The 116,500-nt window shown below is 52.2% G+C and overlaps 2 protein-coding genes and 7 non-coding genes across 10 annotated transcripts; 3 read left to right on the forward strand and 6 right to left on the reverse strand.

Moving 5' to 3' along the window:
* The first annotated feature begins 11,711 nt into the window (after positions 1-11,711).
* TRNAI-UAU (transfer RNA isoleucine (anticodon UAU)) lies at positions 11,712-11,804 on the forward strand. The gene is given in 2 exon segments: positions 11,712-11,749; positions 11,769-11,804. It is a non-coding gene; the product is annotated as a tRNA-Ile (tRNA).
* A 4,559-nt stretch (positions 11,805-16,363) lies between these two features.
* TRNAR-UCU (transfer RNA arginine (anticodon UCU)) lies at positions 16,364-16,436 on the reverse strand. The gene has a single exon. It is a non-coding gene; the product is annotated as a tRNA-Arg (tRNA).
* A 4,193-nt stretch (positions 16,437-20,629) lies between these two features.
* On the reverse strand, positions 20,630-20,711 carry TRNAL-UAG (transfer RNA leucine (anticodon UAG)). Its single transcript has one exon. It is a non-coding gene; the product is annotated as a tRNA-Leu (tRNA).
* Positions 20,712-26,224: 5,513 nt separating this feature from the next.
* Positions 26,225-26,296, forward strand: TRNAC-GCA (transfer RNA cysteine (anticodon GCA)). The gene has a single exon. It is a non-coding gene; the product is annotated as a tRNA-Cys (tRNA).
* A 9,203-nt stretch (positions 26,297-35,499) lies between these two features.
* On the reverse strand, positions 35,500-35,581 carry TRNAS-CGA (transfer RNA serine (anticodon CGA)). The gene has a single exon. It is a non-coding gene; the product is annotated as a tRNA-Ser (tRNA).
* Positions 35,582-47,369: 11,788 nt separating this feature from the next.
* TRNAT-AGU (transfer RNA threonine (anticodon AGU)) lies at positions 47,370-47,443 on the forward strand. The gene has a single exon. It is a non-coding gene; the product is annotated as a tRNA-Thr (tRNA).
* Positions 47,444-58,993: 11,550 nt separating this feature from the next.
* LOC142005739 (C-signal-like) lies at positions 58,994-63,665 on the reverse strand. Of its 2 annotated transcripts, none has more exons than XM_074983091.1 (6): positions 63,411-63,665; positions 62,347-62,398; positions 61,591-61,769; positions 60,921-61,079; positions 60,036-60,155; positions 58,994-59,203 (listed from the first exon to the last, which is right to left on the reverse strand). In XM_074983091.1, exons 1-6 carry the CDS (start codon positions 63,555-63,557, stop codon positions 59,090-59,092), a joined length of 771 nt encoding a protein of 256 aa, XP_074839192.1. In that variant the 5' UTR covers positions 63,558-63,665; the 3' UTR covers positions 58,994-59,089. The 2 variants fall into 2 exon arrangements, with proteins under 2 accessions (XP_074839192.1, XP_074839191.1); XM_074983090.1 differs by having other exon boundaries at positions 61,582-61,769.
* Positions 63,666-76,376: 12,711 nt separating this feature from the next.
* LOC142005738 (butyrophilin subfamily 1 member A1-like) lies at positions 76,377-106,656 on the reverse strand. The gene is made up of 10 exons (XM_074983089.1): positions 106,554-106,656; positions 103,684-104,031; positions 97,824-98,105; positions 91,696-91,800; positions 90,648-90,668; positions 87,038-87,058; positions 82,084-82,104; positions 81,596-81,616; positions 77,500-77,532; positions 76,377-76,891 (listed from the first exon to the last, which is right to left on the reverse strand). The coding sequence occupies exons 1-10, from the start codon at positions 106,654-106,656 to the stop codon at positions 76,377-76,379; spliced, it is 1,470 nt and encodes a 489-aa protein (XP_074839190.1).
* Positions 85,215-85,286, reverse strand: TRNAG-UCC (transfer RNA glycine (anticodon UCC)). The gene has a single exon. It is a non-coding gene; the product is annotated as a tRNA-Gly (tRNA).
* Positions 106,657-116,500: the final 9,844 nt, after the last annotated feature.

Consider the following 116,500-nt stretch of genomic DNA (forward strand, 5'->3'; position numbering starts at 1 on the left):
ACCAGCTTCCATCTCTGACTTATAGCTCCATCTGCTCCTGCTAGCAATGAATCTCTCCTCCCTGCCTTTTCCTGCAGGTACAGCCAGAGCAATGGTGGGCGGATACCCTGGCACAGTTACCTTTCGGTTTCATTCATTCTGAGGATTGTAATTTGTTCCGGTCTCTGAATGTGTTTTGTGGCTCTGAGTGTTCAGTTCTTGATCTTCGATCTTTTTCATGGCCAATCTGAGCAGCAGGAAACATGTCAGGCTGCTGTTCCAGGTAAGAAACCCCTCATCCTCCAGACTCTGGCCTCTCTGGCAGCCCCAGGGTTAACTCATAAATGAGCCTTTTGGGGCAGAAGTCACTCCAGGGACCTCTCATCCTTTCATTCTCAAGGCAAGTTGTCACGATCATGAGGGTTAGCCAGCAGCCTGGGAGTAAAAGGATTAACCTCCTGAGCCAGGTGGGGTTGGCCTATAGGAATGGAGGTAAGAATTGAATTTTGGCTCCTCCCTCTTCTCTTCTCTGTCTTTTTCCTTCTTCTTCTTTCCAGCCATGAGGGAGAGAGACACAGAATATCTCCCTCCAAGAACAGACCCTCCAATCTTCTGTGAGTCGGGTAAAGTTTAGATAGATCCGTTAGGCTTTATTGTTTTATGGTTTGGGAAATGGGATCTGATGTCTGTGCACTTTTTAGAAATGTTCTTTTACTCTCCTTGTAACTAAGTTCTAGGCCCATGGTGGAGACTCCCCATGTGTTTTACTTTGTGACTCTTCCATCTCGTCATGAGGCTTGTGTGATGGAGTGGGGGATACCTGTGTGTATGTGAGTGGCTCACAGAGGGTGTGGGGTCCTGCTGAGGGTAACCCTGACGACCAGGTAACACCTTTGTACGGGAAACAAAGGAGGAGGTGGAGCCTGAGGGGTTTAAATTGGAACTGGGAGTTAAAAGCAGTTAGTCTGGGCTGAGGGAGAGAAAGACAAAGGAGGGGGCAAGGCCCCAGCTCTGGGGGCCCCTCGGGGCCTCCTCTCCCCAACATGGATTGGACTGGCTGTCTCTGCCTGCTGTACTGATTCCTCTGTACGATGCTGTGTCCTGTCGGCTAATAAACCCGCTGTTCTCCTGCTAAGTAAGAGACTCTCCTGCCTGTGGACAGGGTGCAGAGCTTGGGGGACCCCAGAACCCCATCACACTGGTGTCAGAAGTGGGATGTTCTGCACCCCGAGGATGGAGCATCCAGCAGTAAGTGACTGGGGCCCCGGAAGAAGTGGGGCCTGCGAGACCCAGGTGTGCTGAAGGGCAGTGAGGTGCAGTTCCCCAAGGCGGAGGGGCCTGCGGCCAAACCCAAGCAACTGCGGTTGTGGTCCTCAAGAGGGGGTGTCACACCCAAGGAGGGGTTACTCCTGGGAATCTGTTGGAGTCGGTCCCAGAAGGTGGAGGGGCCAAGAGCCCAACCCCCAGGAACAAGTGACCCCTGAGGAGGCTGACGCTGAATGAGTCCTTCCCAAGACAGGGTGCTCATGGTCCCTGAGAGCGGGTGTCACACTGAAGAAGGGGTTCCGCTGGGAGTCTGTTGGAGTCGGTCCCAGAGGGCAGAGGGGCCTATGGCCTAACCCCGGGCAGCTTGTGACCCGCAAGAAGCCTGGCACACTGAAGGGATTCTTCCAGGAAGCGTGGGGTGCAGAGGGCATCAGCCTGAGAGCCTGCAACCACGCTGAGCAACTCCGCTGTGAAGTGGCAGCACCTGGAAACCAAATCGAGATTAAAGAAGCTGGACAAGGCAGCGTGGATGTGCAGTGGCAGAGCTGAGGGTTAAGAAAAATCCTGCAGAGGTGAGCCCGGATCGGGGCAGGGAACCCTGGACTGCATGAAGCTCTGAACCAAGTGGCCTGCCACAGCTCAAGGAGGGAAGGAGCGATTCCAACCCATCATCTACTAGTGGCCAAGACAGACCTGCGAAAAGTTTTCCAGGCCTGGGCTGAGGAAGGTGCCTGTGTGTCTGTGCAGAAAAGCAGCTGGTCCACTGGGAATGGCAAGTTGTCTGTGAGAGAAGCTGCTTCACCTTCTGTGTGTGTGTGGAGACCAGCCGGGGGGCTGGGACAAAGGAGAAAGTGTCTCCCATTGTCTGTCTGTGTTGAACAGCAGCAGCAGCCTGGGGAGAGAGCAGAGCCTGCATTTGGAAAAGGTGCCAATGAGGAAACTAATCCATTGTCTAAGGAAGATTCCCCAGCCTAGGGTGGCTGGAGAAGAATCCACCAAAAAAGAGCATTCCAGGTGTGTCTCTGAATCCAGCCATGGGGGCTGGAGCAGAGGGAATGGCTCTGGGATGGGCAGTGGTGTCCCTGCTAAGGACACTGGTCCTTGGTGCAAGAAAAGTGCTTCTGCTTCTGGGGAAGTGAATCCTTTGCCTGAGCCTGTGGGGGCTCAAGATGGAGCCAAGATCCCAAGGCTGAATCTGAGGGCAGCTGAAGCCCAAATGGGAAGTGGGCCTACCTCTGTGTCTCTCAGGGGGGATGATGCTTTAACTTGGTCTAATCCAGTTAGTATCATCAGGGAATCCCAGAGACCAGACAATTCTGGTACTTGTTCTTTGCCTGATGCTGAGGTGTTACTGGGAGGGGGTGAGAGGACTCTGTCCTACCAGAGTCATCCTCTCGCCAGGACACAAGAACAGATGGGCAATGGAGTTAAGCTGACTGATGAAGATAAAGGAGCTGGTAGCAGAAGGGAGGAAAGGGACCCTAACCTTCTGTCCGGTGGTACTGGCTGTCTGCCTGGAGGGGGATTACGTGGGAATCTGCCTGATGGGCCAGAAGTGATCCTGGGTGTAGGTGAAACCCAGGAGCTGGTTGTGGCTCAAGGGAGCAGTGCCCCCGTGAAGCAAGACAGGGGTGAGTTATTGTTTGGGGGAGCTCTTGAGGAAAAAAATTTCCCTAAAACTTTTCCTGACCCGTCTGTGGGGACTGCAGAAAATGGGAGTGAGGTGAAGGAGAGTGAACAGGAAAGGTGCTTGTCTGTAAGAGCCAGAGCAGCCCTTTGCCTGGGGAGAAGTTTGTTTCAGCTCCTAATGGCCAGGACCTGCCTGAGTGTGAAACCACTGGCTGTGCTCTGGAAGGGTCCAAAGCAGGCAGGGTAAAAGTTTCTCAGGAATTGGAAGCTGGTGCAAGTAAAGTAAAAACTATCAGGGAATGTGAGCAGCCCTGTAAAAACCAAGTAAAACAGCTGCACAGCCAATCTCTGTAGGATGCAGGAGAGGTTCAACAATTCCCCATCTCCAGATGCTAGAAACACTTATATTCTCACACTGGACTCCAATTCTAATTCCACGGGGAGGCAGAAGTTGGAGGTAAAAGGACAAAGGAGCTGTGGGCCTGGTGGGCCAGTAAGGGATAAACAAAAATTCCTTCATGTAAATTCTGCGTCTGGGACTCACAAAACAACTCTCAAACAGCGGTTTGGTTTGCAAATTTCCAAACTGGCTGGAAGGGGGCCGTCTCCCTGAGATCATCAATGGCCCAGCTCTTGTTAGAAGGGAGGGCACACCCAAAGAGATCAAATTTCCACCCCAAAGGGCAAGAAAAAAGATTAAAACTTAATGGTGCTAAAAAAGGCCTCAGCCATTTATCCCCAAAATACCAAATTCTCAAGGAGGTTACACAAAAGTTGTGGTCTACCAAAAAGCAATGTAAATGTACAGTTGCAATGGGTTTGTTCTATTAGTCACGCTAACTGCTGTAACCAAGGGGTGCTGCTCCCAAAAGCTGTAAAATTGTACCATGCACTAAATGTTTGGAAAGAGCCATGTAACATAATAACATTAATGTAAAAGCATAAATTGTATGTTAAAGGAGTCTGTAACTCTAAAATGTCACCGTTGTTCCCTGTAACTAGTCTTGCAACCTCTAACATAAAAAGAAACATTCCAAACCTATTGTGTGGCATAAAAGGGGAAACTAAGACACACAGCCATTGTGGTGGTCTGGCTAAATGCCAAGGATGAAAGCATTTGTACCTTCTGTTACTAAACTGTAACTAAATTCCAAACATTGGCTGAAGCAGCTGTATGGGCTGGTGGTCAAATGGGGCAGGACCCAGACCACAAAAAACCTGTTTAATCTGTTGGTGCTCCAGCATCTGTATGGGCTCTGCCCGCCCGACTTGAGAACGTGGCTGACGGACCGGGGCCGAAGCAGGGAGACCGACCAACCCAAGGGAACTAAAGGGACTTGTCCGGCTGCATCACATGAAAAGGGCCAATACCAAGCTCCTAAGTTGGAGCCTCCCCCAGCAGGATTATAACATGGAGGTGGTGCACATCAAGGGAAGCACCAAGGGTACAGCCGATGCCCGATCATGAGGGGAGGGCCCCGAACTTCCCCAGGTCACCGGCTGAGTGACCCCGCTCAGTTCGGTCTGGAAGGGGGGAGAGATGTGATGGAGTGGGGGATACCTGTGTGTATGTGAGTGGCTCACAGAGGGTGTGGGGTCCTGCTGAGGGTAACCCTGACGACCAGGTAACACCTTTGTACGGGAAACAAAGGAGGAGGTGGAGCCTGAGGGGTTTAAATTGGAACTGGGAGTTAAAAGCAGTTAGTCTGGGCTAAGGGAGAGAAAGACAAAGAAGGGGGCAAGGCCCCAGCTCTGGGGGCCCCTCGGGGCCTCCTCTCCCCAACATGGATTGGACTGGCTGTCTCTGCCTGCTGTACTGATTCCTCTGTACGATGCTGTGTCCTGTCGGCTAATAAACCCGCTGTTCTCCTGCTAAGTAAGAGACTCTCCTGCCTGTGGACAGGGTGCAGAGCTTGGGGGACCCCAGAACCCCATCACAGCTTGCAGCACAAATATTGTTGTAATAATAAAAGTTCTTCCTTTTTCTTTTTATTAACCTGGTATTGGTTAATGTTTGTGTCCTGGTTCTTACTTTTGGGGCTGAGATTTCCCACGTCGTCTCTGCCCGGTTTCCTTATTATGACTTGGCTGGTGGCAGCTAATTTTATCCCCAAAGTCTAAGGTTTTTAGAATTTTTGGAGGGAAGTTTATACCAAAACCTGGTAGATAAGGTCTTGGAGGTACTTTTGCTGGGCCCCACTTCTGCATTTCTCTTCCTAGAGTGAGGAAGGAGCCATGAAACAAGTTTCTAACCCCTGGCTGTGGGGTTGGTGTTCGCATGGCTCACTCATGTCTTTCTTTGGGGGCTTTGGGCCAATGCATGGGGCTCTGCAGCTGGGAACTGTCAGTGACTTTTCTGAGATGTGTTGGTCCTTTCTGCAGCCCCCACTGTGGGAGGGCTTTGCCTGGTCCTGGGCTGGGTTCTTTTCTGGGGCTTCCAGCAGCTCTGCCCCTGCCATTTGAATGTATCTTGGTCAGAGACACAGGCTTCTTCCTGTGCCTGGGGTGGGCCCTGATGCTGCTGGACGAGCGTGATGAAGCCAAAGTGCTGTGAGCTCAGTCTGAACCAAGTGGCCTTTGTGTGTTAGATTCCTGAGCCCCCCAGCTTTGGGCCTGGTTCTCCTGCCCAGTACAGGCCACTGTGAGCAGGGCCCTGCATATCTGTGATGTACAGTACCCTTGTGTGTTCAATGGGAACAGAACCCTGAGCTTTGCAGGCTGGGAACTGATCTCCGCTGAAGGATAGGTTTGCTTAGTGCTGGTACATTTGCAAAGGAAGATGGCAAGTGTTTAAATGTATTTCAAACATCCAGGGAAAACCCCAAATGGACTGGAGATGAAGATCTATTTCCCTTAAGACAACCATCTGTGAAGGAGCACCTGGGACTTTTTCAGCTGCAGTCAAATGCTCCACCACGAAGCTGTACTCTTTACCAGCGGCAAATGGTGAAAGTTTGGTTTTGCTGTGGAGGCAACTGTGATGGAGTGGGAGGAGTGTATGTGTGAGACTCAGGCTGGATGTGTGTGAGACAAGCAGAGCAGCTCCCAGCAGCTAAGGATGACCCTGGGGCTATAACCTAGGCTGGCAGGTAACACCTCTGCCCTGAACAAAGAGGAGGAAGGAGCCAAGCTGGGTTTCAATCGGAGGGGGCAGTTAGAAGCTGAAGGGGAGAGGGAGATGGAAGGCAGACAGCTGGGCAAGGGGGAAGCTGCACCTCAGAGGGGCATCCCTCGGGCTCCTCTCCCCAGGACGGGATGGAATGACTGTCTCTGATTGCTGCACTGACTCTTCTGTGAGAAACTGGGCTTCTCTCACCTAATAAACTTCCTATTCTACCTGCTGAGTGAGAGTCACTCCTGCCTACGGCCAGGGTGCAGTGCATGGGAACCCCTGAACCCCATCACAGCAACTCTACCTATCTCAGAAGGAATGCATGTATGCCAGTATCAATAGCCAAGGTATGCAGGGTGCCAACCTCCAAAGAGTCACAGGTGCCCAGAAATTGTTTATCTGCAGGTCCCATGGCGTAATGGCAGTGTTCAGAGCTCTGCATTCTGCAATCTGATTTCAAATCTGTGGGGTTTGCTCTAAATCTCTGTCTCTCCAGGGCCTTTCTTCTCCACAGGTACACCTGAGTTGGGGCTTTTTCTTCCTAGTGGATGAGTGAGGCCCTCTGGAGCTCCATCAACAGTATTTTACCTTTAGGGGAACCTCCCAGAAAATGGCCTATGTTCCCTACTGCTTCAAATCCCTCCCTGTGGACCAAGCACAAATCTGGTGCTGCACTTAGTTGGCTGGAAAAATATGCAAGGGGTTGTGGACTTCGTTGTCACTCCACCATTTCCTGTTTGTCAGACCTCCTTCCCTTTTTCAGCCACCCACTTGCCTGTAGAGCAACGAAGGGTCCTGTGGCACCTTATAGACTAACAGAAAAGTTTAGAGCATGAGCTTTCGTGAGTTAACTCACTTCTTCACTCTTTCCTCATCCAGCAGCTTAAAGCTGGAAACCAAGAAAAGAGCGTCCTTAAAGGCTTCTCGGCCCACCACCTCAAAGGGTGTCTCAAGTGTGGAGAGGCAATCTCACATCTCAAGGAAGATGGGTGAGCTCAGCAACTTCTGAGTTGGCTGCTTCTTATTGCCTCAAAGAGAAGAAATCAACAGCAAACAGGCACCAAAGTGCAGCAAAGGGGACAACTACTGTTGGTGGATGTTTTTTGTTTAACTAATTACAAAAGTGTCCCCATGTCTCATTGAAAGGTACCGCAGGCTGTCTGATTGCTGGCACTCACAGGGGCAGGGAATGCCCGGCTCCAGGCCAGCCATAGAAGCAGGAAAACAGGCCAGGACACAAATGACATACTGTGTTTTTTGCTGATTTCAGCTTGGAAAGTTTTGTGATTACCAGTGCACCACAGAATCTCAGCTGTGTTCCTCTGACCCTCCCCTGCAATGCCATCCACCTGTGTGGCATTTGCCATGACACCTGGATGGGCCAACCTGGAGAAAGTGGTGGTGAGAGGGCCTAAGAGCTGCCTTTCACTCACTCATCGGGTTGAGCAGTGGACTTTTGGGAACACTCAGCAAGATCTGTGAAGTTGCCTGGATCATAATGGGCACAATGGGGTCTTTATTCCTCCCCTTGCTCAGGAAGAGCAAGAGAAGAAAGGCAGAGCATGCTAGCGCCTTGGTGTCCCAATAGTGCCAACAATATCCTTTCCAGGAGCATTTGCCAGCAGCAAGGCCCCACGCAGTCACTAATTGCTCTCTGGCCAAAGTTTGGAAAAGCTCTGCTGAAGTTTGGGATTGAACCAAGGACCTTTAGATCTTCAGTTTAATCCTCTCCCAACTGAGCTACTTCAGCAGCTGTTTGGGATGTTTTCAGGCCATCACCTCAAATTGGAGATGTTTTTCTCAGCTATTGCTGTGATCGCAAGTGTCCTTGGGAGGCAGGAGGAATGTTGGCAGCTTCCTTCAGCTTGAGTTCCTCTTTTGCCCCATTTCTGCCTCACTTCCTGGGTTCACCCAGTGACCGCAGGGGACGGCAGGATACTGATGGCAAGGAAGGAGATGGGATTTGACTCTTTTGCCACAAGAGTCTCTTTCCACACCCGAGCCACTTGGCCCCAGGATCATTGGTGAGGGGCAAGAAGTAGGCAGGGCCACTCATTTGTAAAGGCCAAGAGTTACAAAGACAAAACAACCCCAGGAAGAGCCTTTGAAGAAGTGACCCCGAATGAGGAAGCATCTAGAGGTCCTCGGGTGCTCTCGGCCGTACTCCTTGTTGAAGGAAAAGGTCCAGGACCATTGAAGATGAATGTGTGGTTTTGCAGAGAGCTATGTTTTCTTCAACCATGGGATTCTGTTCTGGGCATACACATTGCTAGGCTGAGATGGGATGACTTAAAAAAGAGAAGATTCTATGTTTCTATGACCCTATTGTGTCACTATATAAGGGGAGTTCAGAGAGAGCTAAAAGACTATTTAAAAACAAGCCACAGACCTGGTCTTGAGATCCAACAGCACCTCAGCTCAAGAGAGTTTTTCTTGAGAAGAGAACTGGCTCCACAACCCTGAAGTTTTTATACCATTTTAACTCTTTGTTCAAAAAAAGTCTGTAATTATCAGGTTGATTAACCCACCCACCCCCATTGTTCTCCTTTTCTGAAGGGAAGGGGAGTGGGGTATGGGGGTAGTTAAGATGCCTGGACAACTGGGCTTTTTTCTTTGGGCTATTTTTTTCATTTTGGCTTAAAGTCCATTTATTTCCTGTTTCATTGGAAATTAGAGCCCTGTCTGACCTTCTTATAGGATTATAAAGTAAATCACGACACTTAACAGTCCTAAAAATGTTGTGTCCGTAACTGAGCTGCTTTTGGGGTTTTAGCCCCTCTTGGTTTAAAATACATTCTGTTTTCTGTTTTTCAGTGGGAACCAGAGCCTTGTAGGACTTCTTAGAGTATTTAACAGTAAATCATCATGCACAGCAATCCTTAATGGCAATGTGACCTTGTCTGGAATGAGGACCCTATGCAAATATCAAAGTGTTTTTTTTTTAAAAGATGCTTCTTTCATATTTTGAAATAAATCTATTGCAAGCATAGGGTTCACTCGACAAATACCTCTACATTTGTAATATGTGTTAATTTTAACAGCAATTGCTTGTTCTGAAGTATGGTAGAAAAATTGGGAATCCTTGAAACATTTCAGTTTGGGTTAAACTTGGGGCTTTTTTCCCCCAAATGTTCCTGAGTTACTAGAAAGGGTGACTCATAGGCAGTTTCTACACAGGTCACTTCCTTCAGAACTGCCATGCTAATACATGGAGAGAAAGATGCTATGAGGTACGGATACAAATTCCCTGTGCGTCAATAGTATTACATCACATGATTTGGAGTCCAGAAGACCATTCTTCCGGACTCCAAAATGCCATGTAGAAGCGTGGCCCAGGGGGCCCTTCCAGAGGCCCCTTCTTCTCAAAAATGTTCAGGGGCCCAGCTTCTATATGATTTTCAGGAGTCTGGGAGAGCATCTTCTGGACTCCAAATCACGTGACCTTATGCTAATGAGGTGTAGGAAATTTGTAGGAAACCCTTGCTGGGTTCTGGGCAGTCTCAGACCAACCCTGGACCAGCCTGGCAGCCCTGTTTACCCTGATTCATGTTAGACAGTGACAGGGTCAAGTTACCACCTTTGGCTCTTTCTGAGCCCCTTGAGGCTATTGCCACTCCCACCACAGTTCCCATCCCCTGTGTGAGTGGTGTGGGGCAGGACTGAGCATCTTTCCCTTTCTCCCACTCGGGTACCACAAGCACCACAGACATGTGTGTGGCTCCCTCCCTCTCGCATGGCATCGTTCTGGCCACAGGCTGAGACTAAACAGCAATCCCAGGGCACAACCGCTAGGTGGGAAAGTGACAAAGGGCTTTGGGGTTCCTCCCATGCTGCCCACACCCACTCTGCAGCCACCTCAGCTGTCCACCTGTCAGTGTTTGTTACTTCTTCCTCCAGAATGACGGCAGCCACCTCCTTCAGCTCTCTGCATGCACCAGCACAGCCCAGAGGTGCTGCAAAGCAGGTGAGAGGCAGCCAGAAAGATTTGTCCAGGCACCACTGGGTGCTGCTTTCCTAATCTCCCCTTACCTGGGAGGTCCATGGGCAGGGGAGCCACAGAGCCTCTCTGGGACTTTTCTCCTAACTTGTTTGCGTTTTGTCAGTGACAAACAGAGGGATGTGAGAGGAGAGTAACTCTCCCTCTCCTGCCCTGCTGCACCTGCAGCCAGCCCCAGAGAACCACAGGGCTGGGAGGATCAGCCTCTGTTCTTGCATCCAGAGGAGCCACCTTCCCAACACCTCTTACACCTGCCTTTGACTGAGCTCTTGTCTGTGACTGGATTCTTCCCAATGCTCCTCTCCCATCAGCCTTTGCCTTCTCTGCCAATGACTGCGATTGTCAAGGGAAGGCTCTGTGGTTCCCCACACACATGAAGGAAAACATTGCTCATGATGTGCAACAAGGCACCACTGGGAGTTGAACCCAGGATCTCTTGTGTACAAAGCAGGTGCGTTACCCAGTTAAGCCTGGGTGCCCCCCCTTGTTTCACTGGTGGGTCCTGACATGCAGGTACCTGTATTAGTCTGTGTCATCAGCCAAAGAGCAATCCTGGAGCACTTTAAAGACAACCAACCTAATTTATCAAGTGATGAGCTTTTGTGGGGCCGACCCACTCTGCTGGACTGCCCACAACAACCCCTTCCCGTTCCCCAGCACAGACATTATGCCCGAGGGAAGCTGGATTTGCCGCTGAGAGGACATTGAGGATGAGAGGAACGAAAAACCCCCTTTCACTTCCTGTCCCCTCTGCCGTGTGCAGATCAGACTCCACCAATCTACCCTCCTCCCACCTCACTTGCCCCAGTGCTGTGCATTCTGTCTGGACTGTCCGTGTGCCTGGATCATAAGAAATAACATAAGCTGTTTGTGACCCTGACCTACCCCCACATTTCACTCTTGCTTGTGCCACTGATCTTCCGGCCCCTTTGGACAAACCTTTGTTCCCCAGGTTCCCTTTACTGTCCCAGCCCTCAGGGGTTTTACAAATGGGGTTTTATTAAACTTTCTCTCCCCAGGTGAACACCACAGCTTCCCCCTACTGACCTGGCTTCTCCCACTCACAGAGCTGCCCTCACTCAGGGAGGCTGGTTTCACGTGAGTGGGGAACAGCTCTCCCATCCACTTGGGCTTTAGCCACACTTGGCCACAACTTTGAAATGGCCATGCAAATGGCCATTTTGAAGATTACTGATGAAGTGCTGAGTTGAATATTCAGCACTTCATTAGCATTAGGACGCTTCCAGCTGCGGTACTTTGACAGCGCTGCTTTCCAAAGCACGTGGCTCAGCACGGCTACACGGGGGTCCTTTTGGAAAGGACCCAACTCCTTTCTAAATCCCCTTATTCCTCTCAGCGGAGGAGCCCTTTTAGTGCCTTACCCACAGCAGCTGTGTGGAATAGCAGAAGCACAAGCTGGAGTTGGAGGAGAGGCAGCCAAGGGGGCTGAGCGGGGGTAAGTGGGGATGGGCCCCAAGCTGCTGCCCCAGTGTAAAGAGGGGGAAGGATCCTGATGCCATGTCACAGCCTGGGAGAGGGTTTGTGATCTGCCCCACACTGGCCCCCCAGACAGATTCTGCTCTGTGACTCCCCCACTGGGTCCCAAGGCCATAGCGGCATTTGGCAACATGGATGCGATGGAGGTGAGGGGCTGTGACCTGTCCAAACAGGTCCTGCTGCTGAAATATGACCTCACCCCTAAGGCACATTGGTCCTTTCAAAAACACAGCTCCCGTGGCGCAATGGGTTAGCGCACAGTACTTATAGAGCAGTACTGCCCTAGACATGCTGAGGTTGTGAGTTCAAACCTCACCTGGAGCATTGCTTTTTCACCTGGTTGGCTCTGAATCATCAAATACTTTGACTGGAAGGGACCTCGAGAGGCCAGCGAGTCCAGGCCGCTGCGCTCATGGCAGGACCAAATACTGTCTAGACCATCCCTGATAGACGCTTCTGTAACCTGTTCTTAAATATCTCCAGAGGTAGAGATTCCACAACCTCCCTTGGTAATTTATTACACTGTTTGACCACCCTGACAGTTGGGAACTTTTTCCTAATGTCCAACCTAGACCTTCCTTTCTGCAGTTTAAGTCCATTGTCTCTTGTTCTATCCTCAGAGGCCAAAAAGAACAAGTTTTCTCCCTCCTCCTTGTGACACACCTTCCGATATCTGAAAACCGCTTTCAAATTCCCCCTCAATCTTCTCTTTTCCCAACTAAACAAGCCCAGTTCTTTCAGCCTGTCTTCATAGGTCACATTCTAAGAACATAAGAACGGCCATACTGGGTCAGACCAAAGGTCCATCCAGCCCAGTATCCTGCCTGCCAACAGTGGCCAGGGCCAGGTGCCCCAAAGGAGGTGAACTGAAGACAATGATCAAGCGATTTGTCTCCTGCCATCTGTCTCCAGCCTTTGACTAAAGGCTAGGGGCACCAAACTTTACGATTGGCTAACAGCCATTTATGGACCTAACCTCCAAAAATGTATCAAGCTGTTTTTTAAATTCTGTTAGAGTGCTGGCCTTCACAGCCTCCTCCAGCAAGGAGTTCCACAGGTTAACTGTGCACTCTGTGAAGAAAAATTTTCTTTTATTAGTTTTGAACCTACTACCCATTAATTACATTTGGTGTCCTCTAGTTCTTATATTATGGGAACAAGAAAATAACTTTTCAATATTCACCTTCTCCACACCATTCATGATTTTCTCTAGACCTTTAATCATTCTTGTGTCTCTTTTCTGGACCCTCTCTGATTTCTCCACATCTTTCTTGAAGTGAAGTGCCCAGAACCGGACACAATACTCCAGCTGAGGCTGATTCAGCGCACAGTACAGCAGAAGAATGACTTCTTGTGTCTTGTTCACAACAGACCTGTGAATGCATCCCACAATCATGTTTGGTTTTTTTGGAACAGCATCACACTGTTGGCTCATATTTAGATTTTGGTCCACTATTTCCCCTAGATCCCTTTCTGCTGTTGTCATTCCAAAACAGTCTCCCCCCATTTTGGGCTGGTACATTTGCAGAGGAAAATGTTAAATGTTTAAATCCAGTTCAAACATCTAGTGTAACCCCCCACATACTGGAGAGGGAGATGAAAAGATATTTCTTTTCAGGAAACCCTGTGAAAAGGAGCTTTTGGGACCTCTTCAGCTGCAGCCAAGTGCTCCACCACTTTGCTGTTTACCAGTGGAAAATTGTGAGACATTTGTGGAAGCAACTTGACCTTTCTCTGAAGGAATGTGCACATGACAGTCTGGCTAGCCAAGGAGTACATGGTACCGGCCTCCCAAGACTGTCCAGAAAAGGCTTAAGTTGCAGGTTGCCTGGTGTAATGGGCAACACTCAGCAATCTTAACTGTGTAATCTGAGTTGAAATTTCAGTGGGACCTCCTGGTACAGTGAGTGTTGGCTGTAAATCTCTGTCTGTTCAAGGACTGGGCCTTTTTTATCCACAGGGACACCTGAGTGTGGGACTTTGCCTCACGCTGAATGAATGAGGCCATCTGGAACTTCACAAAGAGTATCTCACCTTCAGAGGAACCGTCTGGAAATTGGCCCATGTCCCCCACTGGTTCAAAGCCCTCCCCACGGACCCAACCAAAGGGGAATTTTTTGCTGTGTTTAGCTCAGCTGCTCTGAGGGAGGCTGTGGCTGAAACCCTCCTGCAATCTCCTGCCACTCAGCCAGCCACTGTTTTCCTGAGAGAGGGGCCCCTCCTAATCTCCACTATCTCCCCTCCACCAGCAGCCACCACAAACCTGGCACTGCACTTAGTTAGCTGGAGTAAATGCAAGTCGTTGTCATGCCACCATTTCCCACTGGTGTGGTCTGTCCCCTGGCTCAGCCACCCACCAGCCTGGCCCACTTTCCTCCTCTGCCAGCACTGGAAAGCTGAAAACCAGCAAAGCAGACCCCACAAACCAACATGCTCTTTCTTGTTCCTTCCACTGTACCAACTGATCTGTTAACAGAAGGGAAGGAAGAAACTCTGGCATTGAACGCAGACCACCTGCTCGGAAGACAACCAGGCTAACACTTACACCACACCCTCTTTGCCCTCCTTGTAACACCCAGAAATAGGGATCACTGAGAACCTGTCTTCATCCCCGGTGCAGCCACAGCACCTCTGGTGCAGTTCAGTCGTCTTCTCCGCTGGATATTAACTTTCTCTGAGAGGCGCGGGGGCTGGCTCCAAGCATAGTGCTCTGGTTTGGCTGCCACTTGCTGCATGGACAGTCTCAGGTGGGACTTTGACAGGGACTCTGCACCAGTCACACCTAACGTAGGTGTCATACGGCCAGCTGCGTTCTGCTCTGTAGGGGCTATTTTGGGATTGGCAACAAACAAGGAAGAGGAAAGGCCCGGAAAGGCTGAGCGGTTGTAACTGAGAGAAAGGCTGCAGGTGGATCTCAAAATAACTTACACATTTTGCATATTTGGAGATACGTTATTTTGAACTTGGGGGATTGGAGGATTTGGAGGATTCCATTGGCCCTCTTGTGATGAGGGGAAGTGGAACTGGAATACCACATTGAACATCTCTGTATCTCGGTCTGATGAGCTAGCTGCTGCAGCCTACTGTTGGGAGTAAGGGACCTTGGATGTTTGGCAGGTACTTCGAAGCACCTGCTGCTACACTGCCTGTCAGTGCCTCAAGGTCAGCAGCTTTGAAGTTCCCAAGGTGGCCATTATGCTTATGAAGTGCTACATATGCATCACAGCACCTCATTTGTCTCCTCCGACATGCCTGCTTAGCACACCCCATTGGATGGAGGGGGCTTGTATGGAAGCACCCAGAGAGGAGTTACTGACACTGAACGCAAACCCAGCAATACCTGTTGGATAACGTGGTATCCGTCACTAGGTTCTCCCCTACTTCTTTGTAATCACTGCTGAGGCTCCAGGCCCTTCACGCACAAATCATCTGCCTCCCTAAGCTGCGGTAGCTCTGTGGGTGGGAGAAGCCAGGTCAGTGCGGGGGCAGCTGTAGGGTGCCCCTGGAGAGAGAAAGTAACAGAGAGAAAGCCGTGCTAGTCTGTATACTATCCAAACAAAAAAGCAGTGAAGTAGAACTTTGAAGACTAACAAAATAATTTATCAGATGAGCTTTCGTGGGACAGACCCACTTCTTCAGACCTGAGCCAGACCAGAACAGACTCAATGTATAAGGCACAGAGAACCAAAAACAACAATCAGAGTTGACAACTTCAGACTCTCTCAGACAAAGAAGAATGTTCAGTCTGCTTTGGAAAACGAGACTGCTGAACTCTCTTTCGTATTCAAATTCGACACATTAACATGCGGTTTGAATCAGGATGCAAATTTTCTGAGATACTGTGGGGCGCTTTTGCATACTTGGCTTCATCTAATACTTGACTCCCAACCCCCAACTCCACCCCTCTGCTCTCTGATTTGCTGACCTTGATAATAATTTTTTTCTGATTTGTCAACCATGATGACTATTTTTGGTTTGCCTTGCCTTAAATATTGAGTGTGTTCTGCTATGGCTCTGGTCTGAAGAAGTGGGTCTGTCCCACGAAAGCTCACCTAATAAATTTTTTTTTTTGTCTTTAAAGTGCGACTTTACTGTGTTTTTGTTCCAGAGAGAGAAAGTTTAATTAAACTCCATTTGTAAAACCACTCTGGACATGGGGAGGAAAAGGAGCTGGGGAAGCCGGGTTTGTCCTGCAGGGGCCTGAAGATCAATGACTCAAAAGAGAGTGTCTGTCACTTGCGTACAGAGGAACTGCAAAGCCCAGGGCAGGAAGAGGAGAGTGCTTGTGCTGCCAGCGGGAGAGAGCTCACTCCATCAGTCTCCTCAGGCTGAAGGCAGGTGGTAACAGGAGCCTCTTGGGTACCCACAGCTTTGAGTCTCTTCCTTTCCCACAGTGGCCCATTTTCACCAGGTAACACCTTTGTACTGCAGACAAAGGGGGAGGTGGAGCCCAAGGAGTTTAGATTGAAACTGGGAGTTGGGAAGCAGTTAGTCTGGGCTGGGAGGAAGAAAGACAAAGGAGTGGGCAAGGCCTCAGCTCTGGGGGCCCTCAGGGCCTCCTCTCCCCAACATGGATTGGACTGGCTGCCTCTGCCTGCTGTACTGACTCTTCTGTAAGATGCTGTGTCCTGTCAGCTAATAAACCTGCTCTTCTCATGCTGAGTAAGAGTCACTCCTGCCTGCAGATGGGGTGCAGAGCTTGGGGAAGACTGAACCCCATCACAGATGCAAACAAGGAAGTGATATGAATATGCAACAACTCATTTGCATAAAGGCAACCACATGCATTTCTAGAAGTACCCCTAATACACCATTGCTCCTCTCTGGTTTTCAAAGCCCCCATTTTTATTTACCTTGAGACTGACAGTAGGGTCAGAGAGCTTCACCCCAGGTGGGATTTGAACCCACAATCCTTGGCTTAGAAAGCCAAGGCCTTATCCATTAGGCCACTGAAGTAAGAAAAAACAATGAGGGATAAAATTCTCTCTCAAACATGTACATTTCTTACTTTGGAAGACAAGAAGTTGCTCTTTCTTTGTGTTTGTTCTTTCTTTGTTGTGAATCTGAGAAACACCCAGGGACTAATTCTGCAGTAGCAACAAAGGAGTGACCCACACCCACCTAGATGTTGTTACCATCCCTGGCCATTCACCAGGAAGGGACATGTAGGAGACAGGTTCACAATTGCCATGAAAGGCAGCTGCTCAATAGGCTGTTCGCCCTGAGGTGCCTGGCTCTGAGACACACCGAGGATCTTTCTGGCACCCAGTGGAGCATGTAAAGTAAGGGACATTGACATGATCATTTCTCCTCTCCTCCTGTACCTATACTGAAGGCAGCAACAATGTTGGAAAGACAAAGAAATCTTTGACTTGGCCTAATTGGAAAAGCATCCCAGGAAGCACAAACTGCTCGAAGTTATGGGGAAGGGAAACCTTCCAATCTGGCTCAGCATGAGCACATTTAGGAATTAGACTGGAATTTCTCTTGTAACAGTTCTGGACTCCTGCACCAATTCCACCTCGAAACACATACAACTGATCTTTTTGTGGGGAATAAATCTCAGCTACTGAAGTTTTGATTGACATTTGGGGAGTGTGAGCAAGGAAATGTGCAGGGAACTGGGCTTGTTGACCTCGTGAGGTCCCTTCCACTTCTAGTACTCTATGAAAGAGACTGGAGGATAGTCAGCCCTTTGATTTACTGAGGGACTCATGAAGGAGCTCAGTCTGATAAGAGGGTCTACAGCTGTGAAATGTAAGCCTTTTGTCAGAATGAGTCGGGAGCAACCAGGGTCTGTTTCAACATCGAGGGGTCCCTTTTCATCCATTTCATATAGAACCGGCTGCAGCCCCCACCCAGAAGCCTGGGAAATTTGCAGAGCCCTGGGTGCCTCGCAGGGGCAATGCTTCCCCACTCACAAGCACAGAGTCTGAGTGTAGAAAATGAGCTTTTAATGAAAGAAGCAGAAAAGTCATATGGCATAAGCTTGGGAAAATACCACACCCAGAGTTCACAACCAAGCCTCAAGTAAGTATCCCAGCTCAAGCAGATGGAGCAGTGCCCTTTGCCTCTCAGGCTCAGCAGTCCTATACTGGAAAGAGCCAATCCACACACCCAAGCTTTCTCCGTACCCACTTCAAATGCCCCACTTCCAAGTCTTCCCAGTCCCTGCACTCCCTGACACATCACTTTCGACTTGTCTACACTCGCCCCTTCATAAAACTGAACAGGAAGAGGGGACATTTGAAGAATAGGTGGTCCTTTCGACAGGCCCCCCCCACACACAGATGGTACAAGATTCGAAAGTGGCACTTTTCAATCGCCCTGTGCTCCATTATGCTTACGAGGCACTGCATGTTGATGGCAGCACCTCATCGTCATCTTCCGACCTCACTCATCACCATGCCCCTTCCGAAAGGAACAGGCTAGTGTGGACATGGCCCTTGCTGCATTCCCTCTCTGAACTGGAGGTAATGCAACCTTTGTGCTGGACCGGCGTTCCGCTTCCCCTGCCAGCTGCCCACCCGCCGCTCACACCTGCTGGCTGCTTCTCACACCAGATGTCCCTCTCCTGTCTTGTGGGTTTTGCAATAGGCAGAACCCTGTGTTTGAAGCACTCCAGGGCCTCAGCTACCAGCTCATAGGGGATTTCAGTTCACACTGGTATTCAGCTCTGCATCGAGGTGCAGCATCTCGATATTCACCAGGATGAATTCTAGCAGAATAGTTATTGACCCATTTTTAGGTCCACCTTCTAACAGCGGGGGGAAGAAATAGTCAAACCAGTTTTACCGCTGTATAGCCCAAAGGCTTCCAGCAAGCTGAATCAACCACTAGTCCTACCCTTTTTCACTTCATAAGGCTTCCATGAAGGGATCCCTCTGTAATCCATATCTTACACAGCAGTCATGAGTGCCCTGTAGCCCACAACAACTTCAAGCACTGGTGAGATTCCACAATTCTCACATTGGGGAAAGTCATAAAATGTGACTTTCCAACAGCAAGCTATTTACAAGAGATGAAAACGCTTTGCTTCACTTGCTCCCATCAGGCTTTGTTTTCAAGGCATTACATGGGCTCACCTTTACATTTGAGGACACATTCCCCAAATCCTTCAGCAGTACAAAGCTCCTGTTGGCACATTCTTTACAGGAAGAAGAAAATTTCTGAGAAGCAGGAGATTAGCTGGTGTCTCCCTGCAGAGAGTTCATGAGCAGGGCGGGGGACCGTACATGCACTTCACCGAGCTGTGCCTCTACACATTGACAGCCATGTGACAAAAATGCAAAAAGGGGCTACTTGCTAGTGAAGAGGAGACAGTAAGGTGTGTTCTGGGGCACTCAGAAATCCCAAAGTCAGACTGTCAGGGTTTAAAGGAGAAACAACCCTCCAGACCACACTCTGGCAAGCAAGTAATGAAGCCTCGGTCTCTGATGAGACAGCTCCCTGCAGCCCTTTTGACAGTCCCAGAGCAGCTGACTGGCTGGCTGGCCCTACTTTAGCCAGCACAGGAATCAAAAGCTGTGGAAACAACCAGTGAGAACTCACAAATGTTACAGCTTCTTACCAAGGCCATTGATGACCTCTGTCCCTACACAACTTGCAGGGGAAAGAAGAACCAGGCAGAAGTTCTCTGACTGTGCTGGAGTTCACAAAAGCAATGAATGATGGTTTCCCTCCCCTGGGACTCGGCAGGTACAGTTACAGTCCTCCCTATCTGGCACCCGATTCTCAGTCTGATAATCTCTTGGTTGATCTGGAGCTGCTGGACTTGTGGAGGGTATTTCATCTCCTCCAGCAGTTACTTTCTTTCCCATTCTCAGAGTCTGGGCTGGGCTGAATGGGTGGGGAACCAGCCAGAGGGGAATTTTAACCCAAACTTGGCTCTTCTGAGCATCTCTAGCACAATGGTTCTCAACTTGTTCACTACTGTAGGCTGCATCTGAAACAACAGCGTGTAATGTGGGCTGTGTCCAATACTACCTGTGTGTTTGTGAGGATGTCACAAGTGGGTGCTGACTGAGCTGCAAACAGGTCACAGACTGTGAACCACTGCTGTGGTGTGGAGCTACTGGAGCTGATGTGGAGCCAGCCAGAGGAGGCAAGTGTCCTTTTGCACACAAACAGGGCAGAGCAGGGACAAGGGAACTCAGCTTTTCAATCTTCTAAGCTGAGTGTGACGCTCCTCAGGGACACCCAGGATTGTGAGGGACCTGCTCCCACCAGCCTGTGGTACCGTACAAGCAAGGCGCTAACAAACTTCCACACACTTTATTTCCACAAGTGAGACCTCTTGACAAAGCTGCTGCACTATTTTGTAGCTCTCTGTAAGGCCCCTGCTAATCTTCTAACTTCTTCTTCATGTTTTCTGTGTTTCCAGACTGCCAGCAGCCTGGATTCACAGTTCTGGTAATTACAAGCAGTCTTCCACCTAAAGCACCACATTCCCTCCCCTCTTGAGAAGCCCTCTTCATTTTAAAATAAAACTGATTCTAACTACAGCAACAAATATGGAATAAGCCACTATACTGTTGGCAGAAATCCTACATCGAAAACACCGGAAATACTACACACCATGGTCTCTAGTCTAGACAGGCGGTCGTTTGGATCTGGCAGACCTTCTCTCAAATCCAGTTCCTGGTGCAATATCTTCTTGTGTTGGCAACTACGGTGAAGTCATCCAATGGGGTTGGGTGTTGGCATCATCTCCTTTTGGTGCACAGGCAGGTTTCCAAAGGACTCCGCAGACTTTGAAATCCCCCTATTCCTATCAGCAGAGCAGCTGGCCATTAGCATGGCTATTTTGAAGTTTTGGCCAAATGTGGCCACAGCCCATTTGTCCTTATTGATCCTCATCACATTTCTTTTGACCCCACCCTGCAATTTATCCAAGTCACTCAGGAGCCTATCCCTACCCTCCAGCAGATCTACCTCTTCCCCTAGTTTAGGGTCAACTGCAAATTTGCTAAGGGTGTAGTATTCCCCCTCATCCAGCTTTTCAATAAAGATGTTAAACCTTGCAAGACAGAGAACTGATCATGAGGACATTATACTTGAAACCCATCTCCAAACAGAGATGTCAGTTCCAACACTTGGGGTCTGGCCATCAATGCAGCTTTCTACCCATCTTCCAGTTCATAAAGAGATGGCAGTGGTGGCATTTGAACCCACGTCTCCACTGAGACTGGACCCTAAATCCAGCGCCTTAGACCACTCGGCCACACTACCTACAAAAGGCACCTCCCGCGAGCATCAACGTCTCTTGACATTTCCTGAGTTTCAGAACAGTTTACACCAAGAGTACATAGGAAGTTTTAAAAAGCCTCATATGTCATACCTAGTGAAAATGTCAGCATGTTTTCAATAAAAGGGGGCTGTGACACAGTATTCCAAAAAGATGGCTTTTAGCACATCCTAACCTTCCCCTGCCGTCTCTCTCGGCTGCTTTTTATCCCAGATCACACTGACACACAGAGGAAGGTGATGGGGATTACTGGTCATGATACTCTTAAAGCTGGAGTCACAGTTCCTGAGTGCAGCTGCCATCCTCTGCTCTGGCAGCTGAGCCTTTGAAGGGCTCCCCACGTGGGCCAGGGTAAGCAGTGACTTGTGGATGGACGTGATGGGAGGGGAACCCAACCCAGATAGAACTTCTGTAGCTTTGTGGTTGTTACATTTGCTTTACACGTGCAATGTACTTGTTTAAAGCCCCATGAAAACAGCAGTGCTTTGGTTGCTTTGCTCCCCTTTGGGGCTGAGAAGAGCTGGTCTCATTCTGTCTCCGGGGTAAACCCAACTGCTGTGTGAAAAAGGGTAGAGGTATCAGCAGAGCTTATACGTCGCTCTCAGACTGGGGAAGCTACACAAGTTCGGCCGGTCTTTTTCAGGAGGCTTGTGTCTTGGCCTCCTCTGCCCTTGAGGATTGACCTACTGAGGCCGGCTCTCCTGCTGGCCTCCTTTGCGTGACTTGCTAAAGGAAGAAGTGAGGCTGGAATGGGGCAGAAGAAGGAAGTAAAGCTGAGGCAGGCAGGAGAGCAGCTTAGCACCTCAGTGCAGTTAATGGAGCACCACTCTTTCTCCTGCCAAAGCCTGTGCAGGTGAGGCTGGCTGCAGGGAGGCAGAATCCTGTGCCTGTCCAATGGTGCTCCAGGAGTGGCTCCTGGTAACCCAGCAAGAGAAGTGGGATTCTGGGTGGAAGGAAAACAAGCAAAGCTCTGTCTGAGTGAGTAAGGAGCAGGTCCTGGGTGGACTGGGCAGTGGTGGTCTTGAGGGGCTCTCTGTCAGCCTTGGGGCAGCAGGGACCACTGTCCCTTTGTGACTGAGCCATGCTGGTGGTTCATGGCTTTGGATGTGTCCGGTTGTGAGCAACTGGGACCACAAACCCTCCACCTGCCTGTGTGATGGGCAGATGTGCTTAATATGACATTTGAGGGAAATGGTTTAGCTGTCAAATATCAGAACCTCTTTTCTGTGTGTGAACAGCCTTTGTAGCTGGGTGCAGGATGTGTCTGTCCGTCTGTCTGTGTGTGCTACAGAGCGTGTGGTAAGCTTGTGGGTCACACTCACAGACGATTGGGCAATACGCTGCCTCGCCTGCTTAATGGCCCATCCTGTAGCACCTGCTGTCTTGTTGGCTCATTGGGAAAGCGAGGGGTACAGCTGAAGGCGCAGCAGCTCGGCTTTGCATGAAGTGTGGGCGTCTCAATTATCGGTAGCAGCCGAGGGCAATTTGAGGCCCTGTGGTCAACATCTAGCCTGTTAGCCCCCTTGTCTGTACGCTTCAGTCCAGGGTCATGCTGACACTGCACATCTGTGCTCTGAAGCATCTAAACGCTGGGCTTGAGATAGGCGCGTCTGTGCTTTCAAACGCTCTAAGACTGTGCTGTTCCTTTGTGCTGTGTGCTCAGAGGCACCGAAAAGGGGCAAGATGGAGTAGAGCAGGGGGACTGTGTCTGGTTACAGGACCCCAGGGGCTCCCGGGCGGGACAGTCACACGGACACCTGCCTGAGGCCCTGTGGCTGGTGCTGCAGGCTGATCTATTGCTCTCAGTGTCAAAGAGAGGGGAGTTTGACATTCAACCCCAGAAGCAAGTGTCTGCCCCTTTCCCAGCTGTGCACAGCCCAGCTCATCCCAGCTGCTGGGAGAGACCAGAGCCCCTGAGCCAGCCTTAGGGACAGGCCCTTCTCTCACAGGCAGCTGCCCATGTCAGTGGCTGAAGCTGAACCAGGGCTTCCCCCACCTCGTCCCCATGTCTGGCCGGGGCACTGCACCCCAGCTGTGTTTGGGGCCATGCTCACCCCAGGAAGCCGCACTGCAGGGGACAGGAGTGAGAGTAGAACTGTTGGGTCAAATCTGCCCATCCTGTTTCCCTGGCCAACCAGCGAGGTGCAGAAAGGTTCCTGGCAGGGTTGACTTTGGGAAGGATGAAAAACTTGCAGTACATGAAGATGAGGTGGTGAAGGTGATTGATTGCTAATCCAGTGTGCTCTGCCTACAGGGGTTCAAATCCCATCCTCATTCCATCTTTCTTCGTTGATTTCCAGCCCCATTGTTTGCAGCTTCCACCACACCTGAGTTTGCTGCCTCCCAGCTCCTGTGTTGGGCAGACTCCAAGCACAGGACACCTCTGTGAGGCTGAGCTGAGCTCCAGCTGGCAGAGGTTGGGGGTGGGATGATTTCATTTGCTCGGAAAGTGCCAAGCCTGACTGAAGTGTCAGTTCCACTCACCTCTGCCCCCTTCAGGGCTGCTGTGTGGGGCTAAGTAGGGCCCCAAACACAGCCGGGGTGTAGTTCCCTGGCAAGGAAGGGGCAGCCCTGACTCAGCTGAGGTCAGGCACAGGTGCAGCTGCCTCTGAGTGAATTGCTGGTTCCCCAAGGCTTGATGCAGTGCTCTGGTCTCTCCCAGCTCCTGGGCTGGGCAGTGCACATCTGGGAAAAGAGCAGATACTTGCCCGGGGAAGGAAAGTTTCTCTGCCCCTGACAGCAATAGATCCAGCCACAGGGCCTGGGGCAGGTCTCCATTTAACTGTCTCACCCTGGGCAAGCCCTGAGTTCTTCTGTGCTTCTCAGCAGCTGGGGAAAAGCCTCTTTGGGACATATCTCCTGCTCCACAGCTGAAAGGAGCACACAGGAGCTGCTGGGTTCAGCTCCCAGGGGTGCCGGGCTGCGACCTTCTGCAGCCCCTGGTGTTGGCCCTGACAGGACATGGGGCTGGAGGGACCTTTGTTCTGACCCACAATGGATGTTCTGAAGGTTCACATGCTGGTGACAGGCCAGTGCTCCAGGCCCTCCTGGACACTCCTGTCCTTGTGGGAAAGGAGCAGCTCTGGGCTTTCAGGTCAAACTGCACATGGCGGCTGCCACACTGTGGGGTGGCTCTTGCAGTGCTGCTGAGCCCGGCTTTGTGTGCTGTGTCTGAGACTGGAACCCCCAAGCCCCTTTGGGGTAACGACTGCAGCAGGACAGGTCAGTGTCCCGACCCCAGAGCAGCCAGACCTACTGAAATGCCGGAGAGAACAGGGAAACACTTCCCTGCCCCTGGGCTGTTTTCATGGGCCAAACTCCCTTCCAGCATTGACCTGAGTGAGACACTGACATGGCCACTTCCCAGCCCCAGCCCTGGGCACTCACCCACGAGCACTAGTAAATGTTCTACCCCTGGAGCGCATGACCCTCAGAATAAGCAAATGTCCTGACCCACACAGCTCATTCCAGAGACCACAAACTCTCTGCAGCTGCCCATGGCTCCTTTCCACCGAGGCTGGTGAGATGAACTGGTTATTGGGAGTCTCCTAATGCTCCGATGATGGGTTCAAGTTCTGCTGTACCTTTTAGCTCACCTTTGCTTGTTGTCCTGGCTGCAATGGACAAATAGGCTCTACGATGCCCAGGGGGCTGTGCTGGGGTCAGCCTGGAGGGTGGGGGGTTGCTGGGTGTCACTGTTGGCATCACCAAAAGAATTCCAAATGCCTCTGTCCAGGGGTGCTGGTGACTGGCAGTAACCTGCTGTTACTGTTCTTGGCATCCTCTGTGTTTCTGTGCCTGTCACCTGCCTGGTCACACAGATTTGCTGAGCTACTTGGGCAGGTGAGATACATGCAACAGGGCTGGTTGTGTCAACCGCACAAGTCTGCCACTTGCGAGCATTTTGGTGGATGCGCCATGTTCTGAGAGCAGCCGCAGTGGAGATGTCGTTGTCTCTGGCAATAAGAGTTCAAACTGGGGCTCGTGGGGTAGATTTTTGTGCTTCCTTTCACGCTTACTAAACTGTGCTGTGCATGGGCTGTGCCCCAAGGGGTCTGTTCCCTCTGGGTGCCCAGAGGTAAACTCACAAATGAGCCTTTTGGGGGAAGGAGTCACTCACTGGACCTCTCTCCCCTTCAGTCTCAGGGTGAATTACTGACCCATGGCTGTGGGGCTGGCATCAGCCTGGCTCACTCCTATCTTGCTTTGGTAGCTCTGAGCCAATGTGTGAGACTCGGCAGTTATGTTTCTTTGTTTCTCTGCTGCATTGGTCCTTTCTGCAGCTCCCTCTGTGGGAGGGCTCTGCCTGGCCCTGTGCCCAGCTCTGCCCCCTGCCTGGTGACTATTTACTGCTCAGAGCCACACGCTTGTTCCTGGGCCTTGGTCAGTCCCTGTTGCTGCTGGATGAGTGTGACACGGCCTAGGTGTGTCAGCCTGCACCAAGGGCATTTCTGTGTCAGACTCCTGAGCCCCCCGGCCGTGGGTCTGGTTCTCCTGCCCAGTGCAGCCCATGGCAAGCAGAGCCCTGCACATGTGCATCCTACTGCACCTTTGTGTGATGGATGGGAACAGAAACCTGAGCCTCAGAGGCTGGGAACTGAGGCAGCTGAGGGACAGGTTTGCTCTGTTTTCGTACTTTTGTAGAGGAAAGTGTGAAGTGTTTAAATCCATTTTAAGCATCCAGTGCAACCCCAAAACATACTGGAGCCAGAGGTGAAAATGGATTTCCATTAAGAAAACCATCCAAACAGGGGCACCCGGGATAGCTTCATCTGCAGTCAAGTGTTCCACCACTGAGCCAGGCTCTGTATCACTGGAATATGGTGAGAGGTTTGTTATTATGCAGAGGACGCTCCACCTTCCCTAGCAGCAACGTGCCTCTGACTATATGACTGGGAAAGGGACTGTTGGAAATTGTGCTGCCAGACCAGTTTAAAAGGTGTGTGACACTGTGAAAGTGTTGAACCCCAAACTCTACATGGATTAAATGTCACTGGTACGGGCATGTTCAATGCATCCCAGCACCTTCTTACTGAAAACAGTGCGCTCATATTGTCACGAGGGCTGACATGTTAGCACTGCAAAAGATCTGTTGTCCAGCACCTCAGGGAAGCAGGCTGTGGGGTCACCACATATGCCAGGTAGAGAAGTGACTGACACTGACCGCAAACCCAACTATATCTGATTGATTGGTGGGTGTCCTGTAGTAGGTTTTTTCCTCGTTCTTTGTAACCACTGATGTTGCTTCAAGTGGCTGGGAGAGAACTGTCCCATGTATGCTGGTAATCTGCCCCCCTGAGGGGCTGTAACTCTGAGTAGGAGAAGCCAGGTCAGCAGGGGACAAACTGTAACATGCACAGGGAGAAATAAAGTTTTATCAAACCCCATCTGCGTGTTTGTGAAACCACTCTGGGTTCAGGGAGGGAAAGGAGCTGGGAAAACAGTGTTTGATCTGTAGGAGACTCAAGATCAATGACTCCAAAGATCCTTTGGGTAAGGGAGTGTAGCTCAGTGGTAGAGCATTTGACTGCAGATCAAGAGGCCCTTGGTTCAATTCCAAGCACTCCCTTTCAAAGACAGTTACTGACCTCCCTGTTTCCAACACACTCTGGTTTTCTCTTCTATGGGAATTCTTTAAACAGAGCTGAAGCCTCAACAATTGCTGCTGCTAACACACATAAACCTGTCCCTTAGCTGGCAGTAGATAGTGACATGAGCAATGTTGGGCCTCATACCTATAAAGAGGTCAATGAAACGCAACGCATTCAGGCCTGTGTATCTGTGAAGCTTTAAGTGCATGTAGAGAGGATGTTGATCACTCTGTGAATTCACAGCCAGGGCTGTTGAGTCCTCCCCCACCCACATCCTCCTCTACAATCACCACCAGCCTTTCCAGTCTCTCCTTCTCCACCAGTTCTCTCCAGGCTGGTCACTTTCAGAGAGAAATGAACCTGCCTCCTCACTCTGGAGTTGCAGCGAGAGGGGCGGAGATGGACGTCTGACGAGGAGAGCAGGGGAAGTGGAGCAGGGAGCAGTGTCCTGAGAGGTGAAAGAGCAGGAGGGGGGCGAGGAGGGCAGGGGAGCAGCCTGCCAAGAGTCAGAGGTGCTCAGAAAGGGCTTAAACTGCAGGTTCCATGGTGCAATGATTGGCACTCAGGACTCTGAGCTCAGCTCTCAGTGGGACCTGTGTGTGGTTTATGATATATCTCTGTCAGGGCTGGGCTTCTTTCTCCCCAGCTGCCCCTGCGTGAGGGCTTCTCCCTCCTGCCTGCTGAATGGGTTCCCCTGCAGCTGGGTCTCTGCTTGGGCTGGTTCACCAACGTTTCTGTGATACATTGGGGCCCCAGAAATGTCCTGTCTGGTTGGAGATACAGGAGGTCCTGTGGCTGGTGCTGCAGGCTGACCTGTTGCTGTCAGAGGCAGAGTGGGGAGTGTGACATTCACTCCCTCAGGGCAATGATCTGCGAGGTGTCGCCTTGAGAGGCACATCTCAGACTCTGTGCTTGTGAGGGGGAGAGAGAACCGCCCTACAGATGTGACATAGGCTAACAAGGGTCATCTTTGGAAAGGAGCCAGGGGAGCGCCAGGGACATATGGAGTCAGCAATGACATGGCTAGGGCAGAATATTTTCTATCGAGGGGAATTAGCTCAAATGGTAGAGCACTTGCTTAGCATATAAGAGGTAGTGGGGTCAATATCTACATTCTCCAATAAAACTGATGTTCTTGTAACTTCCTGCCCAAGGAATCAAGGGGAGCTGCTTTTGTGCACCTGCCCCGCCCCCCACCCAGGAAGCTCACAATGTACAGGGGGTTTGGGTTTGTCTGTGTTGAGCGATGTGCAATGGCACAAGAGAGCACTATCAACATCTTGTCTCCCACCTGGTGGAAGAGGAAGTGCTCTCACCTGGAGGCTGGATTTGAAAGAGGAAGTCAGGGCCATGGGCTGCCTCAGGTGAGAGAAAGTGGTGATGCACAGGTGAGCCATGTACTGATGAGGGAGATACCCCTGGAGCAGGTAGGAACAAGCTGCAGGTGGGTCATTTTGGTGGGCAGGTTTAGCACTGCACATGCAGAAGGTTCTGGAGTTGGGGTGACAGCTGTGGGGTCTGCTCCTGTGGGCTCTGTGTCTGTGGTAGGAGAGCAGCCAGGGCAGCTGCTGCTCCAAGGCCATGTGCTCTGGGTGAGCTGGGAGCAGCTGAGCTCAGGAGCAGGCAGCAGACTGGGGTCCCTCCAAAGGAAGCACATTGCAGCAGGGGCTGATGTTGTTACCCCTCTGCCAGGGAACATGGGCCATGTTAATGTCGTGCTCAGGGGAAGAGAGGGAGGGGATAGGCAGGGTGTGAGGGGACACCTGGCAGGGGCCTAGGACAGCGGGTGAGGGGCAGCAGGGTCTGAGGGAATTCCTAGCCAGGGCTCAGGGCAGTGGGGAATGGGAGACGCAGTCTGAGGGGCGGATTCCTGGTGGGGGTTCAGGGTGGTGGGGGAGGGGCTGAGGGGATGCCTGGGTGGGATGCTGAGCAGTGGGGGAGGGACAGCAATCTCACTCCAGGAACCACACTGTACCTACAGCTGCCTGTTGCTCCTTTCGGAAAGGGCCCTTGTGAGCTGTTTCTCTGTAGCTTGGATAGTTTAGGTGGGTAGCGCACAGTTCTCATAAAACCAAGGGGTGGAGCACTTGCTAGCCAGTAGACAAGTGCAGGGTTTTCCTCTGTTACCCTTTGCTGGACTGCTATAGGCAGCAATGTCCAAAGACATGGAGGAAGTTGAGTGGCTTCTGGAGACCAGACGAGAGTCTTGCTCAGGAGGTTTCACTTTGCTTTGCTGGGAGGATCCCTGCCCTTTAATCCCTTCACTCCATTACCCTTCCTAATGCCCCTTCACTGGGGTGCTGATGAGTGACAACCTGACCTGCAGGGCTTGTTATCTTCTGAGCAGCTGCTGCTGTGCCTGTCACAGCCCTGGATTTATAAGGGGGTTCTACACAACAAAGTTATTTCAAAATAACCATCCCAGCCTCTGCACAAGGCAACCGCTGCTTTGAAATAATTCAGAAATAAACAGGGGACGGCTTATTTTGAAATGAGTAAACCTCCTTGTACAACTACAAGTAACAGCAGCTGTGTGGAAACAGGGGCTGCAAAGACAGGGGCTTGAGCCTAATTTGAAATAAGCCACAGTGTGTCCATTGGCTGCATCTGAAATTAGCTTCCTGTGTGTAGATGAGGTATTAGGAAATCTTGGTCTTGCCACTCACTGGTGCTGCAGCTCCCCAAACACTTCATGCACCCACAGTAATATTGGCACAACACATTAAGGCTGACACAATTTAGCACTGACGAGGGCAGAACCTTAACCTGGTGTTTTCCCTGTCTCTCTTTTTCCCACCACCAGCTGGATCAGACTCTGACCCTCCCCACACAGACGCTGCCGTCCAGCGCAGTTAGTCGTGGGAAAGGAGAAAGGGCCAAAGAGGATCCTCCTTGCGCTCACGTTCCTCACCATGAATTCTCTCTCCAGTCTCCGGGGCAGAGCTCTGAAGAAGGAGACTCCCTGAGGCAAAGCCCTGGGGGGGGGTCTCTGAGATGGCCCCGGCCCTGCAGCCTGTCCCACCTGGCCATTGTGCTGGACTGTCTGTGAGGTCACCACCTCCCCACCTCCTTTAGCCAATCATCTGAGGTTCTTCCAAAGGCCCTTCTGATGTCACAGACACACCCACCAGTGCCCTGCAGGGCTCATGTCCTGCCCCTGGCAGCCCCCTCTGCAAACGCACCCCAAGGGTCTGCAACAAAAAAGGCACATAAAAAACACAAAAACCCCGAACTCCTCCCATCGTCAGTGTCCTGTGGGATCCTGGCACTGGGGCAGGTGGGGAGAGAGGTGGGGAGACTGGCGGTTTCTGACCTGTACACTGCAGACGGGACAATAAGTGAAAGGAGCATTTTAACTCCTCCCGTCCTCAATGTCCTCTGGGCAGAAACTCCAGCTTCCCTCCGGCACAATGTCTGTGCTGGGGAATGGGAAGGTGGTGTTGTGGACAGTCCAGCCGTGTGGGTTGGCCCCACGAAAATGCATTTCTTTAAAGTGCTACAGGGCTGTTTTTTGGTTTAAGATACAGACTAACACAGTCGCCTCCCTATCAGCAAGCTGTATTTTAACAAGGTGGTTCTTGTGGCTTAGCTGGGTAACATATCTGCTAAAAAACCAGGAGATCTCAGGGTAACTCCCAGTGGTTCCCTTTTGTGTGTCTTCCCTAATGCTTCCCTACGTCTGGCTGGGGAGCAGAGAAGACCTCCCTTGGCAATGTCTCTCCCTGCTGGGGAAGGTAAAGGCTGATGGAAAAGGAGCGTTGGAAAGAATCTAGTCACAGCCTGGAGCTCGGGAAAAGGCAGTTGTGATTGGTGTGGGGAAGGTGCTGCTGTGGCTGCCAGAAGAGAGTCTGTGCCTCACAGCTTTGTGGTTCTGGGGGCTGCCTGTGCCAGCCAGCTCCTCCAGCACGTTTGTAACACAGACACAATTCCCTGTCGGCAGGAGCTCTGTTCTGCCCTGTCTGCGGGAGCAGCTCCTGCCCTCGACCTGCCGCTGCAGAGACACCCCACAGCCCTGTCCCTGCACACCATGTGCACACACTAGTGCATGACAGGGGGCATCTCACTCCCAGGCACACCCAGCTCTGCCCCCACCCCCATGGTAATTCACCTCTCACCCCAGCTGTCCCCAGTGCTGACCTGACACACCTGAGATCCCTCTTGTAGCTTCCTTCTGCTTCCTCACCAACATTTCCTAACCTTGCTGGGAAGCAAAACCCCTGCAGTGGACATGAATTGTGCAGGTGGGAGATGTTCTGACACAGCCCCTGGGCAGGCCCAAGGTTTCAGCTGGTGACTCTGCAGTGCAGAGGGAGGAGGAGTTTGGCTGCCAGGGGGGACGGGTGGCAGGTGTGAAGGGGAACCCGGGCAGGGCTTGTGGCTGAGGGAGGAGGGGAAAAGGGAAGTGGGGGGGTTGGCAGGGTCTGAGGGGACAAGGGGATCAGGGCACTGGGGAGGGGTGGGAGAGTCAGGATCTGAGGGACCCACTGCAGGGCCCAGGAAAGCTGGCAAGGGGCAGCCGGGGCTGAGGGAACCCCCAGCTGGGCTCCGAGCAGTGGGGGATGGGTGAGAGAGTCTGAAAGGGGAGGCCAGGCTGGTGGGGGAGGGGAGGAAATCTCAGTCCAGGGGCCCTGCAGCTGCCTGTTGCTCCTTTCCAAAAAAGCCCCTTGTGATTCCCTTTTCAGCTGGTCAGAGCGTGGTGCTAACAACGCCAAGGTCGTGGGTTCAAGCCCCATGCTGGCCATGGGTGGGTCTTTTCTGCTCTTCTTCGACTGCTCTGGGCAGGAGGCCAAAAGAGCTGAAGGAACCAGGCTGAGAGGCTGGCAGGGAGCAAGTCAGAGTCACCACCCCAGGCTAAGGGGGGGGCTGCAGAGTGGGTCTGGGGTTGGTGAGGTTCCGCAGCTCTGCAACACACGCCTCCCACAGGAAGGGGCAGCAGGAGCCCCCTGCCAAGGGCACCAGCCCCCCGCAGCAGCTCCATTGGCTTTCTCTGCTCCCCACCTCCCCTCAAAGGCCGCCTGGCCTCACAGGCTCCCTCCCTGCACACCTGCTACTGCAGCACCACAGGCCCAGGTAACTCACCAGTGGTGCCAGTCCCTGCCTGCCCTGATCCTCTTCCTGCCTGAGTTCTGCTTCCTCCCTCAGGTCCCCCAGCTGCTGCTCTGGTGGGCTGAGGGCTGGGGAAGGCACAGGAAGGGCCCTGGGGGGTGGGGTGCAGACGTACAAGGAGCAGGCCCTGGAGGAAGTCCATGATGAGCAGCTTTGGCCACGGGAGCTCAGGAGAGGGGCAGAGAGGTACAGGTGACAGGATGGGTGGGGGGGTCTCTGCAGAGGTGGGGTTGGCTGGGAGTCCCTGGGGAACGGGGAGAGGCCTGTGGGGAGGAGAGGAGAGAGCAGCAGGCTGCTGGGGGCAGAGCTCAGGGGAAGAAGCAGAGGTGGGATAGGAAGAGGTGAGACGGGAGGAGGAGCACAGGTGGCCTCAGAGGGAGCAGGCCAAGCAAACCAGATCCCCTCCCACTCCTCGGGACCTTCCAGCACTGGCACCAGCCTCCCCAGTGCAGCTGTCACAGGCCACAATGGCCATTCTGGTGCTTTACATGATGCTGACAGGCCCTGACCAGAGAGGTGCAGAGTTATTTCAGAAGAGTTTATTCCAGAATTATTCCTCCAAAATAATCTAGTTCACAATGACGCCTTCACGCTGCAAGGCAGCCCCAGAACAAACAAAACATGTTTCATCAGGGCAGGTCCATGCACAGCAGAGCCTGTCTGTGAATAGAGACCCTGGGGCCATGCTGGGGCTATCGCTGCACAGCAGCGTTGTTTTGGAATACACTGTTCTTCAATAACTTACCCATCTCCACCTGGCTGTAAGGCAACATTTCTTTCAAGCCCCCGGAAAGATTAAAAGGGTTAATTATTCTTTGACAATAAGCAGCCTGCAGAGAATGAAGAGAAATGCAGGGACTGGGGAGCTTGGTGGTGCGTGTGTATGAATATCGAGCTGAGGGAGGACGTAATGGCCTTCGCTGTGAATTCCCAGAGTAATTGACATCCTCTCAACACACACATTTACAAAGTGTGCAGAGACCTTTCCTGCTGGAAGTGACGTTATTGGATAGACTCTGAATGAGCATCTCTTTATGGAAATGAGACCCAAAATCCCTCATGTCAGTGTCAAATGTCAGTTTCCCTGTGGAGCCAGATTTCAGCAGAGGGAGGGGTTTGCTAGGTTTGTCTGCATGGGCACTGACAAATGTTAAGGGTTCATTTCCATTTTCAGGATCCCCGTACTATAGAAATCCAGAGCATGTTGGTTAACGTGAGACAACTCTTGTCATACAAGTGGCTGCCTTTGAAAAGGGGAGCATGGATTAGAAAGAAGATCACTTCATCTGAAATCAAACACTCTGCCACTGGCCTACACCCACATTTCACTCTTGCTTGAATCACTCATCTTCAGGTCCCTGTTGGACAAACTCTTTTTCCCCAGGCTCCTTTTTCTGTCCCAGCCCAGAGTAGTTTTTCAAATGGGGGTTGATGAAACTTTCTCTCCCCAGGTGCACACCACAGCTTCCCCACTGACCTAGCTTCTCCCACTCAGAAAGCTACTGTCACTCAGGGGCCGTGTCTACACTAGCCCCAAACTTCGAAACGGGCATGCAAATGGCCACTTCGAAGTTTACTTATGAAGCGCTGAAATGCATATTCAGCGCCTCATTAGCATGCGGGTGGCAGCGGCACTTCGAAATTGACGCACCTCACCGCCGCGCGGCTTGTCCTGATGGGGCTCCTTTTCGAAAGGGCCCCGCCTACTTCGAAGTCCCCTTATTCCCATCAGCGGAGTGATCTAAAGCAAATGAAAACAGAACATGGGGTTGAAGACACATGCTCCGTGATTCATATTTCTGGTTGTTGCACACTTTCCTTAGGGAGGTGTTGGTGGTGTAGTGACTAGCACAGCTGCTTTCCGAGCAGTTGGTCTGGGTTCAATTCTCAGGTTTAGTTCTTCTTTTCTTTCAATTTCTCTGTTGGAAGCGGAGAGAGGAGATGTCCTGCTCCTTGGTGAAATGGGAGGTGTCGTGGCTTTTTCAGCTGTGATGCTTGGTGTGAGCCAAGTTCTGTCAGCTAAAGGTTGTGGATAGCTTGTGTGCAACCCGCCCCACTGCCTTGTGGTTTATCCTGGGAAGGAGCAAGGCTGAGGGAGTAAACCCTGACAGAAAATCCCGAGGGGAGTCCTAAGGCGGTTCTGTGCCAACTTCTGGCATTGACCTGGCAGTTCCTGCAGCTGAGCTGGTACCAGACGTAGAGGTTATCCTCTCCTTTGGACGATATCAGTAAAGCCGAGAGGGGGACGCTGGCGTCTGGGCAGCCCAGCGTCCCAAAAAATTGCCCAGGCTCGCGCCTGGAGAGGTTCTCCACCATCTGCAGTAGCTTTGTTGATTTTCAAAAGGCATTTGACATGATAGAGCAGACAGTGACTTGGGCGCTGTTGGAGTCACAGGGAGTGGATAGCAGACTGATCGGTTGTTGATAGGTATCAACAACAATGCTCAGGCAGTGGTAAGAATGGTAAGTGGTAAGGCAGTGGTAAGCCAGCTCCTCAGCAGCTCTCTCACTGCTTCCACCTATGGGACTCAGTTTGGCAGTGGAGCTGGGGATGTGGCCTCAAGAGGTTTCTCGCCTTCGAATGAGAAGCAGAGAAAACCCCCAGTACTGCAAAGGGGCTATTAAATGAGCTCCCTCCAGCACAAGGATGAGCACCATTTGGAAGAGGGAAACTGCTTCACACACAAGCCTGATTTACCCCCCACCTTCTTTGGCAAGTCCAGAAAGGTAACGGCTCAGTGGGAGCAGCCAAGGCTCATGCCTGACCAGCGACTGCTTCCCAGAGTCCAGTTGGAGCCAAACCATTGCTCAGAGCAGCCAAGGAGAAGGTTGCAGTCTGTGGGCAAAGGCCGCACAGAGTGAGTGTAGAGCAAGTAGGACCACATAGGAACTCAGACCACCAATGGTCTCATCCGAAGTCCAACACTGCATCCAACTGGCCACACAGAAAAGCGGCGCCTGAGCCCTCCCTTCCGGCAGGCAGATGTTCTGCTTCTTATGCCGTTTTGCAATGAGCAGAGACTCTCTGGGCTCCCATCAGTAAGTGGTGGGGACGGAGTCTCAGCGTTAGAGGAACCTCCCAGAAATCAGCCTGTATCCCCCACTGGTACACAGCCCTCCCATGGACCAAACCGAAAGGGGCCTTGCTGTTGTGTTCACCTCAGCTGCCCTGAGAGAGGCCACTGCTGTGGCTCAAACCTTCCTGCCCTCACACCCCACCGAGCCAGACCCTGAAAGGCAAGTCTGACCTGGTATCGGAGTGGAGAGGCTGTGTTAATAAAGGTGGGGGGGGTCCTTCTAATCTGTGCTACCTTCCCACACCAGCAGCCCCCAACCCTGGCACTGCACCAAGTGGGATGGAAAACTTTAGTCAGCTATGAACCTCCTTGTCACCCCAATATTTTCCACTGGGCCTGGCCTGCCCCTGCCTCAGCCACTCACTGGCCTGGCCCACACCCCTCCCCATCTAGCAGCTTGAACTCCCATCTCCAGAGACGGCTGTGACCAGAAGACACCATCTTAGATGGGTCAGCCAACCACCTCCCAGCTTTTACCCTCTTCACCCCACAGCCCCCTCTGTCCACGTTGCACCTGCCTCTCCCTGCTGTCAGGCTCTCCCCTAGGGGTTCCTCTGCCCCACTTCAGGCTCCCCCCAGCCCTACACTGTCAGTGGGGCTACGAGGGCCATGGGACAGGCCCTTGCCTCTATTTCCTGCCTGAGCAGAGCAGGAGGTGGCCCCGGGGGAGAAGGTGGGGCAGGGACTGGTGGAGGCAGATACCAGCAGACACTGGGGGATGAAGCAGACGGGTGCAGGCAGAGACAGAGCAGAGCAGGACAGCATTGCAGAAGCAGAGCAGAGCTGGGCACGGGAGAGACGCCTACTTGTCTGGAGCTTTGCTCACAGCAGGTGGCAGCAGCCAGCTTGTGCTGGAGCAGCGACCACATCACAACTGTGGCATTTCTCCCCCGAAGCAGCCAGCCTTTGTGCAGCAGGATTAGGGACCCAGCCGCTTGCATTTGCCACGCACACAGGGTGCGTGTGGATGAATTGCCCTGGGTGGGGGTAAAAGGCTTCGCTGTGAGCAGGATTTGAACCTGCGCAGGGAAACCCTATTGGATTTCGAGTCCAACACCTTAACCACTCGGTCATCACAGCTCTGAGTCGTTTAGTGTTTTGTTATCATGGATACTGGACAAGAATGAGACAATGTCATTGGCAATACAGAATTCAAACAGCAACCTGGCTCCCAGCAGAGTGGGGATTTGGGGCTCTCTGTGCTCAGCCAGGTGCAATGGCACAAGAGAGCACCTTGACCATCCCCAGCCCTCTGGAGGGAACGGGAACAGCTCTGACCTGGAGGCTGGATTATAAGGGGAAGTCAGGACCATGGACAAAGCACATGGCTGGGATGCAGCACTCAGGATCCCTTCCCCAAATACACGTATCTACTCCTCATCTGACACTGTGTTCTGCTAAAGCTGCCCGGCTCCCTCCAGCATGGGCTGAGCTCAGGGACATGTGGTTAACCTGCCCTACAGATGTAAGGTCATCAGGTCCCTCCCACCAGCTGGCTCCCGCACTCAGTGCATCCCAGGGAGTGAGCCCTGGTGCCCTGGAGTGACCCAAAGCAGGGCAGGGCTGGGTGGGATTCTGTGTCTCTGGCTGTGTTCCCTGTCACATGCTGGAGTCACTTTCCATCAGACTTTAGTTTGCTCCCTACAAGCCATTTGGTCTGCTTCTCTTTGAGCCTCTCTGTCCATTGCAGCCAGTGCAGAGAGCACAGTCAACCTGGCCAAGGCTGTTGGCAGATGTTTTTGGTTCATTAATTACAAAACTGCTCCGTCTTGCCAAAAGGTATTGCAGGTTCTCACTTTCAGGAACTCATAGGAGCAGGGAATGCTCAGTCACAGACTAAACATAGAAGCAGAAATCCCTGCCAGGATAGAAATGAGTTGCTGTGTTTGTTGCTGAGTTCACTGGGGGAACTTGTGTGATATCCAGTGTCCCACAGAATCTCACCTGGATTCTTCTTCCTCTCTGCTGAAATGCCATCACCTGGGTGGCACTTGTCATAACACGTGGGTGGGTTGAACTAGCTACAGGAGCGGGCAGAGGGGTAAGTGCTGCATTTCAATAGCTCAGCTGGTAGAACGGAGGACAATAGGGAGTCTTCAGCAAGTTCTCCTCAGTTGTTTACTTCATGTCCGGTGCAAGTGGGCTCTTCTTTTTCCTCCCCTTGCTGAGAAAGACAAAGAGAAGAAAGGAGCAGGACGCTGTGTGATGGAGTGGGGGATACCTGTGTGTGTGTGTGTGGCTCACAGAGGGTGTGGGGCTCCTGCTGAGGGTAACCCTGACAACCAGGTAACACCTTTGTACTGCAAACAAAGGAGAAGGTGGAGCCTGAGGGGTTTGAATTGAAACTGGGAGTTGGAAGCAGTTAGTCTGGGCTGGAAGAGAGAGACAAAGGAGGGGGCCAGGCCCCGGCTCTGGGGGGCCCTCGGGGCCTCCTCTCCCCAACATGGATGGGACTGGCTGTCTCTGCCTGCTGTACTGACTCCTCTGTACAATGCTGTGTCCTATCGGCTAATAAACCTGCTGTTTTCCTGCTGAGTAAGAGACTCTCCTGCCTGCGGACAGGGTGCAGAGCTTGGGGGACCCCAAAACCCCATCACACTGGTGTCAGAAGTGGGATGTTCTGCACCCCGAGGATGGAGCATCCAGCAGTAAGTGACTGGGGCCCCGGAAGAAGTGGGGCCTGCGAGACCCAGGTGTGCTGAAGGGCAGTGAGGTGCAGCTCCCCAAGGCGGAGGGGCCTGCGGCCAAACCCAAGCAACTGCGGTTGTGGTCCTCGAGAGGGGGTGTCACACCCGAGGAGGGGTTACTCCTGGGAGTCTGTTGGAGTCGGTCCCAGAAGGTGGAGGGGCCGAGAGCCCAACCCCCAGGAACAAGTGACCCCTGAGGAGGCTGACGCTGAATGAGTCCTTCCCAAGACAGTGTGCTCATGGCCCCTGAGAGCGGGTGTCACACTGAAGAAGGGGTTCCGCTGGGAGTCTGTTGGAGTCGGTCCCAGAGGGCGGAGGGGCCTACAGCCTAACCCCGGGCAGCTTGTGACCCGCAAGAAGCCTGGCACACTGAAGGGATTCTTCCAGGAATCGTGGGGTGCAGAGGGCATCAGCCTGAGAGCCTGCAACCACGCTGAGCAACTCCGCTGTGAAGTGGCAGCACCTGGAAACCAAATCGAGATTAAAGAAGCTGGACAAGGCAGCGTGGATGTGCAGTGGCGAAGCTGAGGGCTGGGGAGAATCCTGCAAAGGTGAGCCCGGATCGGGGCAGGGAACCCTGGACTGCCTGGAGCTCTGAACCGAGTGGCCTGCTGCAGCTCAAGGAGGGAAGGAGCGATTCCAACCCATCATCTACTAGTGGCCAAGACAGACCTGCGAAGAGTTTTCCAGGCCTGGGCCGAGGAAGGTGCCTGTGTGTCCGTGCAGGAAAGCAGCTGATCCACTGGGAATGGCAAGTTGTCTGTGAGAGAAGCTGCTTCACCTTCTGTGTGTGTGTGGAGACCAGCCGGGGGGCTGGGACAAAGGAGAGAGTGTCTCCCATTGTCTGTCTGTGTTGAACAGCAGCAGCAGCCTGGGGAGAGAGCAGAGCCTGCGTTTGGAAAAGGTGCCAATGAGGAAACTAGCCCATTGTCTGAGGAAGATTCACCAGCCTGGGGTGGCTGGAGAAGAAACCACCAAAAAAGAGCATTCCAGGTGTGTCTCTGAATCCAGCCATGGGGGCTGGAGCAGAGGGAATGGCTCTGGGATGGGCAGTGGTGTCCCTGCTAAGGACACTGGTCCTTGGTGCAAGAAAAGTGCTTCTGCTTCTGGGGAAGTGAATCCTTTGCCTGAGCCTGTGGGGGCTCAAGATGGAGCCAAGATCCCAGAGCTGGATCTGAGGGCAGCTGAAGCCCAGATGGGAAGTGGGCCTACCTCTGTGTCTCTCAGGGGGGATGATGCTTTAACTTGGTCTAATCCAGTTAGTATCATCAGGGAATCCCAGAGACCAGACGATTCTGGTACTTGTTCTTTGCCTGATGCTGAGGTGTTACTGGGAGGGGGTGAGACGGCTCTGTCCTACCAGAGTCATCCTCTCACCAGGACACAAGAACAGACGGGCAATGGAGTTACGCTGACTGATGAAGATAAAGAAGCTGGTAGCAGAAGGGAGGAAAGGGATCCTAACCTTCTGTCCGGTGGTACTGGCTGTCTGCCTGGAGGGGGATTACATGGGAATCTGCCTAATGGGCCAGAAGTGATCTGGGGTGTAGGTGAAACCCAGGAGCTGGTTGTGGCTCAAGGGAGCAGTGCCCCCATGGAGGCAGACAGGGGTGAGTTGTTGTTTGCGGGAGCTCTTGAGGAAAAGAATTTCCCTGAAACTTTTCCTGACCCGTCTGTGGGGACTGAAGAAAATGGGAGTGAGGTAAAGGTGAGTGAACAGGAAAGGTGCTTGTCTGTAAGAGCCAGAGCAGCCCTTTGCCTGGGGAGAAGTTTGTTTCAGCTCCTGATGGCCAGGACCTGCCTAAGTGTGAAACCACTGGCTGTGCTCTGGAAGGGTCCAAAGCAGGCAGGGTAAAAGTTTCTCAGGAATTGGAAGTTGGTGCAAGTAAAGTGAAAACTATCAGGGAATGTGAGCAGCCCTGTAAGAACCAAGTAAAACAGCTGCACAGTCAGTCTCTGTAGGATGCAGGAGAGGTTCAGCAATTCCCCATCTCCAGATGGTGAAAACACTTACATTCTTATACTGGACTCCACTTCTGATTCCATGGGGAGGCAGTAGTTGGAGGTGGAAGGACAAAGAAGCTTTGGGCCTGGTGGGCCAGTAAGGGATAAACAGGGATTCCTTCATGTGGATTCTGCGTCTGGGACTCACAAAACAACTCTCAAAAAGCAGTTTGGTTTGCAAATTTCCAGACTGGTAGGGAGGGGGCCGTCTCCCTGAGATCATCAATGGCCCAGCTCTTGTTAGAAGGGAGGGCACAGCCAGAGAGATCAAATTTCCACCCCAGGGGGCAAGGGAGAAGATTAGAACTTGATGGTGCTAAGAAAGGCCTCAGCCATTTATCCCCAAAAATCCAGATTCTCAAGGATGTTGCACAAAGGTTGTGGTCTACCAAAGAGCAACGTAAATGTGCAGTTGCAATGGGGTTTGTTCTGTTACTCACGCTGACTGCTGTAACCAGTGGGTGCTGCTACCAAAAGCTGTAGAATTGTACCATGCACTGAATGTTTGGAAAGAGCCATTTGACATGATGACATTGATGTAGAAGCATGAGTTGTATGTTAAAGGAGTCTGTAACTCTAAAATGTCACCATTGTTCCCTGTAACTAGTTTTGCAACCTCTCACGTGAGAAGGAACATTCCAAACCTATTGTGTGGCATGGAAGGGTAAACTGAGGCACACAGCCATTGTGGCGGTCTGGCTAAATGCCAAGGGTGGAAGCATTTGTACCTTCCTTTACTGGACTGTAACTGAATTCCAGACATTGGCCGGAGCAGCTGTATGGACTGGTGGGCAGACAGGGCAGGGCCCAGACCAAAAAAAAACTATTTAATCTGTTGGTGCTGCAGCATCTGTATGGGCTCTGCCTGCCCGACTTGAGAACGTGGCTGATGGACCAGAGACAGAAGCAGGGAGACCGACCAACCTGAGGGAACTAAAGGGACTTGCCCGGCTGCATCACATGAAAAGGGCCAATACCAAGCTCCTAAATTGGAGCCTCCCCCAGGAGGATTATGACATGGAGGTGGTGCACATCGAGGGGAGCACTAAGGGTGCAGCCGATGCCCAATCACGAGGGGAGGGCCCCAAACTTCCCCAGGTCACTGGCTGAGTGACCCCGCTCAGTTCGGTCTGGAAGCGGGGAGAGATGTGATGGAGTGGGGGATACCTGTGTGTGTGTGTGTGGCTCACAGAGGGTGTGGGGCTCCTGCTGAGGGTAACCCTGACGACCAGGTAACACCTTTGTACTGCAGACAAAGGAGGAGGTGGAGCCTGAGGGGTTTGAATTGAAACTGAGAGTTGGAAGCAGTTAGTCTGGGCTGGAAGAGAGAGACAAAGGAGGGGGCCAGGCCCCAGCTCTGGGGGGCCCTCGGGGCCTCCTCTCCCCAACATGGATTGGACTGGCTGTCTCGGCCTGCTGTACTGACTCCTCTGTACAATGCTGTGTCCTATCGGCTAATAAACCTGCTGTTTTCCTGCTGAGTAAGAGACTCTCCTGCCTGCGGACAGGGTGCAGAGCTTGGGGGACCCCAAAACCCCATCACACGCTGCCACCTAGACACCATGCACAGGCTGACAACGTTCTTCTCAGGAGCATTCAACAGTGTCAGAGAAAGCAGGGATGGTGTGTAATAGGACAGGAGTCATAGGCACATGTGAAGAAACCAGCCCAGGCGACCTTTGCTCAAAACCCAGGCCACTTACAACCCCAGGCTGGGATTTCCTTCTTTCTAAGGGAAATCCCAACAGCCACTCTTCCACCCCCACTGGCCAGCCAGAACTCCCACCAGCAAACCCACAGACTTGTCAGCTGCTATTCCACCCCAGGCCAACAACCCCACATTCAGGTGATTTGGGGGAAGAAAGGGAAAGGTGAAACCACACACACCCAAGTGTTGTCTGGCAACACACAGGGCCCTTGAACACATGGCTTGAGTCGTGTTAGAACCACCCTCTAACCAACTGTGCTAGGTAGCCTATGGGACAGTAGCAAACAAGGGATCCTTCTGGACAATAAAAAGGGCAGTTGCTGGGCTGTTGTGATCTCTGGAATGGGATTGCTGCACCTCCCCTACCACCCTGCACCCCAGTCTGGCCTCCCCTCAGACTGTCACTCTCTCCTCAGTGTCCTGTGCCCAGCCAGGAGTCCCCTCAGACCCTGCTGTCCTGTCCCCACTCTCTTGGGCTCCTGCCTGGTGTCCCCTCAGATCCTACCACTTTTTTCTAGATGACCTATTCCACTCAGAGCAGAAGGGTTTAAGTCAAATGAAGTCACAGCCGAGAAGGAGGTGCTGGCGGGCACAGACTGGGTGGTGCACTGGACTGTATGCTGGTAATCTTACCTGTGGTTATTATGTGGCCCCCAGGCATTCCAATTTTGCGAGATCAAATGCCACCAGGACAGGCACCGACTCCTCCAGCTCTGCCCTGCTGCTGCTGAAATAATGGAACAATATTTAACAGGTTTAAAGGTGAGAAGGGCCTAACTCCAGAACAAGGCCCCCAGAAGTGTCAAAATTCAGATGGGACAACGTGGCTGGGTCCCCCCAAGGACCACGTCCAGTGGTTCTTAATAGGGGCAGGTCTTTGGGGATCACCTGGACTGCCAGTTGGCTTCCCGGACTTATTTCTATGGACTAAGGGGATTTCAAAGATGGTGGGGTGCTTTTGAAAAGGACCCCCCTCTGGAGGTGCCACGTGGGAGCGGGAAGTGGCATCTGCAAAGTGCTGCAGCCGGCAGCTTCTGAATGAGGTGCTGAATATACATTTCAGTGCCTCAGAAGTAATCTTCCAAATGGCCATTAGCACGGCAATTTCAAAGATTTCTCCAAGTGTAGGCGTAGCCCTTCTGAAAGAGTGGGCTGGGTCAGTCGTTCATCTGTGTTCCTAAAGAAGCAAGTGTTTCCTTCCCATTCCCCTGGAGATACCATCACGGTTTCAGCTTAGGGACTTGTCCCACTCGGTGTTTTCCCCAGATGGAATAGTTTATAACAGCAGAAAAGCACGAAGGTTTGAGTCAAACTGGTAGAATTTTGGTCTGGCTCTGGTCTGAAGAAGTGGGTCTGTCCCACGAAAGCTCACCTAATAAACTATTTTGCTAGTCTTTAAAGTGCTACTTGACTGCTTTTTGTTTTGGTAGAATTTAAAACTACAAGGAAGCCCCAGAGCATCTCCTGTAAACCCCTGCACATCCCAGGCCGCCGCACCTCACCGCATGTCCGTTCTCGTGTTCTTTCTCCGCCCTGGCTGGAAAGGTAAAAGGGGTTTCTCTGGGGTGTAGAGGGTAAGGAGAGTGGCTTGTCTCAGGAGTGGGGAGCTGGATTACCCTGGTTAGGGGTGTGGCTCAAGGACACACCTTGGTGTGAGCAGGATTTGAATGTGCACAAGGAAACCCTATGGGATTTTTAGTGCAATGCCTTAACCATTCAGCCATCACAGCCAGGGAAAAAATACATCTCCACAGGCCAGAGATCACAGGGTCTAGGCCTGATATCATCTGAAATACAGAAGTCCAACAGCTCCGTTTCTTCCAGCGCACAGGAGGGTTTGGGGGTGTACAGGAGTCCCTCGAAATGTGTGAGTAACATGAATGTGAGTTAAGCACAACTCAAAATCCCACTCCCCCGGTACGGGATCACCTCCCCCAGCCTGGCGCAGTCCCAGTTCAAACCTTTGCATGGCCCTGGCTCACCACCCACTGTGCAGCTCTGACTCACCCCAGCCATGTGCAGATCCAGCTCCATCCCCTGCAGGGCTGCACGGCCCTGGCTCACCTACACCATCTGCAGCTCTAACCCAGCCCGGCTTCAGCCCACTACTCCCCTGTCACGGCCCTAACTGCCCCCACAACCCCAGGACTTACCTTTCAAAATGAGTTCCAGGAGCTCAGATGCTCCTGCTGCTTCCCGGCTGCAGAACGGGCCTTCTTGTCGGAAAAAAGCCGGCTCCTGACTTATGCAAAATTCAAGTGATGTGATGGTGCTGGGAACACAATCCTGGCAGAGCTGGAGGGACGGCTGTACCTGCTCAGCCATGTGATTAAACCACAAACCAGCTTCCTGCTGTGGGGGTCCGTGATTGTGACCCCCAGACACCCTTCCAAAGCACCGATCCATTACGGGCCTTGCTGTCTTGATTCTGTCCATAAGGCTGTGCTGCCCTGCAGAGAGCATTTGGAGTATTGACTGTGGCCGCCAGTTTACACTGCCCTGAGAAACATAAAGGGGGTTCTGAATACACCACCCTGACAAGACCATAAAGATGAAAACACTATTTACTCCTTACAACATGAGAACTAGCATCACTGAATGAAATTAGTAGGCAACAGATTTACCAGAACCAAAAGGAAGCATTTTTCACACAACTCACACTCAACCAGTGAAACCCCTCACCAGAGGGTGTTTCTGAAGCTCAAGATTAGTCCAGGATTGAGAAGTGAAGTGGATAAGTTCATGCGCACACTCTCAGTCATTGCTTTTCTCACTGCTTCACCTCATGCCCACAAGTTTGGCCCTTGCGCTTCCACTCAGCTTTGTCCTTTGTCTCCGTGGTGCTAAAGGAAAAACCAGCTCAGGCTGACAAGTCAGGGGAAAGCAGGAGGGAGGAGGAGTCGCAGGCTTCAGCCCAGCACAGCCCCCTCCTCGGGACACCTGCAGCAGGGGGCAACTAATGCGGACAACTCCATGTGGAGGCTTAAAAAACACAGAATTGCAAAGGTGGGGAGAGGTCTGGCCTGCAGACAGCCACAAACAGCCTCCCAACCACCAGGCCCCTGACCCCACCAGCATCTGGGTGGCTGGTGACACTCAGGGACCAGCCTGAAGTAATGCAATAACTACTCAGCAACAGACTTGAATCTAGGATGCCTGGAGCTCCGTACAGGAGCCAGGAGCCCTGAGGGGTCAGCAGCTCTGTAACAAATCCCTTTCAGCATCATGGAAACCAGGAGAATGCACATTGTGGGTCATATCTCACATCCACATGACCCAATGTCCTATCTGCTGAGATTGGCAAACACCAGGTGCCCCAAAAGCCCCACAGCCAGGTACCACTGGGAGTTGAACCAAGGGTCTCATTTTCACAAGGCAGCTGTTTTAAGAAGCTGAGCCGTGGCGCCTGCCTCTGGGTAAGGTTTGCTGTCTGTCCAGGCCTGACTCCTGCCAGCCCCACCTGGGCCTGCTTAGCTCAGCTGGAATTTAGATCCTGTCAAGCAGAGAAGCCTGTGGAGTTTAACTCCCAAGCGGGGGTTGACTCTTTGGACAGGTCTGGGCTAGAAAATTAGGCGCTGTCACTCCATGACACAAGGGTATAAAAACCATTGTACTGGGGAGGCTGTGGTCAGTACTGGCAGTGCCCGAGAAATGAGGAAACAGTGACATCTGAAACGCTAAGTAATCACAGCACATGCCCCAGGTTAACCTGTGTTTTAAACAGCAATATGTAAGGACAAGGAGGCTGGGGTCCAGCAGCTTTCTAACCCAAATGGGCTTCTCTTTTTACAAGGGGCTATTGGGTAGGAAGAAGAAGGGGACACTGGAGAAGGTCAGCTTCTCATCTGACCCTGCCTTGGAAAAGAAATGCCAGTGCTTTTGGAGAATGTGGGTATTGATCCCACTTCTTCCTGCTTCTAAAGCAAGCGCTCGACCATTTGAGCAAATCCCTCTGCAGAAGGAATATTTTCGTATCCACCAATCTCATTGCAGAGGCCACAACATCCCCATGACTGCTCATGGCTCTTGCTAAGGGACCTAGCGGCTTTGTCTGCACAGCAGCTTTACTCCTGAATAAGCGATTGCAGATGAGGTATTCCACAGTAGCTGATTCCAATATAGCTCAGTAACACACAACGTGGATTTGGAAATACTGCTCTGCTATTTCAACATTCAGCATCTATAAACAAAGGAGCCTGTTCCGAAGCCCCTGCTTCAAAAGAGCGATTTGAACGAGCTAGAATCATGATGCAAAGAGATGCCCAGCCAAGGCTCTGCTCTCTCTCTCTCCTTCTCTCTCTCTTTTGAACTCCCGGCCTTAGGCAGGAAAAGTGTCTTCTTGTCCTCAGCTCTAGAGAGGAGTAATTCAAATTTCTATCACCCTCAGAGTGTGTCTACACTAGCTGGCTACTTCAAAGTAACTGGCAAAATGTCAAAATAGCGCATGGTGATTGTACGCGCTGTCCGCTATTTCGACGTTGAAATGGAAGTGAGGTGGCGAGACGTCGAAATCGCTATTTTCATCCAAAGATGGGAATCGCGCCCTCCTTCAATGTTGAACGTCAAAGTAGGGCACATGTAGACGATCCACATCCTGTTACTTCGAAATAGCAGGGTCCTCCATGGCAGCAATCAGCTGAGGGTTTGAGACGTGCTGTCCAGCCCCTGTGCAGCTCTATGATTACTGCGCGCAGCAGCCCTTTAAGCACCACGGACCCGGATTTCCTGTGGCAGAAAGCTGAGAGCATGCAGGCAGCAGCACACGCATGTGCTAGCCCTGCAAGCCCTCCACCGACCTCAACCCAATCACCCAGCACCATGGCATTGAGCCAGCCCCCTGAGTGCCCCCAGGCTGCCCCCATGAGGGGACCCAGGGACCCCCAGCAGCCAAACGGGGGACAAGAAGAGGTGGGACACCTCCTGGTTGGAGGTCGAGCTCTGAGACCTGCTGGGGCTCTGGGGTGAGGAGGACGTGCTCCATGTGATGGGGTGCATGGAGCGGAAAGCAGAAGCATTCACCTGACTGGCCGAGGGCCTGGCTGCCTGGAGTCACCCTGCCCGCACTCGGGATCATGTCCATAGCAAGGTGAAGCAGTTGTGGAAGGGTTATGCCTGGGCCTGGGACTGGGCCAGCCAGTCTGGGGCTGCCCCCACCGCTTACCCCTGTTACAGGGAGCTCAGGGCCATCCTGGGCCCCGGGACACCTGCTCCCCCCAGGGTACATTGGAAACAGCAGCAGAGGAATCCCAGCAGGTCTTGGAGCTGGAGTCCATCCCGGAGGCCAGCCCAGCACCCCAGGGACCACCCGAGGAGCCAGCCCTCGGGATGGCAGAGGAGGGATCCAGCAACAAGGCAGGGGGAATCCTCATAGACCTCCATTCCCGGAGCACCAGCCGGGCGTCCACCCACCTGTCTCCTGTGCACAAGCCCTTGTGCACCCCCACTCCTGCACCGTCAGACTGAGGTGACACCGAAGCACCAGGCTGTTGGGAAAGGGGCAGATATCGCCTCTCCTCGGGGTGAAGGACACTGAAAGACTTGGCCTGAGGGCACTTTCGAGCTAGGCTCCCAATGCCACTTCTATCTACACAGCTCCACACTGCCTGCAGGTGAGGGACTGTCGTGTGGAGGGTCCAAAGGGCAGCTGGTCCCTGTAAGAGGAGTCTGGGACCGGGCTGTAGGTGGGATCTCCTGGAAAAGCCAAGAGCCCAGGGGAGGCCATTGATTGTCTGCCAAACCCCTGGCCCTGCTCAAAGGTTTCACACAGGGAAAGCTGGGAAGTCAGCCCCACCCCCAGGGCACAGTGATTTGCACTGGGCTGGTAATAAACCAAAGGGGTTGTGTGGAGGGTCACAAGTGGGACTGAAGGGCAGGAGACAGAAAGGCAAAATCTTATTCTTCCAGTTACACTGCATCAAACGCTCACCCTGAAAAGCTCCAGCTGGGGCAGCACAGCCCATCCCCCCTCCGTGAGAGACAGGAGATAACTCTGCCCCACAGCTGGGCCCTCCTCGCCCCAACCCTGGGGCGTGAAGAGTGAGAAAGGAGGGTGTGGGGAGCACAGAGTGAAAGTGAGGGGGGGAGTCAGGGCTGAGGGAGCAAAGGGGGGCAGGACTCCAGGCTTTGCTGGTGGGACCCTGGCACTGGGGCAGGTGGGGAGAGAGGAGGGTAGATTGGTGGAGTCCGACCCACACACTGCAGAGGGGACAGTAAGTGAAAGGGGCCTTTTTGTTCCCTCATCCTCACTGTCCTCTCGGCGGCAACTCCAGCTTCCGTCGGGCACAATGTCTGTGCTGGGCAATGGGAAGGGGTTGCTGTGGGCATCCATCACAGTGTTTCAGCTGCATGAAAGTTCATCACTTGATAAATTAGGTTGGCAACCTTCAAAGTGCTGCAGGGCTGCTTTTTGGTTGAAGACACAGACTAACACAGATACCTCTGTGTCAGGAGCCACATTACAGACAAGGAGGGCACCATGGCTTAGCTGGCTAAAGCCCCTGTCTAGTAAACAGGAGATCCTGGGTTCAACTCCCAGTGGTGCCTTGTTGAAAGCCTTTGACAACATTTTACCACATGTGTCTGGGGAACTGAAGAGCCCTCCCCTGGCAATCCCAGCCATTGCTGGGGAAGGTGAAGGCTGATGGCAGAGGAGCACTGGAAAGCATCCAGGGACAGAGCAGAGCTCAGGAAAACACAGCTGGAACTGGTGTTGTGGAGGTGGTGCAAGAACAGAATCTGATTCTTCCAGCTCTGGGGCTGTCTGTGCACAGAGGGTGACGGTGCAACCTCAGCAGGGCAGGGGAGAGAGAGTTACTCTCCTCTCACATCCCTTTGTTTGTCACTGACAAACCCCAAACGAGTTAGGAGAAAAGTCCCAGAGGCTCTGTGGCTCCCCTGCCCATGGACCTCCCAGGTAAGGGGAGATTAGGAAAGCAGCACCCAGTGGTGCCTGGACAAATCTTTCTGGCTGCCTCTCACCTGCTTTGCAGCACCTCTGGGCTGTGCTGGAGAGTTCAGAGAGCTGCAGGAGGCGGCTGCCGTCCTTCTGGAGGAAGAAGTAACAGACACTGACAGGTGGGCAGCTGAGGTGGCTGCACAGGGGGCCTGGGGAGCACGGGAGGAACCCCAAAGCCCTTTGTCTGTTACTAAGGCAGGGAGGGGATACCCTTGATTCTTGTTATTCACCAACAGGTCTATGCAGCCCAGGGCTCGGCACGAAGTCCTGGGCCACTGAGCACGAGGGAATCCCGGTCACAGTGTGTGCTGCCTCCTGGCCGTCTCCTGCCCCAGACCTGCCTCTGCAGAGACACACCCCACACTAGTGAGCAACAGGGAGAGTCTCACACCCAGGTGCACTTACCCAGCTCTGCCCCCCCAGTGGTAATTCCCCTCCCCCAGTGCTGAGCTGATGCAGCCGCACAGCCTGGGAGCAGCCTGGGACCCCTCCTCTAGTTTCCCTTTGCTTCCCCCTCGAAATGTCCTTATCCTGCTGGGAGCAAAACCCCTGCAGGGACATGAATGGTGCAGGGCAGGATCCCCCCAGGCAGGGGCTGCACCCACAGGCTGTCTCTGTTCTCACCCAGCCCCTGGGTAGGACCCAAGGTCTCAGCTGGTGACTGTGCAGTGGAGAGGGAGGGGACGGGTGGCAGGTGTGAGGGGAACCCGGGCAGGGCTTGCGGCTGAGGGAGGAGGGGAAAAGGGAAGTGGGAGGGGGGGGTTGGCAGGGTCAGAGAGGACAAGGGGATCAGGGCTCTGGGGAGGGGTGGGAGAGACAGGATCTGAGGGACCCACTGCAGGACCCAGGACAGCTGGCAAGGGGCAGCCGGGGCTGAGGGGACCCCCAGCTGGGCTCCGAGCAGTGGGGGGGTGGGTGAGAGAGTCTGAAAGGGGAGGCCAGGCTGGTGGAGGAGGGGAGAAAATCTCAGTCCAGTGATCAGTGGCCCTGCAGCTGCCTGTGGCTCATTCCCAAAAAGGCCCCTTGGGAGGTGCTTCTCTGCAGGCTGGAGAGCTCAGCTGGCCGGAGCCTGGTACTAACAGCACCAAACTCATGAGTTCAAGCCCCTTGCTGGCTACCGAAAGGTGTTTCCTGTTGTCCTTCCCCCGACCCTTCTGGGCAGGAGAACAAAAGAGGTGAGGGGAACAGGGTGAGTGGCTGGCAGGGAGCAAGCCAGGGTCACTACCCCAGGCTAAGGGAGGGGCTGCAGATTGGGTGAGGGTGAGGAGAGGGTTCGCAACGCTGACCTCACACTACGAGGGGCGGTAGGAACACTCTGCCAAGGGCACCAGCTTGTCCAACAGCTGCACTGGCTTTCTTTGCTCTCCATCACCTTCCCGGGCTTTCTCGCCTCACATCCGACTGTCAGGTGAAGCTTGAGAAAGGAAAATGCCCCCTGCAGGCATCCTGCAGCTTGCTGTGATCCCACAGTGGTTAGTCCTCTGCGTTGTGGCTGCAGCAACCTTGGGTGAAATCCAAGCCAGACCAGTAACAGCCCAGGGTTTGGGTCGTGCTGCTTTTAGTTCACCAGGAGGGTGGTGAAATATTAAAATGCTTTACCTAGACAGGTGGTGCAATCTTCATCCCAAGAGGTTTCCAAGTCCTGCCTTGAGCAAGCCCTGGCTGGGATGATTTAGTTGGGGTTGATCCTGTTTGAGGCAGGGGTCTGGACTGGATGACCTCCTGAGGTCCTTCCCAGCACTAGGATGCTATTGTTCTAATCTCATCTCCACAGGAATGGGCCTGGAGAGCTCAGTCTCTGGCTGGGGGAAGTGCCAGGGGCCACATGCTAAGGAAGCCCAGGGCAGAGAGAGGGAGTCCTGGGAGAAAGAGCAGCTCCAGAGAAGCAATGAGGGCAGAGCGCTGCTGCCAGCTGAGGGTGAGAGGTGCCCAGCGTGCAATGCCAGCCTGTTCAAATGTGTAAGGGGCAGCTGGGGAGGCGTGCAGGCCACCATTCAGGGCTCTGCTTCCTGCAGGCAGAGTTCAAGGTCAGAGGCACCTGCTGGCATTGCCTTAGCAAGCTCTGTGTGCTGCTTCCCTCTCTCATCCCACGCAAAAGAGAGAGCGGGGTGACTCAGGCCTGCTGGCTCCACGTCTTTGGCTGAGCTGGCTGGAGGGGTTGGGGCAATGGGTTGGTGCTGAAGAATGAGGCAGTGGGCCCAGAGATGCCTGGAGTCCTGATTCTGGTGTGATCTGGTGAGTCTGGGTCCATCCTCCATGGAAATGCTCGATGTTGTCCCTGCTGAAGGCACTGGCCACCTCTCAGGGCTTGATTTGATCCCACTTCTCTGACTCCCAGTCAGGAACTAGGTGTGGGACAGTGAGAATCGATTTAACCCCCCTGCTCACGTACACAAATGTTCTTCTGACCCCACAGGCCACCCAACCCTTTCGTGTGTGAAACAAAAGGTTTATTATGAGGAGAACACAACTGAGCAGGACGGGAGCTGTTAAATGGCAGGTCACAGGCACACAAAGCCTCCCAGACCTTCCGATTCCAAGCAGTTCTGGGGAGTTTGCAGGACTGAAAGTCTCTCCGTGATCCAGCCACAGCTGGGGTGGGTCTTTCGGTGCTTTTCTCAGTGCTCCGGTTGGAGAACAATTACCCCAGAGAGAAGGAGCGGGAATGAAGACAAGCTGGGGAAGATGCAGCTCCCTCTTGTCTTCCTGTTGCCATGAGATTTGTGGCTCCTTTGTCCCAGGCAAAAGCCGTTCAGCATGTGGCCTGGAAGGCTCTGGGTTCTGTGCATGGGCGTGGTCAGATCTACCTGCGTAGCCTTCAGCTGTGTTCCTGGCTTTCTCCTTGGGCCAACTGGATAGCAGGTGCTACGGGATGGGCCACTGAGCAAGCTAGGCCGTGCGTTGCCCAACTGGCTCTGAGCGTGACCCAGACACACAGCAGAAGTTCTGAAACACAGACAGACAGACAGACAGACAGACGTATCTATCACCCAAAATAGCAACTCTGCCCCCATAGAAATGAGCTTGTGACATGTGAATGATGCAGACATTTTCCCACCTTCCTCACCCCCTATATTTACGACAATTGCCTCAGATCTGCCAACTACACACGCTGGTTGTGGCTTTGTGGAGCCCGGTGGCTCACATCCAGCCATGCCCAAAGCTATGAACCACTCCCCTGGATCAGCTGCAAAGGGTCAGTGCTTCTCAGTACCCCGAGGCTGACAGGGAGCCCCCTCAAACCCACTTCTGCCCTCCCAGCTTTGCCGCAATGGAGTGGTGGGTCTTGCCTTCTTGGACACAGCTTTGCTTCTTTCCCTTCCACTCAAACACCCACGTCTGCTCCTGGGCTGCCCTTAGCCACCCCTGACGTGCCATGAGACGGACGCAGGATTCTTCCTCCCCTCAGGCAGCCTCACCTCCACGGGCTTTGGCAGAGGAAAGGGTGGTGCTCCATTTATGAGCTTCTCCCCTGCCTTACTCAGCTGGGCTTCCTTCTCCACCGCCCGCCCCCGATTCCTGCCCCACTTCGTCCTTCAGCAACTCAAGCAAAGGAGGCCAGCAGGGAGAGCCGACCTTCACAGGTGAACCTCCGAGGGTAGGGAGCCCAAAACTCAAACCTTCTAGAAGCGACGGGTTTAACTCCTTTAGCTTCCGCATGTTGACAGCAAAGGGAATGCTCAGCTGAGGTCTCCATCTTCTGTCACACAGGAGCTGGGCTAATGAGAGGGACAGGAAGGGGCAGGAGGTCAGGATAAAGGGGAGGCAGTATAAGGAAACCTTTGACGTTACTGCCTGGTTTTGAACCAGAGATCTGTTGTGTGGTATGCAAGTATGATAACCACTCTCCGACAAGAGCGCTTGTATAAACATTTTTCCATCGCCCCAATTCCAGCAACAATGAATCAGGCACACAGGGCTGGAAAACCTTCAAGAAATTGTGGGGAACCCTTCCTAGGCTCAACAGCTGGGTCAGAGGGCTGCAGCTGCATTCAGGAAATATGACTTGGGCTTCAAGGGGAGTGTGATATACTACAGCTGGGAAGAGGAGCCGGTAACCCCCATCTCCTTCCTGCGTGTGTCAGTGCGATCTTAAATAGAAAGCGGGCCAGTGAGGAAGTGACTGTTTAGGAAGGAGAACTGCAGAAACAGACTTAGGGTTCATAGTTGGACCACAAGCTAAATATGAACCAACAGGATGATGCCGTAGCAAAAAAAAGCAAACATGATTCTGGGCCGTATTAACAGGAGAGTTGTGAGGAAGACATGAGAAGTCGTTCTTCCGCTCTACTCAGTGCTCATTGTCTCAATCGGAGTCCTGTGTCCAGTTCTGGGCACGACGTTTCAAGAAAGATGTGGAGAAATTGGAGAAGGTCCAGAGAAGAGCAATGAGAATGATGAAAGGTCTAAAGAACGTGAGCGATGAGGGAAGACTGAAAGATTTGGGCTTGTTTAGTTGAGACAAAAGAAGACTTAGAGGGGACATGATCGAGGTTTTCAAGTACCTCAAAGAGGGTTACAAAGAGGAGGGAGAAAAATCACATTTCATGGCCTCTGAAGATAAGACAAAGAGCAATGCACTTAAACTGCAGAAAGGGAGGTTTAGCGTAGACCTTCAGAAAAACTTCCTAACTGTCAGGGTGGTTAAACACTGGAAAAAGTTACCTCAGGAGGTTGTGGCATCGCCATCACTGGAGATATTTAAGAACTAGACACCTGTCCAAAATGGTCTAGAGAGGGCTTGGTCCTGCCGAGAAGTCAGGGAATTGGACTCAATGACCTCCTGAGGTCTCCTCCAGTTCTAGTGTTCAATGAAGAAATCTGTGAAATCCTCAATGCACAGGAAATGTTAAGAATTGTGTTGGATGGTTTTTGCTGGAATAAGCTGTGGGTTTTGGAGGCACCAGCCATTGGCAGAGACAAGGTTGGTTGTTGCTAAATGGACATTACAGTCGCTCAACAAGGAAGCTACAGTTCCATGACTCACTTGCATGAGGCCACCCCAGGAGAATGGCTCAACTTTGCCCAGAGACTCTGCAATGCCCCCAGACCTGGCTGGGCTAGTGTTCCCCAAAGACATATGAAGTGATGGTAGAAAAGCCAAACACAGGCCCAGGTTTCTCTTTCTTCATCACCACCTTTATTGCAAGCAACAAAGATGCTCAGGAGACTGAAGTAGAAGAGGCTGGGACAAGTTTAAGGGAGTAACCTGGGTGTTAATGTGTTGTTACCTGATTAATTTATAGCTCAGTGATGCAAACGTTGTTTCGTGTTACTCAGAAATCTTGGACAAAGTGTGCCAATGAGGTGTCCGTGGGGTGCTGATGAGTCACTGGTGATGATTGTGCTGTGTGTGCAAGGACGTGTTTTGTATCGGAGGCGATGAGCTTTGGCTCTGGACATGTCTTTCAGTGGGTCTGAATCTGAGTAGCACCAGGGAGATATTTCTCCAGCCAATTGTTAGTGGGCATCCTCCAGTCTGCATAGACTATGGATCGCGCCCTTTAAAGTGTCAATTGAGGGCTTCATTTACAGCGTCTGTTGTGACTATGAAGACCCACACGAGAGTGACAGTCCTTGCTGCATCTCTTGCAGACGTGGTGGGTGTCTGGCAAGTCCTTATTGTGGTTTCTGTCCGCTCGCTTCTCCTCTGCTCGCTGTCTGATCCTCATCTCGCCCTTCTGAAGGCCCTTGTGTAACCCCTGCCTCCATCTGCTGCGGTCGTCTGCTAGTTCTTCCCAGTTGTCCAGCTCGATGTCTGCCTCTCTGAGGTCTCTCTTGCAGACATCTTTGTAACGCAACTGGGGGCATCCAGGAGGTCTTTTGCCAGAAGCCAATTGTACAAGGACTGTTGAAGTTGGGTAGAAGGACTTGGCTGCCAAGGGGTCTTGGGAGTTCCCTGTCTACATCTGAGACACTTCCCTGTGAACATTCAGACTGGAGCACAGAGCAGAGGCAGGGTCAGGGCTCCACCTGCTGCTGCTGCTCGCCCTCCATCTCCCGCCTGCACAGGGAACGGCAGTGTAAGGGGTCACTGCTGGAGGCTTTTCACTTCCACTCTGACTGGGCGGATTAGTGGCCAATGGGATGGGTGTGGATCAGTGCCTTGGAGCGGCAGGGAACACAGAGCCATGTGCATCCCTGGGGAGCTGCACACATAAGCCGCGTCTACACGTGCACGCTACTTCGAAGTAGCGGCGCCAACTTCAAAATAGCGCCCGTCACAGCTACACGTGTTGGGTGCTATTTCAAAGTTAACTTTGACGTTAGGCGGCGAGACATCGAAGTCGCTAACCCCATGAGGGGATGGGAATAGCGCCCTACTTCGACGTTCAACGTCGAAGTAGGGAACATGTAGTCGATCCGCGTCCCGCAACATCGAAATAGCAGGGTCCTCCATGGCGGCCATCAGCTGAGGGGTTGAGAGACGGTCTCTCTCCAGCCCCTGCAGGGCTCTATGGTCACCGTGTGCAGCAGCCCTTAGCCCAGGGCTTCTGGCTGCTGCTGCTGCAGCTGGGGATCCATGCTGCATGCACAGGGTCTACAACCAGTTGTCGGCTCTGTGTATCTTATGCTGTTTAGTGCAAGTGTGTCTGGGAGGGGCCCTTTAAGGGAGCGGCTTGCTGTTGAGTCCGCCCTGTGACCCTGTCTGCAGCTGTTCCTGGCACCCTTATTTCGATGTGTGCTACTTTGGCATGTAGACATTCCCTCGCAGCGCCTATTTCGATGTGGTGCTGCCCAACGTCGACGTTCAACATCGACGTTGCCAGCCCTGGAGGACGTGTAGACACTATTCATCGAAATAGCTTATTTCGATGTCGCTACATCGAAATAAGCTATTTTGATGTAGCGTGCACGTGTAGACGTAGCCATACATCCCCTCAATCACCCAGACTATGCACCTCCAGCTCACTCCCGCATCCCCTCCTGCCAAGACTCCCACAGCTCGTGTGTGAGAGGTGAGAGCTTCTTGCCTCCTTTGCCAGCCAGAGGCATCAGTGATTCCTGGCCTCAGAAGGCTGTGTGGGTGGCTGCTGAGGGTGTGCACGAGGCAGGCTCTTGGGGTGCTAGGCAGCTGTGCTTGGCCCTGAGGGCAAAGAGATGAGGCTCCCACTTCACTCTGCCATTGGCACACCTGGGTCTGCGCTCACTCCGACCAGAGGTGACCCAGGCTTAGGGAGCACGGCCAGAGACGGGGTGAAATTATTAGATTGTCAGATGAAGAGACAAATCATTGCCACAACTCCTCTGTTTGCACCAAACCTTGTACAAGTGGGTCAGGGAAGGTACGTATCAAAAACTAATGATGCTGCGTTTGATTCCACTCCTCAAAGGCAAGTCTCATTTTCGGATTTGAAGTTCTGAGTTTGGCTGAGTACGAGAACGTCAAATGTTTGCTTCTGGGAGACTTCCCAGGGCTTGGCCAAACTTTTTGCAAAGCTTGCTGGTCGAGTGACTGACAATGGGCTTTAACAGGGCTTTAACTTCTGAGGAATTTAGCTGCGAACGTTGAGATGAGCATGTAAGCAATGGCTGCTCCCGACAAAGGACTGTGTCATGTGTGGACGGGTGACTTGTTCATGTGACAAACTTCTTGGAATGTAGTTTCACACGAGGAAAATGAGGCGATACTGTCCCCACGAGCTGGGGTGGAGAGAAGGCCCTGTGGTTGCCGCCACTTTGGTCTTCATTCTCGCTCCTCTCTTGTGGAACCTCTCTGCTCTGAACTGAGTCCCACAGACCTTCTGAGCCACGCTAAGAGAGGAGGAGGTCAGAGACTTGTTTTCACAAGCTGGCAGTTTACTCTGTCTGTGCTACGAGTCTGCACCAAAATCTCTACAGTTGAGGTTTGTAATGTGATGGCTCTAATCATTTGACAGTCAACGTTTTCTCCCTTTGCTATTTCTGAAGAAACCTTTTGAGTTTGGATTGTGCAGAATTGGCACCGCGTGCTCTTTTGAGGAAGAAGCCAAGAGGGAAGGCTTGTGGTAGCAAAAGGAGAAATGTGCTTCCAGTAATGTGGGAGCTCACACAGAGGTGCTCAGCAGCAGACCCTTACCAGCACCATCCCTGGGTGGGCTTCAATCAGCATCTTTCCGGTTAACAGCCGCAGGGCCACCACATGAGCTGCAAAGCCACTCGCCAGCAGAATACTCGCCCTCTGTCAGCATCAGGGCAGGATCCTCACCAGGCTGCATGCTGGGTGGCACCAAGTCCACTGAGCAGAGTGGTGTAGCAGAAGCTCACTGAGTCCATAACCCAGCGGTTGATGGGTCAAAACCATTCTCTGCTAGCCATAGGCCACATAGTCTTTTGATGGGAGCCAAGACCCTAGCCCCAGTGCTGGGTAACCTCGGCTGGCAAACTGGGTGCATGATTGCCCCTCCTTCATCTTAGTGGGCTGCAAAAGGCTTTTAACTCACATGGTCTACGGGCACAAGTTACTTTGGCTAAATGTGTTTGCCTCCTGCGGACTTCTGGGGTGTGCCCGTTGAACCACAGCAGCCCCTCGAATGGATGTAGAGGAAGCACGTGACTCTCCACATCAGCGTGATGTTCTTCCTGCTCCCCTTTTGCCTCTCAGAAGGGGGAGCAGGTGCAGAGGGAGTGCATGAAGGAGACTCTTGGGACCCTAGGCTCCCTCTCTAGGAGGCGGGGAAGTCATAGAAACAGGAGTCTAGTTCCCCAGCCAAATGTGCAAACCCCCCCTTTCACAGTGGTCGAATTAGCTGGCTGGTAGTTAGCTGGCCGACTCCTTCCAGCAGAAGGGTCACACACAAAAGGATCAAAGTGCTAGGACCCATTATTAGCCACACATCATCTCTCTTTTGTATTTGTGTTTTTACTGATAAACCGGTTGCAACTCTGTATTAAAAAGTGCTTCGACTGAACCCCAAGTATTGACACTCAACGCTGTGGGAGAGAGACGCTGGTGCCAATTTCTAATGAAAAGTTTAGTCCATCTATCACCTCAAATAATCACACTCGACCAAACTTATTTGCCAATGAGTGTTAGTCCAACATCTGAGGGGTCTGGCTGTGGCTATGTAGCTCAGCAGACAGACGATGGCTGATTGCCTAGAAAGGACTTGGACAGGTGACCTGCTCATGTGACAGGCTCCATATCAGAGGTGCTTCCACACGGGGAGGAAGCAGTGGAATTCCCTCCGCATGGGCAAGGAGATAAGAGGACCCTGAGAGCTTCTCCATCTTTGTCTTTATCTTCAATCCAGCTCATCACTTCAGGAGCATCTGTGCTAGGAACGGAGCCTGGAAGGGTCACTGACCCACCTGAACAGAGGGGCTACGTCTACACGTGCAGCCAACATCGAAATAGTCTATTTCGATGAATAACGTCTACACGTCCTCCAGGGCCGGCAACGTCGATGTTCAACTTCGACGTTGCTCAGCCCAACATCGAAATAGGCGCAGCGAGGGAACGTCTACACGTCAAAGTAGCACACATCGAAATAGGGATGCCAGGCACAGCTGCAGACAGGGTCACAGGGCGGACTCAACAGCAAGCCGCTCCCTTAAAGGGCCCCTCCCAGACACAGTTGCACTAAACAACACAAGATACACAGAGCTGACAACTGGTTGCAGACCCTGTGCCTGCAGCATAGATCCCCAGCTGCCGCAGCAGCAGCCAGAAGCCCTGGGCTAAGGGCTGCTGCCCACGGTGACCATAGAGCCCTGCAGGGGCTGGAGAGAGAGCGTCTCTCAACCCCCCAGCTGATGGCCGCCATGGAGGACCCAGCAATTTCAACGTTGCGGGACGCGGATCGTCTACACAGTCCCTACTTCGACGTTGAACGTCGAAGTAGGGCGCTATTCCTATCTCCTCATGAGGTTAGCGACTTCGACGTCTCGCCGCCTAACGTTGAAGTTAACTTCGAAATAGCGCCCGACGCGTGTAGACGCGACGGGCGCTATTTCGAAGTTGGTGCCGCTACTTCGAAGTAGCGTGCACGTGTAGACGCAGCTAGGATGTGCTCCAGAGGCTTTGAAGCTAGCCGCCTCCTCCACCTCTGCTGCAAGCCTGTGTCCAAACCTTTGCGACTGGGACGTGCAATTTGATTGCGTTGGCAACTTTACTCTCAACCTCGTCTTTCTTTTTCCTAATAACCTCAAAAGGATTGGCCCAGTGGGCTCTTTTGGGTAAGATCGACATTGGCCTGGGGCTGCGGCAGGTGCTTTGGAACTGGGCGGACCTGGGTGGATTTGGTGAGTTTGGTTCACGTCTGTGTGAGGAGGATACGGGCTGAGGCACAAGGGAAGTTGGGGTGTGCAAGAAAACTGCTTGTGTGACGTCTTGCTGGCCAGGCTGGCAACAGATGTGCTCTTTGTGACTGGTTTGGTGCCATGTGGGGAGAACAGCCAGTGCTGGGATGGAAGTAGCCCTGGGTAGCAAAGGGGTGTTGCACCCCTGCCCCCAGAAGCAGGGAAACCTTCTGGAAGCCTCACTGGTTGAACCCAGAACACTCTTGCCCTGCCTCCCTGAGACCGACACAGGAGACAGGACATGCTCATGGCAGGACCCAGGGCTCATTCAAAGGGTGGCCTCTACACCAAGCAGAGGAGCCTGGCCGGGGTCCTCGGATAAGGAACTGAAGACCATACACTCAGGTGGCTGATTGGCCAGAAGGGCCCACCTGCTGCTTTGACATGATGCCGGGGTGTGGATGACCCTCCTGCTTGCCCGCTACTCAGAGGTCCTGGACTGACCTGAGCTCTCTGCCCTGCTATGAAGTCACTGCAGGGAAGGTCCTGATCTGCTGGCTGCCAGCTACCTGTGCATCCCAGACCGACCCAGGGGCCCAGGCCCAGCCTGAGCCTACAGCTCTGCTGCCACTGCACTAACCCAATGATATAGACATGCCTGAATTTCCAGGCCTGATGGCGGCTACTTACCCAGAAGACATAGAACTGCCCAACCTCCCAGATAACACGGAGTAGGACCCTGAAGCAAGGGAGGCGGACGTAGGAAGCAGCCTGGGAACGCCCCACGAGAGCACATCAGTGTGTTTTGGGGGATCCCCACTGACCAAAACTGGTCCCCAGGGCCAGGGATTCTACACAGACCGGGCGTTCCCTGCCCTGCTCCAGGAGCCGAGTCTGACTAAGTCATGGCTGCTGCGTTAGCTCAGTGGGTTTATTGAGGACACAGGCAGGGCTGACGGCACGGTCACTGGAACGGCCTGGCCCAGAGCTTCTGGCGCTGGGCTGGGAGCCTCTCACCAGGGCAGAACTTCCCCTTCCCAGTTCACAAAAGCCCCGTTGTGCTTCTCGGAGAGTGTGCAGAGCACGTGCAGCATCCCTCGGACGCTCGCCTCCACCGTCAGTGGGGCCTGCGGAGGGAAAGCAGAGTTAGGGGACAGCCTGCTCTGGGAGTAACCCAGGACACCAGGGGCCCAGCTGCAGAGCCCAGCTGGAGGTCCATTGAACTTTCTTCTGTGTATTGAGGCAGAGGGTGAGCGACACAGAGCTGACGTGTGACACCTCACCTTCACCCTGGTGCACACAACACGATTCATGTGGTGGGAGTGGGCCAAGGGATGCGAGTGGGGGAGAGGCTCCGGGCTGGGACAGAGGGTTGGGGTACAGAAGTGTGAGGGCTCTGGCTGGGAGTTCAGGCTTTAAGGAGGTGCTGGAAATTAGGGATTCGGGCTGCCAGAAGGGAGCTCCGGGTGTGGAAGGTGCTCAGGACTGGGGTGGGTGTGAGGATGGGGGGTCCAGGCTCTGGGCTGGGGTGCTGGAGTGGGCTTAGGCTCTGGGTTGGGAGTGGGATGTAGAAGGGGTCCATGGTCCAGGCTGGGAGTTGGGCTTTGGGGTACATGAGGCTACTGGATGGAGATCACAGATACGACCCCCCCGCCCCATGGAAGTACCTGCGAGCTGGTGCCCATAACAACCAGCTTCCCCCATCCGGCTCCTCACAGCACCAGCTCTGCTCACCTTCACTTTGGGATGCCAGCAGCTTGAGGAACCAAGCAAGCGGCAGCAGGAGGTTGGAAGCCCAGGGCACAGCACTGAATCCCTGAGGGCATCTGAGTGGGACGCGATCCCTCCGTGCAGGGCAGAGGTGGAGGGCAGGATGGGTTCCAGCATAACCATTACCCCTACAATGAACATCTCCCCCAGCATGTGGCTACCACTGGCCTCTCCCAGCGAGGCACCTACCTGGACGGAGATGGAATTCCCCATGTCCGTCTGCACAGCACCAGGATGGACAGCGACGCTCAGGATCCCGTCCCCGCCGTACCCCAAGGCCAGGCACTTGGTGAGCATGTTCAGAGCAGCCTGTGGGCGAGAAGCCATGAGAAGAGACAGCAGAGTGTCTCATGCTGCTGGCTGCAGGTGCACAGCTAATCAGCCGGGCAGCATTTGAATGTCTCCAGGACAACCACCCAAGCGCTCAGCCTGTAGGAAACACTAGTGAGAAGAAAATACTAGTGTGAGCTGGATTCCCTGATATGCTCAATGATGTCAGCAACCCAAAGAGATGTGGGAGTAGCTGCACCTTGATGAGCCAGTGACGCTGAGGCCTCCAGTGAGCGGTGAGCACACCTGAGAGCCGTGCTGAGGCTGCTCTCGGTTGCGCAGGGTCTGGGTGGTTAGGGGAAAGAGGAAAAGTGACATCGATGCTCCTTTCCCCCACAACTCTTGCAGGCAGAGTGAGGGTCTGGCCCCCTTGAGCTGAACTGGGGATGGTCTCTAAATGGGGTCTGTCCACCCTTAGGAGGTGGTAGAATTAATAGATCCACAGAGACCCTTCCCCGAGCTGAGACTGGCTGGACTGGGGCTGACCTGCCCGGCCCATCTCAGCGTGGGGATTTCTCTGGCGGGATACAGGCACAACAGAAAGCTCCTCACCGGATGGGGACTCTGATCTGAAGCCCAAGTGAACCGCAGGCAGACAAAGAACTGCCGGCCCTGCCCAACACAGCGCTGGAGGCCGGAGTGGTGGCAGGAGGATGGGGAACAAGGGGAACACGCCCAGTGACAGGGATTTGTGCAAGTACCAAACCCAGGCAGCAGTCAGGCCCTGCTGGGTGTGCCCTGTACCTTGCTGCAGCGATAGGAGATGATTTGCACCGTACGCCAGCCACCGACGTTCTGGATGGAGCCACCCTCGCTGGATATGTTGACGATGGCCGCCTTGCTGCAGCTCAGCCCTGGCTGGGGGCTCCCCTGGGCAGCCTGCTTCAGCAAGGGCAGGAAGGCCTGGGCAGAGGGGAGAGCAGAGCAGCCGCGGGGTCAGAAAAGGAACCAGAGTTCTGCTCGTGAGGCCGGGCACCAGAATGGGGTGGGTCTCTGCTCTTCCCACTGATGCCCAGCCCCCGTCCAGGAGAGAAGTAGGAGCCTCACCCAGGCAGGAGTGGGCAGCCATGGACCATCCCATGGCCAGGCAGGCTCATTTTTGGGGGGGGGTCTCAATTTACCCCTGGGGCCTCGTGCATCGCACTGTCCTTGCACTGATGCTCTGGGTGTTGAAAAGTGAGGGATTGAAGCTCTGTGTGTGCAGAGCCAGGGCCATGCAGGGATCTGGGGGTGAGGCTTCAGTTCTGAGAGGTTCAAATCCCATAATGCACTTGCAGCCTCTGTGCTACCAGCCAAGGCCACCACACTCATCCAGTTCCCCAATCCCAGGGAAGGGAGGACTCCTGGCCCAAGCTCAACCAAACTCCCATTCAGCTGGCCACGTGCTCTCTGTCAGGGCCCTTACCTGGCTCACCAGCAAGGGCCCCGTCACGTTGGTCGCGTACACCTGGGCCATGTCCTCTGGTGTCTCTGACTCCAGCGTGTTCAACTTCAGTATCCCAGCGTTGTTTATCAGCAGATTGAGCCCCGAGCCTTTCAGGTGTGTCTCAACTCTGGCTGCCGCCGCCTTGATGCTGGCTGGGTCGGTGACATCTACAGCGACAGAGCAGGGGGTCAAGGACATGATTCCCCCTCTCCGATGTCACCCCCACCAGAGCACGGCCCCCTGGGCCAGAGGGCTTCTTCCATTGGGCTCAGAGGTGATAGAGGGGGTGGGGAAAGGGAGCTGGGAGGAAGGGACAGCTGCTGGGTCCAGGCACGGGGACGTATGTGTGGTGCTGATGTCACTTACAGAAAGGCAGTGGGTGATTTAAAACTGTTTGTGATGCATTGTAGGTGAGAGAATTCCCCAGCTGGACAGATGGGGCTTCATCCCAGAGATGGGAATTTTGGACAGAGCTGCCCATGTGTGACTCTCACAGGTGGGGCCTGCCACAGGGTGCCCCTGGGGCTTTCCAGCCTCTCCAGAGCCAACCTACACCTCTGGATTCTCCACTCTCACCTGCCTCCTCTGGGTCTGGGTAAGGTCAAATGGCTTTCTGCGATTACCGAGTCTGGTCCTGTTCTCTGCACTGGGATCAGAAGGTCCTGGGGGTGGGATGTGGAGGGGAATAGGAACGTGCTGCAGGGAGAGGGAACCTCAGCTCTGGGCTTGGGGCCGCGCACCCACCGAGTGCAACGATCACCAGGTTCAGATGTTTGGCCGCCAGGTTCTGCAACTCCTGAAAAGGAACAAAGTTAATGATTATAGCCATTGGGACCATGCCCAGGGCCAGGCTGGGCAGAGTCCAAAACCCCGCTGCCCCTTGGCACCGAGGCAACGTCTTATTTCTTTCCTTCTCATGCATCTTCCTGCCCTGGGGTTCTGGGGCCAGAGAAGGCTTCTAATGGCCACTGAGCATTTACAATGCTATCATCTAACTCAGTGCGGTGGAGTCAGGGATGCAAATCACTTCCCAATCACAAGCACACCTGCATTTCCTCGGTGCCCTCTGCAAATCTGTGTCCCAGGGTGGGCCAGGCACAGAGACTGTGTGGAACAGCTGAGACATTGGGAATGGGGATGCTGGGGAGGAGCAGGGCATGGGGGAGCAGCAGGCAGGGCAAGGAACTGGACAGGAATGTGGAGGCAGGAGGGAGACTGATGGGGAGTGGGAGGAAGGTGTTGGAGGCAGTTTCCCCAGGGGTGGCTTGGGGAGTCCCCTCCCAGGAGCCAGGGATTGGCAGTGTGCCAAGCTCTCATGAGCTGGTTGTGAGTGGGGATTTTGTCAGCTGTGGAAGGAGCTGGTGCCATGACCCAGAAGTTACTCAGAGCCTGCAGTTCCCTAGGCTGGGGGTGGGAGCAGAGCTGAGAAGACAGAGATCCTGAGGTGGCAGCAGACAAGGGAGGGGTTGGACTGAAGATCTGGGCTCTCTGGAGGCTGGCACGACTGGGGATAGATTTGCTGTAGTCACTATGTACCGATGCTGGGCGAGCTGGTCCACAGCCCCTGGGTAGTTAACCCAGGCGCAGCCGCTGCTGCCATGTCCTCGCTGCTCTGGGACTCGAGCTGCCAGGTGTAAAGGTAGTTTGGGTGCAGCTCTGCACTATCCAGCTGGAGCAGCGTCTGCAGTCATAGACTGATCCAGTGTGTGTGTCTTGGCACCGAGTGCTCGGCGCCTGGAAGCTCTTTGGGCAGGTTCTTCTTCTCCCTCCGGCTACTGCTAACTCCATCCCCCTCGCCCCGTTCTCACCTGCATTCGCTCTCCTGCTGGGTCCTGACAGGTGGCAAAGACCCACTCCGGTGGGTTGGAGATCTCCAGAAGCTGCTTGACGAATCCCAAGCCGATTCCTTGATTGGCCCCGGTCACCAGAACACTGCGGAGATTCAAGCCAGCCATGGTCGCTCCCTGCCTCTGCTCGGTGAGAGCTGCACTAGTCAGAGCCCTGAGTTCCCTTCCCACCCACAGCTGGGGTAATATAACTATACCTCCAGGGAAATAGCTCTGCTGCTATCAGGTGACTACGCAGGAAGAGCTGGAATGAGCCAGACCTTTTCTGTCTATTAGTTACCCCTCCTCTCTGGGTGAGCGAGTAGACTTGTTTGGTTACTACTTACTCACATTTTGATGCAGGGCCAATCAATTTTTGGCTGCTTTACTGTGCAGGAGGGCAACATTCCTGTACTGGTTGTGCCCTGAGGAGCGAGGAGCCACTGCAATCATGATCCCCACTCCACAGCTGTCAGGGGTGCAGAACACAGAGGAGGGAGAAAGAGGGAGTGGGTGAAAGTCTGGAGAAGTGTGTGGTTGGAGGTCAGGATTGTTAATTTTAGCTCCAAAACGGAGACCAAGACCCTGCATGGTGGAGGACGTAGATGTGTGTTTGTAGACGTCATGACAATGGGTCAGGTGCCTGTATCCAGCCCTGGAAGAGCTGTAGAAGACCTAGCACTGTTGCAAGAGGTGGGGTTGAGTTCTCGGCAAGGGGCTGCTTCCACAGTCCAAGGCAGCCTTTCCTCGAGCATGACCATATTTCCTTTTGCTGAATACGGGAGACCTGTACAATGACTTAAGGTTGAGCAAGTTCAGTTGGATCCCAGCAGAACGCAGCCTGCAGGGTCACACGCCCGCCCCCGATTGCTGTCGGGGTTCCCATCAGAATGGGCCCAGCAGCAGTTTTTGTAATCTGTGTGGGAGGAAAGGGACAGGAGCTGCTTCCAGCCACAGCAGGTGGGGTGGGCGGGAGGGACGACTCGGCCCATGTCTTTGCAGAGCTCTTCTTTTCTCCCAACCCTCCTCTTGTCTTGCTGATGGGTTGACTTTTTGACCCCGCTCTGTTGCCACCCATCTACCCCGAAGCATCCTGGGAAAGTGGAGGACCAGGAGAGGGACTGTCACAAGCTCTCCGAGACGTGTCAACGCAGCCTGAATATGAGAGGCTCCTTGGGGGTCTCTCAAGGACTCACTCAAGAGCTGCCACCATCTGTATTCTGTGCTGTTCTCATGTGGCATGGCTGCTTCCCCACTCTAGCAAGGCAAATGCAGAAGTGGGGGCCAGCAAAAGTATCCCCAAAACCTTATCTACCAGGTTTTGGTGTAAACTTCCACTCCCCCCCTCCAAAATGCTAAAAAAACCTTAGATTTTGGGGATAAAATTTGCTGCCACCACGTAAGTAATAATAAGGAAACCAGGGAGAGACTCCTTGGGAAATCTCAGCCCCAAAAGTGAAAACCAGGACACAAACATTAACCAATACCAGGTTAATAAAAAGGAAAAAGAGAGAACTTTTATTATTACAACAATATTTGTGTTGCAAGTCTCATGACTAGATGGAAGAGTCACAAAGTAAAACACATGGGCCGCGTCTACACGTGCCGGCTACTTCGAAGTAGCGGCGCCAACTTCGAAATAGCGCCCGTCACGGCTACACGTGTTGGGCGCTATTTCGAAGTTGAAATCGACGTTAGGCGGCGAGACGTCGAAGTCGCTAACCCCATGAGGGGATGGGAATAGCGCCCTACTTCGAAGTTGAACGTCGAAGTAGGGCATGTGTAGACGATCCGCGTCCCGCAACATCGAAATAGCAGGGTCCTCCATGGTGGCCATCAGCTGAGGGGTTGAGAGACGCTCTCTCTCCAGCCCCTGCAGGGCTCTATGGTCACCGTGTGCAGCAGCCCTTAGCCCAGGGCTTCTGGCTGCTGCTGCGGCAGCTGGGGATCCATGCTGCAGGCACAGGGTCTGCAACCAGTTGTCGGCTCTGTGTATCTTGTGTTGTTTAGTGCAACTGTGTCTGGGAGGGGCCCTTTAAAGGAGCGGCTTGCTGTTGAGTCCGCCCTGGGACCCTGTCTGCAGCTGTGCCTGGCACCCTTATTTCGATGTGTGCTACTTTGGCGTGTAGACGTTCCCTCGCAGCGCCTATTTCGATGTGGTGCTGCTCAACGTCGAAGTTGAACGTCGACGTTGCCAGCCCTGGAGGGTTACGTCTACACGTGAACCCTACATCGAAGTAGCCTATTTCGATGTGGCGACATCGAAATAGGCTATTTCGATGAATAATGTCTACACGTCCTCCAGGGCTGGCAACGTCGATGTTCAACATCGACGTTGCGCAACACCACATCGAAATAGGCCCTGCGAGGGAATCTCTACACACCAAAGTAGCACACATCGAAATAAGGGTGCCAGGCACAGCTGCAGACAGGGTCACAGGGCGGACTCAACAGCAAGTCGCTCCCTTAAAGGGCCCCTCCCAGACACACTTTCATTAAACAGTGCAAGATACACAGAGCCGACAACTGGTTGCAGACCCTGTGCATGCAGCATGGATCCCCAGCTGCCGCAGCAGCAGCCAGAAGCCCTGGCCTACGGGCTGCTGCACACGGTGACCACAGAGCCCCACAAGGGCTGGAGAGAGAGTATCTCTCAACCCCCCAGCTGATGGCCACCATGGAGGACCCCGCTATTTCGATGTTGCGGGACGCGGATCGTCTACACGTTCCCTACTTCGATGTTGAACGTCGAAGTAGGGCGCTATTCCCATCCCCTCATGGGGTTAGCGACTTCGACGTCTCGCCGCCTAACATCGATTTCAACTTCGAAATAGCGCCCAACATGTGTAGCCGTGACGGGCGCTATTTCGAAGTTGGCGCCGCTACTTCGAAATAGCGTGCATGTGTAGACACAGCTGAGGACGTGTAGACGTTATTCATCGAAATAGACTATATTTAAGCTATTTCGATGTAGCGTGCACATGTAGATGTAGCCATGGGGTGTCTCCACCAAGAGCCTAGAACTTAGTTACAGGGACAGAAAAAAAACATTTCTAAAAAGTGCACAGATATCAGATCCCACTTCCCAAACCAGAAAACAATAAAGCCTCACGGACTTATCTAAACTTTACCCGACTTACAGAAGATTGGAGGGCCTGTTCTTGGAGGGAGATATTCTGTGTCTCTCTCCCTCGTGGCTGCAAAAAAGAAGAAGGAACAGAAGACAGAAAAGGGAGAAGCCAAGAAATTTCTTCGTCCCAGTTTGAAATTTTTACCTACATTCCTTTTGGCCAACCCCACCTGGCGAAGGAGGTTAACCCTTTTGCTCCCAGGCTGCTGGCTAACCCTCATGATCATGGCATCACCAATACACAGACAACTGGGAGATTGCCTCAATGACTGAAGCTTTCTGGCTCCCCAGTTCCAGCTGTTACTCAGCCCTAGGGACTGCCCTTCTCCCTGCCAGTCCTGCTCCCAAGGGTGGCTGCTCGGACAGAAGAAGACAGTCTGGTTTGTCATATCACACTGTATCCCAGGGAGTGTGTGTACTCTGGGATTTCCCCAATAGGTGCGTGAGAGAATGAGGGAGTTGAGCTGAGAGCAGTGTTCAGAGAAGAAAGTCGCCTCTTGCACGTGTTGAGGAGCACAGTCTGAACAGCATCATTTCTGGGGGCGCCTGACAGAACAGAAAGGGGATGTGCAAAGAAAGAGATGAAGAGTTTCCGTCCGCTTTCAACCGGGGGCCGTTTTGCATGCCTGGCCAACACGAGAGCCCAGTGAGCTACCGAATCTGCACTGGCTTCTGCTTGGGAGGCACTTGCCCTGACACATGCAGAGACTTCAAGCTGCCCTTCGACACCTCAGCTGGTAGAGCAGAGGCCTGTAGGAAAGGTTCAGCATGTTTCCCTTAGGGGGCCAGTTCAACTCTGGCTTGAAGGAAAGTGTCCGTTTTCCTCCCCTTTCCCAAACAAGAGATGAAAGGAAACACACAGTGACACGGCAAGAGAGCAGACTACGCCATTCCAGGGAAAGGCAGCTGTGCTCTCCTGAAAGCAGCCCAATAACTGCTTCACCCCAGTTCGAAAGGCTCCTGCCCAAGACCGGGATTGGGCCCGAGACCTTTAGAGCTTCAGCACAACGTTCTCCCTAGCGAGCTACGTTGACAACTTCTCTGCAGCCCCTGCCACAGCCGCTTCTCTAGCTCGGCAGTAGTGCACACAAAAGAAGCTCTTCCCTGTGGAAGTTGCCTGCTTCCTTCAGCCTCACCCCCTTTTTTGCCCCATTCCTACCTCACTTCCCGGGTTGACCCAGTGGGCAAAGAAGGAGCATGTGGTAGGACAGAAGGCAACCACAGGCCCATTTTCGGTCACGGCTCCTTTTGCATGCGAAGCACATGCCAAAAGCCACTCTACTGGTGGGGTCTTTCACCCTGGCTCTGAAATGCCAGTTCTTTGCATGGCAGTTGTCCCGACACGTGGCCGTGGTGCCCTGCTGGAAAGTCAAAGGCTGATGTGCCAGCGGTCAGAGCCCCCTGTCTCTTTTGCCAGCCAGAAGCATCAGTGAGTCCTGGTCCCCATTTCCTGCCCACAAAGGTGGGCGTGCGACTGCTGAGGAACACACGAGCAACGCTCTTGGGATTATCCTCAATCTGATAGCTTTCTTTGATAGGATAACAAGCCTTGTGGAGAAGGGAGAAGCGGTGGATGTGGAAAACCTCAACTTTAGTAAGGCATTTGATACAGTCCTGTGTGATTTTCTTATCAGTAAAGGAGGTGACTGCAACTTAGATGGGGCTACTATAAGGTGGGTGCAAAACTGGCTGGATAACCACACTCAGGCTGCGTCTACATGTGCACGCTACTTCGAAGTAGCGGCAGTAACTTCGAAATAGCGCCCGTCACGTCTACACGTGTTGGGCGCTATTTCGAAGTTGAAATCGACGTTAGGCGGCGAGACGTCGAAGTCGCTAACCCCATGAGCGGATGGGAATAGCGCCCTACTTCGACGTTCAACATCGAAGTAGGGACGTGTAGACGATCCGCGTCCCGCAACATCGAAATAGTGGGGTCCTCCATGGCGGCCATCAGCTGGGGGGTTGAGAGATACTCTCTCTCCAGCCCTTGCGGGGCTCTGTGGTCACCGTGGGCAGCAGCCCTTAGCCCAGGGCTTCTGGCTGCTGCTGCTGCAGCTGGGGGTCCGTGCTGCATATACAGGGTCTGCAACTAGTTGTTGGCTCTGTGTATCTTGCACTGTTTAATGAAAGTGTGTCTGGGAGGGGCCCTTTAAGGGAGCGGCTTGCTGTTGAGTCCGCCCCGTGACCCTGTCTGCAGCTGTGCCTGGCTCCCTTATTTCGATGTGTGCTACTTTGGCGTGTAGACGTTCCCTCGCTGTGCCTATTTCGATGTTGGGCTGAGCAACGTCGAAGTTGAACATCGACGTTGCCAGCCCTGGAGGACGTGTAGACGTTATTCATCGAAATAGCCTATTTCGATGTCGCAACATCGAAATAAGCTATTTCGAAGTTGGGTGCACGTGTAGACGTAGCCTCAGAGAGTAGTTCTTAATGGTTGTCCATCCCGTGGAAAGGTATCAGAAGTGGGGCTCCGCAGGGGTCTGTTTTGGGATCGGTTCTGTTCAACATCTGCCCTAACAGATCGGCTTAGAGAGTTCACTTCTCACATTTGCAGCTGATCCCAAGCTGGGAGGGGTTGCGACTGCTTTGGAGAATGGGGTCAGATGAGCCAGCACATCTGGGCCCCTGTAGGAGGGCATCGAAGACTGTGCTGTTTACCTGCTGTTCAGTGCCCTGTGTGCTCTGAGGCACCTTAGAGGGGAGGCAAAAGCTGGTCTGTGCGGGGGGAGATTTTGCCTGGCTACACCCCTCCAGCTTCACACTGTTGTGGCCAGTGTTATGGGCATTATTGTGCTGGCGAACGTGCAGAGACTGAGCAGTCATGAAAGTGACGAAGAATCTGAGGAGGACCTGGGTGCCCATGACTGAGACGCTGAAGAGGAGGAATGGGGAACTCCTGGTATGCTTTGTACCAGTTGCGATGAGGTGAAATGATCTTAGGGTGCTGGGACCTCCTTCCTCTGCTGGTGTGGGACGATCAGCAAAACCTGCTGAATGACTTTGGGTTGCAACCTTTCCTCAAGATGTGAGACTGTCTCTTCCCCCCCCCGACACTTCCTTCCGTCCCCTTGGGGCGTTGGGCCTTGAGAGCTCTGCTTGCTCAGCTTTAAGCTTCTGGATGCGGAAGAGAGGGGCCAGGCCAGTGGGTTGCTGAGCCAGGGGACAGGCCAGGCCAGCAGGAACAGGTGGAGTGACAACAAAGTCCACAACCAGCTGTATTTTCTTCCAGCCAACTAAGCCCAGTGCAGGTTTGTGGTGGCTGCTGCTGGGGGAAGATGGTGGAGCTTAGGAGGGGCCCCGTGCCCCTAGTAAAACAGTGCCTGGCTCAATGGGAGGAGATGGCAGGAGGACTCCACCCACTGCAGCGACCTCCCTTAGAGCAACTCAGGTGACCACAGCAGCAAGGCCCCTTTGGCTTCCTGAATGGGGAGGGCTTTGTACCAGTGGGGGGTACAGGCGAATTCCTGAGAGGATCGACAAAAGGTGAGATACTGAAGGAGGAACGCCGGCGGGCCCCATTCATCCAGCAGGAGGAAAAAGCCCTCACTCAGCTGCACCTGTGGATAACTAAGACCAGCCTGTACAGACAGAGATTTACAGCAAACCCTGACACTACCAGGAGGTCCCATGTTGACTTGAACTGAGATAGAAAGATTCAGAGTTCTGAATACTGCCCATTACACCCTGAGACCTGTGGTTGAAACTTTTCTGGGCACCTGCGACTCTTGGTAGACTGGCGCCCTGCACTCCTTGGCTAGCCAGATTGTCATCCGCACATTCCTTCTGAGACAGGTAGAATTATCTCCACAGAGTAACACAACTCTTACCATTTTCCACTGGCAAAGAGGGGCAGAGCTCAGAGGTGGAGGATTTCATAGAATCATAGAATAGTAGGGACCTCGAGAGGCCATCGAGTCCAGCCCGCTGCCCTCATGGCAGGACCAAGCACTTTCTAGACCATCCCTGAAAGCCACCTATCCAACCTCTTCTTAAATAGCTCCAGTGATGGAGATTCCACCACCTCCCTTGGCAACTCGTTCCAGTGTTTGATCACCCTGACGGTTAGGAACTTTTTCCTAATGTCCAACCTGAACCTCCCCTGCTGCAGTTTAAGCCCATTGCCTCTGGTTCTACCTCAGAGGCAAGGACAAGTTCCCTCCCTCTGCCTTTTGACACCCTTTTAGACACCTGAAAACTGCTGTCATGTCCCCCCTCAATCTTCTCTTTTCCAAACTAAACACGCCCAGTTCTTTCAGCCTTTCTTCATATATTTGGCTGCAGCTGAAGACGGGCTCCATTTCAGGTGGTTTTCTTTAGGAAAATATATTTTCATTTTCATCTCCAGCACATGTGGGGTTTGCCCTGGATGCCTGAAATGGACTTCAACACTTAACATGTTCCTCTGCAAATGCACCGGCATTGAGCAAACCTGTCCCGCAGCTGAGATCAATTCCCAGCCTGCAAGGCTCAGGGTTCTGTTCCCATCAAAGCCAAAAGGGTACAGTATGTCACAGAAGTACAGGACCCTGCTCCCAGTGGTCTGTGCTGGTCAGGAGTACCAGACCCACATCCAGGAGACTCAGAAATCTGACACACAAAGGCCCATTGAGGCAGGCTGAGCTCAAGGCATTTTGGCTCCATCACCAGCAGCATTAGGACCCACCCCAGGCACAGAACAAGCCCAGGGCTCTGATCAGGAAATATTCACCAGGCAGGGGGCAGAGCGTCAAGGAGCCCCAGAAAAGAACCAAGCCCAGTCCTGTGAAGATCCCTACCAGCGTGGGGGCTGCTGAAAGGCCCAACACAGCAGAGAAAATTCCCTGACAGATCCCAGCTCCAGAGACCCACGCAACCAAACACTGAGAGCCACAAAACACACGCGGAGACCAGAACAAGTCCTCAGAATGAACCAAACCCTATGGTAACTGTGCCACCCAACCCAGGCTTGTGAGGGTTAAGGTGGCCAGCTTGGAAAAATCACTGCCCAGGCTGCACCTGGAGGAAGATGCAGGGAGCAGACACAGTGCCAGCCGGAGCAGATGGGGCTATAAACCAGGGGCTTCGGGGAACGGGAAGTCACTTGTAGGGCTGAGGGTTCGTGGCCAGTACAGCTAAATGAAGGGGGAGTTGTAGGGAGCAGTCCAGGGAGGAGCAGTGGGAGCTGGGAAGGGAAAGGCCAGAAGTGCCGGGTGCAGTGTCCCTGCTGGCCTGGAACCAGACGGTGGGTGGGCCTGGGTGTCCCAAAAGCCACTAAGGGAGTGGTACAGGCAGGGCCTGTAGCAGGGAACAAGACGACTGCCTGGGTCACTGTGGGAGTGACAGAGGATTGAGGGGCCTTTAGCCCAGAAAAGGGGAAATGCCAAGTTATCCAGGTGAAGGCTGGGTCAGAACCAGGTTTGAACAAACCGCCAGCTCTGCTAAGTACTGCACCTAACTTCACCTTTCCAAGGTCATTTCCAGGCTCTCTTCACAGCCCTGAAGCGAGAAACTAACTTCACGCTCTGGACAGTTCAGAGACCACGCTGTGTGGGGAGAAAAACATTGGGAACACAAAGTCAGGGAGCGCCAGCACCAGGACACACACCTAAGGCCAGCGCTGCCCCCTGCAGAAAAGGGTGGCTATCGCCCTATGGAAGCTGGCCACCCCAGACAGTTGCCAATCTGTCGGCCACCATTTCGGGGTGGGCAAAGTCAGGGCCGTCCTCATTGAGGTGAGCCATGCCCAGCTCACACCTAGACTGCATGCAGGGGGCCGCCTGGCTATGGGCAACATCAGGAGAAGGGTGGGCACCCCGGGGACAGGGGCAGGGATGGGGACAGGCACGGGCGGGCAAGCTGCACCCCACCCCACGCTCACGAGCACACCCCCTTATGCCCTGCTGGTCATCTGGGCAATGAACAAGGTGCTCCTGAGGCAGCTGGTGCCTGTCGGGGACCTGGATGACGCCATCCGGGGAATTCCAGCAGCTGGGCTTCCCCAACTGCTTTGGGGCCCCGGGTGGCACCCACGTCACCATCCGAGCCCCGGAGCAGAGCCACGGGGCCTACGTGAACCTCAAGGGCTACCACTCGGTGGTCCTGCAGGCCCTGGTCAATGCCAACAGCCGGTTCCAGGATATCTATGTGAGCGGGTCAGGCCACGCTCATGATGTGAGGGTCTTCAGAAACTCAGGGCTGGAACATCGTATGGCCGAGGGGACCTTCATCCCCCGGTGGGAGCTCCTTATCGGGGACACAATGATGCCACCCTGCATTGCTGCGGACGCTGCCTATCCCCTGCAGGCCTGGCTGATGTGACCGTAAACCAGGTACACCCAGCCGAGCCAGGACCTTTTCAACAAGCAGCTGAACTGCACCTGGAACACCGTTGAGCGGGCATTCAGCCGCCTCAAGGAGCGTTTCAGGTGCCTCTGCACCGGGCTGGAGGTGGGCGTCCTCAACACCCCGGTGGTGGACGGGGCCTGCTGCACCCTTCATAACCTGGTGGAGGTGAAATGCGAGCCCTATATGCAGAGGCGGGCCGCCGAGGCGGGGCATGGGTGTGAAGAGAACCCTGATGCCCCATGCCACCAGGCCCAGCAGGACGGGGTGTGTGTAAGGGAGGCCCTGTGCCAGGCCTTTGAGTTGGTGGGGGCCATGGTAACTCCCCCCCGACCCTGCACACCCCCCCACCCACACACACACACACCAGCACCCATGCACAGGGGACACAGGGTAACCCATGAAAATAAACCATTTATAAGGGAAAACTGTGCCCTTTATTATTCGGGGGGCAACTATATACATGTGTGGGCGGGGGGAGGATGAACGGGGAGAACTATATACATGGGGGGGAGCTATTTACACAGGAGTGGGGAAGGTGAATGGGGGGAATTATTTACACGGCAGCATGGGGGGTGGCCGGGGGGCTGGGGTGGGGGGGGCCTCACCCCTACTCAATGGCCAGAAGCCCCATCGACCACACCCACCCCTTCCTCCCCGGGTCCCAGCGGCACAGGGAGGTAGGGGGCACGGCTCGGGCGCGGTCCCCGCACCTGCGCCGGGCCTGGCACGGTGGGGGGCTCGGCTTCCACCCGGCCAGCCCTGGCCAGCAGGCTGTGGGCCAGGTGGATGAGTCTGACTGGGGGTGGGGGAGATGGGGTGGGATCAGGGCCTCCAGGTCAGCCTTCTCGGAGGGGGGCATTGTGGGGGGGGGCAGGGGGCTGTGGGATTGGGGTGGGGGGGGACTGCTGGGAGGGAGGGATGCACGGGCGAGGGGGGCATGGGGGACGGTGGGGGGGGGGTGCGGGACTGACCTGTGATGGCGCAGGGGCCAGGGGGCTGACCACGGCCTCGGTGAGGGCAATCCCATGCCTGCGACTCCATGCAAGCCACTCCCACCCGACGCCCGTCAGCTCCCTCAGGGCGGCCGTCTGGGCCGTGTCCCCTGCCTCCTCCTCCCCAGCCTGGGGGTGCTGGCGGAGGGACCGGCGGAGGGACCAGTGGTGGACCCGCTCCCTCCTCGCCCTCTGTCGTGGGGCTCCCTGGGCCAGTAGCGGGGCTGGTCTGGCTGCTGCATCGATGACGAGGGCCCCCTTGTTCAAGCTCTCGTCATCGCTGGTGTCCTGGATCCTTGGGCGCTCCTGTGGGTGGCCAGTGGTCCGGGCCGGTCCTCCCCCTCAGTCCCCGTCCCTGTGTCCTCTGGCTCGGTCGCAGGGTGGGGTGGGCAGCGTTGACACACATGGCTGGGGGGTGGGTCCTGCCTCCTTGCGCCCAAAGCGGAAGTCCAGTTCTTGATGATCGGGGCAGAGGGTGGGCACTGCCCCCGACCGCCCAGCCGTGTCCCGAGCCCAGCAGTACGTCTGCCAGAGCTCCTTGACCTTGGATCTCACCTGGTCCGGGATTCGTGTGGGGTGACCCCAGCTGGAGAAGCCCTTGGTCAGGAGCTCGAAAGGGCTTCTGGAAGCCACTGCCTGCCAGCTGATTGCGGCCCTGGAGGACGCGCTCTTTCGAAAGCCTGGGCTGCGGAGCGTCTGCAATCGCTCTCTTTCGAAATTACCTTAGCACGTCACACTGAGCGCAGGGCTCCATGCGCCTGCTGACGGGATCACCAGCGGCACTTTGGCCAACAGCTGAACCCTACTGACCTCTTCATTGGCCGTTAGAGTGACACAGGACAGCTCTTTGGGGCAGAGCTGTCCACACTGGGCTTGTGGTGGTGGAGGAGCACAGGAAAGGGGCTGTGAAGGGTGCAGCATGCTCTGACTGTGCTGAGGGCCGGGCGTCAACACATCACACCCACACCCAGCCCTCAGCCCAGGGACAGGCCGGTCTGCTCCCTGCCGGGGCTGGGGGGCCCAAGTGAGCAGGGACCCGCACCCACCAATCTGCCCCCAGCCGCTGGGGCCGAGAAATGAAAAAGGAGCAAGCCCATGAGAATTGTCTTTCCAGCTTTACTTGTGGCAAACCCCCCGAGGGAGGGAAGAGGGGCTGGGACGTCCCTTCCAGAACCAGAGCGGATTTGGGAATAGGGTTGTTGTACATGGCACTGAAACGGCAACAAAGTCGAGGAGCTCCCAAGTGAACCTCACTGTGGGCAACGTGTTAGAACCCCGTTCCTCGTGCACGGGGCCGTGCTCAGGCGTACGCGGCTCTTCGGGGACCACTGAATTTGGGCACCGCTGTTTTGCCCTTTGCTACCTGTGCCTAGGGGTGGGGTGACGACAAGACAGGGGCAGTGTTGGCTCCGGCAGCCCCCACCTACACCCACCCACGGGCTCAACAATGGGGCTCCAGCAGAGCCCAGCCCCACTCACAGGCCAGAGGACTCCAGAGGAGCAGGCGGTGGCCGTGCAGCTGGTGGCCGGAGGCAAGTGGTAGTTTCCCTGTCAAAGCCCAGCTTCTCTCCCCCCCACCCCCAAGCTCCTGTGGCTTCTGCCCTTGCAACCCCCACCCCACCCCTGGAGCAGCCCCTTCCCCACAGGGTGTGTGTGCTGGGCTGGGCTGGGCTGGGCTGTGTCGGGCATCAGAACTCCAGCCCCATGTCTCCAGCCATCATTTCCTGGCCCTTCATATTTCTCTGTCTCTCCCCCTCTCCCTGTGGTGTCTGGTCCCAGAACATCCCCTCCTGCTCTCCGGTCTGCCCTGGATTTATCCCTCCCCTCTCCCTGACGCTGGCTGCGTCTCCTGGCCGCGTTTTCCAGCTGCTTTCTCCCTTTCTCCAGGACAGTCTGGTGAGTCGGTTTTACACGACCTTTTGTTCTCCCTCCATTTCCTCCCCGGCTGTCCCTCTGACTCCGGCGGTGTCGCCAGCCCCAGCCGTCACAAATCAGGAGCCAGAACCAAAACCCACCCCGAAAAGTGGAGTTTCCCAGCAACACCTTGTGACCCGCTGCATCTTGTGACGCTCGACCTGCCCCTGCCCGGCCCCGGCTGTGACAATCACAGTGGTACCCGCTCCCCAGGGGTGACGGGGAAGGGGACTTTGGCTCCTGCACTGGAGCTGTGGCTGGGAGACCCGGTGAGATCAGAGGACACAGATCAATACAAAAAGCTCCCACTGCTGCAAAGCTTCCAGCCTCTCCGCCTCCCAGCCCCCATTGATTAATGCTGTGCCCTGCCCCCCCACCTCTGCCTGTCCCCAGCCCAGCTGTTAGCTCTGCCTCTGCCCAGACCCGCATTGGCCCCTCCTGCAGCTCCCGGGGTCTCTCTCCTTCCCCCCATCCTGGGGCTGCAGGGAGCGCGGGAAGGAGCTTCCAGGGTTCATAGAGCGGAGCCAGGGCCTGGGCAGATGGGCTTCTCCAAGGTCATACAGACTGAGGCTGGAGAGGCTGGTTTCAGGGACACAGTTGGAGCCGGGATTCCCACCCCAGCCACAGCCAGGGCCGGATTCTCTCCCCAGGGAGGGAGCCCGGCGGGAAAGTGAAGATCGGGGCCTCGGCCCCAGCATCGATAAACGTCACCTGCCCCCGGTCACAGTCCAGACACACCCGGACCCTGCAGGGGGCCTGGCTCAGGGGCAGGAGGGTCTCAGGGGAGGTGAGAGCATAGAACTGGTCCCCCAACTGCTGCACAGCCCAGATCCCCCCCTCGGGGCTGAGGCTGATCCCTCCCTTCCTGCCCACCGACTCTCTGGCCACCCCCACGGCCCAGACCTGCCCGTCCCCCACCTCCACCTTCCAGCAGTGTCTCCCCGAGGTGAACCCCCCATGGCCCAGCACGCAGGCCCACGTGCTGAATCTCTCCGGGCTGTCGGGCAGCTCCTGCCGTGTATGTTCCCACCTCACGCTCCTCCCACCCTCCGACAGGACGAGGTGGGGATGAGCCGAGTCTGGATCCAGAGTCACCGTCGCTGCAGGGGAGAGAGAATCAGAGCGTGAGGGGCAGAGCTCAGCCCTGGGGAGGGTTTGATGGGGCCAGTGACTGAGAGAAGAGACGCTCCCAGTTCTGACCACAGGAGCTCCCAGGGGTGTATGATCAAGGCTCTAAACCTCTGATTGAAAATGGAAAAAGGGACACCCACAGACATGGTCCCGGCTCACCCTGTCGTGGTCAGGTCACTACAGAGCTACTGGCTTCTTCAAAGGGGAAAAGATAAACGGATGTTGGAGACAGTCCGGGGCATAGACTGATTAGTCACTGCCCTTGGACTAGCAACTGTGGAGGTACATGTCCCACTGTTGATGGACAATGAGCGGCAGCTGCTATCACAAATGTGCTGAGCGCAGAGTACGTGTGAGCAGTGCAGGGCAGGAAGAGTAGTACGATATGATATGGATTCATTGTAGTGTGGTAGGACACAGGCACAAACCCTGCCTGACCATGTGCTGCGGCGAAATGCAGGGTGCTGGGGAGGTCTGCTCTCAACTGTCAGATCTACTCCCTCATTCGAGGACAAAGAGATGCATTGCCTCCTGGAAACTGGTCTTTGGACATCACTAAAGTAGGATCTTTACTTACCTTCTTCAATAGGTGCCACGGATCTCCTCCACCCTAAAAACATTAAAGATGAGAGCAACTCCTAACAGCAATTTCAAGATTTAATATTGTACAAACTAATACCCCAAGGCCCTGTCTCCACTACAGAGATCTTCCGACAGAAGCCTTTCCAGAAGAGCTCTTTCAAAAGAGTGCGTCCACACACGAAAAAAGCAGATCAAAAGATTGAGCCACTTGTTCGAAAGAGAGCCTCCGAACAGCCCCCGTTCTTTCAAAAGAATGGGTCAGGGGTCTTAAAATCTGGTGGCATGAGGACTGGTTTTTTTTGCAAAAAGGGTGTGTGGAGTGTCTACGCATGTTTTCCTTCAAAAGAAGCTTTTCAAAGAAGGTGTTCGTCCTGAAACAGGAGTGGAAGAGCGCTTTCAAAAAGAGCACTGCTTTCTTTCGATTGAATTTGAAATAAAAGCTTTTTATGTGTAGACACCGCTGGACATTTCACAAGAGCCCCTTCTTTAGAAAAAATGTGTTGAAAGAACTTGCTAGTGTAGGCATGGCCCAAGAGAAAATAAAGTTAGACATTCATCAGCCCTTCTAACGGGTTGCTTGTGTGTCACTCTCCCAGTACAGATCTTCCCTTCAGAATTAAACCAGGATCTTACCTGGCTGTTACGTAGTCTGTTTATTGCACAAGCACAAAGATTGTGACTGAGTTTTAATGGTGCTTTATATCTAGACTAGCTGGTAAGACTGGGTGTAGTCTATAGCCCAGGTATCACTTTAATGAAGGTTGGTTATTTACCCGCTTTGTAGTGTGGAATGAGGACAATCATCTCAAAGGCTGATAGTCCTTCCCACAGTTCATAGAATCATAAGACTGGAAGGGACCTTGAGAGGTTGTCAAGTCCAGTTCCCCCACCACCACATGGCAGGACTAGCACCATTTGGACTATCTCTGGTAAATGTCTATCTAACCTGCTCTTAAAAATGTCCAGTAATGGAGATTCCACAACCTCTCTAGGCAATTTATTCCAGTGCTTAACAACCCTGACAGTTACGAAGGTTTTCCTAATGTCCAACCTAAACCTGCCATACTGCAATCCAAGCCCTTTCCCTCTTGTCCTGTTCTCAGAGATTAAAGAGAATATTTTTCTCCCTCGTCCTTACAATAATCCTTTAGGTACCTTGGTATCATGTCCCCACTCAACCTTCTCTTCTCCAGATTACACAAACCAGTCCTTTCAATCTTTCCAGATAGAGTGTGGTTTTTTAGACTTCTAATCATTTTTATTTCTCTTTGCTCGACCTTCTCCAATCTATCCACATCTCTTGTGAAATGTGACACCCAGAACTGGACACAATACTCCAGTTGCGGCCCAATCAGCATGGAGCAGAGTGGAAGAATTACTTCTTGTATCTTGCCTACTACTTTCCTGCCAATACTTCTCATTCCCAGAGTGATGTTTGGGGTTGTTTTTGCAACACAGTCCCACGTGTTGACACATATTTAGCCTGTGGTCCAATATGACCCTTTCCAGAGGGCGTTTCCCAAGGCAATAATTTCTTATTTTGCATACGTGTACCTAATTGTTCCTTCCTAAGTGGAGTACAGGTTGAACCTCTCAAGTCTGGCACATTTCCACTCCAACTTCTACCAACACTTCCACTGCTACTGGGCTCTTAGAAGACATTTAGGGATAAATTACAGCTAATTAACGGCACAGAACACTGAAAGCCAGGACTGGTGGCTGGAAACAAACTTTATGGGACCATAGGAAACATGATAAATGGTTGTCTGGCTAAATAAAATGATGCCAGATTACCGAGTTTGCCAGTTGCGAGTGCCAGATTAGAGATGCTCAGCCTGTATTTGGTATTTGTTCTTATTGAATTTCATCTTATTTGCCTCAAACCATTTCTGTCCAGGTCATTTTGAATCGTAATCCCATCAACCAAAGCACTTGCAAACCTCCCAGTTTAGTATAATTTGCAAATGAAATCATTGATGAAGATTGAACAGACCAGACTCAGAAATGATCCCTGTGGAACACCACTCATTATGCTCTTCCATCATAGAATCGTAGAATCATAGAACACTAGGACCAGAAGGGGCCTCGAGAGGCCATCGAGTCCAGCCCCCTGCCCCGACGGCAGGACCGACCACTATCTACACCATCCCTGATAGACATCTATCCAATCTGTTCTTAAATATCTCCAGCGAGGGAGATTCCACAACCTCCCTTGGCAACTTATTCCAGTACTTGACCACCCTGACAGTTAGGAACTTTTTCCTAATGTCCAACCTAAACTTCCCTTGCTGCAGCTTCCGTCCATTGCCTCTTGTTCCCTCCTCAGAGGCCAAGAAGAACAAGTTTTCTCCCTCCTCCTTACGACACCCTTTAAGATATCTGAAAACCGCTATCATGTCCCCCCTCAATCTTCTTTTTTCCAAGCTAAACAAGCCCAATTCTTTCAGCCTTTCTTCATGAGTCATGTTCTCCAGACCTTTTATCATTCTAGTCGCTCTTCTCTGGACCTTCTCTAATTTCTCCACATCTTTCTTGAATTGGGGTGCCCAGAACTGGACACAATATTCCAGCTGAGGCCTAACCAGCGCAGAGTAGAGCGGTAGAATGATTTCTCGTGTCTTGTTCACAACACACCTGCTAATGCATCCCAGAATCATGTTTGCTTTTTTTTGCAACAGCATCACACTGTTGACTCATATTTAACTTGTGATCTACTAGAACCCCTAGATCCCTTTCTGCTGTACTCCTTCCTCGACAGTCTTTTCCCATTCTGTACGTGCGAAACAGATTATTCCTTCCTAAGTGCAGCACCTTACATTGATCTTTATTAAACTTCATCCTGTTTACTTCAGACCATTTCTCCAATTTATCTAGATCATTCTGAATTATGACCCGATCCTCCAAGGTAGTTGCAACCCCTCCCAGCTTGGTATCATCTGCAAACTTAATAAGCGTACTTTCTATGCCAATATCCAAATCATTCATGAAGATATTGAACAGAACTGGTCCCAAAACAGACCCCTGCGGAACCCCACTTGTTATGCTTTTCCAGCAGGATTGAGCACCATTAACAACTACTCTCTGGGTACGATTAGCCAGCCAGTTATGCACCCACCTTATTGCAGCCCCATTTAAGTTGGACTTGCCTAGTTTGTCGATAAAAATATTATGCGAGACCGTATCAAATGCTTTACTAAAGTCTAGGTATACCACATCCACTGCTTCTCCCTTATCTACGAGTCTCGTTATCGTGTCAAAAAAAGCTATCAGGTTGGTTTGACATGATTTGTTTTTTTACAAAACCATGCTGGCTGTTAACCTGTGACTGTGACTGTGAACCTTTGATATCTACTCTCTGGGAATATTTATCCAACCAGTTATCAACCAAGGTATATTAGCTCCATCTGGGTTGTATTTCTCTAGCTTCTTAAAGAGAAAGTCATGCACAACTGTAATCAAAAGCCTTACTGAAGCCTAAATATACCACATCTACCGCTTTTCACATATCCGCAAGTCTTACTGCCCTGTCAAAAAAGCTGTTAGGTTGATCTGACATGATTTGTTCTTGATAAATCCACACTGCCTATTACTTTGCACCATGTTATCATCTAGATATTTGCAAATACATTCCTTAACTACTTTTTCATGATCTTGCCTTGTATGGAAGTTAAGCTGACTGGTCTATGATTTCCTGGGTTGTTCTTATTGCCTTTTCCAGTTTTATAGAATCTCCCCTCTCTTCCATATTTCCAAAGATAATATCTAATGGCTCAGACATCTCCTCAGTCAGTTCCCCTTGGACCATTTTTCTTGCCCACTATTGACTCAACTACAATATTACTTTTCAGTTTTTCAAATTAACTTTTGGTGTGAAATTCATCCAGTCTAGTCATTCACTGTGTTTTATAAAGTTGCACGTACAAACGGACTCAAAAGAAATTATGGTAATATTAGAAAACAAGCATAAAATATAAGATTTCCTATTGCAACATATTTAAAATTTAATTTAAAACCAAACAACTTATTAAATGCCCACATGAGACCGCAAATTGATATAAAAAGTAAGTCAGAGAAAGGATGATGACACTTACTTATTTCGTTATCTCGTTTCTCTAAAAATTAAAGAGAAATAAATACATATTTTGGTTAGGCCCTTCCTTATTCTCATGTTTGTTTCTGTTTATTGTCCATATCACAGTGAAGGATGAGCGAAATCCACCTCCTCTTCCAGCCATCAGATGAGAAGATCCATTTGTCCCTTCTAGTCTTAAACTCTGTAACTCTACTGCTTCTCCGGTTTTTGAATTAGCTTTTGGTATGAGATCTAGCCAATTTAGTGTTTCCTCACACTTTATACAATTATGCCGACCCCTCCACGGGGGATAAATAGAATGATAGAAACAAGCAAATTAACAAACAAGCAATCAAAACCAGATTAATTATTCCAACAAAACTGTACAACTTTCATCCAACACCAAACAACTCAACAACATTTAAACCAACTCCCACATGGGGATCCAATTGCCAAAAAACACAACACACAGCCCACCCGTGTCAGAGGAAGGATAATGACACTTACCAATTTCTCTGTCTCGTTTGCCTGAAGATCAAACAGAAGAACACACATAGTTTGTCAGGAGTTCCCCTTTTCTTATGTTTTATTTCTCTTCATCACCACGACAACCATTAAAATAGACAGATCACATCTCCTCAATCTCTTCTTCAGGAGCTCAGAGTAACCCAGTGCCGCCCAAGGTTTGCCAGTCACCCCCTGCCAATAAGTGACTCTGTCTGTACCCCCCTCTGGCCTCCACGTGGCACTGTTGGCTCAGCAGAGCACTTTGGGCTGAAAGTGGAGCTGGGTCTAGAGGCAGAGCTGACCTGGATCACAGAAGCCGCGTCTACACGTGCCGGCTACTTCGAAGTAGCAGCGCCAACTTCGAAATAGCGCCCGTCACGGCTACACGTGTTGGGCGCTATTTCGAAGTTGAAATCGACGTTAGGCGGCGAGACGTCGAAGCCGCTAACCCCATGAGGGGATGGGAATAGCGCCCTACTTCGAAGTTGAACGTCGAAGTAGGGGACGTGTAGTCGTTGCGCGTCCCGCAACTTCGAAATAGCGGGGTCCTCCATGGCGGCCATCAGCTGAGGGGTTGAGAGACACTCTCTCTCCAGCCCTTGCGGGGCTCTATGGTCACCGTGTGCAGCAACCCGTAGGCCAGGGCTTCTGGCTGCTGCTGCTGCAGCTGGGGATCCATGCTGCATGCACAGGGTCTGCAACCAGTTGTTGGCTCTGTGTATCTTGCGCTGTTTAGTGAAAGTGTGTCTGGGAGGGGCCCTTTAAGGGAGCGACTTGCTGTTGAGTCCGCCCTGTGACCCTGTCTGCAGCTGTTCCCGGCACCCTTATTTCGATGTGTGCTACTTTGGCATGTAGACGTTCCCCCGCAGCGCCTATTTCAATGTGGTGCTGCTCAATGTCGAAGTTGAACATCGACGTTGCCAGCCCTGGAGGACGTGTAGACGTTATTCATCGAAATAGCCTATTTCGATGTGGCGACATCGAAATAGGCTACTTCAATGTAGGGTTCACGTGTAGACGTAGCCAGAGAGAGCTGGGCTGCAGGCAGAGAGGGAGTGAGAGGTTCTCCCCTCTCCACAGAAACTGACCTGACTCTGATGAACATTCCCTCCTGTACCACATTTTAGGAACCTTCTGGCCTTACACACTGGTAGTTGCCGATCAGTTTTTCAGCTCAGCTTTTGCTGTGAAATTCATCTAGTTACATCGTATTATACAATGTTGTATTACAAACCACAACCCCCACCCCACAAAAGAACAATAACAATAAAATCAACAGCAACAAACAAACAGAAATGCCATCAGAGAATCTAATTTTGGTACAATAACTTCTTAGAGGAAGGGTAGCGACAGTTACTTAGTTCTTTATCTCTTAGATCAAAAAATGATATAGAAATAAAGCATATTTTGTTAGGCATTTCCCTTTTCTTATGTTTCATTTCTATTTCTGTTCAATATGGCAGACTACAGGATCCCATGGGCCCCTCCATCTCAAACTCTGTGACTTTATGACTTTATTGATTATAAAATTCTCAGATTAGCTCTTTGTGGAAGAGAAGATTAAGAATATCGCCACAGAGAAAGACCTAGATAAGAGAGTAACAGGGATGGCCATTGCTATAGAAGAGGCAATTGAGCAGACTGTTCCAGAAGAAGAAAAGATCAATAAGAAGTGGATTACCCAGAAAACACTGAAGTTGGTTCAAGAGAAGAGACCGTTGGAGATCAGAAGAGATCTTTCTGAGATGGCAAAACAGCAATATAGGATGAAATGCAATGCGGTAAGAAAAGCAGCCAGAAAGGATAAGGAGAAATGGTTAGAGGAGCAATCTGAAGATATTGAGAGGTATTACGGCGAATGTAAGACCAGGGAAGTGTATAAGACAATTAGGAATATTAATAGAAAATGGCAACTGAAGCAGATGGCGATCAAAGATGAGAACGAAGAAGTGCTCATGAACAAGGAGAAGATTGTGCAGCAATGGACGAGATATGACACTGATCTATACAAAGCACAGTTGGACCCCAAGTGTCTCAGAGAGACTGATTGAACAACTGAAAGCGATATCTCCCCCCGAGCATCGAGAGTGAGACCGACATTTCAAAGGAGGAAGTAGAAAAAGCAGTGAAACGACTAAAGAACAACAGGAGCCCCAGAAATGATAAGATCATGGGAGAGATGATCAAATACGGCAAAGAAAGAATGATTCAGGAAATACACCAACTATGTAATATAGCATGGAAAGACGGGAAGGCACCTAAGGAATGGACAAGATCTGTGCTAAGGACAATACCGAAGAAAGGAAGTACATTGGCGTGCAAGAACTACAGAACGATTACCCTAACGAGTCATCTAGGTAAGGTGCTGATGATGATACCGACTGATCTGTTAAGATAGCAGATGGAAGAACACATAGCAGACGAGTAAGCAGGCTTCAGAAAAGATAGAAGTACCATACAGAAGACATTGTCACTAAGGCTGATAGCGAAGAAAGCTCAATGAAAGAACAAAAACATGTACACTTGCTTTGTTGATTTTCAAAAGGCATTTGACAGTTTAGATCAGAAAGTGACTTGGGCGGTGTTGGAGTTGTACGGAGTGGATAGTTAGACAGATACAGTTGTTGAAGGATATCAATGATAATGCGGAGGCAGTGGTGAGAACATGCGGGGGGTTGGGAAGTTGGTTTAAAACAAGTAGAGGTACGAGACAAGGAGATCCAATATCACCAACTATATTCATCGCACATCTGGAGAGAGCAATGGACAAGATCAAGGAAGAGGTAGAAGGGATATCTGTGCATGCGAAAAGAGTTAACAACTTGAGGTTTGCAGCAGAACGGCAAGTAATGAACAGCGGAGGGGCCACCTCCAGGGAGCCACCAGCTCAAGGTACCCAAGCAGGAGAGGAGACTTCACCTGATCAGAGACTTGAACCCTCGGTCCTCAGATTAAAATTCTGGTGCACTACTAACTGAGCTAGTCAGGCTCAATAAGAAGTCCTGGGCCACCTTATGGATTAACAGCATTTTGCAGGAGAAGCCTTTGAGGACACAGACCCAGTCGTCAAATACAGGACTAACATTTACCAAGTGTCTGAAATTAAAGCAATTCCAGACAAAATACATGACTGCATTGGCTGGGAATCGAACCCAGGTCAACTGCTTGGAAGGCAGCTATGCTCACCACTATACCACCAATGCTACTTGAGAGCTTTAGATGATACAGCTATTGTTCAGAAACATGAGACGTTAGTGACGATACAGGTGTTAAACAAAGAAGGGAAGTGGTACGGACTGATTATGAACATCGATAAAACAAAAACAATGGCATTTGGAGATAAGGAAATAGGAAGGAAGATCAGTGTGGATGGTACTGAAGTAGAAAATGCAGAGAAGTTCACATATCTGGGGAGCAACGTAACGTAGGATCTAGACAGTAAGAAGGAAATAGCGACTGGAATAGCGAAAGCAAGAGCGAGTTTGAAGGCGACGGATAAGATCTGGAAAAGCAAAGCAATTAGCTTAAGAACGAAGCTGGGCACCTTGAAAACGTGTGTATTCAGCAGCATGTTGTATGGATGTGAGACATGGGTGATATTGAAAGATTCGAAAATAAGAATATTGGCGTTCGAAAGGAGTTATAGAAAGATTCTGAGAATAGGATGGATGCAGAAGGTCACCCATGAGGAATTATATTGGAAGATACAGCTGAAAGAGAACCTGCTGCAGAAGGTTATAAAACGGAAGCTACAACTATTTGAACATATTTGCAGAATGAACGATGAACAAAAAATCAAGAGCCTGGTATTCGGCATAATGGACGGTTCGAATAGGAGAGGCCGACCCCACAGACAATGGATAGATGATGTAGTAGATTGGTGCAGAGCTAGTCTACAGAAACTAAGCCGCTCTGCACTGGATATGGAAAGATGGAAGGAAATAGTGAGAGAAGCATCAGACACAATTGGGCGCTGAGCCCACGGTTATTGATGATGATGATGAAAAGGAATAATAAGAAAGAGCAGGTAAACAAAGGAAAGAGACTTAATATTGCACCAATATTTCACCAGTTCAACTTAAAAGTGAAAAGCTCCACAAGAATTGAACAGGCTGTCATGTGAGGATCCCATTTGTTATAAAAACTGTCCTATCGGTAACAGAGAGGAAGCCGTGCTCGTCTATAAACTATCAAAACAAAAAGCAGTCAAGTAGCACTTTAAAGTCTAGCAAAATGGTTTATTAGGTGAGCTTTCGTGGGACAGACCCACTTCTTCAGACCACAGCCAGACCAGAACAAACTCAATATTTAAGGCACAGAGAACCAAAAACAGTAAGCAAGGAGGACAAATCAGAAAAAAATGATCAAGGTGAGCAAATCAGAGAGTGGAGGGGTGTGGGGAGGTCAAGAATTAGATTAAGCCAAGTATGCAGACGAGCCCCTATAGTGACTCAGAAAATTCCCATCCCGGTTCAAACCACATGTTAATGTGCCAAATTTGAATATAAAAGCCAGCTCGGCTGTTTCTCTTTGAATAGCAGTCCAAAAATCTACTGAAAAAAATTTTTCGCACCAATATTCAAAGAGAAACACCCAAGCTAGCTTTATATTCAAATTCAGCACATTAACATGTGGTTCAAACCAGGATGGGAATTTTCTGAGTCACTATAGGGGCTCGTCTGCATACTTGGCTTAATCTAATTCTTGACCTTTCACCCCCACACCTCCATTCTCTGATTTGCTCACCTTGATCATTTTTTTCTGATTTGTCCTCCTTGCTTACTGTTTTTGGTTGTCTGTCCCTTAAATATTGAGTCTGTTCTGTTCTGGTCTGGCTCTGGTCTGAAGAAGTGGGTCTGTCCCACGAAAGCTCACCTAATAAATTATTTTGCTAGTCTTTAAAGTGCTACTTGACTGTTTTTTGTCCTATCAGAGGAAGGATAATGACACTTACCAATTTCAGTATCTCTTTTGCCTAAATGGAAACAAAAGCAGTGTTTGTTAGCAGTTTCCCTTATGTTTTATTTCCATTTATCATCACTACAATAGCTAAAGCTGTGCCTTATTTCTATGCAACATCCTCCCAAGAGAAATCAGAAGAGTTAACCCTTCTCTTCTTATCTATTTTTCAAAATAGCTTTTTGTGTGAAATTCACACAGTTTAATCTTGCCCCACATTTCATAAAGTTCATTACAGAACAAATTTGTGTAAATCCCACAGAGAAAGAAAATAATAATGAAAGTGTGAGCAAAGAAACAAACAATAAAGGCTTCCGACTTCAAAAAATTTAAAGACTTAAATTAAAAACAGAACTCCACCAAAATTGCATAAACATCCACATGGGAATCTAATTTGGCAACAAAAAATTCTTGTCAAAGGAAGAATAACAACACTTACTGATTTCTTTATTTTGTTTGTCTGAAATTAAAGAGAAATCAATCAAATCAATAAATGAATAACTGTTAGGTATTTCCCTTTTCTTAGATTTAATTTCCCTTTATCATCCATACGACTGTGAAGGCTGAGAGAAATTAACATCTCAGCCACTAGGCAACCTAACCTACCAAAGGCTATGCTATGCACCCCTGACAATCCAATTGCATGCAGAATGGTTTTCCTCCCAGGAAAGACATTACACTTAGAATTTCTAGATCTCTTTTCCCAAAAGCATAAACAGAACTATACACAGAGTATTTAATGGACTAAAGGGGGGAGGTTCGTCCACTAATCCAGGAAGTCTGTTAAATCCAAGGATTAACTACCCACCCCCACTAGGCTCCCCCACCCCCAGTCCCTGTTCACCCACTCCCACCCAAAAAAGCCGGGGACTCCCCCGACTGCAGCCTCTGGAGACGGCGGGAGGAGCCGCTGTTGGTGCAGCCTTGCACGGATTTTACAGATCCCAGCAGACTTTGGGGACAGTTGTCAGTTGTTTCTGAAGTCTGCTAAATTGGGGTCTGTAAAATCAAGGGTTTACTGGGAACGTTTTTACGGCCTTTCCTTCCCTTATGTCTTATTTCTCTTCGTCATCAACAGAAAATGAAGGCTGCTGATTACCTGTATTTAACTTCTTTTTTCTCCTTCTTCCACCCCATCCCAAATGGCACTTGTTTAATTTAGAATTACTGCAATTTTCCTGACAGTAGATTATCCCATCCTGAGGTGGGGCACACCCACATCCCAGTCAGGAAAAGTAAAAAAAAAACTCCTCTGGGCTCAGCTGGCGTTAAAGAGAGACCCTGAAAGTCCTCTTCCACTTGAAGAAAATAATTTGGAAGGGGAGAGTTTGTCATGGGGGGGATGGCTGTAATTCACAGGGGCGGATTCTTGCTAGTACTTCTGAGAGGAAGGCAATATCAGACGTTCCTTTCAAAGCAGGTACAAGATGACTGCAGCAGGGAGCAGCTGGAGATATACCTCTCTTTGTTCTTAACGGTCTGTTGTGGATTCACTTGATGGGTGCTACACCCCCAGCATGGCAGGAGCCTTTAGACTCCTCAGACTGCCAGCCCCTGGGAGCGTCTCTCGCCAGACATTTCTGTCAGAAGGGATTTTCCAACAAAGCATCTGTCAACAGAGTGTGGCCACACACTAAAACCCACAGCTGTGTCTACACTACAGAGTTTTGTCTGCAAAACTCATGGGCTATGGTTACACTGACCCAAACTGCCAGCAGGAGTATGCAAACGGGAGGTTTTGAAAATGCAGATGGCTACTCATTTGCATATTCAGTCCCCAGCAGAGGCTGATGCTGAAGGAAAAAGAAAGCAGTCTAAACACGGTTCCACCGAAGACACCGGGCCTTTGCTGGCAGCCTCTTATGCCCGATTTTTTTCCAGGCATAAGAAGCTGCCAACAAACGGTGGGGTGAGGGTGCAGTTCACTAGCAGGACCATGTTTACACTGCTCTTTTTTCTCTCAGCAGCAGCCACGGTTGGCAAGTGAGTATGCAAATGAGCATCTATTTGCATTTTTGAGCCTGCTTATTTGCATACTGCTGTGGGCAGTTTGGGTCATTGCAAGCATAGCCATGGAGCGCCCACTCGTCAAATGTATTCTGTCAAGAAACTGTCGACAGAATGCATTAGTTTTCTCGGGAGAATTAAGTCACCCCTGTATGAGGCATAACGACTCTGTCAACAGATCCTGTCGATAAAACAGTGTAGATGCTCTGGGGGCCCTCTGTCGACAGAGGGGGCTTCTGGTTCATCAGGCTTTCGTTAGCAAAACTCACTAGTGTAGCCTAACCTTGGTGTATGAGTCGCTTGGACGCAGCATGGGAAGTCCTTAGGTTACCATAGAGAACTGAAGGTTAAAGCATAGACCATTCAGGGCAGCCCAGAGCCCAGCCAGGCTGTACTGAACTGCACTGCTCAAGCTTTCTCTGTCTCTCCATCCAGCCTCCTTGGTCAGACTCCAGGTGACAGCCTGGGTTCCTTCTAGGAGCCGGATCCTACCACCCACCTCACACCCCTCCAGTGCTTTGTTCTTGAGCTGGGAATGTTACTCTATTTCCCTACCCTGAAGTGGGGAAATCCACTTTGCTCTGGAGCTTTAGTTCCTAGATGTTTATGTCCTGGTGGTTTCGTCATTGTCTTCTCAGATACTGCATCGATATTGAGACGAAGGCCCAGACACCTCCGCAACACCCATACTTAGGTCTCTGCACCTACGCTGACAGCTGGCTGACCCCCCTTGGTTAACAGTGTTGCGTGAAAGGCAAATTGAGGCATGCATAGGAATCATAAGCCTATCATAGAAGGGTCCCACTTCCCCACATCACCCTTAACAAGCTAGACCGCTACAGATACTTTTGAATGACTCTGAGACTCTGCACCGAAAACTCACGCCTGAGACACATAGCTGTGCTGACCTGGTCCCCTAATTGGAAGGACTTTCAAGGGGGAACATGTCACTGGAAACATCCAGGTGGGCCCTAAAATGGCTCAACTTATGGCACGCACCAGCTCCCACTCACCAAACTGTAGGATGGAGATTCCTGAGGCAGGTTATGGTATTCTGCTAAAGACCCCCTATTTGAATCCTAAAGGCTGGAGTAGGCCTATAATCCTAGAATTCAGAAACCCAATTAGCATGAGTGGAAGGTCACCCCCGCTTGCCCCCCGCATCTCACTCACAAGACCCAGGGAAGGTTGGCCCAACTCAGACAGGGCCTTTAGTTTGGAGGGAGGGATATTTGCCCCAGCAACCACATTCCAAGAAGAGGCAATACAAGTGAGAAGCAGGATATAGCACCATCCCATTTGCTATTCCAGGCTGGTACCCAAAACAAAGGTGCCATTGCTCTCTGCTGTTACTGTCTCTTTTGCTTCAGTCTTCTAGATTTCTTGCAATGTTCACTGAGCCTAACAAGAAAAGTGGCGCTCCATGAGCGCTGTGTGTAATTAACCCCCCTGCTTGCTTCGTACATGGTGTCCAGCCTTTGTTCCAACAAACCAAACCCACAGAAATATAAATAGATCAGATAAACCAGTAAACCTGGTGACAGCTGTGTAACTTGGTCAAACACTGGATTTGTGCAAACAGCGAATTTGAAACTTACCCACTTCCTTAGTAAGTGTCCCTGAAAAGTACACAAACCAAAGTCAGTGATTATGATCTCCTTGCTCCACTTTACAGTGTTAAAAGCCTACATCCTACAACTACAAAATTGGTTTAATGGGAAATGCAGCGGTCTTTCCAGACAGTGTTCCCGTCTGCATGGACTGCTGTGTCTGAGTTCTGTGACACCTGCTATGTTTTTCTTTTTATTTCCTAACCGAGGTACAAATGTGGTTATTTACTGATTTACTGCAGGGTCGTGTCTCTACAGCCTCTCGCTGTATTGTTGAGATGCACTCCACTTTATTAGCACTAGACTTCGCAGAACCTTGTCTCGAATGGCAGTAGAACCACAGAGGTGAGCCTCTGAGAGGGGAAGGGAAGATGGAGGACTGAGCAAAGCACAGCACAGATGTATCTGCTACGACCAGATTCTCTGGTTCATTTCTATTGTTTGAGAGTCTCTCTCTTGCCTTTTACCTACCCCCCACATCTGGGTTCCATCCCCCCCACCATATCTCCAGCAATAAGTTATTCTTCTTTATATAGAATAAACGCAGCTGATCATGGCTGTGTCTACACTATCCTAAAACTTTGAAATGGCCATTCTGAAGATTACTGACGAGGTGCTGAAATACACGTTCAGCACCTCATTAGAATGCTGGTGGCCGCAGCACTTCGAAATTGCCGTGGCTCGCTGCCACACGGCTCGTCTAGACGGGGCTCCTTTTCGAAAGCACCCCACCAACTTTGAAATCCCCTTATTCCTATCAGCAGATGGGAATAAGGGGATTTCGAAGTTGGTGGGGTCCTTTCAAAAAGGAGCCCCATCTGGACAAGCCGCATGGCGGCAAGCTGCATCAATTTCGAAGTGCCGCGGCCGCCCTCATGCTAATGAGGCGCTGAATATGTATTTCAGCACTTCGTTAGTAAATTTCGAAATGGCCATTTGCATGGCCATTTCGAAGTTTGGGGCGAGTGTAGACACAGCCATTGACCAATTAGACTAAAACCTTTATTCACAGAATATTTCTTCCTCTGACCTTTACCTTTCATTTTAAACAAATAAGCAGTGACGCCAATTAAACCAACCAAAACTACCAGGATTACACTCAGAGCTGCCATCCAGGGTGTCACCTTGAGGAAAAAGGAATCTGAAAAACAAAACACACAACAAAAAAGGCAATCCTGTAGCACCTTAAAGACGAACAATATTATGTATTAGGTGATGAGCTTACATGGAGTACACCCACTTCTTCCGCAGGGGTGGGAGAAAAGGAAGGAGGGAAAAAAGGAGGTTGTCAGTCATTAATAGGACCTGTAGATGAAGCAATTTCCTCTCCCTGCTATATAAACCCTGGAATCTAATTGTCGACTCCTAAATCTGAGGAAGTGTTTCTTACCCATTAAAGGAAACGACCTAATACATGTGTTACTCTTTAAGGGCTATAAAACTGCTCATTATTTCTAAACCTTTATAGCTCACTCTGAAACTTTTAGGAGTGTTCAGCCAAACTAGTGGTATCAATTAACTAACTAATCAATTACTGCAAATTTTTGTGTAAAAAAGGGTAAAATGAGTCCGTTTGTTGATCCAGAGCAAAGTGACTTATGGAGCACAAGTCCCACTGAGCATCAGTAGCACCAACATCACATGACTTAGGTGACACGTCAAACAAGTAATGAAGACTGAGTTGGTGCAGGGACTAGATCACAAAATTTGCAAAAAATGCAAAATTTGCCACGTTCAAAAAAATCCGCTAAGATGAATTAAAGCTTGCAGGTACGTAGAGTAGCCAGTGCTGAAGACAGAACTGCTGGGGCCCTTGGCAAAGTGGGGTCTGGTTCTTAGAATCATAGATCATAGAACATGAGAACTGGGAGGGAACTCGAGAGGTCATTGAGTCCGGAGGCAGGACTAAATATTTTCTAGACATCAATATAACCTGCTCTTCCATATCCCCAGTGATGGAGACTCCACAACTTCCCTAGGAAATTTATTCCAGTGTTTAACCGTCCTCACAATTAGGAAGTTTTTCCTAACATCCGACCTAACTCTCCCTTGCTGCAGTTCGAGCCCATTGCTTCTTCTCCTATCCTCTGCGGCCAAGAAGAACAATTTTTCCTCCCTCTTTGGAATGCCCTTTTAGGTAGTTGAAAACAGCTATCATGTCCCGTCTCAGTCTTCTCTTTTCTAACCTAAACAAGCCTTGTTCTTTCATTCTTCCCTCATAGCTCACCTAGGCTAGGCCTTTAATCATTCTCGTTGACCTTCTCTGGACCTTCTCCAATTTCTCAACATCCCTCTTGAGATGTGGTGCCTGAAACAGGACAAAATACTCCAAAGGAGGCCTAATCAGGGCAGTGTAGAGCAGAAGTATGTCTTTTTGTGTCTTGCTCGCAACACTTCTGTTAGTGCATCCCAGAACCATGTTTGCATTTTTGGCAATAGTTTCACACTATTGGCTCGTATTTAGTTTGTGGTCCACTATGACCTCTAGATCCCTTTCTACAGTATTCGTTGCTAGACAGTCACTTCCCATTCTACATGTGTAAAATTGATTATTCCTTCCTAAGTGCATTTATCCTCATTAAACTTCATCCTGTTTACCTCAGACCATTTCTCCAGTTTCTCCAGATCATTTTGAATTATGAACCTACTCTCAAAAGCAGTTGCAACCCCTCCCAGCTTGGTATCATCTGCAAACATAATAAGCGCGCTCTCTATGCCCATATCTAAATCATTGATGAAGATACTAAAGAGGACTGCTCCCAAAACAGACCTCTGTGGAACCCCACTTGTTATGTCCTTCCAGCATGACAGCAAACAATTAATAATTATGCTCTGAGAACAGTTATCCGGCCAGTTATAAACCCACCTTATAGTAGCCCCATTGTAGTTGTATTTGCCCAGTTTATTGGCAAAAAATCATGCGAGACCATAACAAATGCCTTACCAAGTTCTAGGTATATCACATCCACTGCCACTGCCCTACCCACAAGGCTCATTATCCTATCAAAGAAAGTTATCAGCCCGATTTAGCATGATTTGTTCTTTACAAATCCATGCTGGCTGCTGCTCATCACCTTATTTTCTTCCAGATGTTTGCAGATGAATTCCTTAATTACTTGCTACCTTCTCTTTCCTGGCACAGAAGTTAAACTGACTGGTCTGTAGTTTCCTGGGCTGTTCTTTTTTCCCTTTATATAGACGGACAGTATGTGTGCCCTTCTCCAGTCTTCTGAAATCTCCCCAGAGCAGGACTTTTCAAAGATAACAGCTAAAAGATTTGATACACCCTCTACCAGTTCCTGAGTATTCCAGGATGCATTTCATCAGGCCCTGGTGATTTGCAGACATCTAACTTTTCTGAGTAACTTTTAACTTTTTTTTTTATATTATCTTATAAACCTAACTCCTCACTGCTAGCATTCACTGTGCTAGGCATTCTTTCACCAGATTTATTGGCGAAGACCGAAACAAAGAAGTCATCGAGCACTCCTGTCATTTCTAAATTTCCTGGTATTGTTTCTTCCTCCTCACAGAGCAGCAGGCGTACCCTGTGCTGGGTCTTCCTGTTGCTTCTAATATATTTGTAGAATGTCGTCTTGTTTCCCTTTATGTCTCTAGCTAGTCTGAGCTCATTTTGTGCCTTTGTCTTTCTGATCTTCCCCTGAATATCTGCATTGTTTGCTTATATTCATCCTTTGTAATTTGTCCTAGTTTCCATTTTTATAGGGCTTCTTTTTTATTTTGAGATGCAAGATCTCCTGGTTAAGCCTAACTGGTCTTTTACAATACTTTCTGTCTTTCCTATGCAGTGGTATAGCTTGCTTTTGAGCCTTCAATAACGTCCTTTGAAATATTGCCAACTCTCTTCAATTGTTTTTCTCTTAGTCTTTCTTCCCATGAGACCTTATCTACCAGCTCTCTGAGTTTAGCAATATCTGCCTTCCTGAAAGCCATTGTCTCTGTTTTGCTGTTTTCCCTTCTACCACGTCCTAGAATCATGAACTCTATGATTTCATGGTTACTTTCTCCCAGGCTGCCTTCTTCTTTCAAATTCTCAATGAGTTACTCCCTATTGGTTAAAATCAAATCTAGAACCGCTGCCCCCAGTAGCATTTTTCACCTTTTCGAATAAAAAATTGTCATCCATGCAGTCCAAGAACTTTCTGGACGGTTTGTGCCTCGCTGTGTTAGTTTCCCAGCATATATCTGGATAGTTGAAGTCCCCTAACACCACCAAATCCTGTGCTTTGGATGATGTTGGTTGCTTAGAAAAAGCCTCATCCTTCTCTTCCACCTGAGGAGGTGGTCTGCAGTGGATCCTACTATGACATCACCCTTTTTTAACCTCTTTTAATCTAACCCTGAGACTTGCATTGTGTCTGTCTCCTGCATCCATCTCCGCCTCTGTCCAGACGTGCACATTTTTAATCTACAAGGCAACACCTCCCCTCTGTTTACCCTAACTATCTCTCCCAAGTAAGCTGTACCCTTCTATACTAGGGCCCTCTGTGATGGAGTGGGGGGAGTGCAAATGCGAGACTCAGGCTGGATGTCAGAGACAAGCAGAACAGCTCCCAGTGGCTAAGGATGACCCTGGGGCTACAACTGGCAGGTAACACCTCTGCCCTGAACAAAGAGGAGGGAGGAGCCGAGCTGGTTGTTTGAATCGGGGGCGGCAGTTAGAGGCTGGGGGAAGAGAGAGCTGGAAGGCAGCCAGCCTGAGGAGGGGGAAAGCTACACCCCAGAGGGGCTCCCCTCGGGGTCTTCTCCCCAGGACGGGTTGGAAGGACTGTCTCTGGCTGCTGTACTGTCGCTTCTGTGAGAAACTGGGCATCTGTTGCCTAATAAACCTCCTGTTGTACCTGCTGAGTGAGAGTCTCTCCTGCCAGCGGGCGGGGTGCAGAGCAGGGGGACCCCTGAACCCCATCACACCCTCCCACAATGGGTTGATCTTGGAGGGAAAGTCTGTGGAGTAGCCTTCCCCTGGCAGTCCTTCTGCATTGCCTGGACTGCACTGCCAGGGGCACGCTCAGCGATTTAACACTGGGAGCCCTGGGCCCTTTTAAATTGCTGGGGCCTGGGCAGCTGCTCCCTTTGGCCCCCTCCACCTCTTGGTGGCCTTGACACATAAGCAGATTGAATTAAATTTTTATAAAAGTGTTGAAATTTTGTGCCTGTGTCTATTCACTAGCGTATCGGCAAAGTCAGAGTTAACGTTAAATGTAAAAGTTGGAGAGTCTGAATTCCAACAGGTAGGAGAATCAAACTGTCTGACCCATGAGCTAGCAGCCTCTCGTAGCCTGTGTTTGTATCCGGACTGCGAAACAGCCACCTCTGATTTTTCAGTTATTTTCTCCCTGGCTACATCTACACAACGTGTCTACACGCAAACTGTGCTTTGGAGACAGTGGCTGCGTCTACACGTGCACGCTACTTCGAAGTAGCGGCACCAACTTCGACATAGCGCCCGTCACGTCTACACGCGTCGGGCGCTATTTCGAAGTTAACTTCGACGTTAGGCGGCGAGACGTCGAAGCCGCTAACCTCATGAGGAGATAGGAATAGCGCCCTACTTCGACGTTCGACGTCGAAGTAGGGACCGTGTAGACGATCCGCGTCCCGCAACGTCGAAATTGCTGGGTCCTCCATGGCGGCCATCAGCTGGGGGGTTGAGAGATGCTCTCTCTCCAGCCCCTGCGGGGCTCTATGGTCACCGTGGGCAGCAGCCCTTAGCCCAGGGCTTCTGGCTGCTTCTGCGGCAGCTGGGGATCTATGCTGCAGGCACAGGGTCTGCAACCAGTTGTCAGCTCTGTGTATCTTGTGTTGTTTAGTGCAACTGTGTCTGGGAGGGGCCCTTTAAGGGAGCGGCTTGCTGTTGAGTCCGCCCTGTGACCCTGTCTGCAGCTGTGCCTGGCATCCCTATTTCGATGTGTGCTACTTTGACGTGTAGACGTTCCCTCGCTGCGCCTATTTCGATGTTGGGCTGAGCAACGTCGAAGTTGAACATCAACGTTGCCGGCCCTGGAGGACGTGTAGACGTTATTCATCGAAATAGACTATTTCGATGTTGGCTGCACGTGTAGACGTAGCCAGTGTGTTGACAGAATGCAACACACCCACCAGCAGCAATATACTGGTAGCTCCCCACTCAGGTCTAATGACTCTCTTGACAGAGGTCTGTTGAGAAAACAGCATATAGATGCTCCAGGTCCCTTTTGTTAACAGACAGGGCTGCCCGTTCCTTGGCAGCCCTGTTTGCAGAGCTTCTGCTCTGACACTCTGGCTACGTCTACACGTGAAGCCTACATCGAAATAGCTCATTTCGATGTAGCAACATCGAAATAGGCTATTTCGATGAATAACGTCTACACGTCCTCCAGGGCTGGCAACGTCGATGTTCAACTTCGACATTGCGCCGCACCACATCGAAATAGGCGCTGCGAGGGAACGTCTACACGCCAAAGTAGCACACATCGAAATAAGGGTGCCAGGCACAGCTGCAGACAGGGTCACAGGGCGGACTCAACAGCAAGCCGCTCCCTTAAAGGGCCCCTCCCAGACACAGTTGCACTAAACAACACAAGATCCACAGAGCCGACAACTGGTTGCAGACCCTGTGCCTGCAGCATGGATCCCCAGCTGCTGCAGCAGCAGCCAGAAGCCCTGGGCTAAGGGCTGCTGCCCACGGTGACCATAGAGCCCCGCACGGGCTGGAGAGAGAGCATCTCTCAACCCCCCAGCTGATGGCTGCCATGGAGGACCCGGCAATTTCGAAGTTGCGGGACGCGGATCGTCTACACGGTCCCTACTTCGACGTTGAACGCCAAAGTAGGGCGCTATTCCGATCCCCTCATGAGGTTAGGGACTTCGACGTCTCGCCGCCTAACGCTGAAGTTAACTTCGAAATAGCGCCCGACGCGTGTAGCCGCGACGGGCGCTATTTCGAAGTTAGTGCCGCTACTTCGAAGTAGCGTGCACATGTAGACACAGCTTCTGTTGAGAGAGGGCTGGGCTTTTATGTGTGGACGCAATCGGTCGACAGAAGCTTTGCTGTGAAATCCCTTCTGATGGTCATTTCAGTCAACAGATGTTTCTCTGTGTAGATGTAGCCCCTATGTTTTGTTCCTAGTGGTGATGTATTCAGCATGGGATTTGGTAACTGACCTGCTACATAAATAGCTGCTTCCTTTTCTTCATTGAGAACAGTGTTCCTGATGCAGCAGGACAGGTTTTGGCTTGAATGCTTTTTCATAACGAGAGTAGTTTGTGTTTCAAACAGGCCGTCATCTCCTCGGGATGTTGTTTCAGACCGTGTTTGTAAATGTCGCCCGCTGAGATCTTTCCACAGCACCTCAGGCTCTGGGTACCAACCAGCTGATCGACAAACCACCAGGATTCCTCCATCCTGATGACCCTCAATAGAGATGAGGGGAGAAGAACCCAAAGCTAAGGGGAAAATACATAAAGATGTTAATTCAATGAATCTATGATATATTTGAGAATTTGTCTGGCTGTCTGTTTGTTCAAGAACTCCTCCCAAATGGTAAAAGCCACAATCACCAAACTTGGTAGACAGTTTCTTCTTATCATAACATAAAATCCAGTAAGGCTTTGGTCGTGCCAGGAAAAGGGGATGTGCCCGGAATGGAATAGCTTCTAATTCAATAGAAAGGGAGGGCTCTGCTAGATAATTACCACATGGCAGCAGCAGGAGACATGGGATGGGAAGCAGGGATGGTTACACTGTATAATGACGATGGGGGAAGCAAGGGGACAGAAATGGGGACCAGGACCACTGTAATCCACGGGGGCAGGGGTGGAGAAAAGGACAGCTAGCTACTGTATATTTGAGATACTGTATATTTAAGGACCCGAGCAACACCAGCTCAATCTTCCAGTTAATTTACAAAGCAGAAGGGATGAGGGACACTCAAAGATTCACTAATTCATGTGGGTAATCAACAGAAAAGAGATCTTGTACTGGAATGTCTGAGATCCCAGTACTCATAGACGCAAAACAATGTGAACACATTGTGATGGAGTGGGGGATACCTGTGTGTATGTGAGTGGCTCACAGAGGGTGTGGGGCTCCTGCTGAGGGTAACCTTGATGACCAGGTAACACCTTTGTACTGCAGACAAAGGAGGAGGTGGAGCCTGAGGGGTTTGAATTGGAACTGGGAGTTGGGAAGCAGTGAGTCTGGGCTGAGGGAGAGAAAGACAAAGGAGGGGGCAAGGCCCCAGCTCTGGGGGCCCCTCGGGGCCTCCTCTCCTCAACATGGATTGAACTGGCTGTCTCTGCCAGCTGCACTGACTCCTCTGTACAATGCTGTGTCCTGTCGGCTAATAAACCCGCTGTTCTCCTGCTAAGTGAGAGACTCTCCTGCCTACGGCCGGGGTGCAGAGCTTGGGGGACCCCAAAACCCCATCACACTGGTGTCAGAAGTGGGATGTTCTGCACCCTGAGGATGGAGCATCCAGCAGTAAGTGACCGGGGCCCTGGAAGAAGTGGGGCCTGCGAGACCCAGGTGTGCTGAAGGGCAGTGAGGTGCAGCTCCCCAAGGCGGAGGGGCCTGCGGCCGAACCCAAGCAACTGCGGTCGTGGTTCTCGAGAGGGGGTGTCACACCCGAGGAGGGGTTACTCCTGGGAATCTGTTGGAGTCGGTCCCAGAAGGTGGAGGGGCCGAGAGCCCAACCCCCAGAAAACAAGTGACCCACAAGGAGGCTGATGCTGAATGAGTTCTTCCCAAGACAGTGTGCTCATGGTCCCTGAGAGCGGGTGTCACACTGAAGAAGGGGTTCCTCTGAGAGTCTGTTGGAGTCGGTCCCAGAGGGCAGAGGGGCCTACGGCCTAACCCCAGGGAGCTTGTGACCCACAAGGAGCCTGGCACACTGAAGGGATTCTTCCAGGAATCGTGGGGTGCAGAGGGCATCAGCCTGAGAGCCTGCAACCACGCTGAGCAACTCCGCTGTGAAGTGGCAGCACCTGGAAACCGAATCAAGATTAAAGGAGCTGGACAAGGCAGCGTGGATGTGCAGTGGCAGAGCTGAGGGTTAAGGAAAATCCTGCAGAGGTGAGCCCGGATCGGGGCAGGGAACCCTGGACTGCCTGGAGCTCTGAACCGAGTGGCCTGCCGCAGCTCAAGGAGGGAAGGAGCGATTCCAACCCATCATCTACTAGTGGCCAAGACAGACCTGCGAAGAGTTTTCCAGGCCTGGGCCGAGGAAGGTGCCTGTGTGTCTGTGCAGGAAAGCAGCTTGTCCACTGGGAATGGCAAGTTGTCTGTGAGAGAAGCTGCTTCACCTTCTGTGTGTGTGTGGAGACCAGCCGGGGGGCTGGGACAAAGGAGAGAGTGTCTCCCATTGTCTGTCTGTGTTGAACAGCAGCAGCAGCCTGGGGAGAGAGCAGAGCCTGCGTTTGGAAAAGGTGCCAATGAGGAAACTAGCCCATTGTCTGAGGAAGATTCCCCAGCCTGGGGTGGCTGGAGAAGGATCCACCAGAAAAGAGCATTCCAGGTGTGTCTCTGAATCCAGCCATGGGGGCTGGAGCAGAGGGAATGGCTCTGGGATGGGCAGTGGTGTCCCTGATAAGGACACTGGTCCTTGGTGCAAGAAAAGTGCTTCTGCTTCTGGGGAAGTGAATCCTTTGCCTGAGCCTGTGGGGGCTCGAGATGGAGCCAAGATCCCAGAGCTGGATCTGAGGGCAGCTGAAGCCCAGGTGGGAAGTGGGCCTACCTCTGTGTCTCTCAGGGGGGATGATGCTTTAACTTGGTCTAATCCAGTTAGGATCATCAGGGAATCCCAGAGACCAGACGATTCTGGTACTTGTTCTTTGCCTGATGCTGAGGTGTTATTGGGAGGGGGTGAGAGGACTCTGTCCTACCAGAGTCATCCTCTCGCCAGGACACAAGAACAGACGGGCAATGGAGTTACGCTGACTGATGAAGATAAAGGAGCTGGTAGCAGAAGGGAGGAAAGGGATCCTAACCTTCTGTCCGGTGGTACTGGCTGTCTGCCTGGAGGGGGATTACGTGGGAATCTGCCTGATGGGCCAGATGTGATCCTGGGTGTAGGTGAAACCCAGGAGCTGGTTGTGGCTCAAGGGAGCAGTGCCCCTGTGGAGCCAGATAGGGGTGAGTTATTGTTTGGGGGAGCTCTTGAGGAAGAGAATTTCCCTGAAACTTTTCCTGACCCGTCTGTGGGGACGGCAGAAAATGGGAGTGAGGTGAAGGAGAGTGAACAGGAAAGGTGCTTGTCTGTAAGAGCCAGAGCAACCCTTTGCCTGGGGAGAAGTTTGTTTCAGCTCCTGATGGCCAGGACCTGCCTGAGTGTGAAACCACTGGCTGTGCTCTGCAAGGGTCCAAAGCAGGCAGTGTAAAAGTTTCTCAGAAATTGGAAGCTGGTGCAAGTAAAGTAAAAACTATCAGGGAATGTGAGCAGCCCTGTGAGAACCAAGTAAAACAGCTGCACAGCCAATCTCTGTAGGATGCAGGAGAGGTTCAGCAATTCCCCATCTCCAGATGCTAGAAACACTTATATTCTCACACTGGACTCCAATTCTGATTCCACGGGGAGGCAGAAGTTGGAGGTAAAAGGACAAAGGAGCTGTGGGCCTGGTGGGCCAGTAAGGGATAAACAGGGATTCCTTCATGTGGATTCTGCGTCTGGGACTCACAAAACAACTCTCAGAAAGCAGTTTGGTTTGCAAATTTCCAGACTGGCTGGAAGGGGGCCGTCTCCCTGAGCTCATCAATGGCCCAGCTCTTGTTAGAAGGGAGGGCACAGCCAGAGAGATCAGATTTCCACCCCAGGGGGCAAGAGAGAAGATTAGAACTTGATGGTGCTAAGAAAGGCCTCAGCCATTTATCCCCAAAATACCAGATTCTCAAGGAGGTTACACAAAAGTTGTGGTCTACCAAAGAGCAACGTAAATGTACAGTTGCAATGGGTTTGTTCTGTTACTCACGCTGACTGCTGTAACCAAGGGGTGCTGCTACCAAAAGCTGTAGAATTGTACCATGCACTGAATGTTTGAAAAGAGCCATGTGACATGATGACATTGATGTAGAAGCATGAATTGTATGTTAAAGGAGTCTGTAACTCTGAAATGTCACCATTGTTCCCTGTAACTAGTCTTGCAACCTCTGACATGAGAAGGAACATTCCAAACCTATTGTGTGGCATGAAAGGGGAAACTGAGGCACACAGCCATTGTGGTGGTCTGGCTAAATGCCAAGGATGGAAGCATTTGTACCTTCCGTTACTGGACTGTAACTGAATTCCAGACATTGGCTGGAGCAGCTGTATGGACTGGTGGTCAGATGGGGCAGGGCCCAGACACAAAAGACCTGTTTGATCTGTTGGTGCTGCAGCATCTGTATGGGCTCTGCCTGCCCGACTTGAGAACGTGGCTGACGGACCGGGGCCGAAGCAGCGAGACCGACCAACCCAAGGGAACTAAAGGGACTTGCCCGGCTGCATCACATGAAAAGGGCCAAGACCAAGCTCCTGACTTGGAGCCTCCCCCAGCAGGACTATGATGTGGAGGTGGTGCACATCGAGGGGAGAACAGAGGGTACAGCCAATGCCCTGTCACAAGGGGAGAGCCCCGAACTTCCCCAGGTCACCAGTTGAGTGACCCTGCTCAGTTCGGTCTGGAAGGGGGGAGAGATGTGATGGAGTGGGGGATACCTGTGTGTATGTGAGTGGCTCACAGAGGGTGTGGGGCTCCTGCTGAGGGTAACCTTGATGACCAGGTAACACCTTTGTACTGCAGACAAAGGAGGAGGTGGAGCCTGAGGGGTTTGAATTGGAACTGGGAGTTGGAAGCAGTTAGTCTGGGCTGAGGGAGAGAAAGACAAAGGAGGGGGCAAGGCCCCAGCTCTGGGGGCCCCTCGGGGCCTCCTCTCCTCAACATGGATTGGACTGGCTGTCTCTGCCAGCTGCACTGACTCCTCTGTACAATGCTGTGTCCTGTCGGCTAATAAACCCGCTGTTCTCCTGCTAAGTGAGAGACTCTCCTGCCTACGGCCGGGGTGCAGAGCTTGGGGGACCCCAAAACCCCATCACACACATCTTCACAATATGTTCACTGAGTCAGTGGGAGATATTGTCCTCCCAACCCAGGAGCAATGGAGCACCTCTGGACCATTTCATTCAGATACCTGAATTAGACTTGAAAATCTGATCATTAGTTCATTGGCTACTAGGCTCTAACCGGCATCAGAGAAGCTGGGGAGAAATGTTTAGGGCACATCTATACTTACCTGAAGATGGACACTCCAGAAGTCGCTACTCTGAGATTCAGTTTAGCACATCTAGCAGAGACGTGTTACATCAAATGTGGAGGGTGTTACCTGCCACTCCAGCGCACCTCGCAAGTGCAAGGAATAAGGGAGTAGACAGGAGCAGTTCTCCCATTGACCTCCCACTGTGGGAATGGAACTAAAGTTTGAATCAGGGTACTCCAGCTACGCAATAAACATAGCTGGAATTACGTATCTTCATTTAGTCTTATCCTCTAGTCTAAACCTGGCCTCAGTCTTGTCTAAGAGTGGTGAATGCATAATTTACCCATGCCACCCCCGCCACGGCCACCACTACCACCACATAGCCTCAGCAACTAAGAGGCTGCATTAGTTTGTTACCTAAATAACAACCGTGAACCAGTAAGAACCCATAAAAATCTGGCAATTGCACCATAGCCGCAGATCCTGGAAATGGTGCACAGCATCTGGATGGCCATGTGTGTCCAGAAGTTCTTTCCCGCTTAGCTTAAGACCCCTTTTGAAGTTAATCAAGAATTTCTGTGTGTCCAAAAATGCCTTGTCCCTCCTGATAATGTTTGTAACCAATGTTGGGAAAGTTTCCAGCATATTTTCCCAAGTAAGAAAATGGCTGTTTGGTGAAATGGAGATGCACTCTCTTTTTGTAAAATATTTCACAAGCAGGAACTCACAGCTGCCGTATTAGGAAAGAACAAAGCCTGCAGACAACACAAAGCTAAAACTGACACAGCTACTGACCTGTGACCCGTAGTTCCAATATAGCTTCTTCATAAAAAGTATCATCTTGAACAAAGCAATGGTATTGTCCTTCATCAGAGAGGGCGACATTAATAATCTTCAGGGGAATGTTTCCTTCCATGAGTCCAGCTGCCAAAAGCTGTGTCCTTCTACTATACTCTGGCATCTGCTCTTCATACTGATCCATCCCATCATGATATAGGTGCACATAAGGTAATAATTGAGATCGATACCATCTCACTTCCACGTCTGCAGCGCTCGTTGAGGGAGACAGGTGACAAGGTAACACAACTTCCTGACCCAGGGTGGCAATGACAGGGTCACGGGGGCCAATCACAGTGAACTTTGCTGGAAAACGCATAAGGAGAACAACAACAACAGCAGCACTCAGAGGAAGCTGAGAATTTGATAGGAAGGACACAACCAATAGGATCCATTTGATACAAACTGCCCAAAGCGGTTAGCCTGTGGCAGCCACTCAGCATGGAGCATTCCAGCCTGGAAGTGTGGGAGACAGCAGTTTGGGGCGTTGTTATAAGGACACTCAGCCTGGGTGCAAGGCGCACTGCACAGCACTGGGCTGAGGTGCGGAGCTGAGAAGGTGGGCGCACACAGAGTCGACGTCACACTGGACGTGGTGGGGAGCTGGGAACTGATAGGTCCAAGGCATGGCCCAGGCACTGAACACAGGACATAGAGGGGAGCTGAGAACAAGCAGGGTCACTGCATGGCTAATACTCAACCATTCATTTTTCTAAGTGCTCTCAGACTGACGTGCCCGCAGACAGGGCGATGGATTTGATGGGGCTCACCAAGAACAGGGAGAGGGATGGTGGGCCATAGTTGGTGTTCTCTCACCAAGGCGCTTCTGAGACATAGCCCTCTTGCTAGAGCCAATTGTTGGACTAGTGCGTTCAACTCTTCACGTGCTCAAGAGGCCAAATGGCCAAACTCAGCTGAATTTATTGCCTAAAGATAAGACAATGCACTACAGAAAGGAGCCTATGTGCCCAGGCAGCGGTTCTTCTCTCTCAGCGTAACCATCTTGCCCAGAAGCACGGCTTTAAAAATACTCCCCAAACCTACGTATACCATAGTAACAGAGAGGGGGCCGTGTTAGTCACGGTTGTTGACAAGTGAAAAGCACTTCATACGTCACCTACGATCCAACCCACCAGCGTCTTAACGGCTTGTTCTGCATCTGCCTTAACCTGGTGCTGGATACCATGCTCCGAACCAGGTGTACGCTAACTTACATCCCAAACCGTGCTAGGACACACGAGGGATGCTTTGATAGACATCCTACTGGCTACTGTGACCACTGACTCCAGATTTGGAAAGTGTGATGGAATATTAGATATTGGTGAACAGAACTGTGGGAAGAACATAATACATTCAGTTCAGGTCTCAGCTCTGTCTCTCATGTATATGAAAGGACTCCCATGCCCATAGTGCCTAATAATACAGTGTGTACTTATACCTAACTTCTCTGAAAGCAAAAAGCAGTCAAGTAGCACTTTAAAAGACTAGCAAAATGGTTTATTAGGTGATGAGCTTTGGTGGGACAGACCCACTTCTTCAGACCACAGCCAGACCAGAACAGACTCAATATTTAAGGCACAGAGAACCAAAAACAGTAAGCAAGGAGGACAAATCAGAAAAAGATAATCAAGGTGAGCAAATCAGAGAGTGGAGGGGGGGGGGGAAGGTCAAGAATTAGATTCGGCACATTAACACATGGTTTAAATCGTGATGGGAACTTTCTGAGTCACTATAGGGGCTTGTCTGCATGCTTGGCTCAGTCTAATTCTTGACCTCCCCCGCCACCCCTCCACTCTCTGATTTGCTCACCTTGATTATCTTTTTCTGATTTGTCCTCCTTGCTCACTGGTTTTGGTTCTCTGTGCCTTAAATATTGAGTCTGTTCTGGTCTGAAGAAGTGGGTCTGTCCCACGAAAGCTCACCTAATAAACCATTTTGCTAGTCTTTAAAGTGCTACTTGACTGCTTTTTGCTTTGATAGCGTATAGACCAGCACGGCTTCCTCTGTTACTAACTTCTTCGGAGTAGCTAACAGGCCCAATGAAAAGGTCACATGACATCCATATATTCGGATGGCTTTGCGCACAGTGGTCTCAGATTATGGCTCTGATCTCTTTTACATCTGAAAGCCACCGAGTCACTTGATTTTATTCTGTATTATTGCTGTCAGTAAGTTCTTCAGTAAGTGTCTACCCAGTGCTTTGGGCACCTTTGAAAGTCTTTTAAGAACATTCTTCTGAAGAAACTGACCTGTGGACTGTCCCAGGAGCAAATCAAACAACACAACAATAAGTCTGTCTGAGGAGGACTGGGGTCTGGGACAACCCCCGTACTGCACTGCAGGCCCTATTCCAACCCCTGCACCATGCTCCCAGCCCACTGCGCCCCCTCTTCTCTGCAGCAGCAGGAAACAGGGCCTCATGGCCACAGTACTTGCTTCCCACTGCTTCAGAAAACCAGAGCGCAGCTGGCTGACGAGGTGGGGCAGTGGCGCAGTGGAGGCTGCTGAGCTCCTGCTGCCCACATTTCGGGGTCACAGCGCCAGGCCCCCCACAAACTCAGGTCTCTTTTGTCCACAGGTTGGTTCTGGCAGCTGCTAAAGAGACACTAAAAGTGCAGGGCTGCCCCCACGTCAGTCTGTGGATGGGGCAGCCCTGCCAGCAGACCCACCAGCAGAGCAAAGACTGAACACCGCAGGTGCTGATCTTGCTGCCTGATTAAGTGTACAGTTTGCGAGTGGTTTCACTGACTTGGAGTGACGTATGTTGTTAAGATGCTTCAGGGGCCTAAATGAACCCTCTAAGAAACGGCCAGAGTGCGGAGTCCTACCTGATTCAGAGTTGTGAACATAAGAAGTAAGGAAGAAAACAAGAACACCAGGGAGAGGGGAGCTCGCTCTGGAGCTCTGGCAGAGAGAGCGAATCTTCTTCATCCTCTCTGGAACTTGGTCTGGAAAACAGAAGGGAGGAAGACAGCTTATCACTGGCTAACATAGGCTACGTCTACACGTGCACACGACATCGAGGTAGCCTATTTTGATGAATAACGTCTACACATCCTCCAGGGCTGGCAACGTCGACGTTCAACATCGATGTTGCGCAGCACCACATCGAAATAGGCGCTGCGAGGGAACGTCTACATGCCAAAGTAGCACACATCGAAATAAGGGTGCCAGGCACAGCTGCAGACAGGGTCACAGGGAGGACTCAACAGCAAGCCGCTCCCTTACAGGGCCCCTCCCAGACACAGTTGCACTAAACAACACAAGATCCACAGAGCCGACAACTGGTTGCAGACCCTGTGCATGCAGCATGGATCCCCAGCTGCCGCAGCAGCAGCCAGAAGCCCTGGGCTAAGGGCTGCTGCCCACGGTGACCATAGAGCCCCGCAGGGGCTGGAGAGAGAGCGTCTCTCAACCCCCCAGCTGATGGCCGCCCTGGAGGACCCCGCTATTTCGAAGTTGCGGAACGCGCAACGACTACACGTCCCCTACTTCGACGTTCAACTTCGAAGTAGGGCGCTATTCCCATCCCCTCATGGGGTTAGCGACTTCGACGTCTCGCCGCCTAACGTCGATGTTAACATCGAAATAGCGCCCAACACGTGTAGCCGTGACGGGCGCTATTTCGAAGTTAGTGCCGCTACTCCGAAGTAGCGTGCACGTGTAGACGCGGCTATAGATCATTAATTCAAACGTTAAACAGGAGACTGACTAAAAAGGGACAAATACCTTGTTAAGTGAACTCCTGTATATTATTGAGTTAGAACAGCCATCGAAGCAAAGGTGAAAATGTTTTTCCTTTGTGAGTCTGATTTTGTCCCACCCTTTCAAAATCCACATTAAAAAGTTAGATCAACATAAAAGTTGTTAGCAATTCCATCAATAGAGAAAAAGATGTTAAGGAAGAATATAGAATGTGACAGAAAGAAAGATTCTTGGGGGGGTTTTTAACCTATTTCTTTTCTTTCAGCATATAAAAAGCAAAAGATTCAGTTCACACAAACAGTTATTAAGTAACAGAGACAACAGAGAAAGACCCTTCCAAAAAACTTGGATTTGCATGAGTTGGTAACTTTCTTTACAATACAGTGAGGTACAATAAGCAACTGCAATGGGGTTCAGGGGTCCCCATGCACTGCACCCCGTCCGCAGGCAGGAGTGACTCTCACTCAGCAGGTAGAATAGGAAGTTTATTAGGCGACAGAGGCCCAGTTTCTCACGGAAGAGTCAGTGCAGCAATCAGAGACAGTCCTTCCAACCCGTCCTGGGGAGAGGAACCCGAGGGGAGCCCCTCTGGGGTGTAGCTTCCCTCTCGCCCGGCTGCCTGTCTTCCATCTCCCTCTCCCCTCCAGCTTCTAACTGCCCCCTCCAATTCAAACCCCGCTCGGCTCCTCCCTCCTCTTTGTACAGGGCAGAGGTGTTACCTGCCAGCCTAGGTTATAGCCCCAGGGTCATCCTTAGCCGCTGGGAGCTGCGCTGCTTGTCTCACACACATCAGATGCCTGAGTCTCACACATGCATTCCCCCGACTCCATCACAGCAACAATGCCTCTGAATTAATTAACAGCAGGATCAGGACCAGTTTTCATCAATAAAATGTAAGGACAAAAATAAATTCTTAAATTAAAGAAGATGGACGATTAGTTCAGATGTCCTCTTGAATATATAGTTCAAAAGCAAAGTTTGTATTGAAAGTAAGACACATTTATCCTGGATGACTGGATCATTTTGCTGTTCGTGATTCATGCAGGGAATAAATGTCTAGTAGGAGGTATCAAAGAGCAATAGAGATGGCGTACCTGGTACATCCTGGAGATATGCCTTGGAACAGGTCTGAGCTCTCTCTGGAGTTCCCAGGTTTTCACAGATCCTCATTCATTCTAGCGATGGTTAGTTTACATTGCCAGTGACTATTTCAGTGCCACAATCGCAACAATGAATTCTTCCTAAGAAAGTGCAAATCCAAGTCTTTCTGACAAATTTGTGTTAATTTTTTGCTCGACGCTGAAGTGACGTGACTCTCTTGCTGCCTTCAGCAAGCTATGAAGTGAAAGCAGAAAAGGAGCTGGAATGCTAGAGCAATTTCAGTCCCTATCATGCCCTCGTTGAAGTTTGGAGATAACGATGTGCTGCAACAGAAGCCCTCCTGGCATGGCACAAGACTCAGAAATCCAAGTGCCCCAATCTGGCTGAAGTCAATGAGAATTTTAAGGCGGCTCAGCTTCCTGGTCCTCAAGAACAGCAAGATACTGTCTCAAAAATCTTAGTTTTTCATGTTGTGCTCAAAACAGAAACTTCCCTTTGAATTACTTCAGTAACAAACAACCTCTGCACTGCTACACTGCTACAGCCAGTGTGTTTATTGCTGTAAGATCAAAGTTTGAAGCCCAGCCCATCTCTGTTCTCAGGTGTGGCTCAAACAGGGGTCAAACTGCATTTGTTAATTAATTCCAAGTTCTGATTGGTCAGTGGCGGGAGTGCTCGTCTTGTGAGGGGATCCCCTGGGTACAACCTGGGTTTGGGGTGGATGCAGCTGTCCACTCTGGGCTGCATCTCACAAGGCTTTGCCAGTAGCTAGAAGTAAATCCTTTCTGGAGCAGTAACAGAGAGGAAGCCGTGCTGGTCTATACACGATCAAAACAAAAAGCAGTCAAGTAGCACTTTAAAGACTAGCAAAATAGTTTATTAGGTGAGCTTTCGTGGGACAGACCCACTTCTTCAGACCATATCCCGACCAGGACAGACTCAATATTTAAGACACAGAGAACCAAAAACAGTAAGCAAGGAGGACAAATCAGAAAAAGATAATCAAGGTGAGCAAATCAGAGAGTGGAGGGGTGGGGGGGGGGAAGATCAAGAATTAGATTGAGCCAAGTATGCAAATGAGCCCCTATAGTGACTCAGAAAGTTCCCATCCCGGTTTAAACCATGTGTTAATGTGCCGAATTTGAATAGAAATGTCAGTTCCTCCACTTCTCTTTCTACAAAGGAGCGATAATTTCTCTTCAGTAACACACGTACCTTGCGGTCATTGACAGAATGCCCCATTCCATTAAAATGTTGAGTAACTGGTTTGTGGATCTGGAGCGTTTTGATGTCTGTTTTGTGCCCGTTGACCCTTTGTCTAAGGGAGTTAGAAGCCTGCCCAATATCCAAAGCATCTGGGCATTGTTGGCACACGATGGCGTATATAATGTTGGTAGAGGAGCATGAGAAAGTGCCCGTGATTCTGTGAGTAACCCGGTTAGGTCCAGTGATGGCATTTCCAGAGAAGATACGTGGACAAAGCTGGCAGCGGGCTATAACAGCACAGTCACATGTGGCGCTCCACCCCACCTAGCTCTCGTGGAGCCACTTAACAAAGCACCCAAAAGAGACACCATCCAATCTCCCCCAAGCTCCATAACCCTGGTCAGAACCCAACGCTCCCCTCCCTCTGGCTACATCGACGCTACAGTGACCTTCCGAAAAAAGAGCTCTTCCAAAAAACTCCTTTCAAAAGAGCACGTCCACGCACAAAAATGGGGCTCGAAACAAGTTCTTCCTCCTTTCGGCTGGGGGATGGGACATTTTGCTCTCGCATGTAAAATGGCCAGCGGCACCTCCAGAACAGGCTCGGCCGCACTCGGCTCCCACCGCCCCTGTGGCCGTTATCGTCAGTGATTGCGGCGAAAGGTTCCTGTTTTCCAAGTTAGAGCTACCTGTTATTAACGGCTGCTCAGACAGTTCTGGGCAGCTCCTCCCCGGCCTCCCAGCTCCAGACAGTTTCCTGTGCACTGAAAGCCGCCTCTTCCCCACCAGAGAGCCGTTTAACTAGACCAAGCACCAGGGCTGCACCTGTGCACGGAGAAGCTGTAACTTCAGAGGGAGGATTCTCCAGGGGCCGGGAGAGGGAACTGAGGCTGCAGACCTGAGCTATAGTTTCTGCTCTTCCCGTCTCTCTACGTGGCCTCAGGCGAGTCATTTCGTTTCTCCGGGCCTTGACCCCAGCTGTGAAAAGGTCGGGGGGGCATTTCCCTATTGCCCAGGGCTGCTGTCAGAATAAAGACCCTGAGGGTTTTTATATCACTCTTACCCAGTGATCCTGGAGGCTACGAAGGAACTTAAGGTAGGTGAAGAGGAAATTCACCTGCAGAGACACCTGCCCTGCTGTGCTCACTTTGGGGCCGGCGGGTTCCTACAATCACCCCTCAGCAGCGCCTCTCAAGCTGCTTCTTCTGCCTTAGCCCAGGATTTCCTGAAGGACAGCACCCCAGGGATGGGAAACCAGAACCGCCACCCCCCACTCTGCTGCCCAAACACAACAAGGCAAATGAACCCAACAAGACAAAGATACACGTTTTGATTGGATTAAACACTAAGGCTACGTCTACACTAGCACACTACGTCGAAGTAGCCTGTTTCAAAGCAAGTACATCAAAACAGGCTACATCAACGCGCATTCTCTACGCATCCTCCAGGGCTGGTGCCGTTGACGTTCAAGGTGGAAGTAGCGACGGGGAACGTCGAAAGGAGCCGCCCCAGAAGGAAATGTGGAGCGTCCACACACACACACACAAGCGCTCCCTGGCGAAATAAGGGGCCAGCAAAGACTGCGGACGGGGTCATAGGCTGGACTAGCCCTTCTGGGCAACAGCAAAGGGCCCCTCCCAGACACACACGGCCTGCACAGCACGGGGTCTGCAGAGCGCTAGCCACTCTCTCGCAGACCGACGCGCAGCAGCCATGGACCCCCAGCGGCAGCCATGGGACAGCAGTTTGGAGTGGGAAAGGCCACAGTCGGGGCCATCATCATGGAGGTAAGGAGGCCTCGGCATGCACCCACTGGGGGGGCGGGGGGTCCGGGGAGGGAGGGGCTGGGTGTGTGGGGGGGTACCCGGAGAGGTGCCCCGGAAGGGGGATCTGGGGCACCCTGCACACCCTCATGGGCACTTGCATTCCCTCCCCACAGGTGGTCCGTGCGCTCAATGCCATGCAGCTGCAGAGGGTCAATCCAAGTCGGGGACCTGGACTCAGCCATTGCTGGATTTGCCGCCATGGGGCTCCCGAATTGCGTCAGGGCCCTGGATGGGACCCACATCCCCATCCACGCCCCAGACCACAGCAGGGGAAGATACATCAACCAGAGGGACGACCACTCTGTGGTCCTGCAGGCCGTGGTGGACAGCCAGGGCCGCCTCCAGGATGTCTACGGGGGCTGGCCTGGATGCACACATGATGCCCGCGTATGCCGGAACTCAGGCCTGTGCCGCCGGCTGGAGGCAGGGACCTACATCCCCCAGAGCGATCTCCCTCTGGGAGTCACCACCATGACCCTCTGCCTCATGGCAGACACCGCCTACCCCCTCCAGCCCTGGCTCATGTGTCCGTACACCTCAATGCCAGCCGGGAGCGGTTCAACGGTCGCCTGAACCACACCAGCTAGGAGGTGGAAAGGACCTTCGGCCGCTTGAAGGGCCGGTGGCGGTGCTTCTTTGCCCGCCTGGACGTCAGCCTCCAGAACGTCCCCCAGGTTGTGGGCAACATTGTGGAGAGCAAAGGGGAGGCCTTCATCCAGGGGTAGGCAGTTGATGCCAGCACGGGCTTCCCCCAGCTGGCTGCCGCACCCAGTCGCCCTGCCCATTTTGATCAGGGAGACCCCTGAGCACCACCCTGGCCTTCCCTGGAGGGCCCCCCATGCACCGCCCGCACACCATCCCTCCAACAAGCACACGTCTCGGGTTCTTTGGAAGATAAAACTGTGGATTACTGAAGACTGCTAAACTGTCTTATGTGCACAGCAGAAACTGGAACCCATATACAAAGGAGGACAACTATATACAAGGGGAACAATTATATACAAGGGAGACAACTATATACAAATGCGGGGCCAGCGGATGGCTCGGCGGTCGGCCCATCAGTCTGGGGTGGGTGTACAGGGGCACGACCCCCAGTGGGTATGGATCACAACCCCCCCCCTTTTTCCGCGGTCCCCGGCGTGGCCACCTGGGGGCCAGGAGGACTGGCAAGTATGGCTGGGATGCCTCCACCAGCTGGTCTTAACACCCAGTGGGCTCCGGTCCTGGGGGGCTGGCGGGCAGCATGGCAGGTGGCAAGGCAGGTGGGGTGGCGGGGGGGGCATCCGTTGAAGCAGTGGGGAGGGAGGCAGGGGGGTGGGAGCCAGGCAGCAGCCTCCCAGATCAACCCGGCTATGTCCCGGAATATGCCCATGAACTCCCGCCACACCACTTAGTGCTCCTGGTTGAACCTCAGCCTCTCCTTGGACACCTCCATCTGCTGCCAGAGAGCTGCCAGGAGCTGGGGGTCCACACGGGCCATCCCTGGGTCTGGCAGTGGCATGACCATCCCACTGGCCTTGGGGGTGTCCCCAGGTGCCAGCGGTGGCTGACCTCCGGCGGGCTCTCGGGCACCACGGAGGATGCCTGGCTGCCTGGGGCTTCAGATGGTGCAGCTGCGGAGAGGGAGAGAGGGAGGGGAATCTGTTAGTACTGTGCCCTGGCCTGTGGCCCGTTCCCCCCACCCTTCCTGGGTGCTGGGTCTCCATCCCCATTGGTGGGTGTGGTGTCCCTGTTGGGTGTCCCCATTGAATGGTCCCCCTGCCTCTGGGGTTAGGGCAGAGTGCTGTCCATGGGTGTGGGTGCTGACGGGCGCTGATGGCCATGCCACCATCTTGGGACCATGCTGTGGCTGGGCAGTTGCGGGTCAGGGTCTGCTGGGGGTGTGTGGGGCTCTTGGTCATGTCTGGTGCCCCCACTCCTTGGCCCAGGGGTGTGTGCCCTGTGGGGTATGTACCTGACCGTCCACTGCAGAGGTCGGGGGAACCCCAATGGGCAGACTCCCAGCTGGTGCTCTGGGAGGTGAGGTCTATTTGGAGCCCCCCCACCAACTGCTGGAGCCCTCCTCTGCCATCCCAAGGGATGGCTCCTTGGGTGGGCCCCAGGGTGCAGGGCTGGCCTCCGGGCTGGACTCCGGCTCCAAGGCCTGCTGGGGCTCGTCAACTGTAGTGTCAAGGCTGGCCGTCGAGGGGGCAGGAGGTGTTCTGGTGGCCCAGGATGGCTCTGAGCTCCCTGTATTAGGGGCAAGCGGCGGGGGCCCCAGACCGGCCGGCCGAGTCCCAGACCCGGGCATAACCCTGCCGCAAGTCCTTCACCTTGCTCCGGACATGATCTGGAGCGCGGGCAGGATGACCCCGGGTGGCCAGGCCCACGGCCAGTCAGGCGAGCACTTCCACATTGTGAAGCTTGCTCCGCACCATGTGGAGCACGTCCTCCTCACCCCAGAGCCCCAGCAGGTCTCGGAGCTCGGCCTCCGACCAGGAGGGGCCTCGCCTCTTTTTGGCCCCCCTGTTTAGCTGCCGGGGGTGCTTGGGTCTCCTCAGGGGGAGTCCTGGGGGGTGCTCTGGGGGCTGGCTGGATGCCATGCCACTGGGTGGACGGTTCGGGGCCTCTGGAGGGTAGGTGCCTGCACACTCTCAGCTTCCTGCCACAGGAAATCTGGGTCCATGGAACTTTAAGGGCTACTGAATGTGGGGACCATAGAGCCCCGCAGGGGTTGGACAGAGCATCTCAACCCCTCAGCTGATTGCCTCCAGGGAGGACCGCGCTATTTCGAAGTAGCGGGATGCAGATCGTCTTCACGCACCTTACTTGGACGTTCAACATCGAAGTAAGGGCGCTATTCCCATCTTCGGACAGGAACAGCGATCTCGACGTCTCGCTGCCTAACGCCAATTTCAACATCAGAATAGCGCACGGCGCATGTAGACACGACGCGTGCTATTTCGACGTTGTGCTGGCTACTTCGAAGTAGCCAGCTAGCGTGAACACACCCTAAGTGGCGGGGGAATAATTACCAACCAAGCACACCTGCTTAATTGGCTTCCTCCAGTTCCTCCCTCAGTGATGGGGTGGGGAAGGGCAAAGGTGAGGGGGCAGGAGAAGGAGTTTGATTATGAAAAGTGGGAAGTTCGCACAGAAACAAACGTCCCTAAAATCATTTTTCTTCAAGTTCTTTTGAAAAGTTACAATTGCTCTGAACCCCGGGGTGCTTCTCACCTCCTAACTGGCCTCCCGTTGTGTGCCCGAGCCGCTCCTGGCTCAGGCTGGGGCCATGGCTCGGGGGAGTAGGACGCACAGGACAGTGTGTGGCTCAGGCTGAAGTGGTAGGGTCTCACTCGCACATTGCAAATGCCCCAGCCAGTCTGGTGCCAGAGCCCTGGCTGGGCTGAGTCATTTCTCTGTGAGGCTGGGCTGGTTGGACCCTGCCTAATGTATGTGCGGGGGGAGGATGCTGCTACTGAGGGGCATTTCCTGGCTTCTCCCATTCCCTAGTGACAAGGGTCGGCGAAAGGGTCTGAGTCCCACATGCTTTACCCAGAGGCCTCCCTGACCTGGAGGACTCCCCTTCCACTCTCCAGCGTGGCAGAGTCTTTGACCCCCAACAGGGCTGCGCCCAGGATTCCTGGGGCAGAGCTGGTCCGGGAGTGTGGGGCGGGGGGTGAGCTGGGTTGCCCAAAAGCCCTGCAATGCCCATGCTCACGGACCACCAATTGGCTGGGACCGGCCCTGTCCTGGGGGACTCGACCTCCGGCCTTGAGGTCGCATAGGGCAGGAGCTGGGGTGTCCCCGGTCTGGTCTGCGCTCTCCACACTGCACACGTCCCTGACCCACTGGTGCTCACATACAGCTCAAAGCAAACACCTTTCCCTGGACAGAATCGACTTTAAGAAGAACAAGGAAGAAATGGAAAAGTGTCAATGGAAACACGTCACGCGCTCTGTGCACGGGGGCCTGACGGACAGCGTCTCTGGGATGCGAGGGGAAGTCACGGTCTGTTCCCCGTAAGGTCCCAGGCTGTGCTGCAGGGATGCTGCAGGTCAGATGCTCGCTCTGGGTGGCAAGACATGTCGCCCCAGTGTCAGCCCCCTACCCACCCTACCCGGCAAGGCCTTGAAGTTGACAGAGTCGCCTAGCCTAGGCCTATACCCAGGGTCCTCCTTCACTCTCTTCCGCTGCTCAATGCACCCAGCTCCAGCCTGTCCTCTCCCCAGTTTGTGGCTGTGTGTTTAGGGGCACTGGGCAGAGCGGGGGGCGGTGTCAGAAAGGAGGCGAAGGAGTTTGAGCTGTGTGGATGCGAGTCAAACCCGCCCCCACCCAAAGAGGCAATGTCCCCAAAGAGCTAAATCTGTGCTCAAGTTCAGGGTCTGGGGTCCCCTCCCGCTGCTTTAGGGTCACACATAGGATTCGAACAGAATTCGGTGTCTGAAGGGTTAATTTGCGCCGCGGCGGGGGAGGGGAAGAGAATTAGCGCCCCCGCAATCAATGGAATAAAACACCCGGTGCCGGGAACAGGGACGTCCCGGCTGGGGCAGGAAGCCCCAGCCCCAGCCCTGTGCCCCTGCACGCCCCATACGCTCAGCCCCCGGCTGGAGAGCCCGGACCTCGGGGAGCGCCGGGTGGCGTCCGTCAGGGCGGCGGGCGCTCAGGACCTGCGGCCATTGGACGGCGGGGAGCCCTCGGGGGGCACTGAGGAGTCCCTGGGCGGTGGGAGCGGAGGGAGGCAGCGGCTGGGCGGCGCTGGCAGGGGTGCGGATGGGGCGTGAGGGGGCAGACGGGCGGGTGGGGGGACGATCTCCTCCTTCCCCTCCCTTGGCGGGGAGCAGCCGGCCGGCGCTGGGCAGCGCGACGCCCGCACTGGCTCTGCCCTGGGCCAGACGGCGCTGCTGGTGCGGGGGTGGGGGCAGTGCCGGACAGGCACCCTGGGACGTCCGTCCGTC

The sequence above is a fragment of the Carettochelys insculpta genome, unplaced genomic scaffold (genome assembly GCF_033958435.1).
Source record: "Carettochelys insculpta isolate YL-2023 unplaced genomic scaffold, ASM3395843v1 scaffold_0035, whole genome shotgun sequence".
Taxonomy (NCBI): domain Eukaryota; kingdom Metazoa; phylum Chordata; order Testudines; family Carettochelyidae; genus Carettochelys; species Carettochelys insculpta.

What these genes read in the sequence shown, in the direction of transcription:
- LOC142005739 (XM_074983090.1), bottom strand. Translation starts at nt 63,557, where the DNA reads ATGGCTGGCTTGAATCTCCGCAGTGTTCTGGTGACCGGGGCCAATCAA. An exon ending in CCTGGTGATCGTTGCACTCG is followed by an intron (nt 61,770 to 62,346) that starts GTGGGTGCGCGG and finishes CTGTCGCTGTAG; the next exon opens with ATGTCACCGACCCAGCCAGC. An exon ending in GGAATTCCATCTCCGTCCAG is followed by an intron (nt 59,204 to 60,035) that starts GTAGGTGCCTCG and finishes TTCCCTCCGCAG; the next exon opens with GCCCCACTGACGGTGGAGGC.
- LOC142005738 (XM_074983089.1), bottom strand. Translation starts at nt 106,656, where the DNA reads ATGAAGAAGATTCGCTCTCTCTGCCAGAGCTCCAGAGCGAGCTCCCCT. An exon ending in TGTTCACAACTCTGAATCAG is followed by an intron (nt 104,032 to 106,553) that starts GTAGGACTCCGC and finishes TGCGTTTTCCAG; the next exon opens with CAAAGTTCACTGTGATTGGC. An exon ending in AGCAGCTATTTATGTAGCAG is followed by an intron (nt 91,801 to 97,823) that starts GTCAGTTACCAA and finishes TTTGTTTTTCAG; the next exon opens with ATTCCTTTTTCCTCAAGGTG.